This window comes from Haliotis rufescens, unplaced genomic scaffold (assembly GCF_023055435.1).
Source record: "Haliotis rufescens isolate VD_foot unplaced genomic scaffold, xgHalRufe1.0.p SCAF_3, whole genome shotgun sequence".
Lineage (NCBI taxonomy): Eukaryota > Metazoa > Mollusca > Gastropoda > Lepetellida > Haliotidae > Haliotis > Haliotis rufescens.
Genome location: NW_025964001.1, coordinates 45,822,467 through 45,946,041, shown reverse-complemented (window position 1 = coordinate 45,946,041; position 123,575 = coordinate 45,822,467). Strand labels below are relative to the sequence as shown.

Here is a 123,575-nt window from a genome sequence, read left to right as displayed (position 1 = left end):
CCCCTTGAAGAGACGACGTATGGAGACAGAGAGACATTCTGTCCTAAACCATGGTTTGTTATTTTGACTTTTTGACGGGCCATGGCAAAGTGGACTCCTTTCCCCAAACGTTTCACATGCTGCATCAGTGAGCAGACGTGCGATCTCCTCAGCAATTCATTAATAGCAGGGGCTGGGTTGTCATGATTTCAATAAACGGGTCAGTTTTGGGACATCTTCTGTGTTGATATTATATACAAATGCATATGTTTTATCCTTTTCATAATGTTTTCGTTTTGCATCGTGATCTTTTAGGGGGATGTTTATACCGTTGTCCTAAATAATCCTATGCCATCGGCTTTGTCATTATATTGTTATCTTTGTACATTCATCCCACCTTGTGTTGTGTAAACATATCATGACTTATATTGATATCTTAACTCTATGCACTAAGCACTGACCTGATGAAGCAACAAGAAGTAGCTCTAAAACATTGTGACAAAGAATAAAAGAAGTTGCCATCCATGAAAAGTGTCATCTATTTTAACTACGTCTTAACTAATTTTTCATTTTGTGACTCATAAACCTTTACATCAGATTCAAGTTGAACATTCCATATTCTAACTTAATCCCAACAAAGCAGAATACTTTATCACTTTTTGACTAAAAGTGGGTGTGACTGACATGGCATTGCATGACATGAATGCCTGATGTCAGAAAACCTGTTAGCCAGCCTAGAGTTTCCATTATCATCTATAAACACCAACTTTGACATACAGTTGTGCCCTAGTGGGATGGCCCTGTCAGCCAGCAGGCAGTGGCCCACCGGGCTCCCTGTGAAGCGGTTCATGCTTTGTTTTACTGTTATCAAGGATCCTGTGCTGTAAAGAGGCCTGCATGCCTTATGCACTTCAAGTGCGAACCTCTATGTAGGGTCAATTTAACCCTTTTTGGTAAATGTGCCTTCTCACAATATATGTTTAACTGTCAATGCATTTGAAATGATTTACATATATGAGAAGTTATATTTGCATGGCAGAGTAAATACATTAAAGATGGGAATAGCAAGTGCATGTCATGGGTGGAAACCAGCAAGAGGGACGCTACATATTAGGCAAATAGGACTACTTTCAAATGACACATGAGTAATGGGAGGTAGAGATGCACAGCAAAATGCATGAGTTCACTCACAGGTGAGGGAAACTTCCATATTTATCATGTGACTGCTTCCATGTGCCCCTCATATGGAAAACGTAGTACCACACAGGTATTTCAAACCTATGTCTTACTCTATGATGACATATTATACACCTGGGCAACTACTGCTAAAAACTGCACTTAGAAATCTCTACATATGGCAAATTCAAGTCAAAGATCCACTAGACAATCAATTCTTGAACCAAATTAGTTTGGTCTGTAAAATGTTTTAACCACATGATACATGTATTTCTTCCCATATTCAATCAAACAAATGATTGATTTATTCATCCCATTGTGTTTAGACTTAAAGTTGTAGAAATGTACTTTTTTTAACTCTTTCACATTTAACTTCAACACAAAACAAGAAGATGATTCATAGTACATCATGTATATCATTATGCGTCTCTCAATTCAAGAGTGATGGGCTATATGTTTGCAGAGAACATAATTCATTCCTTTGCTCAGATTAAAGGTTCAGAGGTGAGGAGTTCCTGTACACCTGTGTGACACTGGAGACAGGTTTTGTAGACTATGTCTTATGAATCCATCACACAAACATACTAATTTGTTTCATTGAAATCTTTTATTATATACAGATACATGCTAAGTTTTCATCATCTTTCAATATTCAGAGAGGTTGTAGGCAATGTGGCCCCCTTTTTCTGTTGTGTGTTGATGGCTTGTATGGTTCAGCCAAACAAAAGTATTAATGGTGCAGTTTTAAATACCTCAGAGTATCTTGTGTCTCCATATGTTGATAACACTGACTTTATCTTGGATGGTAGCAAATGGACACTTGAAATTGTTACAAGTTTTGAATATATTTCTCAATATGTTGGGTTTAAAGATTAACTACGTTAAATCACAAGTCCTTTGGTTTGGCTCTGTGAAGAATAGTAACATAAGATACTTACATCATTTAAATATTAACTCCACTTGGCAAAATTGCCTTAATAAATCTTTGTTGATCTCAAAACTTAATTATCTTTTTTCTGACTCTCCCTAACTCTCCTGGTGATTTTCTTCAGCAATTAATAAAATGTTGTTTAAATTTCTATGGAATGATAAATCTGACCAAATTAAGAGGGAGCTTATCTGTAAACCAATTAAAACAGTGGTTTAGTAATGATTAATGTGTGTGATAACTTTAAGCTTTGAAGATAACATGGAAAAGAAAGTTGCTTTTGAAGAATCCGAACTACAAACTATTTTTTACAACCTAAATATTTTAATTGATAAAAATGGTTTGAAAAGTGTATTTTTCAAACTTGTGACATAGATAATGGTTCTGGAGACTTTAACAAAATGTATAATTTGAATGTATGATTTAATGGACTGTTATGTGATACCTGCACAATACATCGCAAAGAACAATGAATAACAAAGCGTGGTTTATTTCACATGTGCTCACAACTTGATGAAGTCGTAATAGGACAACATTATTTTTAAGTGGGAAGTGTCGAGTGAGTTGTTCTCCATAGATGTAAACTGAACAGCAAAAGAAACTTTGCATCAGATTGAAGTGTCTGTAAACTAAAAATAACAAAAATTTGAGGTAAAGTATATTTAATAAACCAACAATTCCACAAAGTATTGAACAACTCAAACTTAACATTTTGTGGTTTAATATCATACATTAGACAAACAAAATCAGTGGGAGATGAAACTTCAGTCATCCAGATTTTCACTGCAATTCATTCCAAAATTTGTCACTCTAATAACGAATGTGGCCACCCCGTACCTCCATCCAAGCAAAGACTGTGTTGGACAGAAAACGTCAAATGTCTGATGAAGTCACGTGGCAAGCGGTTCCATTAATCTTGTAGAGCTTGTATCAACTCGTCTGTTGGTGGGAGGTTGTGGTCGGACTCTAACTCGCCTGTCCAAGACATCTCAGAGGTGTTTCTATGGTCGACAAGTCAGGAGAACGTGCTTGTTGACATTGTTGTTGGCAAGGAAGTCCACTACAGTATGAGCTGTCTAGGGCCTGGCGTTGTTGTGTTGGTTTAGAACACCTTGGGGTTGTTGCTGGAGGTAGGGCAGCACTACTGGACGGAGGATGTCATCTCTATAGCGTTGAACACTGAGGTTTCCATTGATGACAACGAGGGGCGTTGTCTGGTCTCCACAAATTCCACCCTCCACCGTAAGGAACAACTTCTTGAACGCAGCAAGCAGCTGTCCGTTCACCTCTGCAACGGTAAACATGCTGTCTGCCATCAAACAGAACCTGCTTTCGTCCGTAAAGACCACACATTGCCAATCCTGAACTGTATTAGCCCATGGTATTTGTCACAGTGAGACAGCGGTTGCAGAGGTGCCAAGTTCACAGTTACCGGTATTCCTGTGGCATAGTGACTTGTGGTCTCCCTGTCCTGGGCCAGTCCGATGCCCTTCCAGTCTGTCTCAAACGTTGCAACAAGTTTTGAGCAGCAACACCGGAACAGCCAAAGGTTCTTGGGTGTGCGTGGCTCCCATATGGACCATCCCAATTGCTCGCTCACATTGTTTTTATGTTAGTCGTGGCATTTCAAATGTGTTTTTTTTACAATGTGTATGTTTGACATTGCTCCCGTGCAGTTTTTATACCCCTGTGGCATGTGCATTTCAACCAGCAATAACATCACGCATAACTTTTTTCGCATTTTCTCAAAAACGTGCGCATTGCCGGTAAAAATTACAGGTACAACAACGATGCGTTTCGGCTATGTGTTTGGGCCTACAACAAATTTAAATTCACATTATTTTCAAATATGCAAAGTTTCTTTTGCAGTTCAGTTTAGCTGGGTTACACAGATGAACACAATTGCAGAATGATTCCATGCAAAAGTGGGAGATATATGACAATCTGTATTGGGAGAAAAGGTGCAGATACATGTGAAAATTGTGAGAATATCCGGGAAATACCAAACGTAACCCCCAGGTTCATAAAATGGACTTGGCCGACATTGCTGAGGTCAGGCTGTATTCAGGAAGTTATCATTAACTAAAACTGGATAAATATTTTTAAAGTTTGTACATTTTATTAACATCCTTAAAGTGGCTTTACAAGATGTTGATATCTCCTCATATAAGAAATAAACGACTCATGGTCATTGCTTATTGTACAATAAAACACTACAAGGACAATAAACCACTCAGGGCTGGTTTATTGTCCCTGCAGTGTTTTATTGCATGATAAACAACTCCCACTCATAGTTTATTTCTTAATTATGGTATTATTTAGTCTACAAAAACTATTTGAAAATCTTTATTTACCAAAACAAAAGATTGGAGTTGTGGCGACAATTGTCAGCTGTAAATTGTTTATATTTAGTTAAGAAGGGTTAAAAATTATATTATTATACACTACATCCAGTTATACCTCAAAGTGGCAGAAACAGTTTTTATAAGAGATTGACTGGACTCCCATTTTGTCAAAAACTTTTTGAAGTACACAGGATACTAAATTAAGAAGGTTCCATACAGATTTATTCAACCAATTTCAACCAATAATTCTTTCCAAGCTTAAACTAAAGTTACAATTCTGATCTTGGTGATTTTAGCTATCAAATAAAGAGACAATATCTCATTTTCTTTGGGAATGTGAAATTGCTACATCATTCTGGGAAAGTATCTTAAAATGGAATTCTGAGGAGTGTGACCATGATCACAGCTTTCTTTAGAATTAGATTTATTCAGATGTAGAAACTGAGTCTGTCTTTGATTTATTTCTCTTATTGGGTCAATTGTTAACCTACAAATGTAAATGGAAGAAAGACCATCCTCGCATAAATCATTTGAGGAGAGAGTTAAAATAAGATGTTCTATTGAAAATAAATTGAGTCTAGTAAAAGCCATGTACCAGAGTTTTATGCCAAGTGGTTGGTTGGTTGATGTTTAACGCCGCACTCAGCAATATTCCAGCTATATGACGGCGGTCTGTAAATAATCGAGTCTGTACCAGACAACCCAGTGATTGACATCATGAACATCGACCTACGCAATTGGGACACGATGACATGCATCAACCACGTCAGCAGGCCTGACCACCCAATCCCATTAGTCGCCTCTTATGACAAGCATATTCACCTTTTACGGCTAGCATGGGTTGCTGAAGACCTATTCTACACCGGATCTTCACATGTCTTATGCCAAGTGAGTCATGTGTCATTCATTGTTTGAAAATTAACAATAATAGTACATAACTTTGTTTAATATAAGTTTTACAAATTGTATCATACAAAGCATGAGTGTGTGAGTGAATTCTTTGTGTCTTTGTACTCAACTTCTTTGTTATGTAGAAAAAACAACAACAAAAACTGTACTGGTATTTACTTCTTTTTATTTTGTAGATGGGACTCCATCTACCCTGGGCAGGAGCCCTTCTCTGTAACGGGAATGTTTGCAATAAAGAATATGAGGTTTTAAAAGAAAATGAATTTGTTTCTGTAGCAAACAGATGAAAGATATTAGAGATTAAAAATATATTCACTGAAAAAATGATACAAGAAAGATGTTATCATCATGTCATAAAAGTGTGCTTTCACTTCTTACTATCAGAGTGAGTGAGTGAGTGAGTGAGTGAGTGAGTGAGTGAGTGAGTGTGTGAGTGAGTGAGTGAGTGAGTGAGTGAGTGAGTGAGTGAGCGAGGGAGTCTGTATGCCAGACAATATTCCAGTCATATCACAGCTGATGAGACACCAGAAAAACTACCATATTAATTTGGACATGAGGTTGACAGTGTTTCTTTAAAGCAAAGTCTGTTTAATTACTAAATTAAGATGACAGGAAAGTTACAAGTTTTGATATGCCTTATCGGTTTACAAAACTTAGAAATGAATCACCACATACATTCACAATCTGGAAAGATAATATATTCATAGGAGAGTGTTTCTATTGGTCAAAATAATGAGGCTACACAGCTTGAGAGCAATGGATATCTATTTTCAATATTTACAAAGATCAATCTTTTCAAATACTGCACATGTCGGGACAAATGTACATCTTTTTATGAAATAATTTAGCAGCCTACATGACTCACGTTGGTGAAGTGGATTTGATCTTGTCTCTGAACATGCATTGAGAGTGGGTGGCATATCTAATGCTAACATCTGAAGAGCTAGCATGATTCATTGGTTAAATCAATGTGTACAGTTCATATTGTTTTATTATATTTACCATCAAGTTGTTTAGGTCTCTTGGTAAAGTTCGAAAAACAAATGCTTATTCTGTTTAAAATACAGGGTGCTTCATATTTTTACAGTAAGATGTACATGTATTTACTTGTCAGGGAAGGCTTGGCCGGTTTGCAGAGATCAGAGATTACAATGCATGCAAGTTATTTTTAAAAAGTATGCAGTAACTTTTGTTAGATTTATGTAGTTTATGACTTTTTATTATTCTAAGAAGGAGTCGTCGGTCAAATAACAATAAAGTTATACTTTCTCAAATTATGTCCTTACTTTGGGACCTGGTAGGTTGAATCCATAAACAAAACTTTCATACTTTCAAAGTTTTTTTCTTGTATTTTTATCGGCCTTGTGAATTGAAAAGGAACACAAAATCTCTTGATGGAAATGCCATGGAAGGATATCGGTATATATTTAGCAGTCTTGAAAGTATGCACTTGATGTATAAGATTGAAAACTTTGCAAATCTTCTTGGAAATTACAAAATAAGAGTTATTAAAACTTGTTGAGAAGAACTAGCAATTATTAGCCTAAATATGACACAACTATTTGATACAGTACACTATCCTACATTCCCTGTAGTCGTGTGGTCTAAACATTCTGGTCTACTCATCTGTCATTTTGCCCTTGTAAACTGAGTGACACAAAAATTACCTGACAGCCTCTACAAACTCACATCAAAGTTAATTTGACATATGGCCCTGGTCACCAGATGGGGGTAGGAATGACACATGTTCAACCCTGGCTGTAACAGGCCACGAGATGGTGGTAGGAATGACACACGTTCAACCCTGGCTGTAACAGGCCGCGAGATGGGGGTAGGAATGACATGCGTTCCCCCTGGCTGTAACAGGCCGCGAGATGGTGGTAGGAATGACATGCGTTCAACCCTGGCTGTAACAGGCCGCGAGATGGGGGTAGGCATGACACGCGTTCCCCCCTGGCTGTAACAGGCCACGAGATGGGGGTAGGAATGACACGCGTTCCCCCCCTGGCTGTAACAGGCCACGAGATGGTGGTAGGAATGACACGCGTTCCCCCCTGGCTGTAACAGGCCACGAGATGGGGGTAGGAATGACACGTGTTCCCCCCCTGGCTGTAACAGGCCACGAGATGGTGGTAGGAATGACACGCGTTCAACCCTGGCTGTAACAGGCCGCGAGATGGTGGTAGGAATGACACGCGTTCAACCCTGGCTGTAACAGGCCACGAGATGGGGGTAGGAATGACACGCGTTCCCCCTGGCTGTAACAGGCCGCGAGATGGGGGTAGGAATGACACGCGTTCCCCCCCTGGCTGTAACAGGCCGCGAGATGGGGGTAGGAATGACACGCCTTCCCCCCCTGGCTGTAACAGGCCACGAGATGGTGGTAGGAATGACACGCGTTCCCCCCTGGCTGTAACAGGCCACGAGATGGGGGTAGGAATGACACGCGTTCCCCCTGGCTGTAACAGGCCGCGAGATGGTGGTAGGAATGACACGCGTTCCCCCCTGGCTGTAACAGGCCACGAGATGGGGGTAGGAATGACACGTGTTCCCCCCCTGGCTGTAACAGGCCACGAGATGGTGGTAGGAATGACACGCGTTCAACCCTGGCTGTAACAGGCCGCGAGATGGTGGTAGGAATGACACGCGTTCCCCCTGGCTGTAACAGGCCGCGAGATGGTGGTAGGAATGACATGCGTTCCCCCCTGGCTGTAACAGGCCACGAGATGGGGGTAGGAATGACACGTGTTCCCCCCCTGGCTGTAACAGGCCACGAGATGGTGGTAGGAATGACATGCGTTCAACCCTGGCTGTAACAGGCCACAAGATGGTGGTAGGAATGACACGCGTTCAACCCTGGCTGTAACAGGCCGCGAGATGGTGGTAGGAATGACATGCGTTCAACCCTGGCTGTAACAGGCCGCGAGATGGGGGTAGGAATGACACGCGTTCCCCCCTGGCTGTAACAGGCCACGAGATGGGGGTAGGAATGACACGCGTTCCCCCTGGCTGTAACAGGCCGCGAGATGGTGGTAGGAATGACACGCGTTCCCCCCTGGCTGTAACAGGCCACGAGATGGGGGTAGGAATGACACGTGTTCCCCCCTGGCTGTAACAGGCCACGAGATGGTGGTAGGAATGACACGCGTTCAACCCTGGCTGTAACAGGCCACGAGATGGGGGTAGGAATGACACGCGTTCAACCCTGGCTGTAACAGGCCGCGAGATGGGGGTAGGAATGACACGCGTTCAACCCTGGCTGTAACAGGCCACAAGATGGTGGTAGGAATGACACGCGTTCAACCCTGGCTGTAACAGGCTGCGAGATGGTGGTAGGAATGACACGCGTTCAACCCTGGCTGTAACAGGCGGCGAGATGGTGGTAGGAATGACACGCGTTCAACCCTGGCTGTAACAGGCCACGAGATGGAGGTAGGAATGACACGCGTTCCCCCCCTGGCTGTAACAGGCCACGAGATGGTGGTAGGAATGACACGCGTTCAACCCTGGCTGTAACAGGCCACGAGATGGTGGTAGGAATGACACGCGGTCAACCCTGGCTGTAACAGGCCACGAGATGGGGGTAGGAATGACACGCGTTCAACCCTGGCTGTAACAGGCCTCGAGACTGGGGTAGGAATGACATGTGTTCCCCCCTGGCTGTAACAGGCCACGAGATGGTGGTAGGAATGACACGCGTTCAACCCTGGCTGTAACAGGCCATGAGATGGGGGTAGGAATGACACGTGTTCAACCCTGGCTGTAATAATTTGAAATAACACCAGGTTGTCAATCTTGAAGAGAGAAGGAACCTACAACTCACATTGGCATACACTTTGTCCTTGGTCCTTCCTAAGAGGAACATAAACCTGTAAGCTTTGCAGAGTTATTTCCCTTGTAATGTGAGCTGTTTCAGCTATGTTGGGATTCCTGATAGCGCTGTGGTGATCATCTGTTTAAGACTGATGCTATTGTAGCAGACATGAGATTTCCGAGGCCAAGAACCTTCTGATCCAAAGTCGAACATCTTGTCCACGTCACCAAAGAGATTAACAATGTCGGCAAGCTGATAAGATGATGGTGTCATCAATTATTATGGTAGTATTTGCGATGTGCAATCTGAAATAGTCATGTCAGTTCCCTTAGGTGTGTTTTTGAAACATATTTCCTTGTACGTATAAGTCTAAAACGTATTGCTGACATGGAATTGTATGTTGGGCATTGCAGGTGTGAGACACTAGATCACGGTTTAAAGGGGCACTGATCTAACGCAATTCTCCGGACTGGTTGTTGCCTTTGTTATTGTTTTTTCCCCCGTGAGTACGCCGATGATACGCTACGCAGCTGAGCGTGACCAGAGACTGGGCTACCGTCTGCAAGGACAGCTAAATAAACTTGGAAGCTGGAGGCAATATTTGTTTTACACATTTTTGAACACTGATTGGTTTAACTGTGATCTATAAAGATTTCGACAAAGGGCGCATGTTAATTAATTTCTTCAGCCTAAACAAACAGACAAAAAGAACGGCAGAGCTCACTGGATGTCGTCATTTGGAAATACCCCTGACTGTTGTTGTTTATTAATTAAAAAAAGTATCCATGCAGTGAAAGCATTTTCGGATTTCGGATTGCATCGATAATACGATTACTACTCCCTTGTTGTCATCCACGTTTTCTGGTATAACCCTACACTTGTGTATTTGTCGTCATTCACTTGATGCTCAGTTAATGAATTTATTACAGGTATAATTAGTGGTAGCACCCCTAAGATTACCTGACAAAGGTTCCCATTTGGCATTTATTGTGTCTGGGGTAATTATTCAATCTAAATACAGGTTTGAAGTGAGGTGAAATGTGTGTTATGTAATATGCACGTGGCAGCCCAGCAAGAGGTGAATGATCAGTTGATTTACTTTTTTTGTAAATCAACGGATCGTTCCTAGTCATCAAAGGATTAACAGAAAATATGTTGATTGATTAATCACTGTTATCTTGCACAGTGGATATGTCAAAAGTGAGTGTTTACTAAAACAAAGGGAATACTCATATCATATCATGGCGTGAAGTGCCGATGTAAAAACAACATACTTTGTTCAAAGGGTTAACTGATAATACGTTGATTGATTGATCATTGTTATCTATCACTCAATGGATTTTTTAGGAACTTTGGACGTTATGAAAATAGTTGTGACGTGGGCTTTCTCAGCCGACCCTTGAGACTTGACACCTATGTGAAACACCTGAAACAATCTAAGTGATCAGTTGAGAAACGAACACGGGTTATAATATCCCGAAACGATATATATCTTTTAAAATATTTGATTGTTACTGAGACACGTGACATCGAATAAGTTTCTTTGTACAGCTGCAGACGAGTAGGATATTGTTCCTTTGTGTGGATATTCACGGATACATTCCTCGAACAAGGAAGCTGCCTAAAATTTATACACATAAATTTGGTAGGTTGTAATTATGGTATTTGCATTTTGTTTTCCTTCATTTGCTGTAGCATTGAACCAATTAGTTCTTGTTCCTCTACATCTTGTTTGGGAAATTCTTCAATGCGCAATAGACGTTGTTTTCACAAGTCTTTTCCTTTGTAAGCGCGTATATATTACCGTCAATTTGTAAAATGTGATTCTCTCCGGCAATTTATAAAATGTGTAAATATTTCAGGCATTTTGACTGAAAAATCTGTCCAGATTGACTAAAATTGATTAAGACGATCCAACGGGCCTAAAAACATCACAACAGATTATTATGTAGGATGAGAAGCCAAACAACATAGAAATGTACTTTTCAACATTTCAACGTAACATTTGCAGTCTCTTGGTGATGACATTAAACATCAAAATGTTTGGAATTCCTTATCATAATCATACAGATGGAAATGTTTTTCAGTCACTTTGTAAAATAACTGAATATTTAGGCGTTTAATAAATTTGCAAATGTTACACATTTTGACAGTAAAAAGATATACACACTATAAAAAAAGCAATGCTCAGGTGACATAATTACTTTGTGTTGCAAGTCGAAATAGTGTAAAAGAGAGTCGCAAAATTACCAAGCAAGTGACATATCAAAACTTCGTCATCATTACCGATGCTACCCACAAAGATACCTACATTTCCTTATTATCTTGAAAACTGTATTTCATTTTGTTGATCAATGTGACCATACGCCCTTATTACTACCCATAAAAATGACTAATGCGCTTACGAATGGCGCAGCAGGGGTCGCGAACTAGTCTAGATTTCTGCTCTTCATCCGGGTACTCACTGGGAAAAAACAATAACAAAGGCAACAACCAGTCCCGGGGAATTGCTTTAGATCAGTCCCCCATTAACGTCTACAGCGAGGGGTTCCTCTGCTCAAAACACAGGCACAAACTGAACATATTACAATCAAATCGTATTAGTAGAAGGAGCTGTAATACCTTCCCTTGACATACCTCCAAATACTTCTCCTGGACTGACAATCTTGGCTGCTCATTGGCAGCAGACGACGCCCTGTCATCAGCCGTGTTTTCACGTGATGCACGTGCATTCTTTTAGGCCACGCCCACTTAGCACGGGGCGGCACCATGGTAATGGTGCTATTTCTAAATTGCATGTTGACTCAGTTATATTATCATAAGATTTGTTTTCTAATATATACAATACTGATGGCGGGTCAAGTCATGGGTACATCATGTCTTGAAAGTGGGACCCCCATCGCGATCCTCAGCAGTTGAGCGATATGATATACTGGAAAGTTGCTGACTGAGCATTCACCGATTCTTTATTATTTGATTGGCGGGCCTTGATGGAATGCGCACTGTTCTAATAATGTGACGAGTCACTTGATTGTATGTCAACTCACATTCCTGGCGACTTGGTCTATTTCCCACACTAACGACAAACGGTTGCCGTGGTTCAGTGGCCACTGTGATGCAGCTGTGATGTCGTTGACTGAAAGAGACACGATCACTCACTCAATAATCTCAATATATTCAGATCCAGTTTCTTGCATCAGAAGAGACCGTGTGTTGCTTTATTTAGCAGATTTAATTTCAATCACTTTGTACCTCAGAACAGTGAACACGGTAGAGATTGCACTACATATCTTTGCAATAGACAACGCTAAGAACGTAAACAGACGTATGTACCTCTGAAAGGGTGACCCGCGACTCGAGATTTGCGGGCGAGTAATTACACGTTTCAGTTCTATTTGTAAGTGGATTTGGCCAAGAAGTTAAAATTAATTCAGGTATATACATGACATCGTTCAATATTGGTCCAATATCCACTCTCTTCCAATGATTTAACTACCTGATCTAGAAATATAAGAGACCGCTTGAAACAGCCTCATCTGTTTCACATTTAGATCTATGCACAAAGATTAAGAGTGACAACGAATATCCACAAGACTGTATGTATGGCTAAAGGGATGTTTTTAACTTTCCAATAGTCATTTGTCCCTGTAAGTCGAGCAATATTCCACTACCTCCAGCCTTTGGTATCTTCATTTCACAACTTTTGAAGTACAATTGAGCATGCTCTTTCTACGAAGATTTCAAAGACCGACATACGACGCTTGCTCAAACTTTGTTTGATCATCATGATGATAACACATTTAAGGACTTAGTTAAAGCTTTAAAAACGTTGTATGGTAGACGTGTGGGGTACATTTCCAAATTTGACCATCAGTGACAAAAATAATGTCTGATTCCCCATGTTTCAGGGGGACAACTGACCTGCCTCTGTGTGTGTTTGGGACGGGTACCACCTTTTCGCGGACACCTGGTATCATATGTAGGTATATTTAATAGTAATTAATGAACACATGCGTATGACATAGTGGGAATCGTGCAGTGACTCTGCAGAGATTCTTACGATTATGGAAAGGGTTTTGTCCCTTATATTTGTGACCCGTGAAGATTCCGGGGTAGAATAGGTCTTCAGCAACCCATCCTTGCCGTAAAAGGTGACTATGCTTGTCGTAAAAGGCGACTAACGGGATCGGGTGGTCAGGCTCGCTGACTTTGTTGATGCATGTCATCGATTCCAATTGCGTGGATCGATGCTCATGATATTAATCACTGGATTGTCTGGTCCAGACTCGATTATTTACAGACCGCCGTCATATAGCTGGAATATTGCTGAGTGCGGCGTTAAACAACAAACCAAACCAACCCTTATATTTATGGTTATGTGTCGCCCTGTGTGTCGGCTGTCAGGAAGCTCTCGTAAAATAGATAAGATATGCAGGGCATTGATATTTTATATTAACTGTCGGGCAAAAGAAAGTATACAGTTGAAAATTGGATTTGACCATAAATTTACAAACGTTATCAAAACGTTCAAACAGTCACCGAAACACTGGTACCTCAAGGTCCAAATCACGACCCCTTGGTTAAGAAGATGCACGTGCGGAAGTGAAAAATCGCTAAACACACTTTTTTGTCCGGTACCCGAAAAAATGCACGCGTACAAATGGTATAAAATGCAATGTATCGTTGCTGAGACATTACGGGTAATGAAAAAGAACAAAAGATATTCCACGTTTAACTACACAACAGAGAGAAAAGGGCCGTCATCCTCTATATCTCCAGGGTTAGCATTTCGGTCAACCAACGGTAGTAACATTTCACCAGATTTACTCCAGGGTATTTCCGGTTTCGACTAAAAACCCGATAACGAATAATAACAATTCACAAGAGAGAAAAAAGACACTTCAAAGAAAACGGGTAACTTATTTTCGAATACAAGAATGTGCGATAACAGGACTGTTGAGAAATAACGTATCATAGCTAATTCGTAACGTGAAATGTGGAATCACGGCAAATCAGGGCCAATTAAAAGAGTATAACGAAATGTCGTACGTAATCCCTGCCCCCGGCAAACAACCAACGAAACATTAAAGGCGGACATCTACATTTTACGATAAATCGTCTTACGGCAAAAGTGAAAGGGATTTAGTAAGTCTTCTTAATTGGTAAACTTTGTATCCATATGTGTTTACATATTTTGAAAAGATGAATACTACCAATCACACATCTATTGGCGCACCCTTAGGACATGTACAGCTACCCGCTCCTTTTCCATTTTTCTTGTTAGGTTAATTCATTGAGATTATACAAATGCCTATTTTTGAAAACATGAAATATTCTGAACGTAAATCAGCGAACATCATTAACAAAACAAAACAATCGCTTGTTATTTCTTTTTATGCACATGAATTACAAGTCACCCTACTAAAGCTGAAACACATCTTGATAAGTATTAAGTGTGTGTGTGTGTGTGTGTGTGTGTGTGTGTGTGTGTAGTGTACGTGATAATATATATCTCCGCGACAAAGAATTTTCTTTTAGGGGAGAAGGAAATCTTAGAAAGACTGATCTACATTCCTTGGAGGAAGGCGAAGTATTTTTATTCTAGGTATTTATAGAGGCGTGCTCTTTTATATACACACATCGGGTAGTGTATTTTTACTTTTACTGCCACAAATGTCGGGAGATATTTTCTACTCGAAGTGTATTATTCTCTTGATAAATGGTCACGGAAATTCCAACCTGAAAGAGCGTGCGTCATTGCTTCTATTATTTCAATGAACGGCTATCTAGTGGTATGCGTTTATCGTCCCTTCATGAATGATGAGCACCTGTCGCTCAAAGGTGAAGGTCACTGTCGGCGGTCAAGGTCAGTAATGGGGGCTGGTCTGTGAGTGCGCGTGTCAGTTTAAAACGCGCAAGCGTCATCAAATGTACCAATGGCGATTTGACAACATCTGCAAGAAATACATTATGAACTAAGCTTTCAAATTATCATTACTAAATCTGCAATTCTTTTCCCTTATTTTGTAGTTTCGCCGAGTAATGGCGATGGCCATTAGCTGGAATCACTGGGATATGTGATGTTTTGGGACAGACTGAGAGCTGTCGTTTTAAGTTCAGTGTCTTTCGTCTTTGCTGTGCTGCCCAGGGCAACAATGGCGTGGAGATCGAGCGGTACCAGCAATTCCAATCTCGTAGACAACTTGCATGGTAAGCGAAATGCATCGAAATTAGGAGATCTGTTATATCTTTTGTTTTGCATCCGAAAGGTCTGGTCGACATTCCACTCTAGCCTATCGGGTAAATATCTCAAATTTTAGACATAGCAATAGCTTCTATTTCGGATTTTGAGATGTTAGAGCAATAACATATTGTTTGGATGTGTGAAAAACAAAATGATTGGTCTCGCTTTGGTATGTTTACTTCGGTTGTGTGGTTGTTATTATTGTGATAAACATACTAAGGCCACATGCACAGTATGCATACACAAAGGTAAAGTGCTTTGAAAGTGTTGGAAGTTCTGTTTTATGAACCAAAATATTTAATAGTGTTGTTATTTAGTTCATCCACATGAATGATTATATATTTATATTAAAACTAAACCTGTATACTTATGTATTTATATGTAATTATAAGTAATTAAGTAATACCAGTTCATGGAACAGATTTGTTGTTTGTATTACAAGATCAATGAATACCTAATTCCAGCGATAGTAATGCACTATATTTGAGCTGTGTGTATATATGCCCAGGTCTGCTACATGTGCAAGAGGTGGTAGATGAAAGATTGGGAAGTAACAAATGTCAGGGAATTATGGAAGTTTCCCACAATGCTAATTTTTACGTCTATATTGCAGTGCCAGCGGTAGAAACTAACATGTTTAAGCTACTAGTCCTTATAATGATAACATATAGCAAAACCCTTAAAAATGGCAAATTTCTACTCATCCTTATGATGCCTGAACTGTTTGGCAAGGACTACAGGACTAGTGCCAATTTCTAAAGTTGAGTGCTGAGAAGGGCCATGGTGTTGTTCCATCTTAAATTATGTTCTTAGTTTTTCTAACTAACCCTTCAACACAGCTTACTTCATAGTTTTATGATATTTATGCTAAAATATATTCCAATTGTAAGATTTCACCATCTTGTTTGTGTTGTTTTTTAACTGCTTTGGGGGTTGGAGTGATATCAAGATCCTCTTCAGCGGTAGAAACGAACATATTTAGTCTACTAGTCCTTATTCTTCCCCGCCCTTTAGGCGGGGAAGTATACGGGAGAGGTTAATTTTGTAGCATGTAAGTCGACATGTTGGTTTCTTTGAAATTTCAAGCCACACAGTTACCGAAACGAAACATACAAATCATGTGAAATGTGCGTGAAATGTTGATGTTTATCTTTTCCAGCAATAAGAGATACTTCCAAATCGTCTTGCTATTCTGAGACTTAGTCACTTTTCGTAATGCTGATAACCCATGAAATTTGTTCATTTTGTTTTTAAAAGAGCTAAAAATGATCCCATTTCGCTAAAGTTAACCGGTCTATATTTTGTAAGAATAAACTATTGCGCATTGAGCGATTATCTCCTTTAGCTATAGGCGTAGTATAGAAGTGATAAATTCACGCACTGACCTTGCATTGCTGTACATCGTATCTTATTCAAGCTGTATCACTGAGAGTGAGTGATTATCTCCCTTACCCAAACAGCTCAATTGCGCACTACCTTTGCAATGTATCGTATGTTATTCAGGCAGCCATCGAGAAACGTTCCAGGAAGGAATTTTGGCCAAGCCTGTCACGCACACTCAATTTTCACACTGCTATTGCAACATATTTTTCAACACGATTAAATAACAGGCTTCTATAAAGTATGACTTTCTTCAATAAACAACACATGTAAAACAACGGGTTTGATATGAGAATTTTTTTATTAGTTGTCTTCATAATCACAAGTATGGCGCTTGCTGTGCATAGTCGACGGCATTGTTTTAAATACTTCACTGTATGTAATGTATGGTACATACCGTTTCATGCGTCGGTTTACGTTTCTGCATGGTTTATTGCTTTGACAAAAAAAAATTAACTTCCAGCAGAGATCATACACCCGTATATGTTCTTTGCTTCTGGATACATAGGAATCAACAGGTTGGTCTGTAGTTTGCTATTATTTTCCCAAAAGATAATACGGTTGCATGATATCTTCACGATGTTTGGGTTGAACATAGTACAATTCTTCTAAACAAATTTCAAATCTAAGCCGGAAGCAATCACAACACAAACCCAGTTAACCAAACGGAACCATACACAAGAGTGAGTGAGGTAGTTGGGTTTAACGCTGTCTTGAACAGTATTCCATGTCAGCTTGATGTGGGAGGGAAGTCTGAAGTGATGCAGGTCTTAGACGTTCACCACTTTGGTGAAACCAACGAGTAAAGGTTTTGTGCTGACAACAAAATCGGGGCGAACCGAGATTCAAACACACTGTCATAGGTTTCTGGCGTGCCCAAGGGACACAACTCTGCATAGCAAATTCCAGCGCCTTCGGCGACTGGGCCAACCATGCCCCCGTAAACAACTGTAAGAAACTATTATACAACAAAGATGTTTTAGATGAGATATGTATTGCGGAACATTCCATGAAGAAACAGTGGCAATATTACACAATCACAAACTACAAAATACATGCACAATAAACGACAATTAAAAAACACAGGAACATTCAACATTCAAAAGAGGTACATTATAACAATTTAATTTCTAAAACAAGTGTATTATAATGATATGGAAACATTATGAGAATTGAGCAAAACTATGGTAATGTTGTACATACATGTACAAGGAATTTTTTTGTAATTGTTGATATGTTAACAGATCTTGGAAGCTGTTTCTGGATAACTGTTGGTAAACTTATTAAGAATCTGCACCTTTTAACAGAGTGTACCAAATTTTTTATCATGATTGGGGATTATTTGTGATTCTCTTTCTTGGTTGTATTATGTAAGACGTTGTTCAAATGGTTTTTTGTTTGTTTTGTATATCTACAATTTTTAGTTTCTGATTACTTAAACAAATTTTTGAGAAAAGTGAACTATGGCCTTTGTTTTTACAATATGTAAGATAATTCTCAATATTTATAGATAACGTGACCAAACTGTGTGTTCCTAACTAGTTGCTAGATAAATGGGAATCCATTAATGATTGCATGAATTTTTACATTTGAACTGAAGTATATTTAGAGTGGATTCATTACATTTTTTTGTGTTTACTATTTTAAAAGTTTGCTTTATTTACCCAACCAACATTTTGACCAGAAATATTGATATTTGCTGCAAAAGCATGCTTTAGAATGACATTTGTTGTGTTATCTATATAGGATTTTTTTATTGGTACTAATAATGGGTATATATCAAGTTTTGCCTGACTGGCCCAGTTTTCTTGCCTGGGTTTTCTTTGTGCTGACCAATTAAAGACACTGTTTCTTTTATTGTGCTTTCCAAAGATAAGTATATTTATAACAACCAATTTGTACTGAACACAAATTCTCTCCTCCCATAGCTTACACTTATTTCCTCTGCACATAACATTATATTGCGGGGAGCTATTGATGCTCTGCAGCAATCTCTACTTGTAATGATAACACATAGCAAAACACTTAAAAATGGCATATTTCTACTAGTCCTTATGATACCTTAACTATTGGCCAGTTTGGCAAGGTCTATAGGACTAGTGCCAATTTCTAATGCTGCTCTTGTGTGGAATTTGATGCCTCGATTGTTAGTGAAGCCGTTTGTGTCAAAGATTTCTGCTGGTCTGTACTCTGAATATTTAAAAAAGACGACGGTGAATGTTATTGCACTGGGCACACTTAAATTTATACTACCTACCACACCAAATTCAACAGGAGACAGTATTGCTTAATACTTAAAAGCCTTTTTTAAATAGTCAAACAACATATTTGTATGACTTTTATCTATAAGAAATATAATATCTATGTAAAATGACATGTATTTTAGTATTGTTAGTGTGATAATATTTTCACACATCGTGAAAAAAGGACATTTACATATTTCTCTCTAAAGTAAGCAATTTTGTTATTTTGTTTCAGCGAATGGAATTATCAAATCTCCACAAGTTGTTCAAGTAATGAAGGCTGTAGATCGAGTACACTTCTGCAAGTTCAACCCATACAATGACTCGCCGCAGAGTATAGGATATGCGGTAACAATTAGTGCACCCCACATGGTAAGTGATAATCATGGCAATAAAGGTTATCACACAAGTTTTGGGATGGTAAATAGCCTGTACATTGTATTTAACGAGCCTTCACAACAGTCAGTATAGTTACAACAGAAACCTATATTTTAGTGGCATTACTACAATACAGGTATAAAGACAATTGTTTTCAAATAATGTTAGCCACTAGCCATAGTGAAGCCACTCTAGTCTATGAGATGTCACGTTTGTTTTGTCTGCCTTGTTCAACACTTGTCATAATGTTATGAAATGCATCAGATGTTCCACACAGCGACAGTAAAAAACAAGGTAAAATTATGGACATGTGTTTGCCAAATCCAGTTGTTTTCAATTCGGGAAAAAAAACCAAGCCGCTGAGGAAGAGAAGCATAGATAAAGGAACTGAACCCACTAGCATCCTTACTAACATTGCTTTGCAATTTATATATCGATTTATATATCGATAGCGATAACAAGGGCCATGTATGTTTGTAAACACTGAAAGTAGTACCCAACAGGTACCATTTTTGTCCGTATCCTGCCGAGAAACATACCCATTATATGATAAATTGTTTCATCTGTTTTACACTGGAATAGATGCTCAGAATATTTGTTGTGTTTTGAATAGGTTATTGTATTTTGTTAGTGATCAGTAGCTATTTAATGTATCAGCTCTGCTACAATGCCATCAATTTATTGCTCTCCTGTCTATGAGCTGAGCTTCTGTCATGGTAAGGGTGAAATTATACATCGGTGCAATGGTGCATCGTGAGTCTTCATGCGATGATACGATACAAGATATGTTTTTTCTCTATCAATACAAGACGATACACTTAATTTACTTTAATTACTTACTACTAGTTTAATGACCTAAGCATTTTCTGTCAGTCAAATATGCACATTGTTTTGTAATTAGCGTTTCAAGTTCACTACTAAAAATAGCTCCTACGAACATGTGTCTACAGCCTAGCTTTTCTTTTTGAACCTGCTCTGAAATATTTATTGTAAGAAGTTTCCACGCGATTTGACGTAAATATGCGTATCACGATACATTTTGTATTGTAACCTATGTATCTTGATACATATATTGTGACCTTGCTATACCATTTCACCCCGTGTCATGGCCATGTCCATCATAGTCATTGTTTGTATCAACAAGTGTGTCTGATGGACTACTAAATTACTCAATACATTTCACCATGGTAACCATGTTGAAATGTCATTTTTTACAATAAAATCACTAGGGATGTCACGATTCACTGATTATACCGATGCATCGGTAGATAATTCTCATGATACAATACGGGATACATGTAAATTTATATGGATACAAAATTTTATTGAAATCAGTATCCATTTGTTTGCGTATTGATTGATTTTTCTTTCCCAATGGAAATGTCATCATATTTTCTGAATTTGACACATAGGAAAACTTGCTAGTGTCTGACACTTGTTTGAATAAACAGAATCAACCTTTTCTAAGTATTATTATTTTACAAATTAATCTGCTGATAGTGATTAGAACACATAATTGTGAATGTGATATGTAATTAAAAAGTTTGCTTCTAAATTTACACATAAAGGGTCGGTATTGCTGTATCGAGATACGTATCGTATCTTGACCTAAAAATCGAGATACATATCATATCGTGAGGTACCTGTATTGTGACACCCCCAAAAATCACCCATTTCTACATGTTTCATTGTGAAATTTGATATGTGATGTTACTAGTTCACATTTACAATCGAAGACATGGAAATTGATGTTTTGTGTTACACAAGTAGAATGCCTGCAATTAACATGAGCAATCAGTTTTCAGAGCATACTCACACCTGACATATAATGTTCACCGGAGTATTAATAAAGGTATTGTGAGCCCAATACCTGTAGTGCTTTCTCCGGACCGACAATTAACATTGATACCATGCTGTCCCTTACGGACATGACACAACAGTTCCAGTGTTTCAATCCCATGTAAAGCCTGCACTTTTTATCTTCCTGTTTGAGTTGCTTACACCTTGAATTAACTGCAAGTGTGTGACTGTGAAATGTTACCATGTGAGCTTCAATGCTGTGGCACTATTTTCATTTTCACACATAGGTTTGATAGATTGTTGAGAAGTCGACATGATATTAATCCAGTAAAACTGTGACATTGATCTGCTGGTGAAGTGACTTTTCCCTGTACTTGCCAGCATGCACATGCCCTGGAGTTGCTGTCGGAGAACCTGAAGGAGGGTGGGCGTGCCCTGGACGTTGGATCAGGCAGTGGCTACCTCACCGCATGCATGGCATTGATGGTAGGCAGATGGGGGCACTCCGGAGTAGATAGGTCATCCCTACCACATGCTTCTTGTAAAAGCCAAGGGATCAAAGGTGGTCATAAGAGTCACTCTTAGCTGTGGCGGGATCTTCTTATTTTGATAGACTGTTGCTGTGTCCAGACAGTGACTTTGACACAAAAAGCTGTACATAATTCAATGACTTTGACCCAAGAAATGTAATAAGTGATAGTCTATGGCAAAGGTCAGTAAGCGAAATAAACAAAACACAAAATTGCTAAAGCCATTTCGTCACAAATCAACAAAACTGGCAGATAAACCATAACAAATCATTGCAATACTGTTCACTATTGGATGAATATAGACGATCTGGCCAATAAATGTCGAGATAAGAAAAGCGCTTGACTAAGTCACTATTTTCTCTTTGTTTTTTAATATTTCAAGGCGAAGTCGCTACAAATGGATATTTAACCTAGAAATAGACAAGGGGTAACCCTGATGGTAACAGACAAGCTGACTTTGTTCGAAAAATGAATATCACCGATGTTTTGTTCAACAACAAAGATTTATAAGTACTTTATTTACCAATTTTACCTATAAAACCTGGTAATTACCGGTAAACGGGAACAATGACTAAAGCTCCTGACAGTGTTTCCCTATGTTACAGAAAGTATGATGCAAAGACATGCACTGCAAAGACATGATGGTGACCGATGGCCATCTGAAACTCTGTTTCAGCACCATATATACACTTGGGGGATTCCCCTTGGGCTTCTGTGACACAGCCATGATATCACTCACTCACTCATTCACTCAGCACGAGCATAGGTTTGTCTGGTCTCGGCATGTTGCAGGCTGCAATGGTCATGATGATACAGCTGTAATATTGCCCAGTGCTCATTTCCGGAGCATCTTATAGAGTTTTAACCTAAGTTTGGTTGGCTCATGATGTGTTGTTTGCTAGGAGGCCTGGTTACACAGGGACAACATTGGCACATGCTGTGTTGGTAACATTACCATTTCCTTGTTTAATGTAGAATATAATATTCATCGACTTGCCAGATGTTGAAAAGGAACATCCTCATGTGAGTCAGTTTTGCCAGGCGTATACAGCTGTGTTGTCCTGTATCTGCAGGTGGGGGAGAAGGGTGTGGCTGTGGGTATAGACCACATAGATGAGCTTATCCAGATGGCTACCACCAACGTCAGGAAGGACAAGAGCCTGGGCCAACTTCTGGATAGAGGTCAGCTGAAATTTGTTCTGGGTGATGGCAGACTTGGCTTCGAGGAAGATGCACCATTTGATGCTATACATGTAGGAGCTGCAGCACCTGAGCTGCCCCAGGCTGTAAGTCAGTCCAACTGTATGTACCTGTCTGTAGAGTCCTGTACCTCCATACACCTGCATGAACCTGTCTGTAGAGTCCTGTACCTCCATACACGTGCATGAACCTGTCTGTAGAGTCCTTTACCCCAATACACCTTATGCACCTGTCTGTAGAGTCCTGTACCTAAATACACCTGTATGTACCTGTCTGTAGAGTCCTGTACCTCGATACACCTGTATGCACCTGTCTGTAGAGTCCTGTACCCCAATACACCTTATTTACCTGTCTGTAGAGTCCTGTACCTCCATACACCTGTATGTACCTGTCTGTAGAGTCCTGTACCTCCATACACCTGTATGTACCTGTCTGTAGAGTCCTGTACCTAAATACACCTGTATGTACCTGTCTGTAGAGTCCTGTACCTCAATACACCTTATGCACCTGTCTGTAGAGTCCTGTACCTCCATACACCTGTATGCACCTGTCTGTAGAGTCCTGTACCTCCATACACGTGCATGAACCTGTCTGTAGAGTCCTGTACCTCCATACACCTGTATGTACCTGTCTGTAGAGTCCTGTACCTCCATACACCTGTGTGCACCTGTCTGTAGAGTCCTGCACCTCAATACTCCTTATGCACCTGTCTGTAGAGTCCTGTACCCCAATACACCTTATGTCCCTGTCTGTAGAGTCCTGTACCTCAATACACCTGTATGTACCTGTCTGTAGAGTCCTGTACCTCCATACACGTGCATGAACCTGTCTGTAGAGTCCTTTACCCCAATACATCTATGCACCTGTCTGTCGAGTCCTGTACCTCCATACACCTTTTGCACCTGTCTGTAGAGTCCTGTACCCCAATACACCTGAATGCACCTGTCTGTAGAGTCCTGTACCTCCATACACCTCTATGCACCTGTCTGTAGAGTCCTGTACCCCAATACACCTTATGCACCTGTCTGTAGAGTCCTGTACCTCCATACACCTGTATGTACCTGTCTGTAGAGTCCTGTACCCCAATACACCTTATGTACCTGTCTGTAGAGTCCTGCACCTCCATACACCTGCATGAACCTGTCTGTAGAGTCCTGTACCTCCATACACCTGTATGTACCTGTCTGTAGAGTCCTGTACCCCAATACACCTTATGTACCTGTCTGTAGAGTCCTGCACCTCCATACACCTGCATGAACCTGTCTGTAGAGTCCTGTACCTCCATACACCTGTGTGCACCTGTCTGTAGAGTCCTGTACCTCCATACACCTGTATGTACCTGTCTGTAGAGTCCTGTACCTCCATACACCTGTATGCACCTGTCTGTAGAGTCCTGTACCTCAATACTCCTTATGCACCTGTCTGTAGAGTCCTGTACCCCAATACACCTTATGTCCCTGTCTGTAGAGTCCTGTACCTCAATACACCTGTATGTACCTGTCTGTAGAGTCCTGTACCTCCATACACGTGCATGAACCTGTCTGTAGAGTCCTTTACCCCAATACATCTATGCACCTGTCTGTCGAGTCCTGTACCTCCATACACCTTTTGCACCTGTCTGTAGAGTCCTGTACCCCAATACACCTGAATGCACCTGTCTGTAGAGTCCTGTACCTCCATACACCTCTATGCACCTGTCTGTAGAGTCCTGTACCCCAATACACCTTATGCACCTGTCTGTAGAGTCCTGTACCTCCATACACCTGTATGTACCTGTCTGTAGAGTCCTGTACCCCAATACACCTTATGTACCTGTCTGTAGAGTCCTGCACCTCCATACACCTGCATGAACCTGTCTGTAGAGTCCTGTACCCCAATACACCTTATGCACCTTTCTGTAGAGTCCTGTACCTCCATACACCTGTATGCACCTGTCTGTAGAGTCCTGTACCCCAATACACCTTATGCACCTGTCTGTAGAGTCCTGTACCCCAATACACCTTATGCACCTGTCTGTAGAGTCCTGTACCTCCATACACCTGTATGCACCTGTCTGTAGAGTCCTGTACCCCAATACACCTTATGTACCTGTCTGTAGAGTCCTGTACCTCAATACACCTGTATGCACCTGTCTGTAGAGTCCTGTATCTCAATACACCTGATGTACCTGTCTGTAGAGTCCTGTACCTCCATACACCTTATGTACCTGTCTGTAGAGTCCTGTACCTCCATACACCTGCATGCACCTTTCTGTAGAGTCCTGTACCCCAATACACCTTATGCACCTGTCTGTAGAGTCCTGTACCTCAATACACCTGATGTACCTGTCTGTAGAGTCCTGTACCTCCATACACCTGCATGCACCTGTCTGTAGAGTCCTGTACCCAAATACACCTGTATGTACCTGTCTGTAGAGTCCTGTACCCCAATACACCTTATGCACCTGTCTGTAGAGTCCTGTACCTCCATACACCTGTATGTACCTGTCTGTAGAGTCCTGTACCCCAATACACCTTATGTACCTGTCTGTAGAGTCCTGCACCTCCATACACCTGCATGAACCTGTCTGTAGAGTCCTGTACCCCAATACACCTTATGCACCTTTCTGTAGAGTCCTGTACCTCCATACACCTGTATGCACCTGTCTGTAGAGTCCTGTACCCCAATACACCTTATGCACCTGTCTGTAGAGTCCTGTACCCCAATACACCTTATGCACCTGTCTGTAGAGTCCTGTACCTCCATACACCTGTATGCACCTGTCTGTAGAGTCCTGTACCTCCATACACCTTATGTACCTGTCTGTAGAGTCCTGTACCTCAATACACCTGTATGCACCTGTCTGTAGAGTCCTGTATCTCAATACACCTGATGTACCTGTCTGTAGAGTCCTGTACCTCCATACACCTTATGTACCTGTCTGTAGAGTCCTGTACCTCCATACACCTGCATGCACCTTTCTGTAGAGTCCTGTACCCCAATACACCTTATGCACCTGTCTGTAGAGTCCTGTACCTCAATACACCTGATGTACCTGTCTGTAGAGTCCTGTACCTCCATACACCTGCATGCACCTGTCTGTAGAGTCCTGTACCCAAATACACCTGTATGTACCTGTCTGTAGAGTCCTGTACCTCAATACACCTTATGTACCTGTCTGTAGAGTCCTGTACCTCCATACCCCTGTATGCACCTGTCTGTAGAGTCCTGTACCTCAATACACCTTATGCACCTGTCTGTAGAGTCCTGTACCCCAATACACCTTAAGTACCTGTCTGTAGAGTCCTGTACCTCCATACACCTGTATGCACCTGTCTGTAGAGTCCTGTACCTCCATACACCTGTATGCACCTGTCTGTAGAGTCCTGTACCTCAATACACCTTATGTACCTGTCTGTAGAGTCCTGTACCTCCATACACCTTATGTACCTGTCTGTAGAGTCCTGTACCCCAATACACCTTATGTACCTGTCTGTAGAGTCCTGTACCTCCATACACCTGTATGCACCTGTCTGTAGAGTCCTGTACCTCAATACACCTTATGTACCTGTCTGTAGAGTCCTGTACCTCCATACACCTGTATGCACCTGTCTGTAGAGTCCTGCACCCCAATACACCTTATGTACCTGTCTGTAGAGTCCTGTACCTCCATACACCTGTGTGCACCTGTCTGTAGAGTCATGTACCTCAATACACCTGTATACACCTGTCTGTAGAGTCCTGTGCCTCCATACACCTGTATGTACCTGCCTAGAGTCCTGTACCCAAATACACCTTATGTACCTGTCTGTAGAGTCCTGTACATCAATACACCTGTATGCACCTGTCTGTAGAGTCATGTACCTCAATACACCTTATGTACCTGTCTGTACTGTCCTGTACCTCAATACACCTTATGCACCTGTCTATAGAGTCCTGTACCTCCATACACCTGTATGCACCTGTCTGTAGAGTCCTGTACCTCCATACACCTGTATGCACCTGTCTGTAGAGTCCTGTACCTCCATACACCTGTATGTACCTGTCTGTAGAGTCATGTACCTCCATACACCTGTATGTACCTGTCTGTAGAGTCATGTACCTCCATACACCTGTATGCACCTATCTGTAGAGTCCTGTACCCCAATACACCTTATGCACCTGTCTGTAGAGTCCTGTACCTCCATACACCTGTATGCACCTGTCTATAGAGTCCTGTACCCCAATACACCTTATGTACCTGTCTGTAGAGTCATGTACCTCCATACACCTGCATGCACCTGTCTGTAGGCAGTCCTGTACTTGTCCTGTACTTCAGTACATCTGAATGTTACTTGTGTAGCAGAATGTTAGTCCTACACCCACCCCTGTTGCCTACACCTTTGTAAATTGTTACTACTTTACACCCCTTCGGTGATCCTAAGTCAGGATAGGTTCCCAGTACCTCATGCTTGTCATTAGTGTCCAGTAAACAGGGAATTGTTGTAAGGGTCTGTTTCTGGCTGATTGCAGGTCACCCCGCTTGCATAGCTTCGTGCTCAGTCTCATTCTGCAGCATTCCCTCACTGACTGTTTTACTGTTCAACTCTGTCTGAGTGTAGGTTGCTGTATGTTTACAGTTGGTGGATCAGCTGAAACCAGGAGGCCGGTTGATCATCCCAGTGGGAGGACAGGGAGAGAACCAGAAGCTGATGCAGATTGACAAGACCCTTGATGGCCAGGTGGTCAGGAAGAACCTGATGGGGGTCATCTATGTGCCACTGACTAGCAAGGACAAGCAGTGGCCCAGGTGGAGATAGTAGCTGGCACAGCATGTACTTGCATGGGTCATACAGCAGAGGTGCATGCTTAGGGAACACAGCACAGGGACATGCTTAGGGAACACAGCACAGGGACATGCTTAGGGAAACAGGTGCTTGCTTAGGGAAACAAGTGCTTGCTTAGGAAAACAAGTGCTTGCTTAGGGAAACAGGTGCTTGCTTAGGGAAACAAGTGCTTGCTTAGGGAACACAGCACAGGTGCATGCTTAGGGAAACAGGTGCATGCTTATGGAAACAGGTGCTTGCTAAGGGAAACAGGTGCTTGCTTAGGGAAACAAGTGCTTGCTTAGGGAAACAGGTGCTTGCTTAGGGAAACAAGTGCTTGCTTAGGGAACACAGCACAGGTGCATGCTTAGGGAAACAGGTGCATGCTTATGGAAACAGGTGCTTGCTAAGGGAAACAGGTGCTTGCTTAGGGAAACACAGCAAATTCCATGCGGGTATGAGGTGTCTCCCCTCAGTGTCAGGTAGTGCAGGTATAAGGTGTTCCCTCTCAGTGTCAGGTAGTACAGGTATATATTGTCTCCCCTCATTATCAGGTAGTACAGGTATAATATGTCTCCCCTTCAGTGGCAGGTATAAGGTGTTCCCTCTCAGTGTCAGGTAGTGCAGGTATAAGGTGTTCCCTCTCAGTGTCAGGTAGTGCAGGTATAAGATGTCTCCCTCTCAGTGTCAGGTAGTGCAGGTATAAGGTGTCTCCCTCTCAGTGTCAGGTAGTGCAGGTATAAGGTGTTCCCTCTCAGTGTCAGGTAGTGCAGGTATAAGGTGTTCCCTCACAGTGTCAGGTAGTGCAGGTATAAGATGTCTCCCTCTCAGTGTCAGGTAGTGCAGGTATAAGGTGTCTCCCCCTCAGTGTCAGGTAGTGCAGGTATAAGGTGTTCCCTCACAGTGTCAGGTAGTGCAGGTATAAGGTGTTCCCTCACAGTGTCAGGTAGTGCAGGTATAAGGTGTTCCCTCACAGTGTCAGGTAGTGCAGGTATAAGGTGTCTCCCCCTCAGTGTCAGGTAGTGCAGGTATAAGGTGTTCCCTCACAGTGTCAGGTAGTGCAGGTTTAAGGTGTTCCCTCACAGTGTCAGGTAGTGCAGGTATAAGGTGTTCCCTCACAGTGTCAGGTAGTGCAGGTATAAGGTGTCTCCCTCTCAGTGTCAGGTAGTGCAGGTATAAGGTGTCTCCCTCTCAGTGTCAGGTAGTGCAGGTATAAGGTGTCTCCCTCTCAGTGTCAGGTAGTGCAGGTTTAAGGTGTTCCCTCACAGTGTCAGGTAGTGCAGGTATAAGGTGTCTCCCTCTCAGTGTCAGGTAGTGCAGGTATAAGGTGTTCCCTCACAGTGTCAGGTAGTGCAGGTATAAGGTGTCTCCCTCTCAGTGTCAGGTAGTGCAGGTATAAGGTGTTCCCTCACAGTGTCAGGTAGTGCAGGTATAAGGTGTTCCCTCTCAGTGTCAGGTAGTGCAGGTATAAGGTGTCTCCCTCTCAGTGTCAGGTAGTGCAGGTATAAGGTGTCTCCCTCTCAGTGTCAGGTAGTGCAGGTATAAGGTGTTCCCTCACAGTACATGTGTGTATGTTGATGCTAGTGCCAGGTAGTGCAGGTGTGCTGGAAAACACTGTGTGATGGGAGTAACCTGCTTTAGTAACATGGCTTAGTATCTGGCGCTGGTCGTTTTCATTACAAAATGTACTACTGATCTATATAATGTGCCTAATAACAGAAACGGAATCATGACTGTTGCCACTGATATTTTGGTAATGAGAAGACAGGTTTGTTATCACTTGAATCTTTAAGGACCCATGGATCACGAACTATTATTGTATTCCAATCCACCTGACAATATTGCAGCAGTGTATAGCATATACAGCAATATTATGTAGAAAGTAATTAATCTGTTTGTTACAGATAGTTTTATGTGAAGCTGTTGTCTCCCCACATTTTGTCTACATTTTCATAGAAAAATAGACTGTTATAACATAATAACATAATATATATATAATAATCTACATGCAACTCAGAATGATGGGTTATCTGTCCCTCATGCAATAATGTTGAAAGTCCCAAGCTTTGGCTTACTCAGGATAGATTGTCCTTGATTCTGTGTAGTACACAGGTTATTCACTAAATGTATTGGCAAAAAAACTATAACTGATGATGATTCTGATTATTAGTTGTAGCAGTATCAATCGGGGTACATGTGGTTTTATGCATCCCTCGCTAGGTTTTATGCCACGAGCAGGATCCTGCAACAACTAATTTATCTTACCAACATGTTTTAATGTGACATTGTAAAAAAATTAACACAAATTCAAAATTGATAGAAAACAGCTGTTCGATTCAGCTAAGGTTAACTTGTGCTATGTCACATGACTTTCATTGACTTGGAAAAAGAGTGTTGCTTTTTGCTTTGATGCAAGGTATAAGAGATTTATTCACCCGCTCAGAAATATATTTCCATACCCAGCAGAATTCATAGTTTTTTATCAAGATCACATGAACCAATCAGATGTCGTCATTCTGACATGGAGGTATGATAAAGCAACTTGGCCCTATTGCATACATCCACAATGACTTACAATGAATTCCTGGAGGGAGACAACTCTTCCAGCTTTGCATGCAGTAGTTTTGTGGTTCAGCTGAGATTGATGTAAGGTCTGTTGTCTGTTTGTGTAGGTACAGTCAATGCTGTCTGTTGTAAGGGGGAGCTCTTGTAGGTAGGATTTAGTTGCCAATTCACACTGTAGAAACTTATTATCAAACACAGTGGTGTTAATTCCTTTGGTTATTCAGTTAATACACCATCTTCCCGAGGCAAGGGAGTTAACTGACTGTATTGTAAGTCCAGTTTCCACCCTTGCTAAACTAGGCTGGGATTTCGGAGTTATGTTTTGGAATGAGTACGAGTCTATGCATAGTCCAATCAATATCGCGTTATGAAATTGCCATCTGGTTTGTAAACTGCTGTGCACTTATCAGTTAATTGCAGAATTTGCAAAGCATGTGTACCGTCAATTTTGGTGTTGACAGGTATTTTCCAAATCTTTTTAATCAAGGTGCTCATGTACAGTGATGCATTTTGCGAAATAAGACCCGTTTTATTACAATATAGATCTTGATTATCAATCAGATTGTCTTGACTGCACGTCACCATTCTGCTTGAAACAAATGCAAGTAATATGATAGGTGGAATCTAGGAGGGACATAGAAGGGACATGACTCGTAATAGCCACTGGTGGCGCTATGATCTATCCTAAAAATTCCAGCCTAGTTTGAGTTATGTATTGACTGCATTTCGAATATAACACTTCATAAGTAGATTGCATCCTTGATTATCTAGGGTACTATGTCACCATTCTATTAGGATAAATACCCTGAATGACACAATGCTAACAATAGCCATCCAATCCAATTACGCTTTTCTTTCATGACTGCAGTAAGCGGCAATGTCACCATGACTCACTCGCCTTGTTGCATATGGTCAAAAAATAAAACTGAAAATGTCTGGTAACATAAGATCTTCCTTCCCAATATCGTAACAATCAGAATAACAGCTTTGGTATTGAAAAGGTCATATTCTGATTCAGTTATATATATCAGGTCTCTCATACAATTTGAATGTCGATGTATGATGATCTCACATTCAGAAGTGGTATTGTAGTTGGTTATAGATTTCAAGCTGATGAACGATAGAAACTGAGTGTAAAGTTAGTGATAACTGAGGTGATTATGTCACTCCTGAAATGAAGTAATGGTGGCAAATGGGTCCAGGGTATTTATACACTGGATAATCGAGGAATTTGAAGAAAGTAGGGTGAACTGTTTGTTGTGAGCAGTATGGAGACATTAGCTGATTTCTGTTGCCTCTTGAGACAATACCTCCCTGTAGCTGTATCTTACATTTCAGACCCAAACCGGAGCTGTGAGTACAAGAAGCCCTGCTGCTGACCAGTTTGAGTCCCAGTGATAGTGTCTCCAACTGTCTTACGCTTTCTGACAGCCTTGACCTTGATGTGATGAGGTCGGCACTACAGTCAGTGTCGCTGGTGTTCACATGCCACTTTGTGCAGTAGTCACCACGGCAAATGTAGAGCAACATGCCAGTTGAAGCAGTGTTTCTCACCTGACTGTAATTGTGTTGATTGTTTTAACCACGTTTCCCGAGTTATGTTTTACCGTACAGTTAACCTGAATTCTGATACATGTTCCACACTGAGCTTATTTGTTAGATGAAAGCAAGTGTTACAGTAGAATGATACATTTGATTTGTTTTTGTTCATTATTTTAGTGTAGACCTGTAATACACTGTAGCATATTTTATTTTACACTTTGTGTACAGGTGAATGTTGCGACAAATCAGTCCTTTTTATGCTGATCATCTCAAACCCCTACGATCCTGTCCATAGTCCCAGGTAGATGACAAACATAGGAATCAAGCCAGCTCCACCATGTCAGATCTCTTCAGGTCAAAACTTAGAAATTACAAACATGGCAAGGTAACTCTGGGCCTGCCCTGTATGTTCACTTCAACCTTGTGCTGTGGATGTGTCCAGGTGTACATAGGTCACTATGCTGAGTGTATATATTTGTCACTGACTGTGGGCGAGGGGTGTATATTTCATGCAGCTGTCAGCTGGAGTAGTGTCATGTGTCATGTGTCATGTGACAGGCAGTCTGGAATGGCACCATTGTCATTACATATTTAGGTGGCTCACATACATTTCAAAAAGGAATTTTTGGCATTGTGTTAAATACATAGCCCTTGTTCCAGTTTCAAATGCTTTTTTCTTCAATGAAATGTTAAGTATCTAGTTGTAGTGATCACTATGGAGAAAAGCAATGGCAGTAAAAATATGTCTGGATGATAAAGTTTGTAGTATATTAGTAGCTTGAGCTCTGTGAGATTGTCTAAATGAGCATTATTTATCATGGTGTCGTCTCTTAACAACACTCACTGTTGTATGATGCTACAACTAGACCTAAAACCAAACTGGTCAATTTCTTGCTCTTCTTTGCAAAGGCAACTGTGGACTGTTGCCAACCCTCTGCTGATTAGAGCAAATTGTCCATCTACATTTGTGTGCTTGTTTTGTAACAGTTTGTACATATTTGCTCATTAAACTGCTTAAACAAGCTCTTGGTTCCTTATTAAAAGAGATTTGATAGTTTTGATATTAAAGATAACATTTGGGATAGATTTGGGGTTCAGTGTAGCAATCTATGCTATCAACCAAGTCTGGAAGTCTGAACCTCTGAACTGCCACTTACCACCAGCATAGCTTGCTGGGGACCACTCTAACCCAGAGTCTGAAACTTGTCCCTAAAAGTTGAAATATTGTAATAATTGCACAATTATAACTTTTGTTGAGCCATTTGTAACTATGGATGAGCCTTGGGTTCAACACGATCAGCCAGAGGTTAAACAAGGCAGGGGAAACATCCAGTATCGACTCAGACAAAGAAGGCAAAAGTCTGTTCCTTCACTAAAGGTGTGGTGTTCCACCAGGACAATGCACCTGTGCATAAGTCTGTTGTCACAATGCATGACTGTGGCTTTGAACTCACTGAACATCTGCCATATTCACTGGATTTGGTACCATCACATATCCACCTCTTCCCAAACTTGACAGAAAGAACTATCTGATGATGTCATTTCTGCTGTGGTGGATGTTTCACCCCACCAGTGGGATGCAGGAACTCCAGCATTGTTGGTAGAAGTGTGTGGACCTAGGAGGGGGATACACTGAAAAGTAATAAGCATCAAACTCAACAGTCCATCATTGTCAGGCTCATAACCTTTCAGGCACCCCTCCATCAAGAGCCGTGTGTGCATGGCCATAAATGTAGTCCTGCTAACACTGCTGTATGAACTACATTGCCTGATGATCTATACAACACAGGAGGTTAGTCCACTTGTCTCACAGCTAAACCAGCAGAGCATATCAGACCAAATACACTTCCTAAGATTACCTGAGTCGGGAACTTTGTATCACAAAGAATTCCACTGAGTATGGCCTTCAACTGGTTTCACATCCTCGTTGACAAACAAAAACAATAATTACAAAATACTTTTTATTTCTGTGAAAGAAACAAATATCACAGACAACAGTGAAAAAGAGACTGATGTCACCCCTACACACAATCAATAATGTTTGTACACTAAAACTGAAAGTTACAGGGTACAGGATATATAATATGTGGTAAACTTTCTTTGAAAAACAAACGTTTGATTTCCAATGCTACTCCAGATATCCCCACTGGCCCAGTGTTGGGACCTTTCTACAGCAGTGGGAAATCATGCCCCCCACCTGAAGTAAAAACAAAGTTTTCCACCTACATCACACACAACACATGTGGGCAACACCAAATGAAAGACACAAGAAATACATCTCTACAGTTACTGCAAACTATCACTGATTTTAGATCGTCTTGTTAAATGTCTTGACTAATCTGAAATATGAATAAATAGTAGTCCAACCAACTACAAACTAGTATTTATTCATTTACATTTATATAGAAAACTCTCCATTAAATGTTACTAATATTTTTGTTATTACCCAGTGGTATGTACAGCACTGACATGATCACTGAAATACAGGCCTACTATATCTGGAATTCATGCTCAACCTCATTTGAAGCCTTGTTTTCCTGGAGTGAACAAATCCTGAACAGCTGAAGATTCTTGTTCAATTACATATGACCATTAAGTAGAGAAAACTCCTAAGCTGATGTACATAAATACACTGCATAAATTTACAGTGACCTACCTCAGTGTTTTTTCGCAGTTTTGTCATTTTATGTGCATAATGACAGATGACTTGTGATAGCACATTGTAAGGACGAATGAGGTACTGCTACATAGAGATAAGTAGTACATTTGAAGTTGCTTTATGAATAGCTACGAAAAGTTACTATTACAATTGTGCACCTCATTTCTAGTCTTTGTCCCAATTGTAAGTAGAGTTCTTGGTTGTCTCCCCCCTACCACCCATCCAGACCCTGTTACCATGGTTGCACATAAGTTACTGATGCATCATGTCACAGAGATGTCTGCTAACATTAAATAGCATACATTTGATGAGAACCCACTTGCATAAAGCTGGCTTGGCCCCACTATATAAGCACGGACTTCGATGACGTGGAATGCAAGCAGATTCTTGTCCGTGCACAAAATTAGGATCTACATGATGAAGATATGGACCAGTCCACATCCGGACCTGTCATTTAGAATCATCAGTCACTCCAATCCAGCAAGGCAGGCAATGTACCATTTCAACTTGAATACACTGCATTGGATTTGTAAACAAATATTCATACATCTTCATCAAACTTTTAAAATGAAAGATGGAGCAGATTAACTGAACTTGCACAACCATGTCAAAATAAAACATGAACATGATGAAGACTGATTTTGTTACTGTTTGATTTAAAACATATTCATGAAATTTCAAATTCATTGATTTACAAGAAAATTTGAAGAGCACAGATTTCACAACACATCAGTAAGAGACACACTAAATACTGTTTAACAAGATGTCTACAAAGTGTATAAATACAAATGCAGAGCTAAATAGTCACCAACTTGGCATACATAAATGTAGTTGATTGCAGGTGATAAATGAGTTTTTTTTATTAAAATTTGATTTGACATGAGCAAGTCAACAGTGATAAAAAGTATGTCGAGTAACTCAGGGAGTAACAAGGGTAGATAGAAATCAATATTTTCAAAACATCACATATGAGCAAAAGAAATAAAATGGAATGTATAAATATAGTTTTGATTAGAATGTATTTTTCTGGCTGCTGTATACTGAACTGACAACTGCATAATGATCCAGATTGAATACACAGTAACAAACAAAATGAACCAGACAAATTATTTACAATAGCATCTGATAAAACAATACTACTTTGAAGTAATTCAAAGAATAGAGAAGGATTAAGCAAACATATTTCTTCACACATATATGAATATGTTCCTCACAACAGAGGTAACCTCGAGTTCAGTCCTCACTTCTGAATGTTTGGATCAAATATCATAATTTGTATACACCTATAGAAAACGCTGATTTGGCCGAAATGCACAGTGACGTGGAGGGCTGCAGTATTACATGTACATGGGGATGCTGGAGGAAACGGCTAACAAAGCCTGACAATATTGCATCCTAATTAGCAGTGCATATCTACATCATTAAAGTATAAGATAATAAGAGAAAAGAAATATTTTTAAGTAAGAACAGTTCTAATAAACTGAGTATGTTATCCTTTCAATTAAAGTCAATGATTAAAGGAATTACCATTGAAAATCAGTCAAAAATATGCCAATGGATTTCTAATTCCAAGATACACTTCACACACTTAAAGCTGATGTAAAAGTAAGAAATCGGAGTATAAAAAGGTTTCATGTATTCCTTTAAAATGTTACTTTAAGAGCATGAGAGTGGAGTGGCAATGCTTAATATGGCTTAATGTGTACATGTGTACATTTCCGTCCTTGGTGGGAATTGTTGAAATTAGAGATCAGATTAGAGAAAAATACATCTTGAGATTATTTAAATGTAGGATTTTATGCACTTAATATCATAAACCTCTTTGAAGGAATGTTTAAGTTTTCTCTCTATATTTGATTTGCAACTCGGCAAAATGTTTATTTATATTTGATACACAAGGACACTGATGTACACAATTAAATGATATTAAAACAAACTTTTTGTTTGAACAACCAATGATCAGAAATAATTTTGTTTACAAGTACATCCCATTTATGAGATAGTCTGCCTCATTGGAATGTAGGGGTCGTCCTTTTCGTAACCGCCGTCTCACATTTCTAAGCCGACATCCAACGAACACAAGCAATATAACTGTTATGGCCAGACCAAGTGACAGAGCAACTATAGGTCCCTGAGCATTGTCTGTTGGGCTAGCTACAATGACTTTTTCCTTGGTGAGAAATACTGTCTCCTCTTCGTTACTTACCACATTAACATGTGGATGTTGTTCTGGTGTAGCAGCTGGTTTCACACTCGGGCCAGCAGCTGGTTTCACACTCGGGCCAGCAGCTGGTTTCACACTCGGGCCAGCAGCTGTTTTCATTGCAGTGTCGCTCTTAGTAAGAGGCTGTGTTTTGTCATCCCTAAATTTTTCTTCAGATTCTGTTGGTCTCATTTTGCTGTCTGTCTGTTGGGTATCTTTGTTACTTTGGCTGTCATTGGACACATGCTTGTCATCTTTGTCTTCACTGACTGGCTTTTTCTCTGCTTTAACCATGTTAGTGGACACTGCTGTATCAGTTTTAGCCTCTGAAGAGTGTGAGGCTGCATCTAAAAAAAAGAAAACAGTACATTTTAGATTGTCGCTCAATTTCCATGTCCGGTCTCTAAAGGGATGCATCTCTCACCAACTCAGCTCTACCATTTCAAAATTTACTCATTACAGGGTTGCCATTTATACACACCAATAATGGAAAACACAAACCTGTACTTTTACCGCCTTGTTGAGTAGGTTTGTCTTCTGTGACTGCAGGAAAGTTGTTGGACTTGACGGAATCCTGAGATGATGTAACCTGTTCATCTGTCATGTCTGCAAAATAGATATTTTCATCTGACATATACCGCTTGAAACACAGATCTTACCTCCCAGTACATTCTCACATGACACACAGATCTCACCTACCAGTACATTCTCACATGACACACAGATCTCACCTACCAGTACATTCTCACATGAAACACAGATCTCACCTACCAGTACATTCTCACATGACACACAGATCTCACCTCCCAGTACATTCTCACATGAAACACAGATCTCACCTACCAGTACATTCTCACATGACACAAAGATCTCACCTACCAGTACATTCTCACATGACACACAGATCTCACCTACCAGTACATTCTCACATGAAACACAGATCTCACCTACCAGTACATTCTCACATGACACAGAGATCTCACCTGGCAGTACATTCTCACATGAAACACAGATCTCACCTCCTAGTACATTCTCACATGAAACACAGATCTCACCACCCAGTACCTTTTCACATGAAACACAGATCTAAGTACATTCTCACATGAAACACAGATCTCAGTACATTCTCACATGAAACACAGATCTCAGTACATTCTCACATGAAACACAGATCTCACCACCCAGTACCTTCTCACATAAACACAGATCTCAGTACATTCTCACATGAAACACAGATCTCACCTACCAGTACATTCTCACATGACACACATATCTCACCACCCAGTACATTTTCACATGACACACAGATCTCACCTACCAGTACATTCTCACATGAAACACAGATCTCACCTTTCAGTACATTCTCACATGACATACAGATCTCACCTACCAGTACATTCTCACATGAAACACAGATCTCACCTCCCAGTACATTCTCACATGAAACACAGATCTCACCTCCCAGTACATTCTCACATGAAACACAGATCTCACCTACCAGTACATTCTCACATGACACACAGATCTCACCTTCCAGTACATTCTCACATGAAACACAGATCTCACCTACCAGTACATTCTCACATGAAACACAGATCTCACTTCCCAGTACATTCTCACATGAAACACAGATCTCACCACCCAGTACCTTCTCACATGAAACACAGATTTCAACGCCCAGTACATTCTCACCTCCCAGTACATTCTCACATGAAACACAGATCCCAGTACATTCTCACATGAAACAGATCTCACTGTCAAGTACCTTCTCACATGAAACACAGATCTCACCTACCAGTACATTCTCACATATCTCAGTACATTCTCACTTGAAACACAGATCTCAGTACATTCTCACATGAAACACAGATCTCACCTACCAGCACATTCTCACATGAAACACAGATCTCACCTCCCAGTACATTCTCACATGAAACAGATCTCACCTTCCAGTACATTCTCACATGAAACACAGATCCCAGTACATTCTCACATGAAACAGATCTCACTGTCAAGTACCTTCTCACATGAAACACAGATCTCACCTCCCAGTACATTCTCACATATCTCAGTACATTCTCACATGAAACAGATCTCACTGTCCAGTACCTTCTCACATGAAACACAGATCTCACATTACATGACAATACATATATCTCACCTTGGGAGGGTACCATGTCCTGGGGTCTGTTTCCATCATGATAGTCTGCAAATACAAGAAATTGCCTGAGTATATGCATGTTCCTCTATATCACAAGACACAACACAAGGAACATAATGTTCCCTTAGACTTGGAAACCCTGCACAGTTTGTACAATACATTTAAAGATGTTTCAAAGTTTTGAAGAATTGAGTTTGATTGAATGTTTACATGATTAACTCTTTCATCACCACGCAACCATGGCTTTTACTGCCATCGCATCGAGTTCCCAGAGACTCTAGGGTGATAGATGAAGTCTATATCTATGCAAAACATCTTTGTTGCTACATGTCATAATGTTTAAAATATGAAAGTTATCACATTATTTAAACAAAGCACTGATAACATTAACATTATTAAAAATGAAAACTAACATATTCAGGAAGTTCAGATTAAGCACCAAGGCAATAATGGCAATTTTCGCAACTTTTTTGTTTTTATTTTCAAGTAATTGGAAAATGATGATAAAAAGAGTTTTAAATACCATCTATCATCACCTATTTCCTGATAATAGTTGCTTTCCACTCAGCAACATAAGAAAATACCGGGAATTACCTCTGTTTTTGAAGCTTTGTATGAATAAACATGTGCAAAGATTTGTTCGATGTTTGGTACCATCAGAAAGCTTTGAACATGAATAATATTACAGTAACCTTGCAAGGAGTATTTTCATAGTTGTAACACTTGATTTTACTGAATAGAAATTGATATCTAATGGCACTTTTTACTGTTATTTCTATAAGGACCATGATCTTTTACCTCAATGGATACTGTCCTCTCGTATGATGTATAAATTGTGTTATTCTGAATGTTTTATGCAGGAAGTCATGACCTATAAATAACCTTAAAATATGGAACTTTGCGGACATATCATGCTTGGTTACGACCTGTGTCTTAGATTTCACATGCATATATTTTGGCATCATGGCTGAGCCTACAAATTGATGATACAAATGCTGATGTCATTTGACTTACATTATACAATTTTGTGAATAGATAGAACCTAGGTATAAGTTTGACCATTTTTAGAAATATTATTGTTGATTTATTACTTTATTTAATTTATTAAATGATTTGCTTGATGCATCTTTATATTGCTCTTTCACATGTTCAATATGGACAGTTGGGGCATGTGTCTCAGAAATATTGTTTCAACAACCTTGCAGGAAATAGTTAATATTTCAAAATCTACTGATAAAATATGATAAATTTAAATGCAACAAGTATTTTCAGACATTGTGAAAAGTGATAAGATTTAATAAATGAATGATGTGACTGGTGAAAGAATTCAGTGCTATGAAATACAATCTTTTGTGATACAGGTGATGAAGCAAGATGAAAAAGAGTGTCACATCAACACAGTACAACACTGACAATTGCAGGGGGTGACGAGCAGAAGAAAACACACAAGTGGCATCCAGGAGAAGCTTGTGAGACTTCAACCAAAAACAACCATAATGTTAAAAAGGATTTTCATAGGAATTACTACATTTTAACCACCAATTTTAAAACAATACAGTTTGTCTATCTGGACTAAATACACAAATACAGAACAGCATAAGAGACTATCTGCAACTAAAAGGAAAACAAGGAGACAGAAGGAACTGAAGAGTATACTGCAACACAATGAAGACAAAAAGCCAACAACACACTATGCTGGTGGTTCCAGTGAGCACAACAACGATAGAGTACCTCCACCATAAGACTTAAAAGGGTAGTTCGCTTTGTCATGGCTTCCATAAGTTCTGTGGTTGTCAGGACTGTTGTAGTCAGTGCCTTGGAGGGGAACATAGGGATCAAAGTCATTGTAGTCATAGTTGTTGTAGCCTCCTGTGTATGGGTGGTTGAAACCAGTATCAGGGAACTTCCGATACGGGCCATTAGGACGGCCTTGCTGGTATGGTCTCCTCATGGGGTAAGGGCGTTGCTGCCCAAGCCCATACAGACTGGTGTCATAATCTGGAGCAGGAATATTGGAGTTTATTTTCTGGATCCTTGAGGGTTGTCTGTTCAGGCCATGTGGTGAATATGGTCTGTCAAATGGCCTGTAGCCCATGTTAGAGGCAGGTTTATTGTCCATCATGCTGGCATCTTCCCGTGATGGGGCATCAGGGGCCAGTGTCTGGAATGCAGAGTCCTGACTGCTGGGTTTCAGATACACTTGACTTGGCTGAGCTTCAGGCAAGCTTGCCTGTGAGGGAGAGTGAGGAATCTCAGGTTTAGCTCTTTGAGGAGCTCGAGGTTTTCCTTCAGGACGACCAGCTGCAGCTGCATGTAGATCAAGCTTTGGAGCCTTGTTTCCTGAAGTCCCTGGAAGTCTATTTTCACTTTCCTCAACAGTTGTGTCGACCCTGTGAACCCTCTTACTGGCAACATCTGAGTTGCCCTTGTGCCTGTCCTCAAACCTCGGCCCCTCAGGGGTCTCATCATCTCTGTACCATGATGCCACTGGCTTAGATGGGAGGAATGTAGGCTTCACCATAGGCCGGTCAGTCACAGACACGCTTACTCTCTCCAACTCTTTATCCACATCAGATGAGTACTGGTAATCATGCACCTTTCCCCTGGTATTGCTGTATGCATTGTTGACACTGTCAGCGAGTTTGTCAGAGTGATCAGCATCCTTAGTGTAGCCTCCCTGTCCCACTTCCTTGCCGTCACTCAGCTCCTTCTCAAGATCTGTCCTGGAGTACTTTCCCTGTGGTAAGTCAGGGATCTGTAGGTCATTGCCATAGCCCATACTATCATAGTTCCCATCACCAGGGAGACTTGCTGGGGATTTCCTTTGCCATGGTTCTAACTGTTTATCCGCCACCAGTGCTAACAAAATCAACAACCAATAAACTAGTTATGAACATAATCTCTAACATACCACACCCAGCCAGACTAGGATGTAACTGTTATCACTGTACATCATGCTGAGTCAACCAAGCTCAAGTCTATCTGACAAGGAAGAAACTCCTTTCTAAACCTACAGCATTCTGATACATATGTTGCTTGAAGCAGTTCAAACCTTATTATTCTGAGAAAATATTAATATCAAAATCAGAGCTGTAGATAAGCTGAGTATTTGCATAAAATACACTTTAAATTATAACCGAAATATGCAGACAATCCAATCCCTAGCATATCAAATACACAACAAAAACTATAGGGGTGACTATTGGTCTGGAAATCACTATTGCAATAACTATTGATATTGAAAATAACTATTGTGATAACTATTGATATTGCAAGCAACTATTGCGATAAATATCGATAGTTTTCAGTCTATCACTTTAGATGGATTTTAGAGTTGAATTAAACTTTGGAACTGAAGTTTATCAACAATAATAAAAAGTAAAGTTTGAGATATGACTGATTATTTTTTTCTTTACCCTAATAATCTAAGAAAAAGAAACTTCCACATTACCATGTGTAAATTACTACCACACATGATCAAAAGAAAAACAAATATGAACAGCATTGCATGTACAATAGAAACTATCGATATTCCTAACTGAAATTGATACAATTGTTTCGAAACTGATTTAACAATCGATTTATTGACTTTAAGTGCTAACCAGTTTTCAATCTATTGATATTTCGATTTATCATGACACCCCTAGTGTACACTACTATTTATTTGGTTTTATGATTTACAGGGATTATAAATAAAATGGGTAAAATCCCCAAATAACCAAAAACTTGTCTAGAGCTCTGATTTTTCATATTTCTATTTAAAAATGAACTGTATCCAAATAATAACATAATGAAAAATTACCTTAAATGCATGCCATAGAGTATATATTTCATGTTGCCGTCTTAGCTTGGCTTTTTAATTCAGATTTATATAAGGAAACTGTACATCCATGAGTTCCATCCATTAAACGACCATGGAAACTATATCAGATGATGTCATATTTGATTGTGATTGGCCACATAGTAATAACATGGTTTTTCTTATTGAGTACAGTGAATACAATTCCCTTTCTTGATAATTCAATCCCATCACCAGTTGGACATTACATTCGTTCTATTTAATAGTAGTCCTCTATCTCCCCATAGAATTGATAACACAACTTGCACTACGCACCAGTGACTCAGAACAAAAGTGCAGCATTCGGCTTGTTGTTCGCATTCAATCACTTTCATTTCATTTCAGTTTTAATGTGTGTGTGTGTATGTTTGTGTGTGTATGTGTGAATAGGTAGTAGTAATTTTATGTCACCATAATTGAATATGTGAGTCAAGTAGGTTTTGGTGTATATGCGAGTCATGTGCAGGTCTGTAGATATTTGTGTATTTACAATGGTTAAATGTTATGTACAGGGTAGAAATTAATGTTATATATTTTAGGTGTATGAAGGTACTATGCTCTCTCTGTACGGATTCAGTTGGAGCCAAATGAATGATGAATGATGAATGATAACTGCAGTTCAAACAATAACATCACCCTCCCCCTCTCTCTCATATACAGATTTGTGTCGTGTCAAGGTGGTAACCATCTAACAGCCGCATTCATTCCCAGCTATTTTGAATGCTAACCCATATGACAATGAATTCCTATCAATCTAGTACATCATGAATGTCTGATACCCCTCATTTAAAACCTACCTAAACCAAAAACTGGAATCCCCCGCCTTCTGGTCATGTACTAAATATTAGGTAAAGTTGGAGGTAAGTAGAATGTTGGCCTGACAACGTGCCAAGTCTATTCACCTGAAGGGGAGCAGTCTCTCTCATCCGATCCATCCGCACATTCTGTGGTACCATCACAAAGCTTGGACTTCGGGATGCAGTCTGGTCCCACCCATGACGTCCCTCGAATCTTGCACTCTGCCTGATCTGGGCCACATACCTCTCCTGGAGCAAACAGTCACAACAATAAATATCACACAGTAGGCAGCACACATGGTGCCTGCACAATACATGCATGCACATCAAAGTGACTCCCAAGTCAGCAGCATGCACATTATATCAATAATATCAATAATATCCTATATCCTATATCCAATAATATCCTTGGGGCTTGATTGAGAATCAGGGGGGCATCACATTCAGTGTTCGAAGCAACTGAATGCCCACCTGTCCACATCCTCCCGCAGCAAGGAAGTTTACTGACTATGAAAGTCCAGTTTCAACCCTTGCTGAACTATGCTGGAATTTCTTGCCTTGATCATAGGGTCACCAGTGGCTATAGCGAGTTATGTCCGTTCCATGTGCCTCCTATTCACCAATCAGATTCCACAACTCATATCATTTGCACTTGCTTCAAACGAAATGGTGGCGCCCAGTCAAGACGATCTGATCAATAATCAAGATCTATGTTTTGTATATACGGGTCTTACCTTGCGAAGGGAATCAAATCATTTGAACACCTTGATGAAAAACATGAAAAACATTTGCAAAATATCTGTCAACACCCAGTTGACAGTACACATGCTTTGCAAATCCTGCAGTCGATCAAAATTTGCATGTTGAAATTCATGTTGTTTACGAACAGGATGTCTAGTTCATTGTGCGATTTTTATTGGACTATGCATAGGCTCGTTAGTCCAGCCAAATATAACTCTGAAATTTCAGCCTACTTCGACCGCTTAACTCTTTGCCTTGGGGAGATGGCCTGCCCCTGGTTGGTAACTATTCAGTCGGGCTGCATATAATTTTCCTCCACCTGCCCAACTGTCTGGATGATAATTTTAAGGCTACTTACGCATTAGGTTTTATCATAACTCCTTGAAGATTCTCAAGTAATTGTTTGCATTATTTCAAGTGAATCAAGATACAATTTGTCTCAATTTTTTTTTACTTTTCAATATTTAAAATGTCTGAATGCAGGCAGTTAATCACTTACCAGACTGTTTTGTTAGGTATTCAAATCATTTAAAACACTGATCACATAACAGTGTAGATTCTGAGACTTCAGATCCCATATGAATGAAAAACATCTGAGATCCTGATGGACTGACACAGGAGGTGCACCAAGTTTGCAACCCCTTTCTCTCCCCCCCCCCCCCCCCCTCCAATGTTAATGATCATATGTACATACAGTCATGTCAAAACTGTATTGCATATTAGACTACTGAACATACTGGAGAGAGCTTTAAGCGTACAGACAAAATAATGGAAATCAATATGAGCAACTGGCAATATGATATTCAGGTCTCTTTCACAAAGAATGTAAAACATTCTAAACATGACAGTCATTTGAATGAAACATATGAGCTGTGCCAGTACAGAAGAGGTACAGCTCCTTAACTTGAGCATTGGGTGGGTCACGCTGCAGTAGATACTCCTGAAGAACCACCTCACAGGTATAACATGCAAAGAAGAATCCTACCACAAACACCACCTGAAGCAACTAACACAAGTATATTCATCCCATTCCACACTCTGGGTAAATTTTGATTGAAATACTTTTCACAACTCCAAATAATACTTCACCTACATAAAGATTTACAGCTGTGTAGCTTTCAAAGCTTGCGTCAGCAAGTAGTCGAAATGACAACAAACTCTGTTTTTCTATCTGAAAGGCAGCAAACATCTGCTATGAGCCTTAATTGGAGTTTGTGATTATTAAACTGATGAGACAAAAGTTACATCATCAAAATTGTTGATTAAGCAAGTGGTTGATTGTTTAAGAAGGTATAGTTGAAGGCTGTTACTAGTCTGAAATACTTGCAGATGCTTACTTCTTTCATATCCAGCCATGAAATCTGAGCAAACTCAACCACAAAGGCAAGCCAATGCCAACTTCCAAACATTTTAACTGAAACCTGAATCACACAAAGGCCCCCCTCTGTCGGTATGGAAACATACAACACCACTCCTGCTCTGAGTTCAACTTGTATTGAAACTCATATACGCCATAGCAAAAACTTATTCTTAATCAAACTCTTCAACCTAGGAACATGCAATTTAAAATTAGATACTTGACACATACTGCGATTTTAGCATAAATTTAAATGAAACACTGGCCTTTGACCTTTACAAATTTGACAAACAGGAACTGTTTCAAAAATGGAGTTACTTTCTCTATCTGAGCATATTGACTTTGGAAAATGCAATATACGAGTTCATGAAATCTACTTGGCGTCCTGTCTACTCCAACTGTTTGCTCTGCTGGAAGGTAAACACACCAGGGATTGTGAATAACAGGGCCATTAAGCAACTGTCTGACACCAAAACAAGACAGTATTTGAAGGTCAAATACTTATATATATGCATGTCACACTAGGACAGCTTTTTGAAGAAACCAGAGAATCAAAAGCTCATTTTAAAAAAATATAAAAACACATAAAGATTGGGTGGGAGGGATGTGCTAAACCATCTAATTTGTACAGCATACTCCTAAAGATTGGGAGACTAGAGTGTAGGACAATGTTGATTCTTGCCTATTACTTTTTACAACTGGTTTGTTTGGCCAGGACTTCCAAGTGCAAAAAGATTTAGTGGTAGTATTTGTGTACAGTGGTAGAAAGGACCATTTTTAGTCCACTAGTCCTTACAACGTATAACATATTGCAAAGCCCTTCCCTTCAAAATGGCACATTTCTACTTGTCCTAATGATATCTTGACTATTGGGCAGTTTCTAATGCAGGTGTACAATAGCATTAACTTGTTGTGAACCCAACAGTGTAACCAGGTCCTTGTGCTGACCAACGTGGGACTTACTGCAGAAACCACTTTTCTCATTGTAGCTGTCCTGACATTTGCAGAAACCTGTTGATGAGCATACAGCATGTGGGTCTTCACAGCTCAAGTCAGCTAGACAGGAACCACCCAAGGCCACTGCAAAATAAAGCCTTTTGTCAGTCCTAGAGCTCCGTGATGGTAATGTTGTCTGAATTGTAAACAGTAGTGATGGAGCGATTGATAGAATAATCTGATGAAATGAATCATTGCTACAGAACGGAAGGTGAGATTAAACTAATATAAAATCAAGACAATAGCTTAATTGACAAAACTCGAATAATCTACATGAACTCATAGTTATACACAATAGAAAATACCAATTAATAACTACAAATTCCTGTGAGAGGTCACAACTGTGCTTATGGCGTGACCACAGACTTCCAATAGCACCAAGTGTCTCCAATAACCCTGTTCACCAGATGTTTCACTGGTCTCGCCTGTTCTTACGATTCTACGTAAAATATATTTATATTGTATGTTTCATAATCTTATCACTTAAATATGACAGTGACAGTTGACAGCGTATGTGCATGTGAAGCTGGACTTAGTGTCAGATGCATTACGTTGGCCAATCATTATGCGAGTCTAAGTATAGAAAGTGCCACTTACGTTAGCGAAAGAACTGTCAAACTTATTAGAAGCTGGTTGGTCGTAGTTACTGAACGTTTCCTATCAATGTGCCCATTTCAACTTGAGATAATTGTATTGTTATATATATAATATAATTCACGGAAACAATGTGGGGAACAGTGTGGTTATCAGCTAAATCTGTATCAAGGTAATGCATGAAAGTATGAGCTGTACCAAATACTAAGACAAGCAAACACTGAAGGAATATTCAATGAATTAACTTTACCATGATAAAGTCTGGGAAAAAAACATGCTTAATATAACATCATATTTAGAAATGCATATATCAACTGTTGAACAACTATCTAGACAAAGTTTTTGATATTTACGTCATCGATTGTCTGAAAGTGGGAATTCCATGACGTACATTTCAAGCAGTAAGCACTGATCAAGAGTGCAGTGATCAGCTAGTGATGGGCATGTGTAATTCTTCCCACAGGCATTGTTTACAGAGGCGTTATTTTGACCATAATGCTGTCCTGGAGAGTTTCATTGAATGTTATTTAGTATTTTGGTCTACTGATGCGACTGAATTGGAACAAAAGTAACATATCAGGAAGCTTCACTTGCTGGAATCAAAATTCAACTATATGATGGCGTTTTTGCTTACCAATACAGTATGGATTTAAAATAATCAATAACAATAGATTATTGAAAGATTTGAGAGCAGTGTAACAAATAAAAATTACAAATAACTGCCTGCCTGGCTGCCCGTGGTTAGTAACTCTTCTGTTGGGCTGCATGGAATTTTCCTCTACATGCCCCACTGTCCGGCAGATAGTTATAAGCCAACTTATGAATTCCTTTTTTATTATAACTCCTCGTAGTTTCTCAAGTAATTGTCAGCATTATTTAAACTGAATTAAGATGATTTGTCTCTAATTTTCACAACAACCAGCATTAGCACACAGGATATAAAAAGTCATTCTTTTCTGCAAATCCTTCACTTTGTGAATTTAGCTATGTCATGAGCGAGGTTCCAATATGCCCACAATATTTCATCTATGCACCCAACAAGTTATCAACACTATCCTGTGTCAATACACAGGTCTCCTGTCTATGACAGCGTAGGCCTGACTATCTGGCTTGTATGACAGTATTATCTCCAAACAAGTCCAGTGGCAGTTCACTGGCAGGTAATCGACTTACCTATGACACGATATGACTGACAAGTCTATTAATGCGTACAGCTCCCTTGTCAGTGGGAATCTACTGGCCCAGGAAAATAATATTCTTCACAGACTCACAGCAGGCGATGAAAGGATTGCAGTACACAAAAAGCCATCTAAAAGTTATTTTGTGACTTCAAGTCATCACACCATGCTAATGACATTAATCTATACATCCATGTTTTACCTTTTCTCAAGACTAATATTAACAGTGTTGCCTAACCAGCTTATGGCAGGAATCAGTCAGTCTAGACTATTCCTACCCACTGGTCAGTATCTGGTGAATCCTACATTGGAGTTTTCCTATATTGAACTCGGGAGTCATGAAGTAAATGAAAATCTAACACTTGAACCCCTGGCTACCAATATACTCTAAAGTAAACAGTATCTCATACTCAAAGTTGTTTTGTGGTCCCTTAGATCTTGTAGAATCAAGATATTATGATCAATGATTGACTGCCTCTGTGATTTTTTAAACATCCCAGACCCAATGAATAAAATGCTTTAACAGAGTTTGGGTTGTCCAGTGCTCTTTTAAGTGACAAGACCCAATTTAGCTAATGATGGAGCCAATCTGTTTTGGGCTCTCTCACAATGTTTACAATACACGTTCAAAAATATCTCTTGAAAGGAATATGACAGACTTAAGTCTCCTATCCAAGTTTTCTCCTAATCTTCATGAAGCAGTGTTGAGTAACCCTAAAGTTATGAACATAGGCGGTAGCAGAGTGCATTGGTGTTACTGTTCCAGTTCTGCATTTGAAATTATGGAGGCAGCTTACCAAGGATCATGTACAAGTTGCATGCCAAGTAATAAGCAGTCATGTGCTGACAATCAAACGGAGATTAGCACCTCCACAAATCACTGGATGGAACATCAGAGAGGTGGACAACAACAAAGACTTGTAAAGACGCTTAACCTAAACATGGCAGAGTCAGATGCATTATGCTAGGGACTGTAGCATCTCTGAACAAACATCCCACAAATCTCACCAACCTGACACCTTTTGTTATAGTCACATATTTGAACAGGTCAAGGAAATATTGGATCTGCAGATTTTTCAAAGGACAAAAGAAACCTTATGTGATTTACCAATTTGGAAATAAATCCATGCTTTGACACCAAATAATGGCCTCACTGCTCTCCTTCATCCTAAATAAGCTCTAGTTAAATCCTTGGCAGGTGTGTTTGGAAACAAACTGTACCAACGGGACCTGAAATCATATGTCACAGTCTCCTTCTTCCAGGAATCACTTTGTCTAATCAGCACTACAACATAAATACATTCACCTGCCAACATCCAATTATCATTTTCATTATTGCCCTCAGGTGACACGAACAATACCCACTTACATCTTACTCTCTATAACCCTAAACTGGAGTGTCTCGTGGAAATTAATGAAATTATTGTTCATATTCAGCATTTGAATCATCAGCTTGGCACACATATAATATTTTATATACATTTTATCAGCATTCTGACCACATAAAATAACTGAAATAAACATAGTCATTACCAAGAGTATAGAACTATATTCAACAACTTTCATATTCAATATTTCCGTGATTTTGCTCTTTTTTTTGTAATGTCAGAAGTCCTTCCCGCTTTCAATTTCAGTATCTGATAGTTTTTAATAAACCTTCCATGATTGAAACAAAAAGACATGAATAACCTTCCTCTTCTGGGAGTCTATGACCACAACTAACATCTACATCAGCAACTCAACTACTTTCTCATCTGCATCCTGAACACAGGATCAGTTAGCATCAAGGGTGAGTAACCATCTACTGGTTCCCCAGTCCAGATATCATAGTGAGTTACAATAAATACACTGTTGTATTTGAATTTGTTGAACTTGTTGAAGTAACTACTTAATACTCAAAGGCACTTTCCCAGACAATTAATCCCTAGTCCTGAACAAAGCCACAATACCACTCAAATAAATGTGCCCCTCACAAAAACTTCCTGTTTGGTAATTCAGTTCATATCATCATCTCTCATGCATGACACTGCTACATACATCCTGGAATTGTGTTAAGGAGGACCCGTGTTCCAACTCTTTGTCCTAAACCTGTACACAATTCACTGTGTCTTTCAATCAGATATTCATTCTCCGACATCCATAAAGGTACAGTAGAGGTCTAATACTTGACAATCACATTGGCTGTGTTATAGTGTTTGGATATCAGATATATTTCAACTGGTGGAGAGAGCCAGTCTGGCCCCAGGTCAACCTAGATAACAAAGCATCTGCTGGCAAAACTTCAAACAGCTCAGTGGGTATAGTTGGGAGGGCTACTATTACATCTTGTCAGAGGTGATCATATATCTGGAGCGTGTTGTACGATATGGGTTGTACAGGCCTAAGGTGTTGCTAGAGGCTCTACTCGCTGTCCCCTCTTGTGTGAAGGTAAGTCAACTAAACACCAGAAAGGGCTGTGGTTACACAACAAAGCACAATCAACAATTATTAGATCTACTGGTTGGATGTGGGCCATGTAGTAAGACAAGGTGATCAGATGGTGGATGATAGTGTTTATCTGGTTTTGACTGTATGACAGGTGAGCTTGCCCTCGTCTCACTTCCAACTTGCTGTATCAACCCTCACTACTCGTGAGGTCATGTCTTGGTTTTGTTTGGCATACAGGTAGGAAAGGTGTGATCTTTCGATGCGGGAAGGACAGATAAAGTCGGGAACATATTTACTTTGTGATCAAGAAATTTCTTCTCCTGGAAGGTCACAAAGACTGATCATGTCTAAACAGATAAAGTCTGACATTATTTTCACATTATTAGCTTTGTGTTTGGTATAGGAATACAAGTGTCATATGTTATGTACAGCTGTAAGTCTACATGTGGCGATTAAATTATAATAACACTCATTTCTAATGAATTAAAACCTGTTAAAACACAAAACCTATTCGAAAAGACTCATAACTCAATCTAAACAAAGACCCATAACAAAGAGAATAATTTGTATCAAACATGGCCAGACAAAGTGATAATCATCTGTCCATTTGTAAAGCGATAGTTTTACTGTGGATGATTTCCTGTCAAGGTATTCATGGTATGTCATGTGGTAATGTTGGACGATTAAATGTCATACACATAACTATGGCATACACAACAAACATTATACATCACAAAATAATATGTTAGAGGAGGTATTTTGTATGTGTTCATTGGAGCAGCGTTTTTTCCACAGCTGGTTAATTATCTTAAAGCAAAGTGTATCAGTGCTACGTGATACTGTCTCCACCGATGACTGGCTATGTATGTCAGTTTCAAAAACCTTAATGTACAGCCATTTAAATAGCATGTATGTCACCGTAGGTGTGTCAGGTGGATGTATCATCTGATAACAGCCTTCAGTTTAGTGTCGTGTCAGTTTCACTACAATGTGTCATCTTCGTACAATGCCAGTACGGGAACATATCAGGTAGGTCTCCATGACACTCCTACAACCACAGCAATAATCGACACATGATTTTTCAAGTCATATCCCATAGGGAGTGACATCTTCAAATACCACCACCCATCTACATTTGACCATGTTATACATCATATTGATATTAAGAATATTTCACTGGTATATATTCAAAACATTCTGAAAGGTTAAACTATTTGGTAGACTTTGTTTACATCAATGTACATACAGATTCAAAGATCGGCTTTATCTGTGTTAGAAATTAGCACTAGTCCCACAGTCCTTGCCAAATTGCCCTATAGTATGGTATCATAAGGACTAGTAGAAATTTGCCATAATTACAGGTTTTTTTATATGTTATCATTATAAGGACTAGTGAACTAAAACAGTTAGTTTCTGTTGCTGTTAAATAATAATTGAATATATCATTGATCCTCTCATGACCTATAGTACGGAAGAGGGTAAGATAGGTACTGGTCCAGTACTTCACACATGAAGTTACTGACAGACATTTTATTGCCACACCACTGATGCCCGAATATTATCCTGTGAAGATAAATGGTCTCATGTCTTTCATAGTAAGAAAATAAGGATTTGTCTCAAAAGCACCATCCTTAACAAAGCATGAAACTTCTCACAACCAGATATCACAGAGATAGATTTCAGAACAAAAAGTCTGCCAAGTCATATATGATTCCCAACATCAGCATCATGTAACAGTGGATCTTCATCCAATCTGTAATTCACAAATAAAAAAGACAGTAAGCTCTACCTGAATGTGGCAGTTGTGTGGGCCTCGGAGTTGATTTCACCTCGGTATGAAGGGGTATGGTCGGTTCTGTCACTTTTTCCTTCTGCCTACCAGCCAGGCTGTCAGGGTCTGGTTCCACATGATGACCACTGTCCAGCGTGTCTAATGACTTAAGGGTGTCCTCATCTGAGCTGGATATTCTTGTGGAGACATAGTCAGCATGAATGTCAAACTTGCACTTGTTCTCCCCTGTCACTGCATCTCGACATGTAAACAGGTAGCAGTTGTGTTTTGTCTGAAATTAAGGTTCTTGCTGGTTAATAGTACTTTTTCTTTTGCACTTGTAGGTGAGAAATCCTTTTGAGATAAATGGTATCAAACATATGCGTGAGATTAAATTCTAGGCCTGTGATTGGCTTATCCATGGTGATGAGCTACGGTCAGATTATAAAAGACTACTTTCCTGATCGTAATTTCAGTCGAATTCACCTACGTCTGTACATGTGTTGAACGGTATGGTTTTAGATGTGTCTCCTCATCAACCCTAACTTTGCGGTCGCTGTATTGGACATTGTTAACAAAATCAAATTTCACACATGATGATTATGAGATGCCTATTAGATCACAGACATTTCTCAGCTGTGATACACATGATACATACATTCCTGAACTCCAGAATTTCTTAATCAAATGACAACTGGTCTTTGTCATCAATACAAATCATCCAGATGAAATCAGGCGAAATAAATTAAATGTGGGAATGAACGCTGTGCTCGAAAAACTGTACTTTATTGTAGATTTTACACTGCATAGCATCTTCGCCTATTTTGGGAGATCCATTTTCGCGTTTGAGAATATTCATGGGAAGAATAATTAAATTTTCGTTGTGTTCATTGAAATTCCTGCATTCTGACTGGTAATGTGTTGTTGCATTCATTTACCAATGAATGTATATAGAATACTAAACAAGCTCCCGTGTAATACCAATTTTATGAAACGAGTGAATAGTTCTGGTATCTGACGAGCGAAAGCGAGTCAGATACCATAACTATTCACGAGTTTCATAAAATTGGTTTTACACGGGAGCGAGTTTAGTATTTTATTTATTACTGGCCATTTATAACGTTTTTAGAATTATACTGTTGAGTGTGAATAGGCTGACACTGACACGATCCACGGCATAATCCAACTGAGTTTAACACAGTAATACTTCAGTAATACTTCAAATACGTCAAAAGTTGAAACGTATGAATTTAATACCATCCAACGGTCCACCTTTAGAATTCAGGCGTCCGTTCCACAAAATTATCGTAGCGTTAAGGTTATCGCAACTCATATACTTTAACTTTGACCAACGACTGTCGTCGCGCTACCATATGATCGCCTTGTGGAACGGGGCCTTGCACCTCAAAGTTTACAATCACTTCACAATACCCGATGACGTAATTTGTGGAATTTTGTTGCAAGATCCTTCGGCGAAACAATGCCATGTGACGTCAACCTAGCAACAAGGTTGCTGGGGTCATCCAGTGTGCATAAGCTCCTCTCAGTGATCTATCATCTCCACAAGCAATGTCGTTGAATAAGCCAAAGGATGTTGAGAGCTTTCAATATTTGTTCGTGAAACGTGTTCCGAGAGTACATAAGCAAGCGTTTTGGTATTACACAATGTGTAATACAGCTGAATGTTTATTAAACGGGTGATCTCTTCACGGGCAAGTAATAAAAAAAATTAAGCCACGCCCACCAAGGCGCACTACTTTTACTATTGCTGGGACGGTGGCCAAGGTGATGCTGGGTTGTTTGGGCAAATGAAACTTAGAAGCTGGAAACTTTGTTCAAGGACATTTCAACACAAGTGATCAGAAGAGGAAGGATAAAATGCATAGAGTGAGATAGGATAAGTGTAAAAATATGGTATCTGACGGACACTTGTGTAATAATCTCTGTATCTCATACCAATAACAAAACAAACAAGAAGACAGACTAACATTAATTCGCTGAAATGGAAATATTTTTAAAGGATATTTGAAGTTAACTTGTCTTTCAATAGTATGATATACAGTGCATAATGAAGAGAGCCCAGAGAATTTGTTTATTTTCAAGAACTGAAGAAATCTAGACTTGCCGAAGCATTTTAAACTTGCTTGGGATATTTTTCTTTCATCGTCTGTGTGAGAGACTATGTTGCTACATTACAGAATTGTTGAGATGCTATTTCCAGTGTTATGGCCTAGTTGTAATGTTTTCGCTTTAAGGATTTTTTTGTTACTACAGTCTGACATTTGCTACTGGTCCAAAGCCCAAGTTTGAAAAATCTTAGAGACTAACTATGCCAGAAGAGCTGTTCTTGAACATGCTGAAGCTGTCTAAAACCTATCGCAACATTATCTTACAACACAAATCGACCCAGGAAGATTCGGGGTAGAATACGTCTTCAGCAACCCATGCTTGCTGTAAAAGGTGACTATGCTTGCTGTAAAAGGTGACTATGCTTGCCGTAAGAGGCGACTAACAGGATCGGGTGGTCAGGCTCACTGACTTGGTTGATGCATGTCATCGATCCCAATTGCCTGGATCAATGCTCATGATATTAACCACTGGATTGTCTGGTCCAGACTCGATTATTTAGAGACCGCCGTCATCATGGTCATATAGCTGGAATATTGCTGAGTGTGGCGTTAAACAACAAACAAACAAACGAACACAACACAAATCTTTGCTCATATAGTGAGCTCTATTGAGATTGACGTAAAATAAGTTTTTGGGATGTGACAAACAGATTGCAATATCTGAAATAATTTTTAAACAAAGTTAGGATGATAGGTATGAACTGCTTAACCTTTGAAAGGATTTTCAATTTGAACAACTTTTGCACAGTGTGATCATTTACTGATATTGTTACTGTATGTTATTTTAATATTCCAGCCTGCAATAACTATGCTATCCTGAGACTAGTTAAATCACAAAGACAAGTAAAAACAGTTGGACCCTGTGCCAGTTATTTAAATATAAATAGCAATCCTGATTTTATTTACCATAGAATAAGGTTATATCATCTGATCATCTCAAAATTAATTGGCGAAATAAATCTTAGAAAGTTTGCGAGTTGAAAACCACTGAAATTTCATCCAGAAATTCACACCAAACAAATAAACATAGCACTTTGTAAATTTCATGTATGTGTGTTTCTTTGTTTTATGTTCATGATTTCATTGTGTTATCTTGTAAGCTATCCCCTGTAAACTGCCACTATGTATACTGATAGCTAGTTTAAAAATAATATTGCAACCTCAATTCTAATTAAAATAAGATCTGCTTATGTATGCTCTAGCTAGTGTAGTAGACATTAATTATAAACATTTTACTCCCATCTGAACAGACATATAAGGTCGGTTTACAGTCTACAAAAACTCTATGTTGTTTTGCCTGCAAATGAGGTTAAGTATTTTTTACACATCACTGTAACAATAAACTTGAATCATCTCTTTCATTATTTGTAATGGAAAATGCATTCATGAATTAAATATTTTTCATCAAGCATGCTCTCCACCAATATATTATCAACAAGGTGGTCACTCCAATTGAATCCATTTCTTACGCTGTAGTCAAAAGAGAAACCACTCCCACTCAATACAAATTCATTGCCCTTGACTAAAAACGGACACATTGATGGCGATAATATGAAAAGATGCTGCTTGTGGTTCATGTGAAATAAACAAAAAGGTAAACTGATTTTGTACTGGATGATTGTTGTGCTTTTGAAAGTGCAAGTGGAAACTACTCGGCTTTGTAGCACTATAATTTTTGTAAAATGAAATATGTATTATGATGTGGTCCAACTTTTGCCACGTGACTTTGCACAACCCAACAACAGTACAAATCAGGTTAAGTCTTTCTACTGGGATCCACAGAGTGTGCGTGATCATGAAAATTTGTATAGGTGTATTTGAGCAACCTGATAGCCTGAAGCATATCTTTCACCTTTGCTGTATATACTGCTCACTTTATTGTGCCCCCCACACAGAGCACTGTGACTGACACATTGCTAATGAGAGGGGAGGACAATATACACTGCCCAAACAAACCTTTCTGACAATACATAATCACTGAGGCATGACTAGCTAGACTTGGAAAGACAATACGCTGATAACATGATAAAATGATTCGAGACCACTCAACACTGAACAGGTGCAAGTGGAGTACATGAGATACAGTAGGTGTTTCTTCTAGGACTTTCTGGTAAGTAGACATAACCTGTTTCATCCAGTCTGTTGACTTAACAGAGATATTTTATTCATTTAGTTGGAAGTATTATAGGTCAAGTGAGGAAAAGCAACCATATGTATCTGCTGAATACAATCTGTCTAACATTACTTTCAGATGCTACTTCTCAAATAAAAATAATAATAAAAATAACATAGTCACACTTATCCAGCTGTTAAATTTAAAGGCAAAGAGTTGTTAACAAACTATTCCTCTGGTTCATAAACTGTATTGAAAGATGGTTTCAGAGAAATGGTACTGTATCCAATGTATATTACTGAATTTCTATCTCCTAGGTACAGGCTATAACACCAATCACTGATCCATTGTATAATATCCATGTAGTGGGCATTTTGCATTGGTAATATAGGCCTATCATATTGCTGACTTGTGAGAATTATATTGTTTAGTGAATAGATAATAGATCATTAGGCAGAGCTGATTCCGTAAGGCTATTTAAAGATATTTCCCCTAGACTCTTTGAAGATTACTTCATGTTAATCTATTAATTCAAATACTTACTTTGTTCTCATAAACAGCAAGTTCACAACCTTTCGAAGAACAACATTTCGATACACATTCTTCATTTGTCGCAATATTTTCCGATGAACCGAGAAATATTGCACCGGCTAGTCTAGAATCTTCGGTCCTTATTATCGTCTTTTCAGATGTACGAGTCTTGCATGACGGCTTGTCTTCATTATTAACGAGATCGTGATTAATATCAGTACCTTCATGTGTCGTCGAATCGGAATGTTTATCCGAATATGATTTTTTCTGAGGAGATGAAGATATATCGACATCACTTCCGAGCCGCTTAACAAGGTCATATATAAGCTGTGGGTCTTTCAGAAGTTGTGAAATATCATCTGCATATTCTTTAGTTGCCATTGAAGGCACCAAAACTAAAAATAAGGCTGTAATTATCCTCATTTTCGCAGTCTGGGGGAATATTTATCACAAAATTTCGCACACAAATAAACATCAAAACATGGCTTCTTACTTGACGCATGCGCATTGGAACCGGGAATAGTTACAATATACTATTCCCCGAACGAAATATTACATTTCTTATTGTAATGGTACCAGGCTTCAGTCGCTCGTCTCACGACTGAAAAATAAATAATTTCTTTTCGCTCATCGCCGTCATTCCAAACTTACAGTTTGTATGATCTAAAGAAAATGCTCAAGATTAGGTTAATACGTTACTTTAAACACACATACACACATTTCTTTATTTAGATGTAAATGAATTGTAAACTGCATAATAAATATTCTTAACTTACTGGGCGGTCGGGTAGCCTAGTGGTTAAAGCGTTCGCTCGTCACGCCGAAGGCCCGACGTCGATACTCCACATGGGAACAATGTGTGAATCCCATTTCTGGTGTCCCTTGCCGTGATATTGCTGGAATATTGCTAAAAGCGGCGTAAAACCATATTCACTCTGAACTTATGAAGTATCTTTTCATAAACATAAGTCGTTTCTAATTCACTCAGAGATGGTAAGATACCAAGTTTCTTTTATGTTGATTTGAATAAACTTAGATGTTTGCATTGTTTGTAAATACCAGTGTATTACATAGATTGCAAGACTGCGTATAGAGGTGAATCCAGAATTTTGAAGGAGGCGTTTGTGTGTAGGGTGGGGATGGCGAAAGGGTCTAATTTTAATTATCAACACGTTTAATATTTTTATGACAGTTACAATTTCAGTATTTAAATTGTCATACTAGGGACTTCGAAATAAAAATTCTTTATACGTATGTCATTAATCTAAAATCATATTTCATTTTATATATTTGTATTTAGTAGTCTTTTAATACATTTGGCATGTCAACGTACTTTATCATCTCAAGTTCTTAATTTATGCATTCATAAATGTAATCTGCTTCGAAGAAACTAGTATGACAAATAATTAATATAGTTCTAACTATAAAAACATGTTTTGTTCGTTTGTATCAATAACATTTCAAAGTAATATCATAATTACATTTAAATACAATTTTTCTTTATTTTACAGCTGAAAGAGCGGCGAGACAGTTGCATTTTAAAAGGCGTATTAATCGAGTCAAGTCGCGTAAGCTACACTATGAGTCGATTTCCCTTCAGTAGAAAGACAGTAGGCTTCTATCAAGTCATGGCTACACCGGTACCGCAAGCGCCCGAACCAAGTTGTACAATGGATTATAGACAACACGACTCGAATAAGAAGTCTGTGTTATTCAGAAGGGAGCAAGATAAGGAAACAAAGAAGAAATATTTCACGCAAAAATATGGACAGGACCAAATGATGCTGATTAGAAAAAGGCTGGCAGTAGAAGACTGGGTGTATGAGCAGATACGGGATTTATACAATTGTGTGGTATGTAACATTTGGATTGTTCATATTTAAGTGGTGATATAATAATTTGAATGTTTTACGTTTGTTGCCAAATATTTCGTTCCAAATTTGGGACGACCCATTGCTAAGGTGATATTGTATTGAGTGTATTCATTTGTACAACAGTGCGACCAAGGAACAGTTCGTTATTAGATTATGTCAAGTTGTCCTGAAAACCCCCAATGCATTATGTCCTCTTGACTGTGTGATAAACCCTGTCCACGAATATATGTAGCACTATGTTTGTTTATGGGCCGATAACTACAGGGCACCCCAAGAACACTGACACCCTGCACACTGACGAGGCATTCTCTCCCGACGTTCAGAGCGAGGAATGAAACCCTATCGCTTTACGAAAAATAGTGTTGGCAAATATTTCCCATGCATGATATAACAAAGTTCCAAATATTGAAAATATCATCTTTAGAGCATAGGAACTTTTACAAATCCATATCTTTGAAATGTTTCAGGATCATATGCTATCAAGTTGGAAACTAATACTTTTAGCTCAAGAAATTTACCAGTTTGGATATTATTTTTTAGAGTTCACAAATTTGCTTGTAATGGTTGTGTGGCATTTAGTGCAAATGTGATACTGATAGTGGTAGTGTAGGCTCTATCTGCTGTAAACCAATATGATAGTAAAGTTGTTTATCTCATTTGTAAATTCTTGTTATCTGTTAATGGACAAGTATCTGCCCGAGGTGACTCTGCACTTTGATAAATTAGGACATAGGAGTTAAGTTCATTCTGAGTACAAATCATCGAATAAATTGTGGAGTATTACGTACATGATCAATTAATGAACAGTGTACTTCATGGCTGTTTCTGAACACATGAATATGATAATCAAATAGCTTGTGTAACATTGCAAAGGAAGTGTGTAAGTTCCATTTTCATTCACACATGGTTACATTTTTTCTTTAATCAGCAATTGAAGGAAACTTGGTGTCATAGAAATTGGCAATAGGTCAAATTAAGGAAGAACTATTACCACGATAACACAATTGCTATGTTCATTACTATTTGCACATTAATATGTGACCTTTAGATTGCTAAACTCCCAATCTATTTGTGCCTCTGTTGCTAAACAGATACATAGCGTGTTTCTTTTTTTGCATGACTTGTGACCAACTGTTCTGTGGAGTACCAGACGACAGCATTTATAGAACCAATGCTGTGTCTCTATGTTGTGGTTTACACTTAACTGTAACTATTGAGGGTCACGGCACACTGCTGTAAGGGTTTTGAGACATTCATCCTTTGTTCTTGTATTATGTGCCCAAATCTGGTCTGTACAGAGGGAGCCAGGACCAGGATGTGTCACAAGGTGTTAAATGTTGTGTCAAACATGTAACTATACAACTGTTGTTTAGGACTTGTCTCTGCTATGTCATGTACATGTACCTGTCGTGAGCAGCATGGCTGTACAATGGGTACTGTGAGAAGTTGAAACACTAAACTTTGGCAGCCTTGAGGCAGGAGTAATGTTCTCCTGCAGTACCAGGCCTTTGTTAGTGTTAATCAGATAAGCAAGTTAAAATTGTGCTGTACTAGACCAGGCAAGGCTTGAGCTCTATCATGCCACATGGCCACTAGAACAAGCCCACATGTTCAATGAACGTAGACCTGCACTGAATATAGCCTTTTAGTTGTGTTAGTCATTGTTAGTTGTTTTATAACCATGATAACGCTTTTAGCACAGTATTTAGTGTACATGATGTAGGTGATGAAATGGGAGAAAATATTAAACTTCCAAATTGTAACAAATATTTGCAACAAATGTCAAAATATGTGCTTCGCATGTTCATAGCCAAACATCGGTCTGGATTCATATGGAACCTGAATGATATATTCACTTAACATGCTTAACTTGAAAATAAATTCGGAAACTTTCAAATAGTCACAAGTGCTGAAAGAGATTTGTGATGATTGCAAGGATTGGCATTTCATCTAATAATTTGCAGAAAATGCATGTCTTGCAGAAATGACAGTTAACATGGTGTATACGTTGTCTGCAATGCATTTCGTGAGGCAGTCACTCCTTATGTGATCATCAATCTCTGAAATATTGTACAATGTAAGGTAAGGATTGAATATGAAAAAACCTTATCCCCAGATGGAATCTTATAACCACACACAACGTTAGATAATATTTTGTTCATGATGTCAATCACTGGATTGTCTGGTTACAGACTGCCGTCATATAGCTGGAATATTGCTGAGTGTGGCGTTACACAACAAAAAAACAAACAAAACAAAAAGATAATATTTATTGTTACATCAAATGACGGGGATGTCACACCATTTCCTCAAAGAAAAAATGTAGTTCACAAGGCATGGGCAGCTTAGAAAACAGAACACCAGTGTTCTAATAATGGAAAATATGTACTCGCATATATCATTAGTGTGCTACTTTATACTATTAGGATCTTTATAGAACAATACAGAACACATGTTCAGCAAATAGACCATATATGTTTATGGCACACATAAGCGCTCCAAGTAAAATCAGCCAATAGAATACCACTGTTCTGATACATGTAAATGTCCTGTAATGCAAGCAAGTTATTTCCATGTACATGATGTTGTATCAGTAAAATGTACTTCAATCATGTTTCTTGGGATATTCAGTCAGGCTACATATGAGTGATTATTAAATAATTAAATTTTTGTTGTCTTCATTGAAATTCCTGCATTCTGATTAGATGGTATTGGTCACGTGTTATTGCATTCATTTCCCAATGAGTGTAAAAAAAATAAGCCATGCCCACGAGGCGCACTTCTTTTATTACTGCGGAATGTCGTGGAATCCCAATTTTACCATCGAGGGAATCCCCTTTCTGCTCACGTGTATCGTCATGCACAGGACATTCAGCGACTTTCATGCATATTCATTGTCCAAACTACCCTTTGAAACCGAAGGCCGAGAATGAATGAAACAGCCAATGTGCAGGCTCGCTCGCCTGTTTTTTCCCGCTCGCCTCGGTTCAACTTTCATGTGTTCGGGTTTCATTTCTGACTAGCATTTTTCCTACTGTGTTGTACCGTAACCACTGATGTTTGAATCTGGCGGTAACTGACCATGGCATTTGGAACAGCCGCCTTCTCCCGGATATCTCTTTCGGTTCGTTACAATCTGACTGTTGCAGTTCTTTTTTTTCCTCTTGCCTTAATTGACAGGTCCAATGAACATTGTTTTGATCCTGCTCTCCGTTGATTGGCTACTTACTGTGAAGGTGTGTCAAGTTATGTGCATAAATCCAATGATCACCTGATTCATGTCACGCCACAGTATGTATTCCTACACCTTGAATGTTTATCAATCTCGCTTTTGTCTCTTTGTTATATACAACTGTTTTTGGTTTAACTATTGTAGATAAAACATGTTTTACGTTGTCCAATTTAATTATAAGCATTGACTGTGTATTTTTTTCGGTTCATTGAGGTATGAATTGCGAAGCCGATGTGCAAACTTTTGTAAGAATCCAAACATGGTGTTTCATCACTAACATGAAAATGAATTTCATATTTCCTTGGCTGCCCCATCATCCATTGAAAGCCAGTATGGCCTACCATGACTTGTTACAAAACTTGCCCACGGGAAGAACAAGGAAGTAAACAATACCCTACTGTCAGTTGGATTGGTCATACACGTGATGTTTACAATTTTTCTAAGCTATATCAGTATATGTGCTATGTGTTATGAATATTTTATCGAACTTGGCGACGGTCTGCTTAGTTTTAAGGTGGACAACTGAAGCTTGTTACGTTTTTTGGTCCTGCCCTCTCACACAAGTGGGGCATTGATTTTCCACATCCTTGGGCAGGAAATGAAGCCCCATTTCTCAAAACAAGTAGGATTCCTTCCTTCAGTATCAATTAATAATTTGTACATTAATTTTCCTTAAGCAATTAGATATTTATGACATATTTATGATCACCTTCAACTGAGCATTTGGAGAGGGGGCTATTGTTATAAGGGAACACAAGTTGTTGGTTGAAAGTGGGTTCAACTTTCACCTTGTATCAGCCTTTTGTACGTCCCACTGTCCTTGATATCCTGAAAGTCCCACTGTCCTTGATATCCTGTAAGTCCCACTGTCCTTGATATCCTGTAAGTCCCACTGTCCTTGATATCCTGAAAGTCCCACTGTCCTTGATATCCTGAAAGTCTCACTGTCCTTGATATCCTGTACCTTCCACTGTCCTTGATATCCTGAAAGTCTCACTGTCCTTGATATTCTGTAAGTCCCACTGACCTTGATATCCTGTACCTTCCACTGTCCTTGATATTCTGTAAGTCCCACTGTCCTTGATATCCTGTACCTCCCACTGTCCTTGATATCCTGTACCTTCCACTGTCCTTGATATCCTGTAAGTCCCACTGTCCTTGATATCCTGAATGTCTCACTGTCCTTTGTATCCTGAATGTCTCACTGTCCTTGGTATCCTGTAAGTCCCACTGTCCTTGTTATCCTGTACCTTCCACTGTCCTTGATATTCTGTAAGTCCCACTGTCCTTGATATCCTGTAAGTCCCACTGTCCTTGATATCCTGTACCTTCCACTGTCCTTGATATCCTGAAAGTCTAAATTGTCTTTGAAATTCTGTAAGTCCCACTGTCCTTGATATCCTGTAAGTCCCACTGTCCTTGATATCCTGTACCTCCCACTGTCCTTGATATCCTGTACCTTCCACTGTCCTTGATATCCTGAAAGTCTCACTGTCTTTGATATTCTGTAAGTCCAACTGTCCTTGATATCCTGTACCTTCCACTGTCCTTGATATCCTGTACCTTCCACTGTCCTTGATATTCTGTAAGTCCCACTGTCCTTGATATCCTTTACATCCAACTGTCCTTGATATCCGGTACCTTCCACTGTCCTTGATATTCTGTAAGTCCCACTGTCCTTGATATCCTTTACGTCCAACTGTCCTTGATATGCTGTACCTTCCACTGTCCTTGATATCCTGTACCTTCCACTGTCCTTGATATCCTGTACCTTCCACTGTCCTTGATTTCCTGAAAGCCTCAGTCCTTGATATCCTTTACGTCCAACTGTCCTTGATATCCTGTACCTTCCACTGTCCTTGATATCCTGTAAGTCCCACTGTCCTTGATATCCTGTACCTTCCACTGTTCTTGATATTCTGTAAGTCCCACCCTGATATCCTGAAAGTCTCACTGTCCTTGATATCCTGAAAGTCTCACTGTCCTTGATATCCTGTAAGTCCCACTGTCCTTGATATCCTGAAAGTCTCACTCTCCTTGATATCCTGTACCTTCCACTGTCCTTGATATCCTGTAAGTCTCACTGTCCATGATATCCTGAAAGTCTCACTGTCCTTGATATCCTGTAAGTCCCACTGTCCTTGATATCCTGTAAGTCTCACTCTCCTTGATATCCTGAATGTCTCACTGTCCTTGATATCCTGTAAGTCTCACTGTCCTTGATATCCTGAAAGTCTCACTGTCCTTGATATCCTGTAAGTCCCACTGTCCTTGATATCCTGAATGTCTCACTGTCCTTGGTATCCTGTAAGTCTCACTGTCCTTGATATCCTGTAAGTCCCACTGTCCTTGATATCCTGTAAGTCTCACTGTCCTTGATATCCTGTAAGTCCCACTGTCCTTGATATCCTGTAAGTCTCACTGTCCTTGATATCCTGTAAGTCCCACTGTCCTTGATATCCTGTAAGTCCCACTGTCCTTGATATCCTGAATGTCTCACTGTCCTTGGTATCCTGTAAGTCCCACTGTCCTTGATATCCTGAAAGTCCCACTGGCCTTGATATCCTGTAAGTCCCACTGTCCTTGATATCCTGTAAGTCCCACTGTCCTTGATATCCTGTAAGTTTCACTGTCCTTGATATCCTGTAAGTCTCACTGTCCTTGTTACCCTGTAAGTCCCACTGTCCTTGATATCCTGTAAGTCTCACTGTCCTTGATATCCTGTAAGTCCCACTGTCCTTGATATCCTGAATGTCTCACTGTCCTTGGTATCCTGTAAGTCTCACTGTCCTTGATATCCTGTAAGTCCCACTGTCCTTGATATCCTGTAAGTTTCACTGTCCTTGATATCCTGAAAGTCTCACTGTCTTTGATATTCTGTAAGTCCAACTGTCCTTGATATCCTGTACCTTCCACTGTCCTTGATATCCTGTACCTTCCACTGTCCTTGATATTCTGTAAGTCCCACTGTCCTTGATATCCTTTACATCCAACTGTCCTTGATATCCGGTACCTTCCACTGTCCTTGATATTCTGTAAGTCCCACTGTCCTTGATATCCTTTACGTCCAACTGTCCTTGATATGCTGTACCTTCCACTGTCCTTGATATCCTGTACCTTCCACTGTCCTTGATATCCTGTACCTTCCACTGTCCTTGATTTCCTGAAAGCCTCAGTCCTTGATATCCTTTACGTCCAACTGTCCTTGATATCCTGTACCTTCCACTGTCCTTGATATCCTGTAAGTCCCACTGTCCTTGATATCCTGTACCTTCCACTGTTCTTGATATTCTGTAAGTCCCACCCTGATATCCTGAAAGTCTCACTGTCCTTGATATCCTGAAAGTCTCACTGTCCTTGATATCCTGTAAGTCCCACTGTCCTTGATATCCTGAAAGTCTCACTCTCCTTGATATCCTGTACCTTCCACTGTCCTTGATATCCTGTAAGTCTCACTGTCCATGATATCCTGAAAGTCTCACTGTCCTTGATATCCTGTAAGTCCCACTGTCCTTGATATCCTGTAAGTCTCACTCTCCTTGATATCCTGAATGTCTCACTGTCCTTGATATCCTGTAAGTCTCACTGTCCTTGATATCCTGAAAGTCTCACTGTCCTTGATATCCTGTAAGTCCCACTGTCCTTGATATCCTGAATGTCTCACTGTCCTTGGTATCCTGTAAGTCTCACTGTCCTTGATATCCTGTAAGTCCCACTGTCCTTGATATCCTGTAAGTTTCACTGTCCTTGATATCCTGTAAGTCTCACTGTCCTTGATACCCTGTAAGTCCCACTGTCCTTGATATCCTGTAAGTCTCACTGTCCTTGATATCCTGTAAGTCCCACTGTCCTTGATATCCTGAATGTCTCACTGTCCTTGGTATCCTGTAAGTCTCACTGTCCTTGATATCCTGTAAGTCCCACTGTCCTTGATATCCTGTAAGTTTCACTGTCCTTGATATCCTGTAAGTCCCACTGTCCTTGATATCCTGTAAGTCCCACTGTCCTTGATATCCTGTACCTTCCACTGTCCTTGATATCCTGAAAGTCTAAATTGTCTTTGAAATTCTGTAAGTCCCACTGTCCTTGATATCCTGTAAGTCCCACTGTCCTTGATATCCTGTACCTCCCACTGTCCTTGATATCCTGTACCTTCCACTGTCCTTGATATCCTGAAAGTCTCACTGTCTTTGATATTCTGTAAGTCCAACTGTCCTTGATATCCTGTACCTTCCACTGTCCTTGATATCCTGAAAGTCTCACTGTCCTTGATATCCTTTACATCCAACTGTCCTTGATATCCGGTACCTTCCACTGTCCTTGATATTCTGTAAGTCCCACTGTCCTTGATATCCTTTACGTCCAACTGTCCTTGATATGCTGTACCTTCCACTGTCCTTGATATCCTGTACCTTCCACTGTCCTTGATATCCTGTACCTTCCACTGTCCTTGATTTCCTGAAAGCCTCAGTCCTTGATATCCTTTACGTCCAACTGTCCTTGATATCCTGTACCTTCCACTGTCCTTGATATCCTGTAAGTCCCACTGTCCTTGATATCCTGTACCTTCCACTGTCCTTGATATTCTGTAAGTCCCACCCTGATATCCTGAAAGTCTCACTGTCCTTGATATCCTGAAAGTCTCACTGTCCTTGATATCCTGTAAGTCCCACTGTCCTTGATATCCTGAAAGTCTCACTCTCCTTGATATCCTGTACCTTCCACTGTCCTTGATATCCTGTAAGTCTCACTGTCCATGATATCCTGAAAGTCTCACTGTCCTTGATATCCTGTAAGTCCCACTGTCCTTGATATCCTGTAAGTCTCACTCTCCTTGATATCCTGAATGTCTCACTGTCCTTGATATCCTGTAAGTCTCACTGTCCTTGATATCCTGAAAGTCTCACTGTCCTTGATATCCTGTAAGTCCCACTGTCCTTGATATCCTGAATGTCTCACTGTCCTTGGTATCCTGTAAGTCTCACTGTCCTTGATATCCTGTAAGTCCCACTGTCCTTGATATCCTGTAAGTCTCACTGTCCTTGATATCCTGTAAGTCCCACTGTCCTTGATATCCTGTAAGTCTCACTGTCCTTGATATCCTGTAAGTCCCACTGTCCCTTGATATCCTGAATGTCTCACTGTCCTTGGTATCCTGTAAGTCTCCCTGTCCTTGATATCCTGTAAGTCCCACTGTCCTTGATATCCTGTAAGTCCCACTGTCCTTGATATCCTGAATGTCTCACTGTCCTTGGTATCCTGTAAGTCCCACTGTCCTTGATATCCTGAAAGTCCCACTGGCCTTGATATCCTGTAAGTCCCACTGTCCTTGATATCCTGTAAGTCCCACTGTCCTTGATATCCTGTAAGTTTCACTGTCCTTGATATCCTGTAAGTCCCACTGTCCTTGATATCCTGTAAGTCTCACTGTCCTTGATACCCTGTAAGTCCCACTGTCCTTGATATCCTGTAAGTCTCACTGTCCTTGATATCCTGTAAGTCCCACTGTCCTTGATATCCTGAATGTCTCACTGTCCTTGATATCCTGTAAGTTTCACTGTCCTTGATATCCTGTAAGTCCCACTGTCCTTGATATCCTGTAAGTCCCACTGTCCTTGATATCCTGTAAGTCCCACTGTCCTTGATATCCTGAATGTCTCACTGTCCTTGATATCCTGTAAGTCCCACTGTCCTTGATATCCTGAAAGTCCCACTGGCCTTGATATCCTGTAAGTCCCACTGTCCTTGATATCCTGAAAGTCCCACTGTCCTTGATATCTCCAGGATCTTCCTTGTGTAACATGTCTATAGTAGATGCTGATGGTCACTGTTGTATGTTTTTCTAGGAACTGCCCTGTGTACCATGTCTAAATTAAACTGCAATTGGTGACAACATGTGAAATTCAAGTGGGTAGGTTCTTGCTGCCCTATGGTGCTGTCTCTGTGCTGCATGTGATCCCGGCTGCAGGGAGCACCAGCCAGCCCCATGTACACTACCAGGCACCCCTGCTGCTCATGTAGCTTCAGCTGTGCTTACAAGGGTCGCTTCAAAGGGCCACAGATTGAGAACATTAACAGAAACTGAACTCAGTAGAGTTGGCAGAGTATGTGAGAACTGAAAAAACATGCTCTCTGATACTGATCAGTTGCTGATAGATTCCTCTTTTGGAGTTCAATTAGATTTGGAAATGTTGTAATGTACAGCAGCATGTAATTTAATAAGTACCGCAAAGTCATGACAGTTACACTGTCTGTTGTAACGGGATCTCGATAGATGAAGACAGGAGAATATGTGTCAGTCAGGAATGGCAGGAAGAATACACATTGTGCTGTTGTGCACAACACTGTCACTAGTTGTTGTCTCAGTTACTATGCTAGGAATATTCATGTAGGTTAGGAATATGTGAATTTGATATGTGTTTAAAGGTAGCATTTCCCGGTAAAAATAATGCCATTGGACAAGGAAGATATGTATAGAGCTATGTTTCAGGAAGTCTTGATCTCTACTTGTGATCTATACAGCTGTCTCCGATTCGATCAGTGTGTTGTATTTGCAGCTCTCAGTTTCAAAGTATCCCAGGGCTTAAGCGAAGCAGTTGATCTGTTGTTTTGGTGGAATAGTTCCCCATTGTGATGAAGCAAGAGTTGTCCAAATGTTAGAGGCAGTGTTTGCTGACATTTGACTTATGACATTTGGATGTCGTGGTGAGTTTCCTGTGCTGTGGAGCAGATGACATGGTGACAGGGCCGAGAGGAGCGGGCTAGGGAGCACAGCTTGGGATGGGTCTGCCAGGAGGAAGCCAAGCCTGGAGTGGATCATGATGCACACATAAACCACTAGGCTGTGACATTCTTCACCCACAACTTGTGCTGCCTTGGACACTGTCAGTGCTACCATCATGTCAACTCGGGAGCAGGGCTGGAGTTGGTCTGAGACACTCTGAGCAGGGTGTACTGACCCTGCCTTTCTCAAAGAGACTAACTTGCCTCAACACCGTTCGTTTGTAAGGGGTTCCTCCTCAACAGAGCTGTGTCTGGCTGAAGCATATTCAGGGGCCTGTCATTAACTTGGATTTAGTCTCTCGACCAAACAAAAGCTTGAATGCCCATTGGGATTTCCTTGAGTGTTTCAAGACATCTAATTTATTTAAGTGTTTCTGTCTACAGTGTCTAGCTGATGTCTTCATGTGTGCATGGTGATGGAAGTGGGAGTATATCACTACAATGGTGCATCAACCGTTTGCGTTGTCATCTGTCAACAAACCACTTTCATCTGACTAATTCTAACCAAAATAATAACATATTAATGCCCAGTAAATCAATTACCATATTTGCCAATTTACCAAAATTACCAATTGGCCATATTAGGTGCCCTGCTGCAAAAAGCACCCCTGACCAGTTAAGTCATCTTTATTACTGCCCCCTACTAACGGCAACAAATTACATGTCAGTTACTATTGTCAAGTCAACATTACAGATTTGTTTTAAAACAAACAGCAGCGCTGAAGGGGTCCCTTGAAACAAATATTTACAATGTTTTAGTTTCATTGACTATGAATGTTTACAACTGCTTGATCTCCGAAAACAAGTTTAACTCGTCGTGTGTGGTTTTCATAAGCCCCCCTCTTATATATTTGAAGCATGAATATTTGGTAGGACAATGTATATGGTGTATTTCATCTGTTGAAGAAAAAAGGAAACACACTTGGCAATTTCTTTGTCTGTAGGTACTTGATGATATTTAATCTATTTATTGCCTTATCATGCTAATAGCAATAAGTAATGTGATTACTATATGACAGTAATGTTGTGCTGGGATCCAGATGTACACATTACTAAATAAGTTTCCAGTTAAGCATTATTGATATAAAACATGAATGTTGTATATTAAATATATGTTGACAATTCACTTCACTGTTGGACACAGTTCGATTCCCGCACACCAAGGAAAGTAGAACACCATTCTTCATGCCTAGCATAAAAAATCAGTGTTCATCGACAGAAGCTGTGAACACAGCTCACGAGGCATTGAATTGTCCTGCTTGTACTACTATGTGTTCCTTGTTTAATTACACACCAACATTTATTCTGCTTTCCACTGCTACCATTGATACTGGGGTTTTGCACCAGGTACTTCACACTTCTACAGCCAGCAGCTGTCTTGGTAGCAGTTTAGTGTACCATTGACGGTAAGAACTGTTCAAGAATGACTGGGTAGTTTGTTTTTATCAGATCATAAGCCATGGGGGATGTCACATTGATATCACATTGAGACATCTGGGTGTTCCCTCCCCTCATCCATGTGCATTATACAAGTTGAAAATGGAGGAAACAGCCTTGTTTCATACAAGGGGAAAAAATGAAGCAGTCATCTATTAGAAAGACGGGTGCAGAGTTTTATGGTTTGATGCTTCTGAGCAATGTTACAGCATACACTGGCCATCTTCAGAATGTAAACTGCTTAAACCTAGCTGGCTATGTGTGTGGGAATGATAGGGAAAGTTAATGTAAAGTGTTGATTTGGTCCCACCTGTGCTTCAGTTTCAGGACGGCATGCAGCTATCCAGGCATTGATAATGATCTGACGATTTAGCAGTCAGAACACCTATGTTATGTATATGTGTGGAAAAGCCATGAATATCATGGAGTACTGATAAATGTGACCCACTTCTAGCCTAGTGTTTACACTACCCCATAGGTAAGGTCTCTAGTTCCCAATATATGACTCCCATGTAAGTAGGCAGTCAGGCCTGCCAGGCTCACTGATAGTGTACAGAATGGTCTGCAAAGTAAACACACAGCCTTATCATGGGCCTTGTGCCGTGGAAGAAGTAGTCATATTTTTTGTTGGGGTGCCGCCATGTGGCTGTGAGGCACCTGACCAGCTTAGTGAACACTACATTCCCATCATGCTATATTGTGCCTGTACTGTGTATTGGTTACAGTTACATAGCAGTTACATTGTATGGGATTAGCCAGATTGTCAAGGTACCAGTCGTCTTGGAACATCCTAGTACTTGGTGTGAAGCTACCGGTCGTCCTGGTACATCCTGGTACTTGGTGTGAAGGTACCCGTCGTCCTGGTACATCCTCGTACATCCTGATACATCCTGGTACATCCTGGTACTTTGTGTGAAGTTACCAGTCGACCTGATAGGACAGGGTTTGAGGGTACAGGTCATCCTGGTACTTGGTGTGAAGGTACTTCCCTGACACTTGGTGTGAAGGTACCTGTAGTCCTGGTACTTGGTGTGAAGGTACCGGTCGTCCTGGTACTTGGTGTGACAGTGAAGGTACCGGTCGTCCTGACACTTAGTGTGAAGGTACCGGTTGTCCTGGTACTTGGTGTGAAGGTACTTCCCTGACACTTGGTGTGAAGGTACTTCCCTGACACTTGGTGTGAAGGTACCTGTAGTCCTGGTACTTATTGTGAAGGTACCGGTCGTCCTGGTACTTGGTGTGAAGGTACCGGTCGTCCTGACACTTAGTGTGAAGGTACCGGTTGTCCTGGTACTTGGTGTGAAGGTACCGGTCGTCCTGACACTTAGTGTGAAGGTACCGGTTGTCCTGGTACTTGGTGTGAAGGTACTTCCCTGACACTTGGTGTGAAGGTACTTCCCTGACACTTGGTGTGAAGGTACCTGTAGTCCTGGTACTTGGTGTGAAGGTGCAGGTCGTCCTGGCACTTTGTGTGAAGGTACCGGTCGTCCTGACACTTTGTGTGAAGGTACCGGTTGTCCTTGTACTTGGTGTGAAGGTACTGGTTGTCCTGGCACTTTGTGTGAAGGTACCGGTCGTCCTGAAACTTGGTGTGAAGGCACCGGTCGTCCTGGCACTTTGTGTGAAGTTACCTGTCGTCCTGGCACTTTGTGTGAAGGTACAGGTTGTCCTGGTACATCTACATTGTGTGAAGGTCACTTGTCCCTTGTAGGGTTCAGCTATAGTCATATTAGAATTACAAGACTTTAATTTTGGTTCTGCTGTGAATGTAAATTTCGTAAACAAAATGTATTTTCTGACCAGAAAATAAATCAGGCACTTATAATTGTGAGTTACAGGTATATTTATTCTGTCTGTTACATTCTGGGAAACTCTGCTTCAGAAATAACATGTTTGTAAGGTTTGACGGTTTAGTTTTATTAATATCTCCTACCAAGGCAAATGTACACCAGGCTGCAGCATCACTCAACACCTAACAACACAGACTTGTGTCCCTAGCAACCAGAGAAGGTGAACAGAGTTGGGCTGAAGTGCATTGCACTACATGTACATTTCCCACCAGCAAGGACAGCAAGGCAAGGCTGACTTGTCAGGCAGTGGAGTGGTGGTGTTGGTTACCATGTATACCAGGGATACTTTCACCACTTGATTTACATGTTTATTGACTTGTATGACCGGCAACATCCTGTGTTGTGTTTAGTGCAGCAGTACTTATCTAATTGCTCTTCTCTGCCCGCTGGTTAAGTTTGTCCCCCTTTATCTGGGTAATCCACATAATTAGGGGATTGTGTAGTTGCCACCTCTTGTGACACCAGTGACTTGGTGTGATTGATGTGCCAGTTGCATGTCCTTCAACCATTTTGAAGAGGGTGGTGATCCTCACAGCAGTGACAATAGGTGATGCAATTTTTACCTGTCCTCATGTCATTATCTGGTGTCAAGACAGCCGTGGACTTCATGCAGGGGAAGTAGGGTGTCTTTGTCTGCTGACAGTGAGGTGGAGGGGCTGTAGATCTGTTGGGGAATTTGTAGAACATTTTTGATATTGTTTGTCTCACAGTGAGGTCTAGGAGAAAATGTAGAACATTGTTGATAATTAGGTCTGTGTAAGGGAAGCATTGTCAAATTCTATTTATGTTTGTTGATATATGGACATAGCAGTAATTAGCTTAGACATGATACATACTGAGTATTTGCTTCTTTGCTTATCTGTGAGTTAGGTAGTTGACATTGTATGAGCTGATTGTCGCACATCGCTGTTTCTGACCTGGATGAGGCCAACAATTGGCCGATGTAGGCTCTTCTGTACTGTATTATGTCACAGTAAAGTAGGTCATGAAATAGGTTGTCCACATTGAAGTGTCTTGTGGAAAGGTATTAGGATAATTCAACAGCAGTGTTGAATAGAGCAGTCACCCAGCAGTGCGATACTGACTCAGCCAAGTGTGTCCTCGCCCATACATGTGAGATTGCCTGGCTACGCCATGGGAATGGCACAACTTGACACTTATCAACAGCTATCAATACACATAATGTGTATGTATGTATCTGTGACCCCAGTTTGAGGGCAGTGTGTAGGATGGCAGGAGATGGATGTATGTTAATATGTATCTGTGACCCTAGTTTGAAGGCTGTGTGTAGGATGGCAGGAGATGGATGTATGTTAATATGTATCTGTGACCCTAGTTTGAAGGCTGTGTGTAGGATGGTAAGAGGAGAGATGTGTATATATGTATGTATCTGTGACCCTAGTTTGAAGGCAGTGTGTAGGATGGCAGGAGATGGATGTATGTTAATATGTATCTGTGACCCTAGTTTGAAGGCAGTGTGTAGGATGGCAGGAGATGGATGTATGTTAATATGTATCTGTGACCCTAGTTTGAAGGCTGTGTGTAGGATGGTAAGAGGAGAGATGTGTATATATGTATGTATCTGTGACCCTAGTTTGAAGGCAGTGTGTAGGATGGCAGGAGATGGATGTATGTTAATATGTATCTGTGACCCTAGTTTGAAGGCAGTGTGTAGGATGGCAGGAGATGGATGTATGTTAATATGTATCTGTAACCCTAGTTTGAGGGCAGTGTGTTGGTTGGTTCGTTGTTTTACGCCCCTTAGCAATATTCCAGCTATATGACGGCAGTCTGTAAGAACCTGGTTGCAGGACATGTTGGACTGGAAGAAGACACTGTGTTCGACTGAGGGGGGAAGGCATGAAGGGGAGGAGGCCTATCAGCTCCAGTTTGCTCTACACATTCCTGTATTGGCTTGCCCCTGATGTGGCAACATCCACAACATCTTCTGCATCACAGTGCTTAGACATCGATCTGTTAATCTTTTTTGCCATCATTATTGTGGTGTAGAACAAGCATGGCAAAGACTACTCTTGTAGGAGGTGACACACCATGAACACGTGCACCGTTCAGATCAAGCATGGCAAAGACTACTCTTGTAGGAGGTGACACCATTAACACGTGCACCGTTCAGATCAAGCATGGCAAAGACTACTCTTGTAGGAGGTGACACACCATGAACACGTGCACCGTTCAGATCAAGCATGGCAAAGACTACTCTTGTAGGAGGTGACACCATTAACACGTGCACCGTTCAGATCAAGCATGGCAAAGACTACTCTTGTAGGAGGTGACACACCATGAACACGTGCACCGTTCAGATCAAGCATGGCAAAGACTACTCTTGTAGAAGGTGACACACCATGAACACGTGCACCGTCCAGATCAAGCATGGCAAAGACTACTCTTGTAGGAGGTGACACCATGAACACGTGCACCCTTCAGATCAAGCATGGCAAAGACTACTCTTGTAGAAGGTGACACACCTTGAACACGTGCACCGTTCAGATCAAGCATGGCAAAGACTACTCTTGTAGGAGGTGACACACCATGAACACGTGCACCGTTCAGATCAAGCATGGCAAAGACTACTCTTGTAGGATGTGACACACCATGAACACGTGCACCGTTCAGATCAAGCATGGCAAAGACTACTCTTGTAGGATGTGACACACCATGAACACGTGCACCGTTCAGATCAAGCATGGCAAAGACTACTCTTGTAGGAGGTGACACCATGAACACGTGCACCGTTCAGATCAAGCATGGCAAAGACCACTCTTGTAGAAGGTGACACACCATGAACACGTGCACCGTTCAGATCAAGCATGGCAAAGACTACTCTTGTAGGAGGTGACACACCATGAACACGTGCACCGTTCAGATCAAGCATGACAAAGACTACTCTTGTTGGGGAAGGTCCTGGTTTGCTTGCTTCAAGTTGTAATATTGTAATAGTGACTGTAATATATCCTATGGCTATGGCTACCATTGCTTTCATAGCAGCAATACATTTGTCATGTCATAGACAATGATAGTAGGGAAACTGAATTATATATTTGAACTTGAACTAATGCCAGCTAAATATACTAGCCACATAAAGAAACTGTGCACGGAGAAAATATAGATATAAGGGCACACCGTCCATATATGAAATATAGGTTTGAACACAGCAATTATTGGAGACATTCAAACGCTCATGTACGTGCCATGCGATATGACGTCATTGATGGGGGCACAGGATGGACGTGCAAAGTGTTACTGCACGTGCATCCTGTGCAGCTTTACACAGCATGTGCCACTCAAAATTCGCTGTCACTTTGGAAAGCATGATCTGTGGTCATTCAAAAATTCAAAACTTCTCAGGTGCAGACACAAGCATATCACAAGCAAATCATGCCAAGATTGACAGCTGCACAGCGTCATGAAGCCATTGGAATGATCCGAGCGGGAATGAGGCAACAACAGGTGGCAACACATTTCCAATGCCATCGTAACACGATATCGGCATTGGTGAGGCGTTATCAGAACACAAATGACGTTGCCGACCACCCACGTTCAGGACGTCCCCGAGTAACGACGCCAAGACAGGACAGATGGATTCGAGTTGCACATCTCCGACACAGGTTCCAAACGGCAGTAACGACGTCCCAGACAATTTCTGGACTGCGCCGTGTCCATCCCAACACTGTCAGGAATCGTTTACGTCAGTACGGGATTCGACCACGACGCCCTGCCATACGTCCCATCCTGACACACCGTCATCGAGTCAACCGTCTAAGATGGTGTCGAAATCATGTTCGCCAACCTCGAATATTGCGGAGAAATGTTGTCTTTACAGATAAATCGAGGTTCAACATTTCCCACAGTGACGGGCGCCAACGTGTCTACCGGCGTTTGGGAGAACGTTATGCACGCAACTGTATTGTGGAGAGGAATCGTTTTGGAGGTGGCTCTGTGATGATTTGGGGTGGGATAACAGCACGGCACCGAACCCCTTTGGTGGTTGTTCAGGGCAATCTCACCGGTGTTGGCTACAGAGATCAGATTCTGAGGCCTGTTGTCATTCCTTTCCTGCAACGTCATGGCCCGGGATTGACATTTCAACAGGACAACGCTCGTCCTCAGACGGCTAGGGTTGCAATGGATTTCCTTCAACATAACAATGTCATGTTACTGCCATGGCCTGCAAATTCTCCAGATCTCTCCTTAATAGAGCATTTGTGGGATGAAATGGAGCGCCGTCTGCGTCGTCTTCCACATCCTCCAGATAACGTCCGTGACTTGGCACAGGATTTGAGGAGGATATGGCAGGCCATTCCCCAGGCCTTCCATGCCCATTTGGTGGACTCCATGCGTCGCTGATGGACTGCTGTGATTCAAGCACAGGGTGGTCGTACCCGTTATTGACTTTGTGACTTTGTCGTATGACCCCCTACTGCATTTTGATCTTCTGACGTCATCGTAACAGATGTTGTTCAGGTACCGTTGACATTTTCTTATGGTCCGATCATTCAGCTGCTACAGCGTCTGCATCATTTTGTTCTTGCTGTGTTGTATTTCAATCCAGAATATATTTTCTCTGTGCACAGTTTCTTTATGTGGCTAGTATATAATAGATGATCATTGGTTGTAAGTCCTGGGGTGAGTCTAGTTATTGGTATTGTCAGCTTTTTCATGTTTTTAAAATGAAAATAAATTCTCATCATATCTGTGCATCATTCTTTATTTTGTACCTAGAAACAACTTGGGCTGGCTATTGATATAGATTATAGAGCTTGATAACCGCTAACTAAATATGAATCAATTATCGATAAATATAGGAGAAGTAACAATTTCATATTGATAATTCTTAATATTTCTTCTTGAGGATAATTCCGATGATCAATCCCTCTAGCTAGTCCCAGAAACAACACTGCATGTGTCATCAGATCGGAAAGTGGGGAGTTTGGTGTCAAAAGTTGGCTGTCGGCTGGAGTGACAGCCTCGTCATTACTGCAGGCACTTCACAGACATGTATGATGATGTAGTTTATGAATCTTCATGACACTGATAGCTTGGTTCATGTTTGTTGGTTGGTGTGGCTAGGGTCATGAGCGTATTCGAGCAGACTTGATAAGTGGTGACAGTTTCATGAGTTAATAACAGCTTCCTGTCAGAGCTTTGTGATGTTAGTTGTTTCATCATGTACGTTCATGGGCACAGAGGGACACAGCAGTAATTAATGACCACATGATGTTTGGGTGATGCCACCTAGATGCTATTTGGCTTGCTTGGTGCAAGGATAATAGAATGGTGAAGACAGGAATAAGGCACACCCAGACACGTGGAAGTGAAACACTGCAGTGGTTGTTGCAGACTACATGCATCCACTGCCTGTCCAACAGTGAACAGCCAGGTTGTCTGTGTCTTGCTTAGCCGCTTGCTGGCTCACACTTGAAATTAGCAGCCACAAGTTAAACTGTTGCCGGCTGGCTATTAGTTCAGCTTTCTGCTCTCCTCACGAGGGTAGTTAACATTGTCAACATGCTTTATCTGTGGCTGAACTTTACCTTTCATTTCAAATGGTACCTTAGTGTGGGAACAAACTCAGTGTCACTACAGGGATATTTTCATTAGAGGCGTGCACCTGTTCACAGTTTATTGAGATATGACTTGCAGGATGTTTTTGGCAGTACAGATAATAGGAGAAGCATGCATATTAGATGGCAAATTAATTTTCATGGGAGGGAATTGTTTTGTATTTGCTCATAAAATATAAGAAAATATCTTCTGACCTTCGTTATTGCTGAGTTTGAGTTTCAAAGGGGTGTAAACGAAGCAAGTTGTCTTTTTTTTAAGGTCCACTTTGTCTGTGTTTTGCCATAGTTGATAAAAGGGACCATCAGTGTTGATGTGTGTTGCCCTTGCGCTCTCCCTCAGTCAATAACAAAGGCACAAAAGGTGAAGAGAGAAACATGTTTAACCTATTGAGGACAAACAAATCCCACAATTCATTTACTGTTTACTTACTTGGCTGAAAAAAGGGGTAAAGCAGGAATTCAAACACCCAGTTAGAAGACAAACAGACAAAAAAGGTTTAATAAGTATGAAGAAAGAACTGGGTGTTGGTCTGAAACGAAGGTGGTTGAATTAACCTAAGTAGCTAACCCATGCTAGATACCACAACAAAGCCAGCACTGGTTGTGGTAAATACCTGATAATTTGCTTCACCAGTTTACAACACAATCTCCTTGTCCCACTGTCTGGTTGGGTCAGCAAAGCAAATTCTTGTCCGATGATGCAGCTGAATGATGAAAGGCCCTCTCCTACTCAGAGCGTGTCATGTGGCATTCATTTGTGCATGTGTCAATGCAACATTTAGCAAATTAACTTCCATGAAAATATAGGGTAAAATTTGTATCTGAACAATCTGGTTTCAGAAAGTAAAAGAAACTTATCAAATGAATTTCATCTGTCTGTTGGTAAGTTATTTCTGAAGAATGTGTGATGTGAGCTAAACTTTGACCTATGGAGACCTAAGCCAGAAGGCCACAATCTTGTGTTAGGACTTCGTAGATGCCATTGTTACCATATTATGTTTGTTTTATCTGGGAGAAAGATATATGGGTAATTCTGTGTTTACTCTTGAACCATAAGAGATCCCTGGACTTCATTACTGGCATGTGCTCATTCCCCTTCAATGTTGGCATATATATATATATATATATATGATATACACATTTATTCCCCATCAAGGTTGGCAAATATATATGATATGTACTTTTATTCATCTTCTATGTTGGGATATATATATGATATACACATTTATTCCCCATCAAGGTTGCGATATATATATATAGAATATACACATTTATTACACCCCAATGTTGGCAAATATATATGATATGCACATATATTCCTCTTCAATGTTAGGATATGTATATGATATGCACATGTATGACACACATATATTCTCCTTCAACATTTGGTTATCTATGCAGATATATTCTCCTTCACTGTTAGGATATATACACATGTGGTGATAGCTAATGCCTACATGCAGACAAATGTCAGCATCAGGTGATGCCCTGCAATACATGTTGACCTCTCAGGTACAAGGGACTGTTTTGCTGGTATTCTATGGAGCATGTTGAGTTTATTGAGAACACATTTACATTGCCAAATATTGAACCAAGGAAAACCACTCACCAATAACCAATAAAATATAAGTTCATGATTTAACAATTTCCCTGTGCCTAGCTAACAACTTACAATGTCGCAGCGATGCCTGTGGAGTTGAAGTGATTATAACTATTGATCTGTGAGGAAGCCAGTGGTATAATGGCGACAGCCTTACTTGGCAGACTATAGTCAAGCCTCTGAGCTGCTGCTGGAGTTATGGATATTGATGAACATATCTGCATATAAACCAGCCGGTGTATGTAGTATGTAGTAAAGGTTCTGTTGACAAAGCCAACTTCTCATTCAACCCATTGCATGTCCATTGCTGTTGATTACACACCATTAACTTTGTATTGCCAACCACACCCAACTTTCTCTCCATCGTCAGCTATTTCATGGTGACTTGATTACCTGTTGTTATGGCAATAATCTCGGCAGCTGTTAGCCATAAACAATGTGTTGTATGAATATAATCAATGTACAGAAAGTCAACACCTGTGCCACTGATGGCTCCTGCCAAATGGGTGATAGCTTCTATACACAAACAGCCTTCAATTAATAATGTAACACAATCCACAACTGCACACTGCCAATTCTTGCCCTAAGTGGCATCTTAGAATTCAGAACAAAACACACCCAATGAGAATGCAGGTAATACCTGGCGTGTAGTGGAGGATTGGGTCACTACTTCGGCCATTTTCTGAATGGACTGCTCTTGCTTGACGATTACACACTCTTGATCTGGTCACTGTCATGAAACAAGTGAATATCCATCATGTGCGTACAAAAGGATGGTGGGGCAGTGGTGGGTGGTTCGCGTCTGCTTAGAATGAGAATGAAGTAAGACAGGTGGGTGGATAGCATCTGTAGTGGACAGAATGAAATAAGATGGGTGGCTGGGTAGTGGTGGCTAGGCCCATCAGGGCACAGAATGAAATATGATGGGTGGCTGGGGAGTGGTCGCTAGGCCCATCAGGGCACAGAATTAATTAGGGCCTCAGGGCACAGAATGAAATACGATGGGTGGCTGGGGAGTGGTTACTAGGCCCATCAGGGCACAGAATGAAATAAGATGGGTGGCTGGGTAGTGGTTGCTAGGGCCTCAGGGCAAAGGATGAAATAAGATGGGTGCCTGGGTAGTGGTCGCTAGGGCCTCAGGGCACAGAATGAAATAAGATGGGTGCCTGGGTAGTGGTTGCTAGGCCCATCAGGGCACAGAATGAAATAAGATGGGTGCCTGGGTAGTGGTTGCTAGGCCCATCAGGGCACAGAATGAAATAAGATGGGTGGCTGGGGAGTGGTTGCTAGGGCCTCAGGGCACAGGATGAAATAAGATGGGTGCCTGGGTAGTGGTCGCTAGGGCCTCAGGGCAAAGGATGAAATAAGATGGGTGGCTGGGGAGTGGTCGCTAGGGCCTCAGGGCACAGAATGAAATAAGATGGGTGCCTGGGTAGTGGTTGCTAGGGCCTCAGGGCACAGGATGAAATAAGATGGGTAGCTCGGGAGTTGTTGCTAGGGCCTCAGGGCACAGAATGAAATAAGATGGGTGTCTGGTTTAGTGGTTGCTAGGGCCTCAGGGCAAAGGATGAAATAAGATGGGTGCCTGGGTAGTGGTCGCTAGGGCCTCAGGGCAAAGGATGAAATAAGATGGGTGGCTGGGGAGTGGTCGCTAGGGCCTCAGGGCACAGAATGAAATAAGATGGGTGCCTGGGTAGTGGTTGCTAGGGCCTCAGGGCACAGAATGAAATAAGATGGGTGCCTGGGTAGTGGTTGCTAGGGCCTCAGGGCACAGAATGAAATAAGATGGGTGCCTGGGTAGTGGTCGCTAGGGCCTCAGGGCAAAGGATGAAATAAGATGGGTGTCTGGTTTAGTGGTTGCTAGGGCCACAGGGCAACAAGAGGATGGGCAGTGGTTGCTAGGGTCTCAGGGCACAGAATAAGATAAGAAAGGGGAAAGTGGGTTGTGGTCGCTAGGTCTTCAGCTTCCTGAACTATTTGCCATGATGAATGCCTGAAATGAAGCATTAAGTACACAGCCCGCGATTGTAGGGTCTGTGTGTGGATTGGCTGATTGAACACATGCTTAGATAGGGTTGTCAGGTGTGTTTACAAATATGTCTTGTTCGATTGTAGTCTGCCATGGTCACTGTTAATATTTGGTTGATCTATTTGCTGTGTCTCTATTTGTGATTTAATTAATTTGCAACTGAGAGGTGTTTTTCATCATCTTTTCATTGTCCCTGAAAGAAATATTCAACCTGGATAATGTTTTTGTAGCCTATTAATGCACAGATCCTTGAAGCATAGATCCTTCACGGCCACATTGTAGTTGTCACGGGTTGTCATCTGCCACCTGGCAGTGTTAGTTTACTCTGGTGGGACAACATCTACACACAACATCATGTACATTGGAGGAGATTGAGCATTTTATACAATGTCAAATATGCAAATAATTTGAAGGAAAAGAACTTGACTTGATTTAGATTTGATGATGTGCTATTGTTTGAACAGTGTATTGAGTTGACTGTTGAGTGAGACACACCCGATCAAGAGAGCGGACAGCCCTGGCACACTGCCAAGTCGGGTACAGTGTTGTTGAGTAGTCACCATGTTTTATATTGATCTCTCTGCACAGGGATCTCACAGTGGGAAACTCGTGACAGGGGAACACAGCACATGAAAGAAATGTTCATTGCTGAGTGCATCTAAATTCAAATTGTTTCTGTGGGTGTCTACTGTTCTAAATGAGTATCTATTCTAAGATGATCGCTGAACAATATGTTGGTCCAACCCGTTTCCTTCGCGGCGTGTCCCGGGTGCTGAAACCACTGACGTGGGTTCCTGCAGCTCACGCCCTCTTCTCCAGTCTGTTCATGTCCCAACTCACGCAGATCCAGGACACGGAGGATCAGGGGAATCTACAGCAGAGTAGTGTGTAGAATGCTTGGCAATACAGGATCTGTATCCTCAACAATGATTATACGTTACACTTACATGCTGGGAATGTTTACCGGTAATCATGAAATCGTTTTGGTATTTAGTTTTCAAGTATTATGTGAGAAAAGACAAGTCAACAAATAAATAACATATAAAAATATAATCATAAGATATTATTTTGAGCTTTGCAGAGTTTGGTTTTACTTTGTCCTTGGTCTCTGCCAATGTTCATCATGTGGCATGGTAGGTGCAGTTGTGTACGGCAAGTGAGCTGCCTGGCAAACATGGCCATGACTCCATGTACCACAGCAAACAGTGGTCACTGCTACCTGGCAGCCCATGCCAACACCACTGGTCAACACAGACAACCGGCCCATGACCCTCCTCCACCAGCCATTACCTGTTCATGTTTGGTCAATAAACACCAACACACACTCTTAGGTTCAAAACAAGGTTTAAACAAATGCATTTAGAATTTGTTATAGTGCAGCAACACAATGAGTAGACAGTGCAGTGTTTTTGTCTTCAGTCAAAGCTTGCTATGATGAAAGAATGGCCAGCCAGAGAACCCTGTCCTCAGCCCACCAGCACGCTGCATGGATGGAGCCCACGGACCATTGAGCTCACTGCATGGGTGGAGCCCACGGACCATGAAGCTCACTGCAGGGTTGGAGCCCACGGACCATGGAGCTCATTGCAGGGGTGGAGCCCACGGACCATGGAGCTCATTGCAGGGGTGGAGCCCACGGACCATGAAGCTCACTGCAGGGGTGGAGCCCACGGACCATGGAGCTCACTGCATGGGTGGAGCCCACGGACCATGGAGCTCATTGCAGGGGTGGAGCCCACGGACCATGGAGCTCATTGCAGGGGTGGAGCCCACGGACCATGGAGCACGCTGCATGGATGGAGCCCACGGACCATGGAGCTCACTGCAGGGGGGGAGCCCACGGACCATGGAGCTCACTGCAGGGGTGGAGCCCACGGACCATGGAGCTCATTGCAGGGGTTGAGCCCACTAGCATGCTGCATGGGTGGAGCCCACGGACCATGGAGCTCATTGCAGGGGTGGAGCCCACGGACCATGGAGCTCATTGCAGGGGTGGAGCCCACGGACCATGGAGCTCATTGCAGGGGTGGAGCCCACTAGCACGGTGCAGGGGTGGAGCCCACGCACCATGGAGCTCACTGCATGGGTGGAGCCCACGGACCATGGAGCTCATTGCAGGGGTGGAGCCCACTAGCACGCTGCATGGGTGGAGCCCACGCACCATGGAGCTCACTGCATGGGTGGAGCCCACGGACCATGGAGCTCATTGCAGGGGTGGAGCCCACGGACCATGGAGCTCACTGCAGGGGTGGAGCCCACGGACCATGGAGCTCATTGCAGGGGTGGAGCCCACTAGCACGGTGCAGGGGTGGAGCCCACGGACCATGGAGCTCATTGCAGGGGTTGAGCCCACTAGCACGGTGCAGGGGTGGAGCCCACGGACCGTGGAGCCCACGGACCATGGAGCTCATTGCAGGGGTGGAGCCCACGGACCATGGAGCTCACTGCAGGGGTGGAGCCCACTAGCACTCTGCATGGGTGGAGCCCACCAGCATATAGCAGGGGTTGAGCCCACCAGCATATAGCAGGGGTGGAGCCCACCAGCATATAGCAGGGGTGGAGCCCACCAGCATATAGCAGGGGTGGAGCCTACAGAGCATGCCACAGGGGTGGAGCCCACTAGCCAATGGACCACGAAGCAGGGGTGGAACCCACTAGGACACTACTGGGGTCTATGTGCTGCAAGGTACAGGTCGTTGCACCGCTTGTCTGGCAGCTGTGTGTGTGATGCTGTGTGTGGCCCCAACAGACACACTATCTGTCAGTGTCCCAGCAGCAGCAGCAGATACTGCACCATGCCCCGCAGAATGCCTCATCATAACTGCTGCCAGCTCAGATAATAGCCCAACATCCCTCTTAAACGACACATTTTGTATATGCTACATTCCTCATCTAATACACGAGCAGATGTGGAAACTGATTCACTAGCTTTATTGTGGCACATGCAAAAATGTCAACATCAGAATGTGAATGTCGCTTTTCACTACCAAGATCAGCAAACTGTTTCAGTACATTTGAAATGCAGCTAAGTTCAGTTACACATGCAAGCATGATTTCAACATTGATGCATAGGGAGCAGGTTGAGAATTCCTGTGACAGTCACTGTGTTTAAGTGAGCAATGTGCTATTTAAGTAATGCAATCAAACTATGGTGTAGCTTGAATCAGAAGCAGGGTTATATAAGTGATATCTGTGTGCAGCAAAAGATGCATAGTTATTGAATATAACATGTCATGAAACATCCCATAGATCGTTTTATATTTTAAGACTGAACGGAAACTGTTCATGTCCATGAGACAAACTGGCCAGACTGTGCTAAGGACAACATGCACACTATTAATGTGAAACAACGCACCTACCAATGTCAACTACTCCCAGGCAGACAGTTGGAACCTACCACAGACATATATCTCAGTGTATCTGTTGTCAGTGGCATAGCTCAGCACAGAGGTCCATACTTTGAGGTTAAGTATTCTGTAGTATTTCATGCCATTGTGTCAGGCCTTTATCCAAAAAGTAAACATAACACCATGCAGTATCTTGAAGGGCCAGAGGGCCAGAGGTAATGAATTATGGACATTACACAGAGGGACAAACTTGGTGTCTGACTGCAGACAAACAATACCCTTTGAATAAGCATGTTAAAGACTTGAGTCTTCTGCTTAACATCAGGGCTGACACTGAGTACGCTGTTTGCAAGAGACATAAATCAAAAAGTTTAAAAAGAAGAAAAGTTGGTTAAAGATAAAAAGATCTGTGACTGCTTGTGGAAGATGAGGCAGATGAAGAAGCTTTGCCAAGGGCAGATAATTAGGATACAAACACAGGGAAGCAACTGCAGCTTTACGGCCACAGCAGCCTGCGTGGCAAGTGTGGCCGCCAAGACAACACACAACCAGCGTGTCAACAACACTTGGGAAGCCCCAAAACATCCAACACAGATTAAGATAATATTCACACTACTCATGTTTAGATGCTATTAACACTAGAGACCCTGGTGGTCTTGGACAAAAGTTAGGTGATCGCCCAGCACACACTTGTGACCTAATTTGGTGAATGTTCAAGAGGTGTTAGCTTTAAAACATGCAAATGACAGCCACAGATAGAAGGGATGTAAGATGTAGCGGAAATGTGACAACAGTTTAGCATTTGCTTACCAATTCATAAGTACACATAGCCCCACTGCTAGCAAGGTTGCAGGCATGTTAACAAAATAACGAGTGCATTTATACCAATCAAGAACAAGCTTGAAATGATTTGTGATGATGAAATATAGGCAAATTTGTCGTAAAAAAAATAACCTTTATGTGGATGTGAGCTGCCCTTCGTCATAAAAGGTGAACTGATGCATGTTTAAATGCAGAGCCACATTGGTTTTTCTTCAGTCAAAAGAATGGGTTGTGATATTTCTCTAAGGTCAAATGTCAACAGTGTAAATTAATTGTCAAGTTTGTGTATCGAGCAGCAGATAATGAGGCGGAAGCATGCTCTTGACATGTTGACCTGCGCCATTAAGTTTGTCTTGGATAGCTTCCTGGGGCTCCATGTAATCAATTGATCGTGGCAGACTTCTTGACATGCTGCAACCAAAGGCCAAGTTACGTGAACTTGGTGTGTTGTGGTGTGTAGCCAGGGTAGTGCCATGGGATTGTACTGTGTGGTGTAGTGCCATGGGATTATACTGTGTGGTGTAGTGCCAGGGGATTATACTGTGTGGTGTAGTGCCAGGGGATTATACTGTGGGGTGTAGTGCCGGGGGATTATACTGTGTGGTGTAGCGACAGGGGATTATACTGTGTGGTGTAGTGCCATGGGATTATACTGTGTGGTGTAGTGCCATGGGATTATACTGTGTGGTGTAGCGACAGGGGATTATACTGTGTGGTGTAGCGACAGGGGATTATACTGTGTGGTGTATAGCTATGGTGGGGACAAGGGTATAGAAGGGTTTGTTCTCTTTGGTGTGTGAACATGTCCACACACAGTTTTAGTACAGATGTCTACACTCTAAACTAGTTTGAAAGCTATGTCTGCAGTGACTCATGTAGCGATACATTTACATTGTATATTCTGCACTAATTTGATCATGTTGACCAGACACAGTATTTGTTGTTTAAAACCACACCAAGAAATAGTCCAGCTATATGATGGCGGTCTGTAAATAATCGAGTCTGGACCAGACAACCCAGTGATTGACATCATGAAGACATATTCTAACCCGAATGTTCATTACATGATTGACCGAATTCATTACAAGCACCTTTGTCATGATGAAAGATGGAAACATTGCGAAACTAGATTAACTTGAGATGTCCTTTTTATTTTATTAATGCCCTTTCCATTCATTATTGATCTAATTTGTGTTCTTTGTCCGATTACTGTATGGAAGTTGGTACAATGAATAGGTATGCTGATAGTGTCATATTGTGTGTACATAAACAGTCAGGTTTATGGTGGAATGTGGCAAATCTAGGTGTGTAGAGGAGACATGCTGGCACACCTAGTGCACCTAGTGTCAGCTGGTTGGGTTGGCACTTCTATAAATCTTACAAATATATAGAAAAAAAGTTATAGTCTTTAAATTGAATAATGTTGAGTATTATAAATAGGCATTAAACTATTGAATAATTTGGAGTATTATAGATAGGCATTAAACTATGGAATAGCGTGGAGTAACTATGGAATAATGTAGAGTATTATAAATAAGCATTAAACTATGGAATAATGTAGAGTATTATAAATAGGCATTAAACTATTGAATAATGTGGAGTATTATAGATAGGCATTAAACTATGGAATAGTGTGGAGTATTATAAATAAGCATTAAACTATGGAATAATGTAGAGTATTATAAATAGGCATTAAACTATTATATAATGTGGAGTATTATAGATAGGCATTAAACTATGGGATAGCATGGGGTATAATAAATAGGCTTTAAATTATTGAATAATGTGGAGTAATATAAATATGCATTAAACTATTGAATAATGTGGAGTATTATAAATAGGCATTAAACTATGGAATAATGTGGAGTATTATAAATAGGCATTAAACTATGGAATAGTGTGGAGTATTATAAATAGGCATTAAACTATGGAATAGTGTGGAGTATTATAAATAAGCATTAAACTATGGAATAGTGTGGAGTATTATAAATAGGCATTAAACTATGGAATAATGTGTAGTATTTTCGGGGTCTTGGGCTTTAGTTTGAGGACTGTAATGATTTGTTGTGTCGCTGTGAGTTACATACTCTTGTCATGTGCGCTGACAAAGAGACTAGGAGTTGAGACTCCACTAAATCATATTCTTCCAGCTAAAGTTATTAATCATTGTATTGTCTGGTTCAGACTTGATTATTTGCCGACCGTCGTCATGTAGCTGGAATATTGCTGAGTGCAGTGTTAAACAACATCATTAGGCTAGCAATTACTTGATAACTCTTGTATAGATCATCAGAAAATAGTATTTCACAGTTAATTTTTCACATAACATGTATATCATGCTATATCCCATCATTATTATAACCCTAGCGGAAAATCAAATAGTTGACACAACTGCTTTGGTTGCATATGTAAGACTTGACTTAAGTCCTGTTAGTCAGTCAGCATGTTGTCCTGTGCACTGCTACTAGTGCTAGGAAAGAGTAAATCTACAATGACACTGCTCCCATTGTGTTGAAAGTAGACAGCTCTACTGTAGGCAGTTCAGGGAATGCCATTCACTAGATCCTGCCCTAAAGAGCAATTGTATTGCTAGCAATTGAAAGTGAGTTGAACCAGTTATCACAAAGTATGGAAGGTCTCCTGCCAAGAATAAATGTCTGGACCAGCAAACACTTGAAGAAGAATGTGATCTATCACCTGGGAAGGGTATTGCTATTGGATAGGGTTCTAATGGATGTCATTTCTATTGAGACAGTTTACTGCTTAAGTATGTATATCCTTCTCCGCTCTCTTCTGTCCATCACCGTGTGTGAGTGTGTGTGCGTGATAGAGGGCTGACAGCATGAGTGTGTGATGCAGGGGTTAAAGTATGCATACATAATGTGTGTGTGTGTGTGTGTGTGTGTGTGTGTGCATGTGTGTATCTGTGATAATTGACAACTCTCATGTGTGATGCGTGCGGGCATGCGTGTATGTAATAAAGGGTTGACAACATGCATATTTGTGATAATTGACTGACAACTTACATGCATATAGAACACTTATATGGCACAGAGATAAGAACATGGTAAATATACATAACATAAATTTATGAAAACATGATGAAAATAAAAATACAGGCGACAAAGCCCTTTCCATACATACGATTTTACAAATGTTATTGGCAATGTTCATCAGTGAATGTTTGGAAGATAACGGTATCTGATTATGATTATTGCACAGATGTTAATGACGCATCAAAACAGAATTGTCCAGTTTTCGTTCTTATGATGGTCTTAGCTGAAACATGTGAAATACAGTCCTGGCAACAAAACTTGACCATTAATTTGAAAGTTTCATGATTTGTTTTGATAGGTTGGTTTTGTAATTCTGAGAAGGGTCACCTATTTCTAACAGCCATTAGATTGCTCCATGCATGCGTGTGTTAAGAGCTAACAGCATGTGCTGACGTGTGTTTGATAAAGAACCTCCTTACAGAAACAGCTTGAAATTAAATGCCCTCCTCCTCTCCCCCACCCCCCAGCGCACACACACGCATGCACACACACACGCACGCACACGCACGCACACACACACACACGCACACACGCACACACACACACCTGGACCAACTTGATGGAGGTGTGGGCATGAGTGGGTGACTAAACAAGTATCAATTGTCTTATTGCTCTGTCAATAGACTCATTGAACTCCTGGCGATTTGGGTCGCAGATAATGGATTGTGACTTAAACTACAGCTTGATTTCTGTATGTATTTATCTTAGAGGCATAGAAGTCTGTAGACAGGCAGTATGCATCAACTGGCCTGTTCAAATGTGTCAGGCACACACACTCTGGACCAAATTAGTATCACTTATTCAGCCTCATTAGGGACACTAGGGATTGTGTCTTTCTTCACTGCTGCTTGGAAGGCATTGATTAGCATGTTAAGATGGAGTAATCTCCCAGTGTAACTCTATGTAAGTCATTTTCCAAGTGTAACTCTATGTAAGTCATTTTCCCAGTGTAACTCTATGTAAGTCATTTTCCAAGTGTAATTCTATGTAAGTCATTTTCCCAGTGTAACTCTATATCAGTCATGGCTGCTTGGCCATGTGGCCTGACATTGTATTATGTACTGCTGCAACTATTACATGCAGATTTTCATATGTTGGTTTCTGAGATGCAATTATATAAAGTGGTTAGGCATTAAACATCATGAAACTGGTTCATTTGAGAACACATTCAATTGAAATCTAGCTTCCTACTAGCCATTGTGCAAGTACACACATCCTCTTTGGCATGTGGAACTGGTTGTCTGGACGATAGCACAATGTCTGCAGCACATAACCAACTCCTGCAGCCATTGTGTTCTACTTCCTGAAGCTGCCTCTAGTATGGCCCCAACAGATGGTTGCTCTTGCATCATGCCACCTCATTCCGGCACTCGCCAGAATCACAACCACAGGATACTCTTTCATAAAATTGTATGTTGATGCCAAGGAATACATGTATTGTTTCGGCTCACATGATCCATCTGATGGCCTCTTACCTCATCTCTCTGACCATTAACTGCATCATCTCTGACCATTAACTGCATCATCTTTGACCATTAACTGCATCATCTCTGACCATTAACTGCATCATCTCTGACCATAACTGCATCATCTCTGACCATAACTGCATCATCTTTGACCATAACTGCATCATCTCTGACCATAACTGCATCATCTCTGACCATAACTGCATCATCTCTGACCATTAACTGCATCATCTCTGAAACCTCTGAAAGGAAGAGCCTGACACTGTGTCTTGCATAACAAATAATCTAATTTAGAATTGTTCGTTATGTGAAATTTTTCATTCTTTTAGATGAAATACAAATCCAATTATGAAAATTCTTGGAAGAATAGTCTTAAATACATGCAAGGTCTGGGAATCTTAAATACTGATAATATAATTGTAGGGTAGGTAGCACTATAATAGGGTTTCGATTTAATCCTGGCACTTTTCCAGTTAAGATTAGATTTTGATTACTCCTGAGAAGTAAAAATAGAAAACCCAGTGATAAAGCTTGAACTTGGACTAGCTCATAATGTTTACTTTCATGTGCCACCATCTGCATTCACTGTGACCATTGTGGACAGTATTGAAAGAAAGAATATCTCCGGGACTGCTTTACCAAATGCAGTGATACTATACATGAATGCTATGCTTAAAATAGGACTAGGAATATTACACTGATAATTCTAACCTCGCTGCAATCAGATCACATTAAACAGCCACACAATCTTTACTTGATGACTAATGATTTCACGGCGTATGTCATTCGGCTCACTTTGAATGTCTGATGAGCAACAGTCCTTGGTGCTATTATTTTACACACTTCTGGCGCTGGTCACATCATCCTTTGTGGACTATACTAATGTTATTATCGATTAGCAAAGGTATTTCCTGTAATGGAATGAAAAGACGAAGTGAATCATTCTTCCAAATGCTGAGCATGTAGGCTATGGAGTTTCACACAGGGAGACACTCAAGCAGTTACTCATAATTTTAGTCACTAGTTTGTCTGAGCCAGACCTGATTATTTATAGGCTGAAGTGAAACCCCTGGCATATGGCTGATAATAAAACAACAGACTGATTCCCGTGTGTAGGAATACAATGTCAAACAGGTACTCAAGCTGCTGGATCGTGTTGATGTGACCAGTTCAGTATGGGTTATACTTTAGTATGGGTTATAAACATCTTGTCCTTTCCTTGACAGCTCTCTTTGCTTGTAGTGAGGACTGGGGATATAGGAAGGGAGTTCGTCTGTCCTTCCTTCCGTCTGTCCGCTTCTCAAAAGGGACACATTTTCTTGAAAAATATTTGTTAGAGAAATGAAATTTTTACAGACTGATATTACTTGTCATGATCTTAAATGAGTTCGAAAGTGGTGCCGTAAAAAATGTTTTTTTTAAAGAGTTATTGCCCTTGCTCCATGCTCTTCAACTTTGTGCATGGTCTCTGCAATGGGGACACGTTTTCTCAGAAACTACAGAAGTTAGCTCATCTAAGAGATACTTATCAAGACCATAAATTCTTTTTCCAGAGTAGGGGCCGTTTTTGTGTTATAATTTCACATTTAATCATATTTTTTATGACAGAAACCGACCCAAATGCCTATCTCTTCTTAAGGCTTTATATGACTGTTATTTATGGTTTATATTCACTACTATGTGAACAAACAAAATTCTAATGTGCCCCATGGTGGGGATAGTAATAACACTGGTTTCTTGTTGAATTTGTGCTCCGTTGGTGTCTGGGCCAGTTGTTGGAGGATGTGGTGAAAAGTATTTTTTATGTCAGTAGCGCACCAACATCTCAGTGGTTGTTGTTGATTTTAATGAAATTAATGACATTACTCTCACATTTTTCCTTTTCCTTCTTTCAGGAAGCTGAAGAAGATCATAACTGCAAGTTAGACTTAGAAGAAGTTTTAAATTTCGACAATGATATGGAGAGAAGAGAATATGCATTAGTAAGTAAAATTTCACATTATTTCATACAAGTGCTTGTCAAAAGTCGATGTCGATGCCTCTAGGGGAAGTGTCCATACATCTGGGGAGTTGTCCATACATCTGGGGAAATGTCCATCCACCTGGGGAAATGTCCATACATCTGGGGAAATGTCCATCCACCTGGGGAAATGTCCATACATCTGGGGAAATGTCCATACACCTGGGGAAATGTCCATACACTGGGGGAAATGTCCATACACTGGGGGAAATGTCCATACACTGGGGGAAATGTCCATACGCCGGGGGAAATGTCCATACACCGGGGAAAATGTCCATACGCCGGGGGAAATGTCCATACACCGGGGAAAATGTCCATACACCGGGGGAAATGTCCATACATCCTGGGAATTGTCCATACATCCTGGGAATTGTCCATACACCTGGGGAAGTCCATACACCTGGGGAAATGTCCATACACCTTGGGAATTGTCCATACATCTGGGGAATTGTCCATACACCTTGGGAAATGTCCATACATCTGGGGAATTGTCCATACATCTGGGGAATTGTCCATACATCTGGGGAATTGTCCATACATCTGGGGAATTGTCCATACGCCGGGGGAAATGTCCATACATCTGGGGAATTGTCCATACATCTGGGGAATTGTCCATACGCCGGGGGAAATGTCCATACACCGGGGGAATTGTCCATACATCTGGGGAATTGTCCATACATCTGGGGAAATGTCCATACATCTGGGGAAATGTCCATACACCGGGGGAAATGTCCATACGCCGGGGGAAATGTCCATACACCGGGGGAAATGTCCATACATCTGGGGAAATGTCCATACACCGGGGGAATTGTCCATACATCTGGGGAATTGTCCATACATCTGGGGAATTGTCCATACATCTGGGGAATTGTCCATACATCTGGGGAATTGTCCATACTTGTCCATACACCGGGGGAAATGTCCATACGCCAGGGGAAATGTCCATACATCTGGGGAAATGTCCATACGCCGGGGGAAATGTCCATACACCTGGGGAAATGTCCATACGCCGGGGGAAATGTCCATACACCTGGGGAAATGTCCATACGCCGGGGGAAATGTCCATACACCTGGGGAAATGTCCATACACCTGGGGAAATGTCCATACACCTTGGGAATTGTCCATACACCGGGGGAAATGTCCATACACCTGGGGAAATGTCCATACACCTTGGGAATTGTCCATACACCGGGGGAAATGTCCATACATCTGGGGAGTTGTCCATACATCTGGGGAGTTGTCCATACATCTGGGGAGTTGTCCATACATCTGGAGAAATGTCCATACATCTGGGGAAGTGTCCATACATCTGGGGAATTGTCCATACATCCTGGGAATTGTCCATACATCTGGGGAATTGTCCATACATCTGGGGAATTGTCCATACACCTTGGGAATTGTCCATACATCCTGGGAATTGTCCATACATCTGGGGAATTGTCCATACATCTGGGGAATTGTCCATACATCCTGGGAAATGTCCATACACCTGGGGAAATGTTCATACATCCTGGGAAATGTCCATACACCTGGGGAAATGTCCATACATCTGGGGAAATGCTATCTGCTTGGATCATCTTGAGATAACCAATGTGGTAGTGTTCCTTGATCTTATTCTAGTGCCCATGTGTTGAGGAAAGGCTATGCTGACAGTACCCCACCTTTGTATAGACAACATAAGGCTAAGGGAGAGACGGGGACCTCTGTGCAACAAGGAAGTTACAAGTGTATTCTATTTTTTTCCAATCACTTTATTAGGAACACTGTATTGAATGATAAGAAGTAGAGTTTGGCAAGTCATCAAGTACAAATGAATTGAAGCATGTTATAGAATCCCTATGTATTGTACCAGCCCGGTTTTTCTGAAGTAATATTGATCTAAATGTGTAAATGAGTTGACTGGGGAGCATTGATGAGGTATTGAACATATAGTCAGCAAGTGCAGGTGGGAGGACAACTAGGAACTGCCACACACATATGGTGCAGGCTTCCTGTTGCCATACAAGTGGTGCAGGCTTCCTGTTGCCATACAAGTGGTGCAGGCTTCCTGTTGTCACACAAGTGGTGCAGGCCTCTGTTGCCATACAAGTTTGGCAGGCTTCCTGTTGCCATACAAGTTTGGCAGGCTTCCTGTTGCCATACAAGTGGTGCAGGCTTCCTGTTGTCACACAAGTGGTGCAGGCTTCCTGTTGCCACACAAGTGGTGCAGGCTTCCAGTTGCCACACAAGTGGTGCAGGCTTCCTGTTGCCACACAAGTGGTGCAGGCTTCCTGTTGCCACACAAGTGGTGCAGGCTTCCTGTTCCCATACAAGTGGTGCAGGCTTCCTGTTGCCATGGTGTAGGCTTCCTGTTGCCATACAAGTGGTGCAGGCTTCCTGTTGCCATGGTGTAGGCTTCCTGTTGCCATACAAGTGGTGCAGGCTTCCTGTTGCCATACAAGTGGTGCAGGCTTCCTGTTGTCACACAAGTGGTGCAGGCTTCCTGTTGCCATACAAGTGGTGCAGGCTTCCTGTTGCCATACAAGTGGTGCAGGCTTCCTGTTGTCACACAAGTGGTGCAGGCTTCCTGTTGCCACACAAGTGGTGCAGGCTTCCTGTTGCCATACAAGTGGTGCAGGCTTCCTGTTGCCATGGTGTAGGCTTCCTGTTGCCATACAAGTGGTGCAGGCTTCCTGTTGCCATACAAGTGGTGCAGGCTTCCTGTTGCCACACAAGTGGTGCAGGCTTCCTGTTGCCACACAAGTGGTGCAGGCTTCCTGTTGCCACACAAGTGGTGCAGGCTTCCAGTTGCCACACAAGTGGTGCAGGCTTCCTGTTGCCACACAAGTGGTGCAGGCTTCCTGTTGCCACACAAGTGGTGCAGGCTTCCTGTTGCCACACAAGTGGTGCAGGCTTCCTGTTCCCATACAAGTGGTGCAGGCTTCCAGTTGCCACGGTGTAGGCTTCCTGTTGCCATACAAGTGGTGCAGGCTTCCTGTTGCCATGGTGTAGGCTTCCTGTTGCCATACAAGTGGTGCAGGCTTCCTGTTGCCATACAAGTGGTGCAGGCTTCCTGTTGTCACACAAGTGGTGCAGGCTTCCTGTTGCCATACAAGTGGTGCAGGCTTCCTGTTGCCATACAAGTGGTGCAGGCTTCCTGTTGTCACACAAGTGGTGCAGGCTTCCTGTTGCCACACAAGTGGTGCAGGCTTCCTGTTGCCATACAAGTGGTGCAGGCTTCCTGTTGCCATGGTGTAGGCTTCCTGTTGCCATACAAGTGGTGCAGGCTTCCTGTTGCCATACAAGTGGTGCAGGCTTCCTGTTGCCACACAAGTGGTGCAGGCTCCCTGTTGCCACACAAGTGGTGCAGGCTTCCTGTTGCCACACAAGTGGTGCAGGCTTCCTGTTCCCATACAAGTGGTGCAGGCTTCCTGTTGCCATACAAGTGGTGCAGGTTTCCTGTTGCCATGGTGTAGGCTTCCTGTTGCCATACAAGTGGTGCAGGCTTCCTGTTGCCATACAAGTGGTGCAGGCTTCCTGTTGCCACACAAGTGATGCAGGCTTCCTGTTCCCATACAAGTGGTGCAGGCTTCCTGTTGCCATACAAGTGGTGCAGGCTTCCTGTTGTCACACAAGTGGTGCAGGCTTCCTGTTGCCACACAAGTGGTGCAGGCTTCCTGTTGCCATACAAGTGGTGCAGGCTTCCTGTTGCCACACAAGTGGTGCAGGCTTCCTGTTGCCACACAAGTGGTGCAGGCTTCCTGTTGCCACACAAGTGGTGCAGGCTTCCTGTTCCCATACAAGTGGTGCAGGCTTCCTGTTGCCATACAAGTGGTGCAGGCTTCCTGTTGCCATGGTGTAGGCTTCCTGTTGCCATACAAGTGGTGCAGGCTTCCTGTTGCCATACAAGTGGTGCAGGCTTCCTGTTGCCACACAAGTGGTACAGGCTTCCTGTTCCCATACAAGTGGTGCAGGCTTCCTGTTGCCATGGTGTAGGCTTCCTGTTGCCACACAAGTGGTGCAGGCTTCCTGTTGCCACACACGTTGCAGGCTTCATGTTGCCATGGTGTAGGCTTCCTATTGCCACATCCCAATTGCGAGGATCAATACTCATGATGTCAATCACTGGATTGTTGGGTCCAGACTTGATTATTTACAGACCGCCGTCATAACTGGAATATTTCTGAATGCTGCGTAAAACAACAAATCAAACCAAAAAATCCTATTGCCACACACATGGTGCAGACTTCATGTTGCCATGGTGCAAGCTTCCTTGCAAGCTCTAGTGTTGCTGAAGTGTCACTGACAGCCAATATGCAGCTACAAATGCTGTGGTCATTGCTGAATGAGCTGACCTGTGATACATGTTGATCACAACGAATCACATTGCAGGGAACTGAATTCACCCACACAGGAATTTCATTCAGAATGTCACTGTATTTTGAAACTTCATCTTCATGTATTAATTTGCTGAACCTTCTCAGAGCATGAAAGAATATAGTTGGGTGTTTAGTATGAGTGTGAGTCAGTCAAATGCTGTCTTCATCTGAACATCATAGCACTGATAAGCCATAGCAGTTGAGCAGTTGAGCAGTTGTGATTCACTCGGAGGAGACAAAGCCTTGCTTGTTATTTTGTCATGCTGCTGCAAATGGCCAGATCTTCCTTAGCATGTGTCACACTGGGTTGAATGACAGCAAGCCAATTTAGGGGAATAATCACTCTGAGTGAGGCCTTAGTCATGCAGTATGCAGTGTTTGAAATATAGTTTTATTGGCAGGTCTACTTGTTAAAGGTTGATTTATGAAAGGAGTGAATCTAATCATAGACATTCATACCAGGTGGAAGGCAATCTTGTCTGGAGACAATGCACCACGGCAGCAGGGTATTGATTGGCTTGCACGAGCTGGCATATTGGTGATAAGGGTACTCTAAACATAGTGATGTGTGTGACAGTCATGTTGAAAGTGAGCTTTTGCTGCCCATAACTTAGATCATTGCAACTCGGACTGGTTTTGCCCCTTGGAGTGTGGACAGATTGGTCTGTGAGGTGGGTTGGGGACTGACTAGATGTGTGGAAGTGTGGGGACTAGATCTAGTTGAGTGGAGACAGGGACTGACTGGATTTAGTAGAGTGGAGGTTGGAACTGACTGGATCTATGAAGGTGGGGACTGACTAGATCTAGTAGAGTGGAGACTGCCTAGATCTAGTGGAGTGGAGACAGGGACTGACTGGATTTAGTAGATTGGAGGCTGGAACTTACTGGATCTATGAAGATTGGGACTGACTGTATCTAGTTGAGTGGAGATGGGAACTGACTGGATCTATGAAGCTTGGGACTGACTAGATCTAGTAGAGTGGAGGTGGGGACTGACTAGATCTAGTAGAGCGGAGGTGGGGACTGACTGGATCTAGTAGAGTGGAGTAGGGGACTGACTTGATCTAGTAGAGTGGAGGTGGGGACTGACTGGATCTAGTAGAGTGGAGGTGGGAACTGACTGGATCTAGCAGAGTGGAGGTGGGGACTGACTAGATCTAGCAGAGTGGAGGTGGGGACTGACTGGATCTAGTAGAGTGGATGTGGGGACTGACTGGATCTAGTAGAGTGGAGGTGGGGACTGACTGGATCTAGTAGAGTGGAGGTGGGGACTGCCTGGATCTAGTAGAGTGGAGGTGGGGACTGACTAGAAATAGTAGAGCGGAGGTTGGGGACTGACTGGATCTAGTAGAGTGGAGGTTGGGGACTGACTGGATCTAGTAGAGTGGAGGTTGGGGACTGACTAGATCTAGTTGAGTTGAGGTGCATAGGGATTGTGAATATGTATGATCATTACACAGATAGGCAGAACAAAATTAGGCATCATATATCATGCCTGCCCCAACACGGTTAGCTCCCTGTACAGTACACATGGTATACTGGCCAAGATGAGGAATCTCAATTCAATGAAATTTATGAGTGAGTTGCACATTGTGCTCCCTGAGAACCCCACAATGTAAGTAGGTCAAGAGGCGATATGTAGGACCTGTATTTATACCTACAGCCATTCACTACATATTTGCGTGTCTGATGTGAAAGGCTGAACCAATACAGTGAAAGATTATAAATTATCCTGATGGAATTTAAGACTTATGACTAGAAGTGTGCATTGTAACTGGTATACTGCATTACGGCCGTCAGCAATACACACATCGCAGTTCAACCCTTGTGTATTGATATTTTCCAATATAGTCCCAGAAGAAATAATATATAATTATGTAAGGTCTTTGAAAGGCATTTAGAAGTGATACACATAAGGAAGAGAATTTATGGATGTCAACTTCTTTATTATGAGGAACACACCATTTCGGAGTACATGCTTATTCCTTCACCGGGTGAATGAATGCCATGAGGCAGAGGGCATATAATATGTACATGTACGGACAACAAAATTAATAGGATAACAAAATGTGGAAACTAACAAGGGAAGCCAACAGTTGATTGGCGCTGATAGGTGACCAGGGAACCTATCTGCCTAGTGCTTGGGGCTTATTGCTCTTTGTCAGCACTAATTACTGTTGGCTTCCTACTACATGTACTATCAGTGCTAATTTCTGTTGGCTTCCTACTACATGTACTATCAGCGCTAATTACTGTTGGCATCCTACTACATGTACTATCAGCGCTAATTACTGTTGGCTTCCTACTACATGTACTATCAGCGCTAATTACTGTTGGCTTCCTACTACATGTACTATCAGCGCTAATTACTGTTGGCTTCCTACTACATGTACTATCAGCGCTAATTACTGTTGGCTTCCTACTACATGTACTATCAGCGCTTATTACTAGGGCTGCAACGATACACCTAGGTCACGATACGATACGTATCTCGATACTTACATTACGATTCGATACGTATCTCGATACGCTACGATACACATAGTGACAAGAGAAGAAAAGAGATAAATGAATTAAACTTAGTTTATTAAAATGAAAAATTGAATGAAAGTGAATGAATGTTCATGAGTCATAAAATATATACTGTAATGAGTATTTTAACTTAATGAATCATCTGCCATTTCCATGTAATGGCTAGCAAACACAAAAGTAACAGTCCTACATATTTGTGAGTTGTGACTAGATGGTAGATTCTAGGAGTAAATACTAAATGTACCAGTGTCCAGTAACTAATGATTTGCCATTTTCATGTATAAAGGCAAAAAAACAATTAAAAACAATTGTAGCAACAGCCATGTTATACACCATTTGAAAGGTCTAATCCTGGTGTTTATAAATATGAAAGTTATGTTTATAACATTATTTACAACTTGACAACTTAATTAAGTTCGTTGTAAATATACAAAATGTAAGCTAACACATTCATAACATCCAGATTAAAGACCAAGGAAGCGAAAATTTGACGATTTGGGGCAAATATAAGATTTCAAAAGATCTAGATCTACTTATTTCTTTTCTATTTTTATTTACGTAATTGGAAAATTATTTTAAAAAGAATAATGAATAGTATCTGATTTCACCCATTTCCAGATAACAGCGGCTGTCTGCTAAATAACATGAAGAAATACCTCCGTTTTCGAAAGCTTCGTATGAATAACACGTTCGTCGAAGACTGACATATGACACATTGTTAGAAAGCTTGTTGTTTCATCTACACGCTCGTAACATTGCCTGGAGTCTTTTCGCAGGTATAACATAAGATTTCATTGGATAAAAAATGGTTCCTAATGACGCTTTCTTGCCAAAGTCTGCTACAAGGTTCATGATTGGTCAAATTTGAGCTCGTGACCTGAGGCAGGCAATCAAATTACAAATCCTCGTGTACGATGAATTTCAGATTTTTACGAAATATTTTGGTTAAATCGTGTTATTCTGGACGTTTTAAGCAGGAAATCGTGATCTATATTAAAAATATGGAGCTTCGTGGATGTATCATACTAGGTTACAAGCTGTGACAAAGATTTTTCATGCATATATTTTGGCATTGAACATCGTGTCCGAGCCGAGAATTCGAGGCGACGAAAGCCGAGATGTCATTTGACTAACATTACACGCGATCGCACGAAAAGATGGAAATAATATTTTAGCTGTAAGTTTGATCACTTTTAGATATATTTTTGTTGATTTTATTTATCACTTTGTATAATATATTTAAAGATTTGCTTGAAACGTCTTTGGTTTGCTCTTTGACATGTTCGATGTGCACCTGTTGTCGAAGTGTGCGTCCGAGAATTATATTTTCAATAACATTGCGGGAAATAGTGAATAACTTTTTAATCTATCGATAAATAATGATAAATTGAAATAGAATTCGTATTTCAGACATTGTGAGATGTGATAGATTTAATAAATGAATGGTATGACAGGTAGGTCCATAAATATATATACAATTTTGACGTGACTAAGGCTTGGCCGGTGCCTGGGGACTCGGTTCCTACGGTGTTGAAAGAGTTTAAACACATTTAAAACGTATCTGTGATAGAAGTTTATGTACAAAAACAAAGACGTACGTATATACGACTTTGAAAAAAACATATCGTGAAAAATCGAGATACAGCACCTCACAAATCGCACACCGTATCGTATGGAGTGAATTGCGATGCATCGGTGTCCCGGGATATCGTTTCAGCCCTACTTATTACTGTTGGCTTCCTACTACATGTACTATCAGCGCTAATTACTGTTGGCTTCCTACTACATGTACTATCAGTGCTAATTACTGTTGGCTTCCATACTACATGTACTATCAGCGCTAATTACTGTTGGCTTCCTACTACATGTACTATCAGCGCTAATTACTGTTGGCTTCCTACTACATGTACTATCAGCGCTAATTACTATTGGCTTCCTACTACATGTACTATGAGCGCTAATTACTGTTGGCTTCCTACTACATGTACTATCAGCGCTAATTACTGTTGGCTTCCTACTACATGTACTATCAGCGCTAATTACTGTTGGCTTCCTACTACATGTACTATCAGCGCTAATTACTGTTGGCTTCCTACTACATGTACTATCAGCGCTAATTACTGTTGGCTTCCTACTACATGTACTATCAGCGCTAATTACTGTTGGCTTCCTACTACATGTACTATCAGCGCTAATTACTGTTGGCTTCCTACTACATGTACTATCAGCGCTAATTACTGTTGGCTTCCTACTACATGTACTATCAGCGCTAATTACTGTTGGCATCCTACTACATGTACTATCAGCGCTAATTACTGTTGGCTTCCTACTACATGTACTATCAGCGCTAATTACTGTTGGCTTCCTACTACATGTACTATCAGCGCTAATTACTGTTGGCTTCCTACTACATGTACTATCAGCGCTAATTACTGTTTGCTTCCTACTACATGTACTATCAGCGCTAATTACTGTTTGCTTCCTACTACATGTACTATCAGCGCTAATTACTGTTGGCTTCCATACTACATGTACTTACAGCGCTTATTACTATTGGCTTCCATACTACATGTACTTACAGCCCTTATTACTATTGGCTTCCTTTGTTTATTGCTAATAACCTATCAGCACCAATCATCTGTTGTTGGCTTTCCTTGTTAGTTTCCACCCTTTGTTATGTTATTAATTTTGTTGTCCTTACATGTACATATATATATGCTCTCTGCCTCATGGTATTCAGTCACCTGATGAAGGAGTAAGTATATACTCCGAAGCCTTTTGTTCCTCATAATAAAGAAGTTGAAATCCCTTAATTCTCTTCCTTATAATTATATAAATTACGTCTGCTATTCTGAGGCATTTGGATGGACTGGGTCCCATCTAAACCATGTAAACAGCACACACCTCATGCTGTTTATATGAACACTCAGTTATGGAAGTAATCTAGTTATCCATACTACCCATCGTGCAATCTGAGGTCTGGATTATTGAATGAAGAATTACCATTTAAACAGTACAAATATATATAGTTTGGGCACCAATACGTATTGTAATATGTATCACAATACAGCTCTCCGTATTGGATATGACTGACCTGAAATACTTTATGCCATCCTGTGGCTCACTTTCAGTGGCAGGAGCAGTTACTCTGGAGAGTCTCCATGGCAGAGTATGAGCTACCCTACATAAACCCACTGTTGTGTTGGCTACACCACTGCCACATTAACCCTTCTCATTCCCTCCTGAGTTTAGCTGCGTAAACCCACTATGACGATATTAACCCTTCCCACACTCTCAGGAGTTTAGCTACCGTATATGACCGCGTATAAGCCGAATTTTGAGGACCAGAAAAAAGATTCTGTAGAAAGGGGTCGGCTTATCCACGGGATACACTTTCATGATAGTATTTTTCAGATCGTGATCTGTCAGAAACATCGGCTGAATGACGGTCCGATAGATTACAACTTCCCGAAAGTTTGGAAGTTGTCACGACTAGAGCCATTATTCTTATAAATTATCAATAAAGTTATTATTATACACCAATGTTGTCATTATTAAAAAAATGTTATGCATGTTACTCCTTCCGATAATAAGTTTTCAATTGAATGTTCAAAGTTTATCGTTCTTCGTAAACTCCACAATCTTTACATGTAACAATATATGTAATTCACAGCTATAATATATAATCCCCAGATAAAATCGCCAATAGCTATTACGTACTTTTTGCAAAGTTCATAAATTGATAATGAACAAGTGTCTACCTTTATTGAAAGAGGCAAATAAACAACTGTATCGGCGAGTTATTCCGTTCGCCATTTGCAAAAACATGTGATCAGCTGTTTCCTGTGACGTCACGAACGGTGACCACTGTGATTGCTTCCTGTTGTTTAAAGCAACATGGTACACAAGGAAATGAGCATTGATAATAACGGGCCGATTGGTATTGTCATGTTGTTTACACAAACATTTTCAAGTTGTGGGTGCTTAGCGATCGTGTTGGGAGTAGGGGCTTAATTCCTTTGTTTTCGAGAGATTAGTTTAACTGGAGAAGCCTGTGAGTAAGTGATGGTCATTCAATGTGTTCATAGTATGATAGTTTATTTAATTCAATTGGATTAACATAAAATAGTGGTGTAAAGGGGGTTATAAAAGTTGGTATATTTTTTCAAACTGACATTTTCATCATGAGTTTTAAACGAAAACGCCATGCTTACGATGCTGAATTCAAACTGCGAATCTTCGCTCGAGCTGATATATTTTCTCACGGGTTCATAATTCTATATACACCGATTCACAAAATGGCGCGTGGTTGTTGATGGCAACATATAACGATCATTATGAGATTAAAAAAACCCACGAGAAACAGCTTCCCACATTATGAAAGTGGATGACTGGTTTGTTAAATCTTTATTAGAAATAATAATGACTTTTTCAATATAATTACAACGTTTTTCATCTTATATTTTTGAATATCTGCGAGTACCGGCACATGTCTTGCAGTCCGACTTCGCAGTGTTTTTTGTCTTTCAATTCCTGATTCGGCTTATCTGCGGGTCATATCATTTTCTTTCGTATTTCAATGGTCAAATTAACACCTCGGCTTATCTACGGGGTCGGCTTATCCGCGGTCATATACGGTACATAAGCCCACTATGTCAATGTAACTCCACTCAATCTCTTGTATCTAGTTAGAATATTGACTGCAGGGTCCTTTTCCTTGTATTACGACCCGTGAAGATCTGGGGTAGAATAGGTCTTCAGCAAACCATGCTTGCTGTGAAAGGCGACTATGCTTGTCGTTAGAGGCAACTAATGGGATCGGGTGGTCAGACTGATGCATGTCATCTCATCCCAATTGTGTATATGGATGCTCATGATGTCAATCACTGGATTGTCTGGTCCAGAGCTGATTATTTACAACGACCACCGTCATACAAACTTCTCTTACAATGGAATATGCACTTGTTCATGTTTGTTACTTAATTCTCCAGTATGCATGATTCTCGGTATCCATGTTTATTAAAATTCAGCTGGACACATATTGTCCAAGCATATGTGATTTTTTATGTAAGTACAAACCCTACACATCTAAATAATTTTTGTGAGTTCAAAATAACAGATGTTATCCCAGTCTGTGACATATAATTATGTTGCTAGTTTCTGTAGTGTTCAGGGGGCACGGGTGGCCCAGTCGTCTAAGGCGCCGCTATTCGCTGTGCAGAGTTGCATCCCTTGGGCACGCCAGAAACTTATGATTATGGGTTTGAATCCCGGTTCGCCCCAATTATGTTTCTAGGTTTGTCAGCACCATACCCGTGCTTGTGGGTTTCACCGAATTGGTAAACGTCTGAGACCTGCATCACTTCGGGCTTTCCTCCCACATTAAGCTGACACGCCGCGATATAACTGGAATACTGTTAAAAGCGGCGTTAAAACCCAACTCACTCACTCACTCACTGTAGTGTTCAACATGTTAAGCTAACTTGAGAGTGACAGTTTTTAATTTTTCTGTTTTCAGTCAGAATTAACAGATGCCAAAAAGCCAGAGGCAGATGTTTTTGTGAGTATTTTTAATTTTTCACTCTTAAAATGTAAAACTTGAGTGTGAAATCAACTTGAGTGTGACCTATTTCACTGTGAAAAACTCTTTCAGCTGAAGAACTAAGAGTACATGTAATAACTAGTATTTAAGCCAGGATTAAAGGAATTGTTCTGATCTTGGTTAATGATTGTGTGTTCATAGTCTGCACTATAATCTTTGTACATTTCTTTTATTTCAGAAATTCGTAGATGAATTATTGCAGAAGGCACGGACATTATAACATGGTGACCTGTCTTTTCACATCGTGAATGAATGAACTGTGCGTGTTTGTGCTACAAGTCATGTGACCTGGTCACATGGCAGCTGAAGATGCCGAGCACACAGTGAGGTGGCATCGCCTGGTGGCCAGTGCCCCACACTACGGATATTATCATTGTACATAAGTCAGCACAGCATCGTCCCTCGACTCCCCTCCTTCCATGGACACCCGGACGACTCGCAGATATGGCTGGGCGGGCCATCTTGTGTAGAGCAGTATTACCTTAAAAAACCTTGGTTCCTGTATCCCTGCTGTAAATACAGAACGTACCTCAGAAAGCTGGTCCACACCAGTCAACATACCGGGCTAAAGCTGATACATCTCACCAAATAGGACTTGATCCAATGGCCGAGGTTGCATGACATTCGAGGGCAGCTCCCCCTCCTCCCCCCCAGCTGACGGGATCCTGATGGAGATCCAGATCTCTGAAGCCAGGCCCCCACTAAGCATTTGTCCCAAACACTCTGCTTAATGTTGCTTCCTGGCAAATCAACAGTCATCTGCTGCTACCATGTACTAGGACTCCATGGCTGTGAGGTACAAACAAGTCCATACACAAGATGGACTTCCTAGTTCATGATGTTGTGGGGCGGTGGCGCCAGCTCCTCCTGCTGCTGCTGCTGCTGCGTCACGTCCTTCTGCTGTTCAGCCTTCACTGCCTACTGGGAAGAGTGTGGCATTATAATATAATTTGAACCTAGGCCTGATAACCTATCAACTAGAATATTTTTGTTTATCATTGGCCTGGGTTTCAGTATGTTGTTATTTTAGTACAATTTTACGCATATTTTATGACGATTGTTAAGGAAAACTGCTGATGGTGTCTATCTGAATCAGTCAGTGTACACACATTGCCTGTGATGGTTGTTAAATGGTATTTTACAGATGAATGAATAATATTAAGTGAAAGTAAAACTTAGCAGCCATATCTTGTGGTGACATGTATTTGAATTACTGAAGAGCAAGAGTTATTGATCAGCTTGGGGACTTGATCCACTTTCCACTGGGCAGCATGGAGGGGAAGGGCAGCATACACACATGCCAGTCTCCAACCTGGAGTCACACAACTAAGGCAGTATCTGCCTGGCTTTTTATGCAGTGATGGAAAGTAAAATAGAGACAAATATGTGAGCTATGGTATTTAGAAAAAAATTGGCAGCAACATTTCCACTAAAAGTGAAGTTCCATGAACTTTATTATTGAAAAAAGAAGCTTTGGCTTGTCTGTGTTAAAGATTTCTTCATGGCATAATGAATTTCTAGATGCTTGCCTGTAGTACTACTTCTAGCTTCTATCAACAGATGACCTGCACTACAGTGATGTCGGGTAACACATTTCCCAGTTGAATCCTTGGATTGTAATCAAAGGAATGGCAAGCAATATACCAGTTTTCTTTTTTTTGCTGATATGAAATTGCTGCTGCTCTTATTGTGCTTTGAATCCTGCTGTCATGTGAACATAACAATTTGGTGTTGTATGGCTGCAATGTGATCTCAATGTGACATTTTATAATACTTCATGTCATGGGGATCCAGGTTAGAATTGGGTCTCAGCAACCCATGCTTGCTGTAAGAGGTGACTAATGGGATCGGATGGTCAGGCTCACTGCATGTCATCGTATCCTAATTGCCAAGATAGATGCTGATGTGATCAATCACTAGATTGTCTGGTCAAGACTTGATTATTTATCTACCTATATAGCTGGAATATTGCTGAGTGTGGCATTAAACAACAAGCAAACAAACAAACAAAATCATGTCATGTGTGCAGCATTCTGTTTTGCATGGGGTGCAGACATTGTTCAATACATTGGCTACATTGCATTGTTCCAATGCTGATATAATGGGGACACTCCAGTAAACTCTATAAGTAGAATAATAGTTCCCCACATCCCTTGTTTGTCTTTCTTCTGGTTTTACGTATATTTAAGTATATTGGTGACAAAACAGTAGTAATTTGTTTACTGTTATTTAATCCTCAACCAGATTGTCTCTTGAGACAATTGTGAAGTGTTTAGCTGCTGGTATATAGCATAACTTGTAACATAGCCGGACAAACATGGGATGCCTGAGCCATTAATACATAATTTCTCTGGGTTGTAGTTCTCTTTCAAAGACATTTTGATGTTGTGCCACTTTGTCCATGTTTAAGACTTACCATTTCCATATGTTCATATGAACACACTACCAAAGTAATATGACAAGCCATTGGTCGAGATACTACACTTCTTCTTGGGCAGGACGTTGTGTTTATGTGCCCCAGGTGTCCAGGCAACCACTCCCAGGTCTCAACTACAGCATGGTGAAATCCTTTTGGGGAACTTCAGGCTTGCTCACAATGATCAGTGTTCAGGGAATATCTGTAAGCTGTGTTTGTTGTGTTGATCAACAATCTAGCAATAAAAATACATCAGTAACATCTTCATTATAGAGGATTATGCATACCATTCAGAAAATAGCAATATTTGGATAAATAAACATGATGGAGAAAACATTAATAATTAGGGAGGACCATGTCTCCTGTGTCAGCTATTCCCAGCCAATTGGAGTCCCTGTATGTTGTACCTACATTCATAAGCAATACCCTGCAATCTCCGGTCAGCCTTCCTAGCAAACATCATGCATATTTTGATATCCTTGGCCTGAAATCCAGTTATACAGTGTGTGGTATTATTCATCAATATTGCCTTGCTGAATGATATTGGAAAAATCATAGGAAATCATTTATGTTATATATTTTAAATGTAACTTCAAGGTTATTTTAAGGTCCCAAAAAGAAGTATAATCCTAAATATGTTCAACAATGAGGATATTAATATATGCAATTTTCTCTTTGTTATTTGACAAGTATGTTTGTGTGTTAGTTGGAATTTTCACTTCAGTGTGATGCAGTTCACTTCATTGTCTCAGTGATAATGCACATTTCCCATTGAATCTGTCCATACCGTTCCATATTGAATTACATGCTACATGTGCCAAGATAGATGTCATGACGCAAGCACGACTCTGTTCCCCAACTTGCCACAGGTCATCAGGAGCTCCCAGGAAGCAACAGTGCATGATGGGAGAAACATACCTCATTGGACCACTCTTCCTGTACACAGAGATCTCCTTGGCAGGAACAATGCATGATGGGAGAAACACACCTCATCCGACGACTGTTCCTGTATATACACTGAGATCTCCTTGGCAGGAACAATGCATGATGGGAGAAACACATCTCATCCGACCACTGTTCCTGTATATACACTGAGATCTCCTTGGCAGGAACAATGCATGATGGGAGAAACATATCTCATCCGACCACTGTTCCGGTATATACACTGAGATCTCCTTGGCAGGAACAATGCATGATGGGAGAAACACATCTCATCTGACCACTGTTCCTGTACACTGAGATTTCCCTGGAAGGAACGGTGCAACTAGAGGATGGTTCTGATGATTTATGGCAATTTGGTGAGGAGCTGTGGATGATGGTTGTAAAAATGTAATTATGCTGTATGTTGTGTTTATTTGGTTAGATATTGTAGTGGGTTATATTTTAGTTGAAATCTTATGTTGATGCTACGGGTTCTCTTGTTCATGTTGAAAGAAGGGCCACTCCAACCCATGTTTCACATGGCTTTTAGTGTGATTTGTGTTCTAGAGTAGACAGACCACTAATATTTTCTCTATACAATGTGGGTGTGGGCCCAAGGCAAATGCCTCCAGTTTAAACCTTTGTTGCCAGTTACTACCACATTCTCCCTCAGTTTCAATCACCTTTTGACTCAAGTGGCAGGTATTGATCTCCTGGCTAGTACTGCAATTCTACAATCTTAGACAACTGTTCCCACACCACTCTCACCTGCATCCAACAACCATCCACTGTGGATCCACTCCCACCCCCTCCACTCTCCACTCTCATCCATCACCCAGCGTTTTCTCCAGCAACAACCACCTGTCATGAGTCCCCCCCTCTTCCCCCACTCTCCAGTTGTATCCATCACTCAGCATTTATCACCGGGAACAACCACCTGTCCTGAGTCCCCCCTCTTCCCCCACTCTCCAGTTGTATCCTTCACTCAGCGTTCTCACCAGCAACAACCACCTGTCCTGAGTCCCCCCTCTTCCCCCACTCTCCAGTTGTATCCATCACTCAGCGTTCTCACCGGCAACAATCATGTGTCCTGAGTCCCCCCTGTTCCCCCACTCTCCAGTTGTATCCATCACTCAGCGTTCTCACCGGCAACAACCACCTGTCCTGAGTCCCATGGGGATGGGGGAGTCTGATTAGGTTCCCAGGATAAGTGGTGGCTCCCCCGGTATTCTGTCACCCCCTCTTCCTCACTTCCTACATCACGGCCTCACATGAGTGACTGCTAATCTATACTTTCCCTATACATACGCATGTAGTACATGTATGTGTCCATGTTTCACTGCTGAGTATCCATGCATGTAGTGTAAGTTGTCTTCCTCTTTAGTTCCTGCCACCACAGACTGCCTGAGTTCAGTGAGTTGGTCCGCTGGCTGCTGCAGTATCAGAGTGGACTATGTTGCATGTAAACACTAACTTATATTGTCATCTTTGCAGAAAGTCTACTGTACAGATTTGAATAAAAAATTGAAACTGCTAAAACATGTTGTCATATATGATTGGTGCTGAAGCTCCCTTATTTGATACTGACTTTGGGAGTGAATGTCTATTGACAAAATGTAGCATACCAGGCCAGGCAATACTAACTTTCACCCGAGTGAATGTCCCTTGGCAATATACTACAGTGGGACAGGCGATACTTTCACCAGAGTGAATGTCTCTTGGCAATATACTACAGTGGGCCAGGCGATACTTACACCAGAGTGAATGTGTCTTGGCAATATACTACAGTGGGCCAGGCGATACTTACACCAGAGTGAATATCCCTTGGCAATATACTAAAGTGGGACAGGCAATACTCTCACCAGAGTGAATGTCTGTTGGCAAGATACTACACTGGGCCAGGAGATATTTAGACCAGAGTGAATTTCCCTTGGCAACATACTACAGTGGGACATACTACAGCGATACTTTCACCAGAGTGTATGTCTCTTGGCAATATACTACAGTCGCCCAGGTGATTTTGACTGTGACCAGTGTGGATATCGGGCAGTGCTGTGCTGACACCACCTGTCTTCAGAGCGTCTACTTGAGGCTTAGTGTTGATTCAGTGTGTGTAGAGAACTCTAGCCAAATACCAACTACTGGACTCCTTAAACACAGGTATTGAACGCACTAAACAGGTCCATTGTTTTCTCATCAGTGGACAAAATAGTTTTAAAGTGCATTTCTGCTGAATAGATTCACACGTATCTGTGTCTATGGGTCGTTTACAGCTGCATCTGGGACGCTCTGTGCCATTCAGCTTCCACACTATGGTGAGGGAGGATACATGTCCACACAGCAGCATAGTTAAGCATATTTAACAGGATAATCAACGGGCCGAACCAACTTCAAGTCATTATGATTCAGTTTTGCTTTGACAATCTGTATTTGAATTAGCTACTGGCGGAAGGTCCGGTGTTCAATCCCGGCTCCATCATACCAAAAGACGTTATAAGATAGTACTTTTTGTTACGCTGTCTGGCGTTCGGCATTAAGGGGCTAAAACAAGGACTTTTCGGCTCGGGGTCAGTATACTGTGTCTGTAAAGTGCAGCGTGGTATCTCTGTGAGCTAGCACTATAGATCGGCATAAGTCTAGTAGTACAAGCAGCCACACATACATACACACACACACACGTGCATGCACGTTGCTATATAAGTGCAATAATCTTAGACGCGACGTTATACCCAATTTCACCACCTCTAACATGGAGCCACAAGTTGTCTTGTATCTCTATCATGGAGCCACTAGTTGTCTGAGTAGTTCTAACATGGAGCCACCAGTTGTCTGTTAGGTTCTAACATGGAGCCACCAGTTGTCTGAGTAGTTCTTACATGGAGCCACCAGTTGTATGTTAGGTTCTAACATGGAGCCACCAGTTGTCTTGTATCTCTATCATGGAGCCACTAGTTGTCTGAGTAGTTCTAACATGGAGCCACCAGTTGTCTGTTAGGTTCTAACATGGAGACACCAGTTGTCTGAGTAGTTCTTACATGGAGCCACCAGTTGTCTGTTAGGTTCTAACATGGAGCCACCAGTTGTCTTGTATCTCTACTATGGAGCCACCAGTTGTATGTTAGGTTCTAACATGGAGCCACCAGTTGTCTTGTATCTCTATCATGGAGCCACCAGTTGTCTTGTATCTCTATCATGGAGCCACTAGTTGTCTTGTATCTCTATCATGGAGCCACCAGTTGTCTGAGTAGTTCTATCAATGAGCCACTAGTTGTCTGTTAGGTTCTAACATGGAGCCACCAGTTGTCTGTTAGGTTCTAACATGGAGCCATGAGTTGTCTTGTATCTCTATCATGGAGCCACTAGTTGTCTGAGTAGTTCTAACATGGAGCCGCTAGTTATTGTATTGAAAGACAGAACGTGCACCAACATGGGGCTCCAACTGCACGACTATTGGCGCCAATTTGTTGTCTCGGTAGTACAAGCCAGTGACCCTTCCTTAGACAATATGCACTGACCAGTGACCCTTCCCTAGACAATATGTACTGTCGAGTGATCCTTCTATAGACAATATGCACTGACCAGTGACCCTTCCCTAGACAATATGCACTGACCAGTGACCCTTCCCTAGACAATATGCACTGTCCAGTGACCTTTCCCTGGACAATATGCACTGTCCAGTGACCCTTCCCTAGACAATATGCACTGTCCAGTGACCCTTCCCTAGACAATATGCACTGACCAGTGACCCTTCCCTAGACAATATGCACTGACCAGTGACCCTTCCCTAGACAATATGCACTGACCAGTGACCCTTCCCTAGACAATATGCACTGACCAGTGACCCTTCCCTAGACAATATGCACTGTCCAGTGACCCTTCCCTAGACAATATGCACTGTCCAGTGACCCTTCCCTAGACAATATGCACTGTCCAGTGACCCTTCCATAGACAATATGCACTGTCCAGTGACCCTTCCATAGACAATATGTACTGTCCAAGTTACCCTTTCCTAGACAATATGCACTCCAGTGACCCTTCAATAGACAATATGTACTGTCCAGTGACCCTTACCTAGACAATATGCACTGTCCAAGTGACCCTTTCCTAGACAATATGCACTGTCCAGTGACCCTTCCTTAGACAATATGCACTGACCAGTGACCCTTCCCTAGACAATATGTACTGTCGAGTGATCCTTCTATAGACAATATGCACTGACCAGTGACCCTTCCCTAGACAATATGCACTGACCAGTGACCCTTCCCTAGACAATATGCACTGTCCAGTGACCTTTCCCTGGACAATATGCACTGTCCAGTGACCCTTCCCTAGACAATATGCACTGTCCAGTGACCCTTCCCTAGACAATATGCACTGACCAGTGACCCTTCCCTAGACAATATGCACTGACCAGTGACCCTTCCCTAGACAATATGCACTGACCAGTGACCCTTCCCTAGACAATATGCACTGACCAGTGACCCTTCCCTAGACAATATGCACTGTCCAGTGACCCTTCCCTAGACAATATGCACTGTCCAGTGACCCTTCCCTAGACAATATGCACTGTCCAGTGACCCTTCCATAGACAATATGCACTGTCCAGTGACCCTTCCATAGACAATATGTACTGTCCAAGTTACCCTTTCCTAGACAATATGCACTCCAGTGACCCTTCAATAGACAATATGTACTGTCCAGTGACCCTTACCTAGACAATATGCACTGTCCAAGTGACCCTTTCCTAGACAATATGCACTGTCCAGTGACCCTTCAATAGACAATATGCACTGTCCAGTGACCCTTCCATAGACAATATGCACTGCCCAGTGACCCTTCCCTAGACAATATGCACTGTCCAAGTGACCTTTCCCTAGACAGTATGCACTGTCCAGTGACCTTTCCCTTGACGATATGCACTGTCCAGTGACCCTTCCATAGACAATATGTACTGTCCAAGTGACCCTTTCCTAGACAATATGCACTGTCCAGTGACCCATCAATAGACAATATGTACTGTCCAGTGACCCTTCCCTAGACAATATGCACTGTCCAAGTGACCTTTCCCTAGACAATATGCACTGTACAAGTGACCTTTCCCTAGACAGTATGCACTGTCCAGTGACCCTTCCATAGACAATATGCACTGTCCAGTGACCCTTCCCTTGACAGTATGCACTGTCCAGTGACCCTTCCCTAGACAGTATGCACTGTAAAAGTGACCTTTCCCTAGACAATATGCACTGTCAAAGTGACCTTTCCCAAGACAGTATGCACTGTCCAAGTGACCTTTCCCTCGACAATATGCACTGACCAAGTGACCCTTCCCTGGACAATATGCACTGTCCAGTGACCCTTCCATAGACAATATGCACTGTCCAGTGACCCTTCCATAGACAATATGCACTGTCCAAGTGACCTTTCCCTAGACAGTGTGCACTGGCGTTCTGTTAGTTCTAGTGATCCGCCATTTGTCATTACAGCCCACCCTCAAATCTATCATGTTGACTTATGTTGTCGTTCGCATGACGTTCGCTAGAGAATCTGGACTCATCTGAAAACATTACACAACATTATCGGCGATTCGCCCAGTTTCTGCGACCTAAACATCATTGGGATCTTAGTGGAATGTACCTATTAACGATGGTAGAACACGTGGTCGCCGAAATGCGACGCGTTGGTGTGGTCAGTTACTTGAACTCCAGCAACCTAGCGCAATTGAACAGCTATTTGACTGGCTGTCTGGACTCGATTTCTTTCTAAAAGCCTGTGCGGGGCGATCACTCACATTTGGTTAACAACCTGTTCCAAAGTCTGCACATCACAGACTGAGACACATTGTACATCTTAGCTACCTCTTGCTGAGTCCTATCAGTTTGATATGGGCGGCCATTCGGTCAAAAAATACAAAGTTGAAAAAAAGGACAAAAGTATGCAATTAAGGTCAAATATTACGAATAAAGAACTAAATGTTACTACTAAAGGTCAAAATACAAAACAATCATACAAAGTTGAAATAAATGTCAAAAGTACGCAATATTAATAGTCAAATGTTACGAAAAGACGTTATAAGAAATGAAAGAACTATGTGTACGAAAGAACGTCAGTGAGCACGAAAGGACGTTTTCAATAAAGAACGTCAGTGAGCGCGAAAGGACGTTGACAATAAAGAACGCCAGATGGCGCTGCAATTTGTAAAACATTCCGAGTTTAATCGGGTTGTTCCGCCGTGTATATGATAACTGCATGCCGAGGTGCACAATGTAAAAACGTCATTCCTCGTGCACTCACCGTCTGACGTCACACATACATAAATGTATTTATAATTTATTATGAACACATTGTGTATAAACATGTTGCGTTTAAGTTTTGTCACCGCTTAAGGGCCTTTTCATAAATACAGTATATTGTGTAATCCAACATCTGCCTAACATTAGTACATGTATTTTGTATACAACTTCAAAAAACACGGCGGAACAAGCCGATTAAACTCGGAATGTTTTACAAATTGCAGCGCCATCTGGCGTTCTTTAACGTCAACGTCCTATTTCGTGCTCACTGACGTTCTTTATTGTCAACGTCCTTTCGTGCTCACTGACGTTCTTTCGTACACATTGTTCTTTCTTTTCTTATGACGTCTTTTCGTAACATTTGACTATTAATATTGTATTTTGACCTTTAGTAGTAACATTTAGTTCTTTATTCGTAATATTTGACCTTAATTGCGTACTTTTGTCCTTTTTTTCAACTTTGTATTTTTTTTACCGAATGGCCGCCTATATTTGAAGCTATTTATTATAATAGACGTTCATCGCGTTGTAGACGAAGCATTCCCAATCTGATCACAAATACTGAATTAAAGCAGGAATAGGAAAATGCATGGTCCTCGTGCAATGTTTCGGGTGTGTTGTAACGTTAGGTTTTGGTTCCAAAACCGTTCTATTTGTAGCAGTCATTCATCACAGCTGATCTTTCTTCTGGCGACTGGGTACAATGTGTGAAGCCCATTTCTGGTGTCCCCCGCCGTGATATTGCTGGAATATTGCTAAAAGCGGCGTAATACCATACTCACTCACTCACTCTTCTGGCGACCTATATATCATACCATTTATTGATACCCTACTTTATTTGGAGAGTATATGAGCTGAAGCGCCCGCCCGGACGGGTATATGAGGTTGACGAGTATAAGTGTTCACTAACCCAGGAGTGTCCAGGGGCTCCTGGGAAAGAAGGAAGTGGAAAATGAACTATCCCTGTCCGATCATGTTACAGACACGCCTCTAACTCCTCGATAGTCTAATTGAATTTAGGTTCCCTAACAGTTATTGCCTGTGTCAGTGCTGGTCCTGGGCCCTGGAGCGATGTGTCCGTGTTCTATTTATGCAGGCCATGCCACAAGGTGTGATCAGCACAGACGTGTGTTGAAATACAAGGATATGAGAAGAGAAACGCCGCGATTTGAAATGTTAGGAATGTTTTCGTTTTGTTCTCAAATTTGAAATTGCATTTCAAGCAATATCTAACATAGCATCGAATACCACCACAATTAGTTATTTTGTGAGTAACAAATACATCATTGTGTTTAATAAACAAACAAGCACACCAGTCTCCCAGTTGCACCTCGTCATTGCCCCTGAATGGATCACGACATCTCATTTCGTCACGTCGCACCTGTCGAATTTCTTAAGGGCATCCTTAACATTAGTATTCTTGACAAACACCTTTATTTTTTCCCCAAAGCTTTAAAGCAACAATTCAGTGTAAATCGCAAGTGTGTTAAACATACCCCACTGAATAGCATACAAAGGCATGTCGGAATGTCGACTATCACGTTCCATGGAGTGGTGCATTTCGAGTCAAAGCACATGGCGCGTGAACCCTACGTGGATCAGCACATTTAACAGGGACACGAACGTGACTCGGCAATGTGTGTGTGACACATATTATTGCACATTTTATTTAAATTGTTTGCGTATCTTATAATCACTGTTAAGTAAGCGAAGGACTTCCCCGTCTCGGAATGACGTGGAGGTGGTTGCGCCTTCCGTGGGAGTGTCTGGGTTCTGGAGTGTTCTTGACGACACTGAACACCATAGCGTGTCCAAGATTCACACATTTATATCGCACGCCATTCTGATTCATATCACACGCTATCTTGTGTAAACTATATGATCTAACCACCACCACCCACCAACCCAAATTCTGGAATAATCGTCCGGTATCTTCAGTCAAAATTCACCTGATTTAATCTGAACAGCAATGTGCTGCTCTTGTAGTGTGGCCACCATGAGTTAATCCAACTGGGTGCCGTCCAAGAAAGCGATCATAGTAGACCTACGCTACACTAGTCGCAGCGCTACGAGTGGAGCGGACTCCAGTGGGATTTAAAAATGTTTCACATATCCCCGCCTAATGGTATTAGTAACATAACTGAAAACTTTCACATGTTTACTATTGTTGTGTCAGAATTAACGGACAAGTGGCCATGATTAACTTTTTCTTGGTCATTTCCAAACTAAAACATGTTTGTTCCAACACAACTATGTTGTAACTACAACACTATGGTTATATAAAAAATATCAACTGTGTTGTCCACACATATTTGTGGCCGTACCACACAGAATGTCACTGCCTGGGTGTGTGAAATAATAGTCCGCAGCGTCACTCTAGCATTGATTCTTGGTCTGCCCCGCGTACCGGATGTACAACCATTTACTGAGGGCGAGGCCAGGGAGCCAGATTTAGACTGCCTAAGTCACGCGGAATTGATTGATTGATTGACATTGATCACTTGTCGATTGGGTCACGTGACACGTATTACAAACAAGTCGCTCAGGAAGTAGTGGTTGTCGTCGAAGGGCAGATTATGTCCACATAGTAAAGTATTAGCTTCCCTTTCCAGCACAGTGCCGAGATAAGAGGCCGAGTTTCACGCACTGGCCATCAATCAAGGAACAGTGTCAGATGTTCTTGGCGTAAGAAAAACTGCCTGCGGATAAAAGGCCCGTGTTTGGTGTATAGTCGGAATACCCAAGACAATCACGTGTTTCAGTAGCCCGTGAATAGAGGTGGATAAGTGGATCGCCCCAAGTTGTAGGACCAGGCCTGGACCTGGCAAACCAGCGGCTGATACAATGAGCAATGGTGGATACAGAATCAGTCATGACCGACATTGTGACCACGCGATCCCCTTTTAGGTCTCTTGCGACATCGAGAAGTCAGCAAAGATTTAATCAGAAGGGGATGCAGCTATAATAGTTTGCAAGTCACGATATTCTTCGCGTGATTTCCAAAGTTTACACTCTAATCCTTCACGAGACAAATGGCCCATCTCGAGTCGTGGATCTATGACGTCACATGTGATGCGTTCATGAGCGTCGGTTTACGCAACATAACAGTATGTTCGTTTGTACATCGAACCTATCAAATATCTCTTAAATATGAGTAAATCATCATATATTAACCAACATGTATGGTATTCGCGTTTTTTTTGGCCGTGACTCTGGTCAAGTCTCGTTTATTTACAAACCGTTGACATATATTGTAAATAAACTAGTCTTGACCGGACAGACAAGTGGTAAAGACTTGTGTAACGGCTCACGGCTCCGACGTACGGTGTACGGTCAACCACGAGTTGGGGGTGGGGGTGGGGGTGGGGGGGGTGGGGGGGGGGGGGGGTGGGGGTGGGGGGGTTGGTTGGTTCTGCCCACGAATCACCACAGACCGCACCATTACAGGACATGACGTCATTAGCGGCGACAGGTCATTTTGGATCGAAGTCTTGAAATCGTGTTTCGGATCCTTTACTTATTTTTTTCATCGGGTCAAATTTCCAGATATTTTTGTATGGCTTAATCACGAAATGGCTCTAACAGTTGATCTTTGAGAGCAATTTAAAACTGTCTCAGCAAAGCGCAGCCGTGGTGACGGGACTGACAGCCCTCGCCTAGACCGGCGTGTCCCGTCTGTCCGGCCATTACTGGATGTTGTCGGCTGCAGGATCTTCACACACGTGGCACAATACCAGGCGGGACACTTGCACAGTAGGGGGATCTCATTTCAAACCCTGAATTTAAACAGGATTTTAAACTCTGATTGAAGACGCGTGCTGAACTGGCGAATGCTGAAATAACTGCAGCTCCGCCAGAGGCCGCGGGATTAAACATATCAGCTTTGCTGTTTGAATAAAATGTTTTGTGCCCGGCGTTTTTACCTGCCTTCAATCTGCACTCTAAATGATCTAAATACAAACTGTTCTGTGAGATCCCAAACAAACGAATCTATTGACTACCGTAAAACTGACAGGTACGTGTTGCATTCGGACGGCGGCTGTGAAACGTAACAAATCATAGTTGTATTTCACATTTTGTTATTTTCCTCTGTCCAATTAAACCTTTGTTGTCGAGCTAGTTCATGGTAAACGTGAGGCTACTGGTCAGACTGGAATGTTTTAAACCACAAACAGACGGAGCTTGGGAACAGTAGGTCACTCCACTGTGTCCGCACCCTGGTCACAAGGGGGCAGGAAACTTCACCAATATGCTGTTCATACTGGACCCATATGGGGAATCGAACCTGAACAGCGTCTGCGCAGTCTGCCCGCTGCGCCATCCCCTGCCCTCAGATGATAATTGGACGGCGTCCGAGTATGTCCCGCCACGCTGTATAAAGGGTATCCGGGGCACTGAATTTAGAAATGATTCTACTCGAATGTACGTGATTCATATGTGGATTGTTACAAGCGTGTTGTTGTGGTGAAAGTTTATCGATTGGGATCGAAATCGTTATATGAGACTGGCGACACCACGAACCGTTGTTTGTGACGAATTCACGATTCAGTCAGTGATATCCACTGCTGTTGATTCGTCACAGTTCTCCAAACGAATCAATAAAAAAATGCGGCCTGTTCCGACATGCGCATCTTCAATCAAGTTGTAGTGACAGCCTAAAAAGACAAGAGTTACAATAGCAAAAGGCTCTTCGGCCCATGGTTAAAACAGGGACCAAGTTTGCATGAAGTTATCCCCCTAAAACGAAATATGGACGGACAGACGGACCCGATGATGACTGTATATCCCATTATACGAATATATACTCCGACATTTTTCACCTTAAAGTAGATTTGTTATTATTAATACCATTCAAGTATTTAAATTGGTACTGTGGGTTATTCATGTATACAGTGAGTCACGTCACGATAATTGTATGGATTTGGTTTCAGACACAACCAAAGTTTTTCACGTAACTCATGACGGAAAGCGCCACAGCACAAATCCCACTAGTAACCTCATACGGCCGCATGTCGGACCTCCAAGCGGGACAGGTGAGTCAGCTGTGTTGTGCACAGAGGGGGAGCGAGGGCCGCCACGACAACATCCTTGTAGGCTTGTCGACAATGTCCGCATAATTATGAATGACTTTCGTTTCCCGTTAACGATAGTTTCAAGAACTGGGTAAACCTGTGTTGCACTTGCCACGAGGCGGGCTGACGTCAGTCTGTGTGTCCAGAGCCGCAGTGGCAGGGAGCGGCCGTCCGTCAGGCCCCGCACGTGACTGCAACCAGGACCGTCCAGCCGGACAAGGCCTTCAGACCAATGAGGTGCTGTACACAGACAAACATACCGAGTCCTGTATCCTGATGGAAATAACCTTATATGTTCCCGATATGTTTATTATCGTCTGAGAAACATGATTTCTTCATAATTGTTACCATAAATGCATTTCGTGTAGCTACCCGGAGGGACAGAGCCAGCAGGATACAGTGGGGGGTAATGTCTGCCTCTCCCAGTGTGCTGTCCCCCGGTCAGGGTGTGTTCTCCGTGAACCAAGTCTCCCCATGTCTCTAGTTCTACAAAGAAATATGTAATGACGAGGCAGTGATACTAAATCAGAATAGTGCAACAATTTCAAAGTTCACACAGTTAAACCAGAGCCTTTTCACATTTCAATGAACCAGTCCAAACTGACGTTCAGTTTAAATTGATAGCATTATATTACATGGTTTATTTGACTTATGTGTGCGAATCAGACGCATAAGGTAGTGAGTAATTGTTGATGAAGTGCTGCTGAGAAATCTGTTTATATACACATGCACAAAAGTTAAGCGCCACTATATTCATAGTCTCTTGATTTCACGTATGGGAATCAGAAATACGAAATATGATGATGTATGACTGAATTAGGCTTCCATAGTTTCATGAACCCAAATTTGTCCAGATACCACAAGGAAAGCGTGCTTTACGTGTTGCTGCAGTTCCCCTACCCTATAAATAGTGAAATTCAAGTTTCAGACACGTGGTTGCATTTTGCTCCTGTGTGAGATTCCCCTTCCAATAGAGGTTGAAAATTAGCCATGGTGAGGAGAAAGTTAACGAACGCTGAAAGATGGCAAGTGATAGGCATGACAAATGCTGGCATGTCATGCAGGGCCATTGCAAGACAAATAGGTCGTCACCACAGTGTTATCACTCGTTTGATTGTCAAACATGGTCAAACCAATGATGTCAATGACAGGCATAGGTCTGGTAGGCCAAGAAAGACCTCTAACAGAGAGGATAGACGTCTTTTCAGGATAGTCAGACGAAATCCATTTGCCACTTCAACAGATTTAAGACTGCAGTGGATTACCCATCAGAGACTCTCGACGATGACCGCAAGGCGTCGCCTCAGAGTGGCTGGTTATAACGCCAGAAGACCAGTAAAACGTCCTCAACTGACTGAGAGGCACGTGCGGAATCGTCTGATATGGTGTCGTGCCCGTAGTCGATGGAACTTGGCCAACTGGAGAAGGATCCATTGGGTTGCCGAGTGTCGAATGCTGCTACGAACTGTTGATGGTCAAATACGTCTTTGGAGGCAACGTAACACTCGTTTTGCACCAAGGAACATCCAGAAGACCTTAGCATGTGGCGGGGGGTCTGTCATGATATGGGGTTGTGTTTCCTTCGGCTGCAAACTTCCGCTGGTGACAATTCGTGGAAACCTGAATGGCCAACAATACCAAGATGCCGTTCTTCGTCCAGTAGTAGTCCCTCATATTGACAACCATCCTCTTCAGACAAGACTTGTTTACATGGACGACAATGCTAGACCACACAGATCTCGGGCAGTTTTGGCTTATTTGCGTCAAGAAGCTATCGCCACTCTTCATTGGCCGGCCTGTAGTCCGGATCTTAATCCGATTGAGCATCTTTGGGACATTCTTGGCCGGAAAATCAGACATCGTGATCCCCCAGTTCAAAATCTCGCTGGACTTGAAGCCACACTTCATGAAGAATGGATCCGTTTGCCTCAGAGAAGCATTCAACGACTTGTAATGAGCATGAGGCGTAAGTTGTGGTCAATGTCCGTGGATCATACACACGTCACTGACGTTTCTGTCTTGCAATAGACTCGGCACTCCCTAGGGTGTCTATGTGACACCTGATATGGTCTGCTGATATCATGACAGTTACATGACAAAAAAAGTTTTTCAATGTTTCCTAATCCTTCAATTTCTGGTCTTCGGTAAAATACCTTTCCGCTCACATTCTTTTGGAACACAAGATAAACTTGCTTTTGAACAACTTTTGCATCACATGAGGTTTACATATACGGCTTATAACAATCGTACATCTCGTTATAATAGTCATCATTAAGTGTCAAAAGTAACAGCTCACAAATATGGTGGGTGGCGCTTAACTTTTGTGCATGTGTATACATTCCTTGTTCCTGGTCCCGTGTAGACTTTGTAAGCAAGCAGACGAGGAGACATACGGCTGATGAAACATGGAGGTCATGAAGACATCGAAGACACGGGACCTCCATTTATGGGCCCCTATTAAATTCTTGTTCAGATATAAAATGTGTTTGTCCTAAACACAAACCTAAACACGTTCCTTGTCCCATAATTTTGACGCGTTTAGGTCTAAATATGTTGAGGAGGTGGACGTGCTCAGGGTCTAAATGTGGCAAAGACCCGTTTATTTGTATATTTGTATCTTAATATTGTACCAAGTTCGCCGTAAGTCCTGGTGATATATCCGTTAAGCAAGTGCATATCTTGTGTCAATATATGTTATACATTATATCCATAGTTGACTTAATGACTAATGCTATGCCCTTTCCCTAAACATGTTTAGATATGGGGATGTTGTGTTTAGGTGGTGATTAGTCTGTTAGACGATAGATTATTTCATGTGTTTAGATCCCAAACGTGTTTAGATAGAACACATCAAATGTGTATTCCGTTTTGGATCTAAACACATTCCTAAACATGTCTTGTATGTGTTAACGTTCGAAACACGGGACTTCCAGGTATGGGCCCCTCTAGCCTCATGCATGTATTTAAAGGAAGGTGAGAGGTCACGATGTCGCTCGACAAACAACACTCCATATAAACCGCCCATGTCAGAGGGCCGGATGTGAATATAATTAATGAGCGTTGCCCGGGAGATGTCTGACTCACGCCTTCATGTAGCATCAATCAGATTTATATTCAATAAACAAACCATGGCTTCATCGATGGCATCAGATAACTACCAGATAGACAGTTTCATCCATGACATTAGATAACTACCAGATACGACAGTTTCATCAATCACATCAGATAACTACCAGATAGACAGTTTCATCAATCACATCAGATAACTACCAGATACGACAGTTTCATCAATCACATCAGATAACTACCAGATAAAACAGTTTCATCGACGACATCAGATAACTACCAGATAGACAGTTTCATCCATCACATCAGATAACTACCAGGTAAGACAGTTTCATCAATCACATCAGATAACTACCAGATATGACAGTTTCATCTACGACATCAAATAACACATCAGATAACTACCAGATAGACAGTTTCATCAATCACATCAGATAACTACCAGATACGACAGTTTCATCAATCACATCAGATAACTACCAGATAAAACAGTTTCATCTACGACATCAGATAACTACCAGATAAAACAGTTTCATCGACGACATCAGATAACTACCAGATAGACAGTTTCATCCATCACATCAGATAACTACCAGGTAAGACAGTTTCATCAATCACATCAGATAACTACCAGATATGACAGTTTCATCTACGACATCAGATAACACATCAGATAACTACCAGATAGACAGTTTCATCAATCACATCAGATAACTACCAGATACGACAGTTTCATCAATCACATCAGATAACTACCAGATACGACAGTTTCATCTACGACATCAGATAACACATCAGATAACTACCAGATAGACAGTTTCATCAATCACATCAGATAACTACCAGATAGACAGTTTCATCAATCACATCAGATAACTACCAGATAGACAGTTTCATCAATCACATC

At 41.4% G+C, this 123,575-nt stretch overlaps 3 protein-coding genes across 6 annotated transcripts; 2 read left to right on the top strand and 1 right to left on the bottom strand.

Moving 5' to 3' along the window:
• Positions 1-14,887: 14,887 nt before the first annotated feature.
• LOC124124512 (protein-L-isoaspartate(D-aspartate) O-methyltransferase-like) lies at positions 14,888-32,840 on the top strand. 3 transcript variants are annotated; one of them, XM_046487699.2, is made up of 8 exons: positions 14,888-15,017; positions 15,182-15,361; positions 19,254-19,390; positions 21,578-21,682; positions 22,800-23,012; positions 27,525-27,694; positions 30,383-30,423; positions 31,614-32,840. In XM_046487699.2, exons 2-7 carry the CDS (start codon positions 15,232-15,234, stop codon positions 30,405-30,407), a joined length of 780 nt encoding a protein of 259 aa, XP_046343655.1. In that variant the 5' UTR covers positions 14,888-15,017; positions 15,182-15,231; the 3' UTR covers positions 30,408-30,423; positions 31,614-32,840. The 3 variants fall into 3 exon arrangements, with proteins under 3 accessions (XP_046343655.1, XP_046343669.1, XP_046343662.1); XM_046487713.2 differs by lacking the exons at positions 14,888-15,017; positions 30,383-30,423 and having other exon boundaries at positions 15,051-15,361; positions 27,525-27,745; XM_046487706.2 differs by lacking the exons at positions 14,888-15,017; positions 30,383-30,423 and having other exon boundaries at positions 15,054-15,361.
• A 924-nt stretch (positions 32,841-33,764) lies between these two features.
• Positions 33,765-57,825, bottom strand: LOC124124488. Its single transcript, XM_046487670.2, has 8 exons — positions 57,325-57,825; positions 52,558-52,831; positions 46,537-46,653; positions 43,581-43,724; positions 40,572-41,699; positions 38,841-38,885; positions 37,181-37,285; positions 33,765-37,026 (listed from the first exon to the last, which is right to left on the bottom strand). Exons 1-8 carry the CDS (start codon positions 57,733-57,735, stop codon positions 36,452-36,454), a joined length of 2,799 nt encoding a protein of 932 aa, XP_046343626.2. The 5' UTR covers positions 57,736-57,825; the 3' UTR covers positions 33,765-36,451.
• Positions 50,568-109,779, top strand: LOC124124496 (protein phosphatase 1 regulatory subunit 14C-like). Of its 2 annotated transcripts, none has more exons than XM_046487690.2 (5): positions 50,568-50,768; positions 58,824-59,165; positions 92,286-92,372; positions 104,820-104,861; positions 105,082-109,779. In XM_046487690.2, the coding sequence occupies exons 2-5, from the start codon at positions 58,893-58,895 to the stop codon at positions 105,121-105,123; spliced, it is 444 nt and encodes a 147-aa protein (XP_046343646.1). In that variant the 5' UTR covers positions 50,568-50,768; positions 58,824-58,892; the 3' UTR covers positions 105,124-109,779. The 2 variants fall into 2 exon arrangements, with proteins under 2 accessions (XP_046343646.1, XP_046343640.1); XM_046487684.2 differs by lacking the exon at positions 50,568-50,768 and adding an exon at positions 51,690-51,797.
• The last annotated feature ends 13,796 nt before the right edge of the window (positions 109,780-123,575 follow it).

Bases quoted from the DNA above. Each gene is read 5' to 3' on its own strand.
- LOC124124512 (XM_046487699.2), top strand. From the start codon at position 15,232: ATGTTTTGGGACAGACTGAGAGCTGTCGTTTTAAGTTCAGTGTCTTTC. The intron at 15,362-19,253 runs GTAAGCGAAATG...ATTTTGTTTCAG, and splicing joins TCTCGTAGACAACTTGCATG to CGAATGGAATTATCAAATCT. The intron at 27,695-30,382 runs GTGGAGATAGTA...CTGTTTGTGTAG, and splicing joins AAGGACAAGCAGTGGCCCAG to GTACAGTCAATGCTGTCTGT.
- LOC124124488 (XM_046487670.2), bottom strand. From the start codon at position 57,735: ATGAGGATAATTACAGCCTTATTTTTAGTTTTGGTGCCTTCAATGGCA. The intron at 43,725-46,536 runs GTAAGTCCCACG...TGTTTGCTCCAG, and splicing joins TGAGAAAAGTGGTTTCTGCA to GAGAGGTATGTGGCCCAGAT. The intron at 41,700-43,580 runs GTGAATAGACTT...TGATTTTGTTAG, and splicing joins GAGAGACTGCTCCCCTTCAG to CACTGGTGGCGGATAAACAG.
- LOC124124496 (XM_046487684.2), top strand. From the start codon at position 51,705: ATGTATCATCTGATAACAGCCTTCAGTTTAGTGTCGTGTCAGTTTCAC. The intron at 59,166-92,285 runs GTATGTAACATT...TCCTTCTTTCAG, and splicing joins GGGATTTATACAATTGTGTG to GAAGCTGAAGAAGATCATAA. The intron at 104,862-105,081 runs GTGAGTATTTTT...CTTTTATTTCAG, and splicing joins AGCCAGAGGCAGATGTTTTT to AAATTCGTAGATGAATTATT.